The 104,344-nt window shown below is 41.1% G+C and overlaps 2 protein-coding genes across 3 annotated transcripts; one reads left to right on the top strand and one right to left on the bottom strand.

The window, feature by feature from the left end:
* The first annotated feature begins 33,349 nt into the window (after positions 1-33,349).
* On the top strand, positions 33,350-63,317 carry hsf2 (heat shock transcription factor 2). 2 transcript variants are annotated; one of them, XM_048530653.2, is made up of 12 exons: positions 33,350-33,496; positions 33,941-34,049; positions 39,407-39,534; positions 40,932-41,056; positions 42,137-42,212; positions 45,376-45,437; positions 46,296-46,377; positions 46,471-46,592; positions 53,016-53,264; positions 54,195-54,300; positions 59,683-59,752; positions 62,626-63,317. In XM_048530653.2, the coding sequence occupies exons 1-12, from the start codon at positions 33,404-33,406 to the stop codon at positions 62,922-62,924; spliced, it is 1,521 nt and encodes a 506-aa protein (XP_048386610.1). In that variant the 5' UTR covers positions 33,350-33,403; the 3' UTR covers positions 62,925-63,317. The 2 variants fall into 2 exon arrangements, with proteins under 2 accessions (XP_048386610.1, XP_048386611.1); XM_048530654.2 differs by lacking the exons at positions 53,016-53,264; positions 54,195-54,300; positions 59,683-59,752; positions 62,626-63,317 and adding an exon at positions 52,751-52,796 and having other exon boundaries at positions 46,471-46,616.
* On the bottom strand, positions 62,662-103,831 carry serinc1 (serine incorporator 1). The gene is made up of 10 exons (XM_048530655.2): positions 103,697-103,831; positions 92,127-92,288; positions 89,348-89,541; positions 87,411-87,490; positions 85,813-85,950; positions 85,179-85,348; positions 83,367-83,457; positions 81,883-82,024; positions 69,745-69,975; positions 62,662-64,810 (listed from the first exon to the last, which is right to left on the bottom strand). Exons 1-10 carry the CDS (start codon positions 103,733-103,735, stop codon positions 64,672-64,674), a joined length of 1,386 nt encoding a protein of 461 aa, XP_048386612.1. The 5' UTR covers positions 103,736-103,831; the 3' UTR covers positions 62,662-64,671.
* Positions 103,832-104,344: the final 513 nt, after the last annotated feature.

The following is a 104,344-nucleotide window of genomic DNA, read 5'->3' on the forward strand; positions in this document are numbered from 1 at the left end:
CAACAATCTCTATCAAATACAACAAAACAATCATGTTCACTTCCTAATCCTCATACACTTAGCACCATTGGAAGCCACACATGCACATCTCACAGATTGTATACATTGCCAGCTTATTGAACTGAATCAGGCACATTGCAGAAACACAATATTACACACTCATTGACATACTCCAGATGGACAAGTTAGAGAGCACCTAACTGGTGGGCACAGGCATGGCAGCATGTCCTTATCCATTTGGAGGAGACATTATTGGGAATGATTGGCGAGTCATCACTGAAGACATGATCAATAAACTCATTGAAGCCGTCAGGAATCAAAAGATATGTGGAGAAAGCCAGAAGAGGGTGCTGAGTTAGAAGGTCAGCCATGATCATATAGATTAGTGGAGCAGACTTAAAGGGCCAAATCTCCTCCTCTTGTTCCTATATTCTGTTTCTGTGTTTCTATGATCGTATGTTTCTGCCAAATCCAACTTCACATTATCCTGATGTACAGACTCCAGGTATATTCCAGCAACTCCTGTTGTTTGATTTCCTATGGTATTTTCTCACATGACAAGCTGGCACCTTATGGTACGTGCCACCTCTACCAGGATGTGGTGCTATGTTGAGGGTTGTTTGAGGTAGTTCTCTGCCACCAACCTTCCTTCGTCTTTCTCTGTCTTGAGCCTACCTGGTGAATATCTACAAGAGGTACACCTCTTCGATAATAAGAATGTCTTTCACTCAACGGCAATAATTACAACTACCTTTGTTCGAGCATAATTACTAGGACCTTGGAAATCTGGTACAGATTGAGCATTTCTCTCCATAAACTAAAGTCAAAATGTTTGTCTCCAACCACAGACTACATCTGACCTCAGTAGAATGGAAGCAGCCAATGTGATATGAACATTAGCTCCTTCAGAACTATTACCTTTTACAACATCTTCCCCAAGCCACTTTTCCCAGTCTTAATCTATTATGCAAGAATAAATAAATTCATATTACATTTACCACTGCTGCATTACATACTTACCTGTCTAATTTTACAAAAGTAGGCAGTCTGGCTGTTCCACAATTCTCTTAAAATGTACTTCTTCAGAAGGAGAAGAATGGTAGGATTTTCATTTGAGGACTGCTGGCCCTGGTTCTGAAATGTGAATAATTTCTCCACTGGAGGATCTTTTATCTCTCAGAAAACCCTCACAGTGAAACCATATTGTTATTGGTCCATTAACCTGACTGGAGGACCATTAAACTTTGAATTTCCTTACTGGGAGATAGCTGTTCTGTTGAAACAAATACTTTCTTCCTTGCCATACTCTGAATCCTGGACATGCAATATCTTTCTGATTGGTAAAGGAGATGGCAGATGGAGTTTAATCCGGAAAAATATGAGATAATGCATTTTGGAAGGTCTAATCCAGGTGGAAAATATTCAGTAAATGGCAGAACCCTTAACAGCACTGATAAGCAGAGGGATCTGGGTGTACAGGTACACAGGTCACTGAAAGTGGCAAATCAGGTAGTCAACAAGGCATATGGCATGCTTGCTTTCATTGGCCAAGGCACTGAGTTTAAGACTTGGCAGGTAATGTTGCAGCTTTAAAGAACCTAAGGTAGGCTGCATTTGGAATATTGTGTTTAAATCCCGTTGCCACACTACCAGAAGGTTGTGGTGGCTTTGGAGAGAGCACAGACAATATTTTCCAGGAAATTGCCTAGAATGGAAGAAATTAGCTATGACGAGAGATTGGAGAAATTTGTGTTGTTCTCACTGGAATGACGGAGGTTGGGGAAACCGATAGAGGTCTACAAGATTACGAAGGGCATGGACAGAGTGGACAGTCGGAAGTTCTTTCCCAGGGTGGAAGAGTCAGTTACTAAGGGCCATAGGTTTAAGGTGCGAAAGGCAAGATTTAAAGGTGATGGATGAGGCAAGTTTTTTTTACACAGAGTGTGGTGGGTGCTTGGAACTCGCTGCCGGGGGAGTTGGTGGAAGCAGATACTATAGCAACGTTTAAAGGGCATCTTGACAGATACGTGAATAGGATGGGAATAGAGAGATCCAGTCGCCAGAAGGGTAGGAAGTTTTAATTGTGATGGGCAGCATGTCAGTGCAGGCCTGGAGGGCCGAACAGCCTGTTCTTGTACAATAATTTTCTTTGTTCTTTGTACTCCCTTTTCCATGGTATCCGGGATGCTTAAAGCAGAAAATTACTTCTTTTTGATTTTGCCCTAAATTTTGGATGTTAGTCAGGTTCCTATGTAAATGCGTGTAGCCTGTCACCTGAGATTAGTTGACCAGACCAAATGTCTTTGGTTGTCTTCAGTGTTTGATTGACTGCTGAAGCAGGTTAACTCACAGGCATCTCCCCTTCACCTGATCCACACTGGCTTCAGTTGTGCGAGAGCTCCTTGATGACACACTCAATCAAATTTTGCCTTGGTGTTAAGGGAAGTCACTCTCACCTCACCTCTTGAGTTTAGCTCTTTTGTTCATGTGTGGGCCAGTACTAAACTGCGAGCAGGAGTAGAGTGGCCCGGGAAGAAGCAAAACCGAGCACCAGGGAGCAGGTTACTGAGTACTAAATGGTGCTAGATAGCACTGTGACACTCCCTTTGATCAGTTTGTTGGTAATTAAAAATAGACTGATGGGACAGTAACTGGCCTGATTGGACTTTTCCTGGCTTTACTTTGGACAGGACATACCTGCACAATTGCTCCACATAACAAGGTAGATGCCAGTAGGGTAACTGTTCTGGAATAGTTTGTTTGAATGCAAAGCTAAATCTGGAGATCAATTCCTTTGTGCAATTGCTGGAACACTGTCAAGAGCCTCAGCTTTTTAAGTATCCAGTGCCTTCGGCTAAACCTTGATGTTACATGGGGTGAACTGAAAGGGCTCAAAGTCAGCAGTTGTGATGCTGGGATCCTCGTGTATCATCCACCTGGCTCACCTGACTGGATATGGTTATAAATTCTTTAACCTTGAATTTTACATTCAATGTTCTGGGTTCCTCCCTTACTGAGGAGTGAATATTTGTGGAAACTTTGTCTCTAATGAGTTATTTAATCATCCACCACCACTCACTATTGGAGGTGGCAGGGTTGCAGATTTTGATCTTTTTATCACATGCTACTTCCACTGTTTATGTGCTAACAATACTTTTTTGGAGTTTCACTGGTTGGTGTCTTACTTTTTGGTCAGCATTTCTACTCACAGCATTACTTGCTGCATTCTTTAAATAATCAGAGCTGATCTCCAAGCACAATAATAATAGTGGGCTGGAGGATATACCAGGCTGTTAGGTTACAGATTGTGGTTGAAAACAGTTCTGCTGCTGTTCATAGCCCACAATACCAATGCATGCCCAGTTTTGAGTTGCTGGATCTTTTTGAAATCTATTCTATTTAGCACAGGAACAGTGCTACACAGCATGATAGATGATATTTTCAAAATGTAGTCAGGCCTTCATCTCCATTCTGAGTGTGTAATGATCATTTCTGTCAATGACATCATAGATAGATGCATCAACTACAGGTAGACTGTTGAGGTCAAGATCAAGAAGATTTGTCCCTCTTTTGTGTGACCTCAGCATTTTCCAAAGGGCCATTGCCTCAGGGATGGAGATAACAAAGTGTAGAGCTGGATAAACACAGCAGGCTAAGCAGCGTCAGAGGAGCAGGAAAGCTGACATTCCAGGCCTGGACACTTCTTCAGAAATGGGGGAGGGGAAAGGGATTCTGAAATAAATAGGGAGAGAGGGGGAGGCAGATAGAAGATGGATAAAGGAGAAGATAGGTGGAGAGGAGACAGGCAGGTCAAAGAGGCAGGGATGGAGCCAGTAAAGGTGAATGTAGGTGGTGAGTTAGAGAGGGGATAGGTCAGTCCAGGGAAGACACACAGGTCAAGGAGGCGGGCTGAGGCTGGTAGGTCGGAGTTGGGGTGGGGCTTGAGGTGGGAAGAGTGCATAGGTGGGAGGAAGGACAGGCAGGTTAGGGAGGTCGGGACGAGCTGGGCAGGTTTCGGGATGCAGTTGGGGAAGGGGAGATTTTGGAGCTTGTGAAGTCCACAAGCTAAATATGAGGTGCTGTTCCTGCAAACTTCGGGTGGCATCGTTGTGGCACTGCAGGAGGCCCAGGATGGACATGTCGTCTAAGGAGTTGGCGGGGGGAGTTGAAATGGTTCATGACTGGGAGGTGCAGTTGTTTGTTGTGAACCGAGCGGAGGTGTTCCACAAACCTTTCACCAAGATAACGAGGTGTAGAGCTGGATGAACACAGCAGGCCAAGCAGCATCATAGGAGCAGGAAGGCTGACGTTCCGGGCTGAGACCCTTCAGAAATGTCAGCCTTCCTGCTCCTCTAATGCTGCTTGGCCGGCTGTGTTCATCCAGCTCTACACCTTGTTATCTCGGATTCTCCAGCATCTGCAGTTCCTAATATCTCTGATACAATTTTAACCCCAAGTCTCCGCTTGGTTTCCCCAATGTAGAGAGGCCACAATGGGTACAGCGGATACAGTATACCACATTAGCAGATGTGTAGGTGAACATCTGCTTGATGTGGAAGGTTTTCTTGGGACCTGGGATGGGGATGAGAGGGGAGATGTAGGTGCAGGTGTAGCATTTCCTGAGGTTACAGGGAAAAGTGTCAGGGGTGGTGGGGCTGGAGGGGAGTATGGAGCGGACAAGAGAGTCACAGAGACCGCGGTCTCTCTGGAAGGCAGATAAGGGTGGGAAAAGAATATGTTCTTGATTGCGGAGTCAGATTGCAGATGGCAGAAGTGCCAAAGGATGATGTGTCGGATCCGGGCGTTGGTGGGGCGGTATGCAAGGATGAGGGGGATTCTGTTTTGGTTGTTGTTGCAGGGAGGAGGTGAGAGGGATGAGTTGTGAGAAATGCGAGAAACATGGTCAAGGGTGTTCTCGACCACAATGGAAGGGATGTTGTGGTCCTTGAAAAATGAGGACATCTGGGATGTCCAGGAGTGGAATGCCTCATCTCAGGAGCAGATGCGGCAGAGGCGAAGGAATTGGGAATAGGGGATGGCATTTTTGCAGCAAGGTGGGTAAGAAGAGGTGTATTCTAGGCAGCTGTGGGTGTCATTGGGCTTGAAATGGATATCGGTTTCCAGGAGATTGTCAGAGATGGAAACAGAGAGGTCCAGGAAGGAGAGAGAAGTATAAGAGATGGTCTACGTAAATTTAAGGTTGGGGTGGAAATTGTCAGTGAACTGGATAAACTGTTCGAGCTCCTAGTGGGAGCACGAGGCGGCGCCATACAGTCATCGATGTAACAGAGGAAGAGGTGGGGGATAGAGCCAGTGTAACTGTGGAAGAGGGATTGTTCCATGTATTCAACAAAGAGCTTGGGCCCATGCGGGTACACATGGCCACCCACTTTGTCTGTAGGAAGTGGAAGGAATTGAAGGAGAAGTTGTTAAGGGTGAGAATGAGTTCAGCTATGTGGATGAGGGTGTCAGTGGAGGGACACTGGTCGGGCCTCCGAGACAGGAAGAAGTGGAGGGCCTTTCGGCCATCTGCATGGGGAATGCAAGTGTATAGGGACTGGACGTCCATGGTAAAGATGAGGTGTTGGGGACCAGGGAATCGGAAGTTTTAGAGGAGATGGAGGGCATGAATGGTGTCACGGACGTAGGTAGGGAGTTCCTGGACCAAGGGAGAGAAAATGGAGTCGAGATAAGTGGAGAAGAGTTTGGTGGGGCAGGAGCAGGTGGAGACAATGGGTCGACCAGAGCAATCAGGTTTGTGGATTTTGGGAAGGAGATTGAAGCGGGCTGTGCAGAGTTGTGGAACGATGAGGTTGATGGCTGTGGGTGGGAGGCCACCTGAAGTGATGAGGTTGTGGATGGTTTGGGAGATGGTGTTTTGGTGGTTGGGGGGTAGGGTCAATATCAAAGGGAGGTAGGAGGAGGTGTCACATAGCTGGCGTCTGGTCTCGGCAATGCAGAAGTCACTGCAACTCTCATTCTCTCAACTATGTTCTTTAGGGCTCACTCAGCTCATTTAGTAGTGGTGCTACAGCCACTCTTGGTGATGAGTAGAAACATCTCCATGTTTTAATTGATGCCATACAACTGTGTGGCATCTGGAGTCAACGTTGGGGATCCTAGGGCAACTCTATCATGATCCCTCTGTCACTGCTGCAGCTGCTTTTCATATGCAGCAAGCACTGGCCAACATCCAGGCTTGGGTTGATGTGTGGCAAGTAACATTCACAGCAGAGAAGTGCCAAGCTGTAACTATCTCAAACCAGGGCACATCTCGCCGTTGTCCATTGACCTCCAATGGCATTAATGTCACTGAACATCACACTAGGTAAGCATAATAAAAGAAAAATTCTGTGGATGCTGGAAATCCAAAACAAGCACAAAAAATTCTGTGGTGGGTCACTCACCTCCTGATTCTGCAGTATCTGTTCACCATCTACAAGGTACAAACCAGAGGGATGATGGAAAACTAAACACTTGTCTGGCTGAGTGCAGCTCCAACAACATGCAAGAAGCTGGACACCATCCAGGTTTAACCAGCAGCTTGACTGGCACCTTTTGCAACACCTTCCATATTAGGTAGATGGGAATGCTACTGCTGGCAAATTAGCCTCCAAGCGACATACCATCATGACTCACATGTTTCTTCAATGTCACTGGGTCAAAATACTGAAACTCACTACATAACAGCTTTGCTGGCGACCCAACACCCCACAGACCGCAATACATAAAGAAAGAATAATCATGACCTAATCACAGGCAATTGGGAACAGGCAATGAATGTTGTTACAGCCAGCGATGCCCCCAGCGCATGAATCATCTAAAACAGTCATGCTGTTTAGACTTAATTCAATGTTTTAAGCACGTTGGAGAAAAAAAAACTGTTTTACAGCTAGACTCTTTTTTTATGTTTGACCAATATTACCTTAATCATTTGAAAGATTATGAAAAAAACTCTTCTCCATATCATTTGAAATTAAAGAAAGAATCACGGAGTCATAGCACTACACAGCATAGAAACAGCCCCTTTGGTCCAACTTGTCTATGCTGCCCAGATATCCTAAATTAATCTAGTCCCATTTGCCAGCATTTGGACCATATCCCTTTAAACTCTTCCTATTCATATAGCCATCCAGATGCTTTTTAAATGTTGTCATTGTACCAGATTCCACCACTTCCCCTGGCAGTTTATTTCATACATGCATCACCCTCTGCGTGAAAAAGATCCCCCTTAGGTCTCTTTTAAATCTTTTCTCTCTCACCTAAAAGCAATGCCTTCTAGTTTTGGACTCTGCTAGCCTGGGGAGAAGACATTGTCTATTCACCCTATCCACGCCCCTCATGATTTTACAAACTTCTATAAGGTTACCCCTCAGCCTCCGATGCTCCAGGGAAAATAGTCTCAGCCTATTCAGCCTCACTCTATAAGCTCAAATCCTCCAACCCTGGCAATATCCTTGTAAATCTTTTCAGAACACTTCCAAGTTTATCATCATTCCTTATAGCAGGGAGACCAGATTTGAATGCAGTATTCCAAAAGTGGCCTAACTGATGTTTCATACAGCCCCAACATGACCTCCCAACTCCTGCACTGAATGCACTGACCAAAAAGGCAAGCATACCAAATGCCTTCTTCACTATCCTGTCTACATGCAACTGTGTTTTCAGGTAATTATGAATCCACACTCAAAGCATCTTCATTCAGCAACACTTGCCAGCACCTTCCCATTAAGTTTATAAGTCCTGCCTTGCTTTGCCTTTCCAAAATGCAGTACTTCATATTTATCTAAATTAAACTCCATACGCCACTCCTTGGCCCATTGGCACATCTGATCAAGGTTCCATTGTATTCTGAGGTAACCTTCTTGGCTGGCAAAATAAAAACCGAAAGAACTGTGGATGCTGTCAATCAGGAACAAAACCAAAGTTGCTGAAAAGCTCAGCAGGTCTGGCAGCATTAGTGAAGGAAAAAAATGGAGTTAACACTTTGGGCCCAGTGACCCTTCCTCAGAACTCAGGGTCACAAAGCCCAAAACGTTAACTCTGTTTCTTCCTTCAGGCCTGCTGAGCTTTCCAACAACCTTGTTTTTGTTCTTGGCTGACAAGTTCTATGACATTTAGGATACATGTTCTATCTTGAAATAACTCCACAGAGGCTGGTATTCCATCACCAAATCACCCTGACCACACACAGACAGTCATTAACATTGATCCAGCTCCCTCAGAGCCAGCTCTCACAGTGAATAGGATGTCTGGCACTCCTGTTTATATCCGTCAGCCATGGCTCCCTGATTGGACCAAATTAAAAGCCCATATCAGGGTACGCATATTCTATGAGGTCCACCTCGCTGACCTTGTAAAAATTACTACACTTCAGATTATTTTGGTTTCTTACCGAATGGATTAGGTTAAAAGTATGAGTCATTTCTCTCTCCATAGAAGTTGCCTTATTAGCTGAATGTTTTCAATAGTTAGATTCATGTACAGCATTGAGGTAGGCCATTTTGCCCATCATTTTCATGCTGGCTGTCATCACAGCAATCCATCAGTCTCACTCTCCTGCTAAATTCCTGTAATCCTGTGAGTCTATTTCTATGAAGTGTTCATTTAATTTCCTCTTGTAAACATTGTCTGTTTCTGCTTCAATCACCCTCACGGCCAACACATTCCAGGTCACTTTCACCTTAAGCCTCCCTTGTCACGTATACAGGATAGTATTTGGTTAGAGACAAAAAATATTACACATGCTAGAGTCCAAGATAGACAAACAGGAGGCTGGAAGAATACAGAAAGCCGGGTAACATCTGAAGGAAAGGAGTAGTCAACATTTCAGAGTCCTGAAGAAGGGTAATGTCAAAGCATCGACTGCTCCTTTCCTCCAGATGCTGCCTGGCCTGCTGTGTCCTTCCAGCCTCCTGTTTGTCTATATAGAATAATATCTTGGCGTCTTGTTTGCAAGATTGGCATCTACTTCAGAGTTTCTGAAAGGACATGAAACTGTGGTGGTGACCACCAGCAACCCCTCACCCCACCCCAGCTGGTACAGCTATGTAGACATGCAGCCCCAAATCCTTCTATTCCAACATATTGTTTAGCACTATGCCATTAGATTTATATTTCCTCTCTTTATTCCTGCTGCCAAAAATAAATTAGCTTGTACTTCTCCATCTTAATTCACATCTGCCACTTGTCTTCCTGTTCTGTTAGCATATCAATATCATGTTGTAGGAGATTTGTTTCATCCTCACATTTTGCCGTTCTTTCAAGTTTGTATTAATGACATATTTTGAGTCTATTATAAGGTCCAAGTAATTCACATATAACAAAAAAAAGTGATCCCAGGTAGCACCATAGTCTTGTGTAAAATAACATTTACCGTGACATTTTTTAATCTAATTGGCACTGACCTTTCTACACCATAAGCTTCAATTTTGTTACCTGACCTATGATGTAGTATTTTTGTAGAGATAAGGTTTAAATGAATTTGTTAAATAAGACTCTCAGGTAATCTGTAGCAATGACATTAGGAGCAATGTGCCATAGATCTGCTTTTTTTAAATATTCATTCACAGAATGCAGGTGTTACTATCTAAGCTAGCAGTCATTACCCTAATTGGCCAGAGGGTAGTTGAAAGTCAACCACAATGCTATGTGGTTGAACTCACATGTGAGCCAGACCAGGTGAGGATGAGAGATTTTCTTCCCTGTAGGACATTAATGAGCCAGATGGGCTTTGCCAACTATCGACAATGTTTTCATGGTCAACAGTAGATTCTTAATTCCAAATATTTTTAATTGAATTCAAATTCCAATGTCTGCAATTGCAGGATTTGAAATGAGGTCCCCAGAGCATTAGCTGCTTGTAGGTTCATGGTCTAGCAATAATAACATTAGGCTAATATCTCCCCTGAAGTGATATGAAGTAATAGTGCTAAGTGATAGGAATCTGTAAAGCTCTCTCATCTTATTACTATGTACATTGTAATAATTCAAGTCTAATCTGAGCAATAAAGACCAAAAAATGCACATTATCCCATATTACAACAATTTTATAAACACTTTTTATAGACCACAAGCATTAGATATTTTCATCAACCTCCTGGCAATTCATTTAGAAAATCAATTAGCGTTATCAAGCATAATTCTTGCAATATTCCTCCCTGCTGGACTTGACACCCTTTTGCAAAATCCGACTGTCCCTACATGTTCACATTTTTCTGTTCATCTAAAAATATTGTGCTTGGTTCTGGACATATTTCTCTTTGCCCAGAAGTAGGCCAGAAGAGCTGTTAATCAAGTCTGGCTCTCCTAACTCCTAAAGACACTTATCATTACTGTATTATTCTGTATATATTTGTTAAGCATTCCTGTGAGGCGGTACAGAGTGTTCTGTGTAATGGCATCAAGGTCAAATAATTATCTGCAGTCTGTGGTCTCCTTTAATAAAGGTATGGGAATCTGCATTGATTTATAATCTTCATTTAAAAATTACTTCATATTTCTAAATCCCTTGTATGGAAAATTCTTCATTCATTTTCAAACAAAATATGGATAACCTTTCCATGAAATTATGCAGATTTCCATATGCTGCGCAAATTCATAAATTTGCTAAGTGAATCAGAAAAAAAAATATCAAGTTGTTATTTGCTACCAGATTCTGTATCATTTCCTTCTGATGTATGAATGTGCCATTGAGAGGATTTTGAATATTTTTACCATTGCTTCATTTTCAGTCACTACAAATTAGAAACATCTTCATCAATTGATTTACGTCTTTTACAGTAAAAAATTGGTTCAAAAGAGCACATACAGTGAATGACGGTAATGCCTGGTAGGTTTGCCAAGGCATAGAAACGTTTCAATGCCTTGCTAAGTATCAATCTCTCATGCCTTGCATTTTACTTCAATGGGTAACATAAATGCATTAATCAAAAACACTGAAACAAATCTGGTTTCAATTTCACAACGTGCACGCAAGTATATTTTAGTACAGGCAATATTGCAAACTCCCTGACAACAACTGGAGACACATCAGCCTTGATTTTCATTGAGGCTCTGACTGCTGCAGGAAATGTGGCAATAGGATGTTAAGCCACATGGCAAAACCTCTGCGAACTCTGTTGGGGGTCAGCTTGCATTGAATAACACCACGTATACTTGTGTAAAAGTCAAGTCCCTGAGATCAAATTTTAGCCAGGGGTTCACTTATACTTGAGTCATATTTCCTGGGGGTTTAAAATTCACCTTCACTCATTCCTGAACTGTTTATAGTGGTCGATCGGAAGACTAGCTGGGTAGAGTGCTGTACGCATCAACATTACCCCCAAATTTACTGCAGATGTCAAAATTATTTTTATCATTTAAGTTTTTTAGAAAATAATAACTTTCATACAATCAGAAACTCTCTTCGTAAACCTTGTATACCATCCATGATAGGTTATGAAATCTGCAATGTTTAATTTTCTTCTGAGCTTCAGAGCAGTGATTTGGATAAATCTTTGAGAAACTGAGAGCCCACTCTGGTGATTTTCATTGGCATATAATGCAGCTTCATTTTCCAACTGTGGTCTGGCAATTGCACGTACACATATATGGCCTTCTAGTATGAGGATTTAGTCACTTGGAGGACTGTTGTGCATGCTCAGGGTGAAGCTGAACATAATTGGCTGAGCAACATCCTTCACAATGCAAATGGAAAATGCACAGTGAAGATGAAATTGGTTGTGAATTCACTCAGAGTTGGCTGGATAAGTGACTCAGTCCATTTGGGAGAGGGCTGCAGTAACCACAGATTGTAGCACTTTTAAACAGAAAGAACAATGGTGCATGCAATGTACAACACAGAGACTACAGGCCCCTCCCTCACAGGTTGAGTCACTTACCCCATCCACCCCAAGTAAGGTCACAGCCAACTTCTTCCTCTTTGTACACTTTCCATTTTCATCATGATGGAACGTCAAAGTGAGCACTCCCTCTTTTTATTTATTCTTAGCCATTTATCTAATCTGCGTAGGGAACATCCTCCAATCACCCTAACATTCTTTTCTGATATTTTGAATTCCCTCGCTGCAGCACAATATATTTGCCTCTTTTGCAACCTCAAAGACTTTGGGCTGAATCTTATATTTTCAGCTAAGCCAGAATTGTATCAAATATTTTTAAGAATTTTTTTTTGCCATGAGCTCTATTGTGCTCATTTGCCTTATCTTGCCAAACTTGCTGCATTAGTTAGAAATAGGTTCAATGCTGTAGCAAGGCTCAGGGAATATGCAGCCTGTGTGCTGTGCATTGTGTTGGTCCATGACCAATGTTCTTTCTGTTTAAAAGCTCCCCTCATCAAGAGGGTCCTCAACCAGATTCTTATCTGATTGTGCTGTACATCTCACAATAGCCCATGTCACTCACAGCTTAAATGATTCTTCCCTCCAGATTTGAACTGGGATGTGTATCTGCTGTTCCTTCTTACTGTTATAAGGTCACATTAAAGACCATGATTGGCTGGAACACAGTGAGTTGGTAACCTTGACAGTATGTTGACAAGTGTAGACATAAGGAGCTGAACAGCTGCCTTAAAATCAGTAGGTTTGCAAGAGGGCATGTTGCATTTCAGTGGAAAGTAGACAATGTGTAGGAAGAGTTTCGATTTTTGGGCCAAGAATCAGTAGTCCACTTGTATGCAAGATAAGTATATTGTTATGGACCAGATCTGAACCCCACTGTTGCTCAGGAGCAGTAATGTGTACCATATAAAAGTCATAGAATCCCTACAGTTTGGAAACAGTCCCTTCAGCTCAACATGTCCACACCGACTCTCAGAGCATCCCACCCAGAATTATTCCCCTATAGCCCACCTAATCTACACATCCCTAAACACTATGGGCAATTTTCCGTGGCCAATCCACCTAGCCTGCACATCTTTGGATTGTGGGAGGAAACAAGAGCACCCAGAGGAAACCCACACAGACACAGGGAAAACGTGCAAACTCCACACAGTCCCACAAGGGTGGAATTGAATCCGGACCCTTGGTGCTGTGAAGCAGCAGTGCTAACCACTGAGCCACCGTGCCACACAAAAAGCTATCAGCTGTGCTCGATCCAGGGAGAATTTGAACCTCCAACCATCTGGTCTGAAGTCAAACATGTTATCCAATATGCCACTCGCCTCATGCCCTAATACCACTAGGCCAACATCTCCCCCCAATTGTGCTGCAGATATTCACTAAATCTCCTTAGAGAGGGCTTTCTAAATCCACAACCACAACCATCTCGAAAGACAAGGGCAGCAGGCACATGGGATATCACCACTTTCAAGTTCGTCTCCTAAACACTCACCATCCTGACTTGGAAATATATCACCATTCCACCAGTCCATCAGTTGTTGAATTAATATCCCAGAACTAAGAGTGATGTGGACCTAGCCACGGCAAATAGATTGCAATGATTTAAGAAGGCAGCTCACTACCACTTTATGAAGGGCGACTATGAATGTGGAACAATTCGTGTCCTAATCAGCGATTCCCATAAGTGGATAATAAACAAAAGACAGTTAGATGACTTCTGGTCTCATTATGAGGAGGTCGAGCAGAGTTGAAAAGGAATAGCCTTTAAAATATGATGCTGTTGTCTCTTGTTTTCAAGTGTGCTGCCTTCACGCTGTTGCTATTTCTTGCTGTGTTATGTGTAGATTGGTTTCTCCTTGTTTTGTGGTTTATTATCTGTAGTCAGTTTCCATCAGGTGGCCAGATGATCAATATTTCTATTGCCCAGATAGAATGATTTGAAGTTAGTAGTCATTTCTACATGTTGGGAAATGAATGCCACTTTAATTTGTTTCTCTGCAGCTCTCTTTGATGAACCTTAAATCTGAGGCATAGGGCTGAATCTTCTGCTCTCTTAAGTGACAAGCCTGGAGGTGGGAAGGACATTTATTGAGGTGGGACAGTGATGTACCTGACTCCATGGCCATCCTATCTTCGTAGACAACAAGGCATAGAACTGGATGTACACAGCAAGCCAAGCAGCATCAGAAGAACAGGAAGGCTGATGTTTCTGGCCTAGACACTTCTTAGACCAAAAAAGGGTCTAGGCCCAAAATGGCAATCTTCCTGCTCCTCTGATGCTACTTGGTCTGCTTTGTTCATCTAACTCTACACCTTGTTATCTCCGATTCTCCAGCACCTGCAATTCCTACTATCTTTGGTAGAATCAGGTTCTGTGTGGTAAGTCTCATGGATGACCTTTCTTCCATGTTACCACCATTAAATGTTCAATTAATATTCACCATTTGTATTAACCCATTTGTAATTGAGTTTGTTAGCATACGGTGAGCATAGCAGCTTATGAACTCCAGGGAGAATAGCGATCAGTGCCTGCTTGAAGGATTGGACTTTAGGAGTGGGGTTCTGCTGAAGAAAAAAATCATCCTTGACATTGCTGCTGACAAACTTCCACCCTTTTTACTGCACTGCACTGTGAAGTGAACCCCTCCCACATTACTGGTCTGTGAACTAGGTTACTCTGCGCCTGTCTTCTTGGTAGCAGCCCCAGTAGAACTGTTAAGCACAAGCACAGTCAGACTCTGCATCAGCCAGCAGCTCTCAGAAGATAAGCTTTCCACCTCCAAGGAACTGATTCATGGGGAAGGGCTACCATTGGCTTCACCTCAGCCTAACTGGGTTGTGGTTCAATGGACCTTCCTGAAAGAAGCTACATGGATCTCTCACTGGCTGTGCAACTGCAGTTGAGTCCGCCAATTGCTCAACAGGATCCTACATATGAAGTCAGGACTTTGCATTTTGGGTAAGTTATAGATAATGGGAGGTGTGAATTCCATGAATGGTTTTGATTTTTTTTCTTATTTCCATTCAAGAGATGCCCTCATATCTGGCCATTTAATTAGGAACTTTTGGGAGATTTGAGATCATTCTGGACCTGCGCAGAATTTGCAAAAGTCATCTGACTTTTAGCAATGTTTTACGGTCCATTTTTCAAAAGAAAAGGCAATTGCAGAAAATTTTATACTTAGTGCTGACAGCCTTTAAATTTATGAATGTGACTTACATCTCCTGGACATGAAAAACTAAAGTGGCTGAAAATTATTTGCTGTCTAAGGTGCTAACTGCAGGTACTCAAGAAATATTTCAGTCTGTCAACGGATGGGGACTCTTTATGCACAAAAATGCCTTTTATTTCTGTCACATACATACTCCAAAATTCTTCTTAGTGAATAAGTTTAACACATGGAATGTGCTGGTATCCACCACTGTAGCTAGCCCCCACCCCCACCCCACAGCCCCCACAATGATTTACTACATCCGCAGTTCTTTCAGTTGAATTTAAGATATAATTTGGTAAAGATGTTCAAAGATGTTCCCTTTTCTAAATTTCTTATGTTTAATCTTACATTTGTTTCCTCATCCCATATCTTCTAACGGACTAATTAGTCTAATTCCACTCTGCACCATCCTTTATAAATTCAAACATCTTTCCTGAATTTTTTTTAAGTAACATCAGAAGCCACCAGGGTCTTGCAGCTGACCCTATATTGAAGGAAACCAAATCTTCTATATTGTTGAGTAGTTGTCAGCCTACTTGTCCCCTGAGAAGCTTTGCTCCTTCCAGTTGTGTCTGAGTGATTCTGAATGAAAGAGGGGCAAGTGTCAGTGATTGCATAGTGACATTTGTGTGATATAGCAGCCAAAGATGAATAACTGGATGAACACGGGAGCAGTGAAGCGTAGGGATGAAGCTAGCAGCATTTGGTAGGTGCGTGAGGGCATCTCTAGATGTTAGCTGTGAATCTTGAGTACCAGGGAATTTGGTAGTGTGCACAACTAGATATGCAGGCAGGCTCACAAAAGAGGGCACAGTGAAATAAGTTGGATGTTGGATGGGCAGTATTTGCCCACAGTATGGTGACTTTTGAAGTATGTACAGGTAGGGGAGAAGTGGAATACTGTCAACTTAGGGCTTGCCCCTAATGGGCAAATAGCACCCTCCAAAGATAAAGACATCACCTTCCTTCCTAGCTTTTTTAAATTGTAAAGAGAATGGGCTGTCCACTCCCACTACTCGCTCACAGCACCAAATCATGCCACAGGCAGGAGAATGTTGAAGTAAACTCAACTTTTAACAAGCACAATCTATCATTATTCATTTATTTACATGTGGTGGGTATGCTGCTCATTTTGGTACCTGCCCATGCTCGCTACGATGGGGGTTAACTGTGGGGTGGATAGGAAACTGGTGAGCTAGTCACCCACCCTATTTTACACACGGAGAACATGCACTAAGTTGGGGGGGTGGAGGTGGGGGTTGTAGATAGTATCCATTCCATTGTTTCTGCCTCACATTTCATTGTGTAAGAATGTTACTTGTGTTCCCTTTTCTAAATTTCTTATGTTTAGTCTTACATTTTTTCTTCATCCCATATCTTCTAATGGACTAATTAGTCTAATCTGCACCGTCCTTTATAAATTCCAACACCTTTACCAAATTATCTCTTATATTCAACTGAAAGACTGCGTATGCAGTAAATCAGAAACGAAAACAAACATTGCTGGTAAAGCACAGCAGGGTCCTGCAGCTCTCTGGAGAGAATCAGAGTTAATGTTTCAGGTCGAGTGACCCTTCCTCAGAACTGTTCTAATGAAAACAGTCACCATTTTGTAAATCCTTATTTATTTTTGATTTCCTCATATCAGGCAGCATATTAAGAATTTTGCTTTATTGCTTCAATAATCCAACTGTTCTATTAAGATTTTATTTAGATTCACCATTATGTGTGATTTTTTAACATTTCATATTTTATACTGCTTTCCATAAACCTCAGTATTCCCTTGAGCTATTTCCTATCTGCTCTACCCACTGAGTTTTGGTTTTAATCTCTTGTAAATCATAACTCTTCAGTTCACATCATACAATTTATTTTTGTTCAAAATTACAATTCTGAGCTAAGCAGTACCACCTCATGGGTGGGGACAGGGGAGGGGGACATTTAACTTCTATTATCGGGCAAAAAATTGCAGTCAAGCACATATATTTAACAAAATAAATTCATTTTCTATCAAGTATTATTCTGCTTCTTCTTTCATTACATTTGAACATTAAATCAAATAATTTTCTATGGCTATGAATGAATAAATTTGACCAGCAAAGGAAATCACTATCATGATTTAATAAAACTGCAAAGACAGAAAAATTACCTTTGAATCCATGCTTGATTAATATGTCAATTTCAGTATGTTTGGAATTCTATGTATTTCTGCAAGCAGTGAATTGAAAATATTTCAAATTATCTTCAACTTCTGTTGAATAGAGGCCCATTGTTATGGGTGTGATCTTTCAGTGACCTGAACCATTTAAACTGTGACACTGTCCAAATGCTGTCAGACCTGCTCAGCGTTTTCACTGATTTCTGAATTCATTTCAGGTTTCCAGTAATGTACAGTACGTATAATATTTGTAGAGAAAGGGAATGGCTGGGAAAATGGATCCGTATCAGAAGCCAAAGACAAAATTGTTGGCCCAAACATTCATACCTGGGTCAAAATTCCTATTTCCAAACCAAATCAGACAAAAAGTTAACACAGTGTGAAGCTGGATGAACACACAGCAGGCCAAGCAGCAGAGGATCAGGAAAGTTTGATGTTTCGGGTCGAAACCCTTCTTCAGAAAAGCGGGAGGGGAAGGGGATTCTGAAATAAATAGGGGGACGGGAGAGGCGGGTAGAAGACGGAGGAAGGAGAAGATAGGGTGAGAGGAGACAGACTGGTCAAAGAGGTGGAGTTAGAGCCAGTGAAGGTGAATGTAGATGGGGAGTCAGGGAGGGGATAGGTCAGTCCAGGGAGGACAGACAGGTCCAGGGGGCGGGATGATTTTAGTGGGTAGGAGATGGCAGTGGGGCCTGAGGTGGGAGGAATGGTTAGGGATCCTCTATATCGGGGAAACCAAGCGGAGGCTTGGGGACCGCTTTGCGGAACACCTACGCTCAGTTTGCAACAAACAGCTACACCTCCCAGTCGTGAACCATTTCAACTCACCCCCCCCCCCCACCCCCACTCCTCAGACGACAAGTCCATCCTGGACCTCCTGCAGTGTCACAATGACGCCACCCAAAAGTTGCAGGAACAGCATCTCATATTTTGCTTGGGAATCCTGCAGCCCAAGGGTATCAATGTGGACTTCACGGGCTTCAAAATCTCCCCTCCCCCAACCACATCCCAAAACCAGACCAGCTAGTCCCCACCTCCCTAATCATTCCTCCCACCTCAAGCCCCAGACCCATCTCCTACCCACTAACCTCATCCTGCCTCCTTGACCTGTCCATCCTCTCTGGACCACCTATGCCCTCCCTAACTCCCCACCTACATGCACCTTCACTGGCTCTAACCCTCCTTTATCCTTTGTCTGCCTCCCCCATCTCCCTATTTATTTCAGAATCCCCTTCCCCACCCCCATTTCTGAAGAAGGGTCTTGACCCGAAACATCAAGCTTTCCTGATCCTCTGCTGCTTTGCCTGCTGTGTTCATCCAACTTCACACCGTGTTATCTCAGGTTCTCCAGCATCGGCAGTTCCTACTATCTCTCAGGCAAATGGCTACCTTTCTTACTTTGGCACAAATTTTCAGATCCAGCTTCCAAGGCAGGATCCATTCTGGCAGACACAGTCAGCAACTCACCGAGCTAATATCCAAGTAACTACCTTTTTACAGCAGATACTGCTGTATTCCAGTCGGTAAAATGTTTAAGGATCCCAAAACAATTTTTAAAAGTTATTGAGAGAAAGTATGTTTTTAAAGTAAGTTGGTAGGGAGGTTGAGTGGCAGGTGGATGAATTAAGGTCTAGGATAGATAAGGAATTAAAATTGCATGAGGGAGGGGATAGGTTGCTGGGGGGCATGGGTAAAAGACACAGGTAGCAGATAAGTGAGTGAGAGGATAGGGTAGATCATGTGATGGACAGTGGCGACGTGTGATCTTGTCAGGGAGGGTCTGGTTCAGGGTCCTGGTGTTGGGGGTATAGGATGGGGAGGGGCTAGGGAGTCAGATATCTAGGGAGTATATTGGTGGTCAGGTGCCCAGGGCTAGTAAGGGTCTCATGGGTTTGAGGTTTGGTGCGGTGCCAAGGTTTCAGATATCACAGAATTGAGGCTGGTGGATGGATTATTGGGAGAGTGTCAGCTTTTAGGGGTTATGATTTTTGGGTGCCGGGAGGAATAGGGTGCCGGGTGTGTGTGGTTTACAAATTGGGGATGGGCTTCAGCTGGTCAGGGGTGGTCAGGGGTCATGTGTTGGTAAGGAGTCAATTTGGCTTCCAGGTTCAGCAGGAAGTCAGTGTGTGTTTAGAGGGTTAGTTTCATAGGTAGCCAAGTATTACAACAGGTTTCAATTCAATAGACAATAGACAATAGGTGCTGGAGTAGGCCATTCGGCCCTTCGAGCCAGCACCACCATTCATTATGATCATGGCTGATCATCCACAATCAGTATCCTGTTCCTGCCTTGTCCCCATAACCCTTGATTTCACTATCTTTAAGATTGGTGAACAATTAAGTTTTGTAAATCAGAACCACGAAGTCCCTGACACTAGCTCAGGAGACTTTTTAAGAGGGTTCAATTAGAATTTTGAACTTATGGGCAGTTAGGAAGAAGTGACGCAGAGGGGCCTCCAGGACTAGGGGGTTGGGGGAGCGGGGGACGGGTATCAAAACACATCTTCCAGAATACTTCCAGTCTCCGAAGATCCAGAGACAGAATGATCTGAGCAATAATGATCTAACTAGTGCACAGAAACAATATGCTGTTCAAGGCACAATGCCACCCAGTGCCCAAAGTGTAACATTGCAAATTGGATCAGAGCATATTTTCATCATAGAATAGATTTAAAAATAAGTTCTGCACTTCAGTCATAAGTGTCCCTCTCTGAACTAGAAATTATGGCTTCAATCTCCACTCCAGGTCTTGATGGTCACAGAAGGACTGTCCATTGTATGGTTCAACAGGTTAATAGTTTAGTCTACTAAACCTTCCAATAGCTCCTCAAGGGAAGATATATATGAAGATGTAAAACAAACTAAATTTAAATGAATTAGGCTGTTATATAGCATTTTCCTTTGAAGGTGAACAAGTAATTGCATTGAAACTGCTGCAATGATCCCACCAAAAGGTATATCAGGCAACTTCACTTTTATCATGGATTTATCACAGGCAGATTGTTTTCTTTTTAATGGGATGGAAGTGTTTTTCCTGTTCCTTGTTGCCCCTGAAAAGGTAGTGGTGAGCTGCCTTCTGGAACTGCTGCAGTCACTAAATTCATAAGAATATTGAAAGAAGATGTGACGCTGTCAGAGGAGTAGTAAACCAGAAACAGTGATAATCCTCTGGAGATTGGAGTTCAAATCCTGCCACAGCAAATCTCACAATGATGATGAAGCAATTATTATAAAATATCATCTGGTTTACTAACGTCCAGTGTCTAGTCTGACTTACATGTGTCTCCAGACCCACCTGAATATTCTGGACTTTTAACTAACCTATGTAACTGATTTGAGGATGGGCTACTTTAGATATAATATTATGTAATTAAAAAAGACTAATTAATTATCATTTTGTAAAAGAACCTTCAGGGATTTATGACCACAACATGATAGATTGTCTGAAAATGAGGTAGTTCAGTCTGAAACATGGGTGTTAAATTTGAGTAGAGGACACTGGACTTGTTGGCTGAGGTGAATTGGAAAAATATTTTAGAAGGGCAAGATGTACGTAGACAATGTATATAACTACTGCATCACTTACAGCAACCGCACAGTCTTCCAAATTGCAAAATCTCACAAAAGGTCAGTTAACTTTGTTAGGAGCCAACAGCTCATTTTATGACTCTTTCTAACAGACCAAACAAGAAGCTTTGGGGTTACTGGACTGGCCTCATAGTCATGTTTACGAGGAACAATTGCCACAAATGATGCAACTATCACTGACATTTGATTTTTTTGAAACTAACTGATGACAATATATGGTTACCATTATTTTAGACTAGATATTCTATTTAAAGTTTTTGAGAAGATGTGTAGCTTGGATTGTGGGTGCGTTTGTAGACTGGCCAGTGGGTATGGTTGCAAACATTTTGTCACCTAGCTTGGTAACATTGTTAGTGTGCCTCCAGTGAAGCGTCAGTGTTCTGTCCTGCTTCTTATTTATATGCTTTATTTCGCTGGGGCAATTGGTATTACTTTCGGTTTTGTTTCTCAGTGGTTTGTACACTGCGGTCTTATTCAATGTGTTTGTTGTTGGAGTTCCAGTTGGAATACCAGGCCTCCAGGAATTCCCTGGCATTTCTGTTGGCTTGTGCAATTATTGATGTGTTGTCCCAATCAAACTCATGTCCCTTGTTGTCCGTATGTAGTGAGGTAAGTGTCTCTTGGTGGCTAGTTGGTGTTCATGTATCTGTAAAGTCAGTTTTCTTCCAGTTTGGCCTATTCAGTGTTTCTCACAGTCCTTGCATGATATTTCGTATATTACCCAGTTTTGCCGGTTTTGGGTATTGGACGCTTTATGTTCATCAGTAGTTGTTGTAGGGTGTTTGTCGGTTTGTGGGCTACTCTGATACCTAAGGGCCTGACTAGTCTTGTAGTCATCTCTGAAATGTCCTTCATGTTTGGTAGAGTGATAAGAGTTTCTAGTTGTGTTGTGTCGTCCTGTTGTGTTCTGTCTCGGAGGTAACGGCAGATTGTGCTTTTGTGTATCCATTTCTTTTGAAGATTCCATATAGGTGTTCCTGTTCTGCTTTGCACAGTTACAAGTTGCTGCAATGTGTTGTCATTTAAATAGTGTCCTGATGCAGCTCCATTTGTGGGCATTGGGGTGGCTGCTAGTGTAATTGTGCATTTGGATTGCATGTGTGCTGTTTCGATATACACTAGTCTGGAGTTCCCCGTTGTTTTTTGCATTCTACCATTATGTCCAGGTTGTTGTTCTATTCTTCTTTTGTGAATTTTATCCCAGTAAGGATGTTGTTTATGCATTGGTGGGTTTCCTCCAGTTTAATACATTTAATAATCACAAAGGTGTCATCTATGTATCGGGCCCAAAGTTTGGGTTTCACACTAGGAAGCGCTGTCTGTTCTAACCTCTGCATTACTGCTTTCGGAATCTGTCCTGATATTGGTGATCCCATTCGTGTTCCATTGATTTGTTTGTTTATGCTGTCATTAAGGGCGAAGTGGGTTGAGGCACAAATCTAGTAGTTTCACTGTGGTGTCTTTAATGATGTTGTTGGCGTCCTGGACTGTCTGCTTATTTGATTCATCTAGCAGTGTGGCAATTGTTTCTTTGGCTACGTTGATGTTTATGGATGTAAATAGCGTTGTTACGTTGAAGGATATCATCATCTCATCCTCTTCTATCCCGGTGTCCTTGATGATGTTGAGGCATTCTGGGGATGAGTGGATGGAGTGGACACTGTTGTCCACGAAGTATTTCAATTTCTGTTGTAGTTCTTCGACAAGTCTATGTACCCATCAGGGAGACAATGGGTCTGAGGAGGACCCCTTTTTGTGTACCTTGGGGAGTCCGTAGAATTAGGGTGTGTTGGATCTCTCTGGCTTTATTTTTTGGTCGTCGGTCTTGTTGACGTTTCCTGAATTGTGTAACATCTGCAGGGTCGTTGTAATCCAGTTTCCTAGCTTTGGTGTCGAGTCTGTCGCCATCTGTTGGTAGATGTCGGTATCTGCTAGTAGTATATATTCTATTGCTTGTACTTTAATTATGGGCATTTCAACAAATGTCTGTGTGCTCAATGGAGTATACAAAATGAAAACAATCAACAATACAACATATTATCACATATTACATGATACCTACTAATATATTCAGCCCCCATCTGTAAAACTACGTGGTCCACAACCATCTTGGATCTGCAATGTTAAAAACCTGCTATGTAGACAAAGTTTCCGTGGACCCAGAAGTGTCAACTTAAATGGGTAATACTGTGTCAATAATTTGAATATGCAGACTAAATATTTCCAAACTGTCACAAAATACAAAACTAAAGTAGTGATGTGTTGTGAAGAAGACATAAAGCAGTTTCAGAAAGGACTGGACAATCTTACTGAGTGGGCAAGAATATGGCAGAAAAAATATAATGTGGTCAAATGTGAGATTATGCACTTTGGTAGGAGAAATAAATGTGTGGACTATCTCATAAAAGATGAGAGGTTGTAAAGTGTAGATACGCCAAGGGACTAAGGTATCTTTGTCAGTAAAGCTAACATGTAGGTGGCTTTCATTCTTAAAGAGTTTTTGTGATTTTTAAAATTTGAAAATGATTTCATTATCCCAGATTTTTATGTTAACTCAAATTTCCATCTTCTATGCTGGAATCTCAACAGTCCTCAGAATTCTGATAATATGACCATAGCAATGCCTCCCAACATGGGTTTGCTTGTGGCTTGTGGCAAATGGTACAGGAAGTAAATGTGGCTTGAGGAATGTCAACACAGAGTCACTGAGTTTGAGTCTGAACTGTAGGACATTGACACACCTCAGGGATAGGAAAAAGATATGTGAACACGGTTCCGGGGCAGCCTTGGCCCTTTATGCTGGACAGAACTTTAGAATTGGCTAATGATCAGGTATTTTGACAACACAACAGTGAATCAAGCAGATAAGGAGATTCATCATCTGATGATGGATGACCTCCAACTTGACATGCCATTTCAGGTGCTTGCTATCTTTTTGATGAAGAGAAGGACAGTAAGGTCTGTGAGGGGACTGACCATGGCACCACAGGGAAGGTGCCTTTCTATTGACAGAGGTGAAGAGATATGTGTTAGTGATTAGTGTGAAACCGTAAACTTCAAAATGTAATAACTGTTTGGGGATTGAAAGAATGAGTAAGAACACTTTCTGGTATAAACTGTTTCCTGTGACAAAAGGACAAGGATAAACTATTTTAAATAGATTAAAAGCCAGTGCCAATTAACCATCTCTGGGAAGAAGGAGTCGAAGCAATATAAACTAGCTATTTCCTGGGACAGAAGAGGTAGGAAGTGCTTGATAACTTGTCACCTTGTGACAAATGGGCAACTAATATTGCCTGAATGAGGAATGTCCTAAGGTAAAGGAGTTAATGCCAGGATAAATTGTGTTTCAAACAGACAGCTAATACTGAATGAAACAAGGAACGTAGAAATTACCCCTCATAAGAAGGCAAGATACATACTTAATGACTCCTGAACTGTAATCAATGTTGTGGATGAACAGATCTAAAGGTTTATTAATTAGAAACTTCACAAGACAGAAAATCCTATAAGAACTGAATTTCAGGGTTCTTACGCAGCAGTCCTCGAGAGAACCTCACTACATAAGAATTAAGACATTCAGAGGCAGGTACTGAAGACAACAAATGTTGGAGATACAGCAGGTCAGGCAACATCCATGGAGAGACAGCAAGCTAATGTTTCGAGTCTAGTAAAGAATCAATTTGAGGCAGTGAACAGAAATGCTGAGATGGCACAGAGGCAGGGTCAGGACTCACATGTTAAGAGTCAGGAGCTTGAAAGCAAATGTGAAGATCTCCAGGCAGCACTTAAAGTACTGCATCAAGTGTAGCTTAAACAAGAAAGCTGGACATTCTAAATGCAAAATTGAAGTCGCAGCTTTTCAGCCATACTGGGTGTCCCTGTGCTTTAGGACCATTATTGAAATTAGGAGATGAGTGGACAATCCCGATCAGGGATTGGTTGAGGGTGAATCCTATTTCGATCATGTCAGGGAACATGATTATAATCCTGACCTTGGTACCCTTTCACAATACTCGGGTGAAGGTTCCCTGTATCAACCTACACCAGTCTGATACAGGTCCAAAGCAAAGATAAAGATTTAATAAAATCTTTACCAAAAATCCAGCAATACAAATGACGATAGAGGCAACTAAACAATATAAAGGGAGCAGACCAGGCATTTTGAAAAGCAAGATGAACAAACTGCAGAATTTGAAGCTGGGTTTGTTAAAGGCTTTGGAGTAGATTCATAGCTCGGGTTGTGGGTGTTGAGGCTGGTTGCATCGCTGAGCTGGTTTCCTGTATCGCAGATGTTTAGTTACCATGCTGGGTAACATCCTCTGATGAAGCTGTTTTCCTCCTCCCACCCACCCTCCTGCAAAAATTCCATCCCCTATTCCCAATTCCTCCGCCTCCGCCGCATCTGCTCCCACGATAAGACATTCCACTCCTGCACATCCCAGATGTCCAAGTTCTTTAAGGACCGCAACTTTCCCCCCACAGTGATCGAGAACGCCCTTGACCGCGTCTCCCGCATTTCCCGCGACACATCCCTCACACCCCGCCCCCGTCACAACCGCCCCAAGAGGATCCCCCTCGTTCTCACACACCACCCTACCAACCTCCGGATACAACGCATTATCCTCCGACACTTCCGCCATTTACAATCCGACCCCACCACCCAAGACATTTTTCCATCCCCTCCCCTGTCTGCTTTCCGGAGAGACCACTCTCTCCATGACTCCCTTGTTCGCTCCACACTGCCCTCCAACCCCACCACACCCGGCACCTTCCCCTGCAACCGCAGGAAATGCTACACTTGTCCCCACACCTCCTCCCTCACCCCCATCCCAGGCCCCAAGATGACATTCCACATTAAGCAGAGGTTCACCTGCACATCTGCCAATGTGGTATACTGCATCCACTGTACCCGGTGCGGCTTCCTCTACATTGGGGAAACCAAGCGGAGGCTTGGGGACCGCTTTGCAGAACACCTCCGCTCAGTTCGCAACAAACAACTGCGCCTCCCAGTCGCAAACCATTTCCACTCCCCCTCCCATTCTCTTGATGACATGTCCATCATGGGCCTCCGGCACTGCCACAATGATGCCACCCGAAGGTTGCAGGAACAGCAACTCATATTCCGCCTGGGAACCCTGCAGCCATATGGTATCAATGTGGACTTCACCAGTTTCAAAATCTCCCCTTCCCCTACTGCATCCCTAAACCAGCCTAGTTCGTCCCCTCCCCCCACTGCACCACACAACCAGCCCAGCTCTTCCCCCCCACCCACTGCATCCCAAAACCAGTCCAACCTGTCTCTGCCTCCCTAACCGGTTCTTCCTCTCACCCATCCCTTCCTCCCACCCCAAGCCGCACCCCCAGCTACCTACTAACCTCATCCCACCTCATTGACCTGTCCGTCTTCCCTGGACTGACCTATCCCCTCCCTACCTCCCCACCTACACTCTCTCCACCTATCTTCTTTACTCTCCATCTTCGGTCCGCCTCCACCTCTCTCCCTATTTATTCCAGTTCCCTCTCCCCATCCCCCTCTCTGATGAAGGGTCTAGGCCCGAAACGTCAGCTTTTGTGTTCCTGAGATGCTGCTTGGCCTGCTGTGTTCATCCAGCCTCACATTTTATTATCTTGGAATTCTCCAGCATCTGCAGTTCCCATTATCTCTGAAGCTGTTTTCCAGTCTGGTTTTTAAACCCTGGGGTCCGTTGAGACGGATTTTCTCGCTTTTGGTTTTCCTTCAGTGGAATGTTTATGGAGTCAAGTTCTACATGTTTACTAGTAGTATGCTTCGTAGAGTGCCAAGCTTCTCGGAATTCTCATGCCTGTCTGCCTAGCCTGTCCCGGGATTTTGGTGTTGTCCCAGTCGAAATGGTGGTCCTCCTTGTCCATGTGGACTGAGATGAGTGAGTACTGGTCATGTCCTCTTGTAGCCAGTTGATGTTCATGTTCTCTTGTTGTTAGTTTCCTTCCTGTTTGTCTGAAGTAGTGTTTCTCACAGTCACTGCAGGGAGCTCTTAAATGTGTAGGTAAACTCAAGAGCCAGCAATAAGCGGGCTAAGACCTATCTCCTGGAGTGTCAGAGGAGAGTGATGTTCTTTTCCGATACATCTTAGACTTAAAGAGACTGGAATGGGAATTTTGAAAAAGCTGGACACCAACCCCAATTAACTCCTACGTCCCTGTGATCAGCCCTAGAAACAGACAGATTAAAGTGGCTTAAATCTAAGTTTGAACCGCAGTCCTTTGTTTGGCTGAAGTAAGAGCACGCAGGTAAGTGTGTTTTTGGAGTAATAAATTGGTCTAAGTGTCTGTATAGAATATTTCACAGGCAACAAGCAAGAAGAGTACAAATTTTAGGAGAGCAAAATTCAGATTTAGGATCTATGTAAACTGATAAACAGTAAATAAGGGCAGAAATTACTTTGATCTTTTGTTTTTGAGCTTTAGATAGTCTATGAAGCTAATTATTGTAATTGTAATGCTGGCTTTCACAAGTGAAGTACAGAGATAGCAGCAATGATCCAGCACTCAATGGAAGTGGACGCGATGTGTGCAATGTAACCATAAGCATCTCCTTGGCTCTATGGGGATCGTAATACTAGTACGGACACCAGCCCCTTGGTCATAAAGACTGAAGCCAGTGCATTCAATTGGTTCATCAGCAGGGCCCATTATAAACAGTACATTGACATCACATTTGTCATTATTAAACATAATAAATTAGAAGAGACCCACCACTTCATCAACAGCATATTCACCAGGGATTAAATTCACAAGGGAAAAAGAAACCAACAATCAACTTCCGTTTCTGGATGTTAACGTAGAATGACTGGTAAATGGGGAGTTCCAAACCTCAGTATACAGAGAAGCAACCCATACTGATCAAATCCTCCACTTCCACAGCAACCACCCCAAAGCCCACAAACAAAGCTGCATTAGGACACACTGCAACACTCCAGAAGTAGGCCAGGAAGAAGAAGAACACGTACACAAAATCCTCGCCTTAAACGGATATCCCTGCAACTTCATCTACAGATGCCTACATATCAACAACAATAGTAGGACACAGTACGACCTGACACACATACCACACTGCCCTACATCAGGAACATATCAGAACTGACAGACTCCTAAGACCACGAGGTATCGCGTTGGCCCACAAGCCCACAGCCATTCCATGATAAACACTTACAAGGATTAAAGATCCCATTCCCACAACATGCAGAACGAATGTGGTCTACAAAATACCATGCAACAACTGTCACAAATATTACATTTGACAGGAAGAAAACTAGCCATCAGAATACACAAAAATCAGTTAGCAGCAAAACGGCATGATAAACTCTCCTTAATATCTGTACATTCAGACAATGAAAGCTATCAGTTTAAGTGGGGCAAAGTAACCTTGTTGCCCCAGCCAAACATAGGCACGCACGGGAATTCCTAGAGGCACTGTTCTCCTTCCATGCTTCAATCAACAAACATATAGAATTGGACCCCATATATAAACCCATATAGATCAAAACCAGAAACGAGACTACTCACCGGACCAGACGGTATAAGTTTCAAGTGGAGTCATATAACATTGTTTCATCGGAGGCTCCACTAATGATGTCACCTAGCATGGTGACGAAACATCTGAACAAAAACAACCCAGCTCAGCGAGCAAGTCAACAACCCCACGGCCCATTACAGTTTGTGTACTGATTAATATGTTGACTGCGTTATTCTACATAGAACTAAATTTTTATGTGTATGGACCCACAGCATTGGGAGATGCATCCACCCAAAACATCATGTGTTAATTTTACATGCAACACAGAAGAACATTTGGGCTGACAATTTGCATAGAACCATAGATCATATTTCCATCTACATTGGAAGTGACTGAAAACCCTATTGAGTGTTCTGTACAAAAAGAAGGACCCAGAGAAGGGATAGTTATGGCAAGCACTGTTAAGGTATTGTATGAAAATGTCCATCATGAATTGGTACTGGGAATTCTGAATCTCTCAGGCATTCAGTTACCATCATGGTGTCCAAAATCTTTACCCAACATTTATAAGGGATTGATCAAGGCTTTGTTTAATCAAGTGGGTTACAAAATCATAACGAAAAACAAGAAGCACAGACATTTGAGACGAAATGCTGCAGGCATTTATGGTGCCGGTTTTCTTTACAGTTACTGGTCTAAGCATTAGCACAATAAGTGATCGATTAAATCGATTAACACCTCAAGTTATATTAGGTGCAATGAATGATAACACTAAACTTAGTAGACCGGCAGGAACTTTGAGCAAAATCTTTGTGATTTAAGGCAATCAATAAAAGTGTGGATTAATGATTCATGTATTGGAGGGAGAGTAAAAATCAAAAAGAGAAATTCTGTGATTCTTAATGTGACAGACCCAGCTCGAGAAATAGATATGACTTACTGGCAAAATTATGAGGTCCATGTTGCTTTTCGGAAGGAACAAAAGGAAGTATTAAAAGGGATTTTGAGAAAGGCACAGAGTTCAAATACTAAAGTTCAGCAGAATAGTCACAAAATTGAGACACGTTAAAAACATTAAGGAACGGAACTGGTGGAGTGATATCTTGAATTGGAGGAGTAATATTCACATGGCCACTTAGCTTTATATTATTCCACTTTGTGCTGTTATTATTGTTGTGTCCTTGGATGTATCTTTCTTTTATTACTACTATTGTTTAGCTATTGGTGTCAGTTGTGGGTTAACTGAATGCCTGAGAGATTCAGAATTCTCAGTGCCAACTGATGATGGACATTTTCCTACAATATCAAATGCAGTAGTTGAAAGTGGAATTAGCTCAGTTAAGACACATTAAACTTAGAACTGCAACATTTATACCAGAGTGTAATTTCACAGTAATAGTCTTTATTGGCATGATTATTATCCTATTTTGTTTTATGATTTATTTACAAATCATTATTTTGTAATTCATTTGTTGATTATTGGTTTGCAAAGGTGTATACCACAAATAAAATGATGCAATTTATTTAAACTTTACCTGGTGCAGCAACTTCACTTGGAGATGAACCGATGTGGTAGAAAATGGCCAATTATACCAGCATTTGTTCATCATATTAAAAATAATGAACAAATAGGAGGAACTGTAATATTGTAAACTTCGAAATTTAATATATGTTCAGGGATTGAAAAAATTAGCAATAACTCTTCCTGAAATAAACTGCTTTGGAGATAAAAGTGACAAACAGAAACTGTTATAAAGGAATTAAAAGCAACATGTGAATTAACCAGAGATAATAGGAACTGCAGATGCTGGAGAATCCAGGATAACAAGGTGTAGAGCTCGATGAACACAGCAGGCCAGGCAGCATCTCAAGAGCACAAAAGCTGACGTTTCGGACTTAGGCCCTTCATCAGAAATGGGGGAGGGGAAGGGGGTTCTGAAATAAATAGGGAGACAAGGGGAAGTGGACTGAAGATAGATAGAGAAGAAGATAGGTGGAGAGGAGACAGCCAAATCAAAGAGGCAGGGATGGAGCCAGTAGAGATGAGTGTAGGTGGGGAGGTTGGAAGGAGATAGGTCAGTCCAGGGAGGACAGACAGGTCAAGGAGGCGGGATGAGGTTAGTAGGTAGGAGATGGGGGTGCGACTTGAGGTGGGAGGAGGGGATAGGTGACAGGAAGAACAGGTTAGGGAGGTGGGGACAAGCTGGCCTGGTTATGGAATGCAGTAGGGGGAGGGGAGATTTTGAAGCTTGTGAAATCCACATTGATACCATTGAGCTGCAGAGTTCCCAAGAGGAATATGAGTTGCTGTTCCTACAACCTTCGGGTGGCATCGTGGTGGCACTGCAGGAGGCCCAGGACGGACATGTCGCCTGAGGAACGGGAGGGCGAGATGAAATAGTTCGCGACTGGGAGGTGTAGTTGTTTATTGCAAACCGAGCAAAAGTGTTCTGCAAAACGATCCCAAAGCCTCCACTTGGTTTCCACGGTATAGAGGAGGCCACACCGGGTGCAGCGAGTGCAGTATACCACATTAGCAGATGTGCAGGTGAACATCTGCTTGATGTAGAAAGTCTTCCTGGGGCCTGGGATGTGGGTGAGGGGGGAGGTGTGGGGGCAGGTGTGGCACTTCCTGCGGTTGCAGGGAAAAGTGCAGGTGTGGTGAGGCTGGAGGGGAGTGTGGAGCGAACAAGGGAGTCACAGAGAGAGTGGTCCTTCTGGAAAGCAGACAAGGGTGGGGAGGGAAAAAATGTCTTTGGTGGTGGGTTCGGATTGCAGACGGCGGAACTGTCGGAGGATGATTTGAATAAGAAACGTTAAAATCAGGAGCAGTAATGACTGGGAGCTCCAAAGTTGTGTTGCCTGCCCAGTACCAGGGCTCAGGACCTCTCCTCACAGCTGGAGTTGAAGTTGAATAGTGGGGGAATGATCCCTTGAGGACTCATGATATTCTGCAAAGAAACTTTGATGAATTTGGGTCCAAATTAATACATAGAACAACAAAGATAATACATTTTAGATTGCTACCTAAGCCTTACATTGAATGGCTCAGAGGCAAGAAGTTTAGAGTTAAACTTGGACCTCAGAGAATTGTGCGAGAAGAATGGGTTACAATTTATGGGGTACCAACTTTAGTATTTAGCTTTCTTGTTGAAATGGGCTCCACTTGAATTGTATTGCAACCAGTATCCTGGTGAATCATATGGCTACAATTATAGACAAGGCTTTAATCGAACAGGGAGAGAAGTGGGTTTATGGAGGGAGGGGTTTAAGATTCAGGTGAAGGGAGATGTTGAAACCCAAATGTAAAGCAATAGAAGCAAAAAAAAAATAGAAATTAGAGGGGCTTTTGTTATCTGAAAGCCCACAGCTTCTACAATTAGAGAAATTGTGGAAATAGAGTCACATGATTTCGATCCAGAAACCACTGCAGAAATACGGTTATAAGGTTATCAAGGTTGGAACATAAATATTTCAAGGAACACAATATTTTGCAAAGACAAACAGAATGACAAAGGAGGGATAACCCCGGCAGTAAATGATGACATACGGGGAAAAAGAATCTGACCTCAGAAGATCATGAAGTAGAATCAATGTGAGTGGAAATTAGGAACAGGAGAGTCAGAAAACACTGGTAGTTTCCAAGCTCATTTCAGCAGGCAAACCGGTGGGCAGATAATTAAACACAGAATTATTGAAGCTTGCTACAAAGGCAATGAAATAAGTGTAAGGCAATGTCATTGAAATGTACAAGATTCTGAAAGGGCTTGACAGAGCAGATGTTAAGACATTGCTTTCAAAGGTCAGGGAATATAAAACATGAGTGCAGTCTCAAGATAAGAGACCTATCATTTAGAACCAAAATGAGAAATTACTTTACTCAAAAGTGAATCTTTGGACATTTCTACCCCAGAGGACTGTGGATTCTCCATCATTGAATATATTTAAGGCTGGCATGGACAAATTCTAAATCTTTCATAGAATTAAGGGATGTGGGGAGCAGGCAGGAAAGTGATGCTCAAGATCAACCACAATTGAACTGAATGGTACGGTAGGCTCAACAAGGCATATGGCCTACTCTTATTCCTCATTTTTGTGTTCATAATCTTTTGTACAATGCATTTCAGATCATAATTGTTGTAATGATTTATTTCATATCATCCATGGTTTATTTGCATACATCTGGATCATCTAGTAATTAATTCTTCTGCCACTAGAAACATTTATTCTCATTAATTCTAACAAACCCGTTGATAATTTTGAGAAACTGTACCAAATCTTCCCTGATCTAAGGAGGAAAACGACAGATTTACAAGTATCACAAGGTCCCACATCTCTGCATTCTCTCGAACACATCATTGTTCCCAAATTATAGTGACAAAAATTGGACATATTATGCACCTGAGACAAAACTATGTATTTAAAAGTTTGGCATAACTTTCATGATTGTCTCCACATCTTTTATCAAGTGAAAAGATTCCTATACATCTTTTTGAGAGTTTTTTTAAAAATTCATAGAATAAAGTTATCTTGTTACCTTCAAACGTGTATAAATATACACAAATCTGTTCCTTCACCCACTTTAAATCAGTCAACCATTCAGTTGAGTTGACTCTGCTCAGTCTTTTTCACCTTCCAGTTAAAAACAATCAATTCACACTTTTTGTAAAATTTCACCTGGGTAGATGTGGTCTGCCTAATTCATACATTTGGGTAAGTGCACTTATGGACTCCACTTAACAACTCTACAGCACCTTCACTTCCTCAACCCCTGCTTTAGCCCTCAAACCCTATTCATTAGCAACACTCTTCCCCCTCCAAGATAACAAATTGTGGAGCTGGATGAACGCAGCAGGCCAAGCAGCAACTTGGAGGCACAAAAACTTAGATGCTGCTTGGCCTCCGGCTTTCATCCAGCTCCATACTTTGTTCTATCGGATTCTGCTGCATCTGCAGTTCCCATTAACACTTGCCCGTCCCCCGGGTGGAAGGTGCGAATGACGTCAGCGCGCAGGTCCCGGCGGGTGGCGTCAGCGCGCGAGCGCCGGCCGTTTGTCTGTTGTTGTCCCCGCGGTCACGTGGGCAGCCCCGGGCCGCAGCGGGGATGAAGCAGTCGGTACCTGTCCCGGCTTTTCTCACCAAACTGTGGGCCCTGGTGGAGGACCCTGACACTAACGAGTTCATCTGCTGGAATCAGGTAACCGGACCAGGCAATCTTCCCCCATCCACTACCTCCCCATTCTCATCCCAATCCCAAATGGTAACGCAGGCTTTTCGGCCTAGTGCCAGCAGCTGGTCGAGGATCCGGAAGGAAAACAAAAGGCCAGGCCGGGTCGATGGGAGGGCTGGCTGGTGGTCAGAGATGTGTGCGGAGGGGAAAGGTGGTGAGCGATGTGAAGGCCTGGAGAAGGGAGGTGGGCCGGTCGGCGTTTGGAATAAGGATATGGAGGTGGGGGGGAGGGATGTGACAGCCGGAGAGTGGAGTTGGGGGACCTGGCTGAAAGGGGGTGCGTGCGGGGGGCGCAGGGGACGCGAGGTGAAGATATTGGGGGAGGGGAGAGTATTGCAGGTGATTTCAATGCGGACCGAGCACTGAGCTCTTGGTCATGATTCATTCCCTTGTCCCCTTTCTTCTGACTAGAATGGACACGGATTCCTGGTTCTGGATGAGCAGAGATTTGCCAAAGAGATCTTACCCAAGTATTTCAAACACAACAACATGGCTAGCTTTGTACGACAACTTAATATGTGTAAGTATAAACATACCTACGCAATTGGAGTAAAAGAGTAAACACGTTTTGTTATCGTTGTGCAGGACTTTGAGTCCAGACGCCAAATCACTGCGCAATTTTGGGGCTTCACTTGTAAAAAGGGATTTAAGTACAGGGCTGGCATAATAAAGCTTCACTAGGTACCAGAGATAACAAGGTGTAGAGCTGGGTGAATGCAGCAAGCCAAGCCTCAGGAGCAGGAAGGCTGACTTTTCGGGTCTAGACCCTTCTTCAGAAATGGGGAAAGGGAAGGGGCATCTGAAATTAGAGAGCGAGGGGGAAGCGGACAGAAGATGGATAAAGGCGAAGATAGGTGGAGAGGAGACAGACAAGTCAAAGAGGCGGGGAGGGAGCCAGTAAAGGTGGGTGTTGGTGGGAAGGTAGGGAGGACAGACAAGTTAAGGGGGTAGGTTGAGGTTGGTAGGTAGGAGATGGGGTTTGAGGTGGGAGGAGGGGATAGGTGGGAGGAAGAACAGGTTAGGGAGGTGGGGACGAACTGGCCAGGTTTTGGGATGCGGTAGGAGGGAGGGGAGATTTTGAAGCTTGTGAAGTCCACATTGGTACAATTGGGCTGCAGGGTTCCCAAGCGAAATATGAGTTGCTGTTCCTGCAACTTTCAGATAGCATCGTTATGGCACTGCAAGAGGCCAAGGATGGACATGTCGTCTGCGGAATGGGAGGGGGAGTTGAAATGGTTCGTGACTGGGAGGTGTAGTTGTTTAGTGCGAACCGAGCGTAAGTGTTCTGCAAAGTGGTCCCCAGGTCTCTGCTTAGTTTCCCCGATGTAGAGGAGGCCATAACGGGTACAACGGATGCAGTATACCACATTAGCAGATGTGCAGGTGAACATCTGCTTGATGTGGAAAGTCTTCTTGGGGCCTGGGATGGGGATCAGTGGGGAGGTGTAGGGGCAGGTGTAGCACTTCCTGTGGCTGCTGGGAAAAATGCCGGGTGAGGTGGGGCTGGAGGGGACTGTGCAGCGAACAAGGGAGTTACGGAGAGAGTGATCCCTCTGGAAAGCAGATAAGGTTCGGTGGGTAGGGGGGAATGTCTTTGGTGGGGTCGGATTGTAGGTGGTGGATGTGTTGCAGGATGATATGTTGGATCTGGAGGTTGTTGGGGTGGTCTTGAGGACGAGGGGGTTTCTGTCTTGGCTGTTATTGCGGGGAGGGAGTGTGAGGGATGTGTTGTGGGGAGGGGGTGTGAGGGATGTGTTGCGGGAAATGTGGGAGACCCAGTCAAGGGAGTTCTTAACCACTGAGAGCGGTAAGTTGCGGTCCTTGACCTCTGCATCGCTGTACGGCTATAAATGCTAAACAGAGCAGTCAACAGACCTGATCAAAACTCTGCAACCTTTTCAATGTTAGTGGACATTAAGAAACTGATGAGTGGAGAAAGATTTCTGATCCTCATTGTTAGCAAACTAAGCCATATTAAGCCAAAAGTGCCAAATGGATTACGCACTTCCGCCTTCTCCTGATCTGAGTATTTTCAGCAATATCAATTCACTCCATATAAGATCAAGAAACATCTGAATATACTGGACGTAGCAAAGGCTACAGAATCTGACAACATAAAATTTTAAATAATTTGGTGTAGAAGCAAATCGTGGAAAAGGTCTCACGTTTTTCAGTTTTCTCTTCACTAATCCTATTGAAGATGCTTGAACTGTCTATTCAGGACAGTTGCTTTTTCATAACAGAAAGAATGTTACCTCTCGTTCTTTTGCCAGTCACCATAAATCTCTTGTTACTCATTAATCCTTCTGCCCATTGGAAACAGATCTCTTTAATCTCTCAAAACATTTGTGACTTCGAACATCTCTTCTTACCTCCTCTTAACCTTTTCAGTTTCAGGGAGGACAATCCCTGTTTCTCTAGTTTCTCCACAAAGGTGAAGTCCCTCGACTCGCTTGGGAACCCTGCAGCCCAATGGTATCAATGTGAACTTCACCAGCTTCGAAATCTCCCCTTCCCCCACTGCATCCCAAAACCAGCCCAGTTCGTCTCGTCCCCTCCCCCCACTGCACCACACAACCAGCCTAGCTCTTCCCCTCCACCCACTGCATCCCAAAACCAGTCCAACCTGTCTCCGCCTCCCTAACCTGTTCTTCCTGTCACCCATCCCTTCCTCCCACCCCAGGCCGCACCTCCATCTCCTACCTACTAACCTCATCCTACCTCCTTGACCTGTCCGTCTTCCCTGGACTAACCTAACCCTCCCTACGTCCCCAACTATACTCTTCTCTCCACCTATCTTCTTTTCTCTCCATCTTCGGTCCGCCTCCCCCTCGCTCCCTATTTATTCCAGAACCCTCACCCCATCCACCTCTCTGATGAAGGGTCTAGGCCCGAAACGTCAGCTTTTGTGCTCCTGAGATGCTGCTGGGCCTGCTGTGTTCATCCAGCCTCACATTTTATTACCTTGGATTCTCCAGCATCTGCAGTTCCCATTATCACCTCCCTCAACTCTTGTACCACTCTGTTAGATCTGTTTTGTGCCCTCAGTAAGACCTTGACATCCTTTTGAAAGTTCAGCCAGTGCTACCTGGACCAAGTATGATACAAGTTGTATCACAGGTAAATTACCAATAAATACTTGACTGGAATCCGTACTTGCATTGCACAACATCTGGGTAACATCCACATTTGGGGTTACACGTGACATCTCATGTTTGTGCTGCACAAGATCCGAAGAATGACCTGCCAACAAAACCTAGCAACTTCCCTGAGGCATTTGGTGACATTACCATATCAACATCATTAATCCACAGCTCCACTGGGTCAGCCACCTAAGTGGTACAACTGCAAAAGATGATCAGAGACTGGGTATTATGCACCCAACGGCCCACTTACCTCTAAACTGTCCAACATGTACATCAGAATAGTGAAGATGATGCTATAATTCTCCCAGCTGCCTTTGTGTAGTTGGTTGCGGTGTGCTTCGTGGAATGGTAGTGTTAGGTTTGGTTAATCTATTTAACCTTATCACGATAGAGATAAGAAATTGCAGTTAGCTCAACACTAGGGCAAGAGTCTGGCTCATGTTTATCTATCAACCTATGTAACCACGGTGATGCTTCTTTTGATCAGTTGTGGCAGAGATTATGAAAATAGGGCGGTCGTGTTGGAGCTGTTTGTTGACTAGGCCACAGCTGGAGTACTGAGAAGTTCTGGTCACCAAACAATGGGAAGGATATGATTGCAGTCGAGGGATTGCAAAGGCAATTTACCAAAATGTTGCCTTGAATGGAGCATTTTAGTATTGAAAGCAGCTTGGGTTGTATTCTTTTGAGCCGAGAAGGTTGAGTATTGATATCAATATAAGATTGAGTGGTCTAAACAAGGTCAATAGAAAGCTCTTGTAAAAGAGTCAATAACAAGAGGACATAATTTTAAAGTGAAAGGCAAAATATTTAAAGAAGTTTTGAGGAATAAGTTTCATCTGGAGGACACAGACAAGTTGAGGCCTAGAATGCCTGGGAGAGTAGTTGAGGCAGGAAACCTTCATGTTAAAACTTATTTGGATGAGCATGTGAAGTGTCATAATATTACAAGCTATGGGCCTAGTGTGGAACAGTAGGATTGTTGTAGTTAATAGTATATTTTTGGCCACACAGACTCTGGGCTGAAAGGCCCCTTCTGTCCTGTGTGGCGCTGCATTTTGGAAAGGCAAATCAGGACAGGACTTGGACACTTAATGGTAAGGTCCTGGGGAGTGTTGCTGAACAAGGAGACCTTGGCATGCAGGTTCATAGTTCTTTTCCATTAGAGTCACAGGTAGACACGATGGTGGAGAAGGCTATGCACAAGGCACCGATCAATAACGGTATGTTTGCCGTTATTGATCGGTGCCTTGTACATAGGAGTTGGGGAGGTCATGTTGCAACTGTACAGAACATTGATTGGATCACTTTTGGAATACCACATTCAGTTCCGGTCTCCATTTTATACAAAGGATGTTATGAAATGTGAAAGAGTTCAAAAAAGGTTTACAAGTAAAAACTGAAAGAGCTGCAAATGCTGTAAATCAGGAACAAAAACAAAGTTGCTGGAAAAGCTCAGCAAGTCTAGCAGCATCTGTGAATGAAAAAGCAGAGCTAAGGTTTCTAGCCCAGTTACCCTTCCTCAGAGCTCAAGTATACGATTTACAAGTATGTTGCCAAGGCTGGAGGATTTGAGCTATAGGGCGAGGCTGAATAGGCTGGCGCATTGGCAACTGAGGTGTGATCTTAGAGGTTTATAAAATCATGAGGGGCATTGATAGGCTGAATAGCCGAGGTCTTTTCCTCAGGGTAGCAGAGTCCAAAACTAGAGGGCATAAGTTTAAGGTGCGAAGAGAAGGGATTTAAAAAGGCATAAGGGGTAACTTTTTCATGCAGAGCATAGTGCATATATTGAATGAACTGTTAGAGGAAGTGGTAGAGGCTGGTACAGTTACAGCATTTAAAAGGCATTTTGATATGTATATGAATAGGCAGGGATTAGAGGGATATAGGCCAAATGTTGGTACATGGGTCTGGATTAATTTAGGATATCTTGTCGACATGGACAAGTTGGTCTAAAGGATCCGTTTCCATGTTGTACAGCTCTATGCATATGACTCTATGATTCTATACTTGCAGCAATGTGTGCTGTTTTACTGGTATGCAGTAGTTTGCTAGGGAATCTTTGGCAGCGCCTTCCAAGTTATACCATTTAGATGGGTTAAGGCTACAAGTATGTGGGAAAACCACCAGTTCCAAGTTTCCCCCTCATTTGCACACGATTCCATGGTTGCTGTACCAGAATTCTGGAAATCAATACATAGAAGTTTTGTGGGAGTACCTTTAATATTGGTTCTGCAGCAGACTCACAAGTAAACTTGCCAAAAATTTTTAATAAGAACAGTAAATGCTGACCTGGTCAGCGGTGTTCAAGATTTAAAAATAGCTTAACCAATGAAGTAATATTTAATATTTGATTTTGTTAAAATCTGTAATTGATGCAGATTTTCAAAATAGATAATTACATTTGTTACAAGGCTGGCAAATGTTCCCAACACAATTTTCAGCCCATAGAGTCTGCACTTCATCCTAATTCAAGTAGCAAGTAAGTTTATTTGAATCAGATTCCACGCTGATTTTAATCCATCATTAAACCTGTTCCTGTTGTAGTAATGTTTCTGTAAAATGACACATGGTTTTAATTTGTTCTTGTGGTCTGAATGTGCATCTTTGAGTGCTCTTTTGGCCTGCCCCTTCTATTAATTTATAATTCTTGACTAAATTAACTTGTTTTGTTGCCTTTGCCATTCCACAGAACCTACAGTTGAAATAACCTGTATTTGCATTACAGATGGCTTTCGTAAAGTACTGAATGTTGATGCAGGTATAGTCAAACAGGAACGTGATGGTCCTGTGGAATTTCAACATCCTTACTTCAAGCAAGGCCAAGATGAATTATTAGAAAACATAAAAAGAAAGGTAAATTGAAGTGTACTTCAGAAAATATATTTTTAATTCTAGATTTCTTCCATGCCTGCTCTTGTTTTCCATTTTAGTTTGTTACATGCTTGACTCTGTTTTGCTGATTCTGTGTTGTTCTTTTTATGTTCCTTTCAAGAACTTGCACGATTGAACCGCTTAAGAAACAATTAGTTATTAACAGAAGGTTAGAGATGAAAATAGAAGGTAATGATATTTGAGGTTCAACGGATAAAGTATCTAATATAAACTCATGCTTGTAATAGCTAATCAGAAAAGATAGCCGTATCTCTTTTCCAGATATTATAAGCATGGGTTTACATTAGACCCTACCCATTGGCCAGCCCCCTTTGACCAAAAAATAATATTGTATTTTGCTGCTGAATACTGAAAGGGTCAATCTTCTAAGTAGATACCTGAAAATTTACAGACTTCCAAAGAGTTTTTTTTTAGAAAAACAAATAGAGTTCAGATTTATACCTGTGGCCTGTTGAAATCTGAATATGCATGTACTTTACCCACTTAAGCATTCCTTTAAAAAATCCATCTTTGGGACAAGTTATACAATGGTACTAATTTTCAGATTATCTTAATTCATTTTGCTCTTTAGGAGTTAGTACAGTTTGGTTATTAAACACCATTTCATCATCAAACTTCTTCCTGTTGTAGTAATGTTTCAATCACGTGAAAAATAGTTTTGACTTATTCTTTACAGTCTGAATGGAAACTTTTGAGTACCTCTTTGGTTTCTATCCCAAACCTCCCAACATACTGATTTGATGTACTGATCATACACAGCTAATGTGCCTTTGACATGGAAAACCAAGCATACTCCTCCCTAAGCCTCTGTTATTATTTAGTTGACTGGGAGTGCAGCTGCCTTGTTCTAATCCTATATATTTAGTTGTAACCAGAGAATCATCTGTAATAGCATCCCCTTCTCATCCTTCATTGTTGCCTCCATTGTCTCTATCCTTGACATCCATCCAATTTTTCACATTATATTACAGTCAGGGTGACCTTCTGTTTTCTGCACTCTCTACACTAGATCATTTGAAAATATGATGCTGTGTCCAGATTACACCAAGTCCTATTCACCAGGCGAACCAAAAGTTAAGAAATATCTCAATAGTTAAGAAATGTCTCAATAGTTAAGAAATGTCTCAATAGTTAAGAAATGTCTCAATAGTTAAGAAATGTCTCAATAGTTAAGAAATAGCTTGATATTTAAACTTTGATTCCCCCTCATTTTCAGTTCCGTCAGTGGTCCCATTGTACTCTATCTATAATGTAATCCAGCTTGACAACCTTCTGAGATATGTGCTTTTTAATTCTGATCTCCTTAATATCTGTAGTTATTTGTTAATTAGCTTATTTAACGACTTGCATTATCTTAGGTATCTTCGATTAAGCCAGAAGAAGCTAAAATCCAGCAAGAAGGTTTGAATGCAATTTTATCCAGTGTTCAGGAACTACAAGGAAAGCAAGAAAACCTTGATTCAAGATTGACTTCCTTGAAATGGTATTGCAACGATTTGTTCTTTTGTGACTGCATTCTTAACAAAAAGCAGTTCGTTTTATGCAGACAACCAAAATAAGGAGAGAACTTTTTGCTCCTAGAATTGCATTGTTTGGATCACTGGGGTATAATGAATACAAGAATTAAAAGCGAACAGGTGCTCCCTGCAAGTGTGAACATTTCACGAGGTGCCTTCTGTGACTTTTTCCATATTTGACTGAACTCTAAAATTTAAAAAATAACATTGCTGCAAAATATCCATTTCAGTAGTTGAGCTGTTTCTGGATTTGCAATGAGGAGATGCCCTGCAGGGTTTGCTTCATATTCTGGCAATCCCATCGCCATAATAGATTTGTTGTTATCAGTTTCCCAATCAGAAAGGTGCATTGCCTAGTGACTCCAAATGGCTTAGTGAATTAATTAAATTGTTAAGAGGTTTGTTGGTGTGAACCCCAGCCTTTGAGTTAGTCATTCTCAACTGGGCTGACAGCATACCATTTAAAACAATGTCTCTGGATTAAAATCTCCAGACTTTTAAGAGATTCTGATATAATTTATGCATCTGAGCAATGGTCAACAGGTTGACTATCAACTGTGATAAAACAAATTATCAACACACATTGTAAGTATTTGCAAAAGGTGGTTGTTTGCATGATGTACTGCAGGATGATCAGTCTTTACAGAGTATCATGCCTTTCAGAAGTAAAATAATGCTTTAATGTGAGGCTGGCTAGTGAAATCTGAGGTTATAAAATTGTGATGTGGACGTTTTAAACAGATAACAAAATAAGTAATGTAAAATATATTAAATGTCCAACAGCAGCTTGGAGCATTTGGCAGTGTTTTCAACATTTAAGTTGTGAAAATTCAAAGACTTATACAGAGAAGATTGGTATCCAAGAATATTACCTTCCTGACGTCTTCTATCTAGCTTTCTCATTGCCCCAACCCACCAACACGGATCAATGAGTTATAGCAAGTAGTATTATTTCATGGATATTTGATTTCCTCCATGTCAGTCTGCAACCATTAAAGTAACATCAGTAATACAGTAAAATTTTATTTTTATTTGTGTGCCAACAGGGAAAATGAAACACTTTGGAGAGAGATTGCAGACCTTAGACAAAAACATGCACAGCAACAACAAGTAATCCGACAGGTAAGGCTTTTCTTCATTTACTCAACTTTCACATGCAAATTGGACAGCTGGCTGCACAAAAGCATTCTTGGTAAGTATTCATTTTGTGCAGCCAGCTAAACACTCCTACTTTATCTATAATTACCTGTTAAACAAAACTTACTTGCATGGTGCCTTCAGTATGATTTAAAAAGTCAAAGATTCTGAAAGCAGATTGGTAATTGCTTGCTGGGACCCAGGTTCAAATCCTGTCATCGCAGATGGTGGAATTTGAATTCAGCAGAAGTCTGGAATTAAGAATCTAATGACGACCATGGATCCATTGTCAATTTTTGGCGAAAAATACAATTTGGCTCATTAATGTCCTTCAGGGAAGGAAATTGTCATCCTCACCATGCCTACATGTGACTTCAGACCCACAGGAAGTGGTTCACTCTTAACCGCCCTTTCGGCAATTAGGTATGGGCAATAAATACATGAAAATTGCTGTGGTATGGTGTGATCTTAAAGGCTTGTTGAAGGTTGAGCTCTTAACCAAAAAATAATCTTGCTATTGTGTTAGAAACTGAAATAGGGTTTACTCATAATATTATGTCACCATTTGTGTTTATTGCCTCTATTGAGGTCTATCTTACTACCACTCTTGTGATCTCTAATTCTGTTTTTCTGATATTATTTCCTGAATGGGCTGCAATAGCGTCTGTTTAAACTTTGGTTCCCTAAGCGCTGATTGCTGGATTGTTATCTCAGTATATACCTCAATGGGTTGAAACTCAGTGCCATTCTTGATCCTGAACTGAAAATTCAACTCTTAGTCTCCCATCGTAAGTTCCGCCTGGTCCTACACCTTACCACCACCAATTCCATATGACATAGGAGTGTAAGTAAGGCCATTCGGCCCATCAGGACCACTCTGCCATTTAAATCATGGCTGATGGGCATTTCAACTCCACTTCCCTGCACTCTCCCCATCGCCCTTGATTCCTTTTGAGATCAAGAATTTGTCGATCTCTGCCTTGAAGGCATCCAACATCCCAGCCTCCACTGCACTCCATGGCAATGAATTCCACAAGCCCACCACTCTCTGGCTGAAGAAATGTCGTCTCATTTCAGTTTTAAATTTACTCCCCCTAATTTTAAGGCTGTGCCCACGGGTCCTAGTCTCCCCGCCTAACGGAAACAACTTCCTAACATCCACCCCTTCTAAACCATACATTATCTTGTAAGTTTCTATTAGATCTCCCCTCAACCTTCTAAACTCTAATGAGTACAATCCCAGGATCCTTAGCCGTTCATCATATGTCAAACCTACCATTCCAAGGATCATCCGTGTGAATCTCTGCTGGACACGCTCCAGGGCTAGTATGTCCTTCCTGAGGTGTGGGGCCCAAAATTGGACACAGTATTCTAAATGGGGCCTAACTGGAGCTTTATAAAGCCTCGGAAGCACATCGCTGCTTTTATCTTTCAACCCTCTTGAGATAAACGACAACATTACATTCGCTTTCTTAATTATGGACTCTACCTGCAAGTTAACCTTTAGAGAGTCCTGGACCAACACTCCGTGATCCCTTTGTACTTCTGCTTTGCGAATTTTCTCACCACTTAGAAAATAGTCCATGCCTGTATTCTTTTTTCCAAAGTGCAAAACCTCACATTTACTCACATTGAATTTCATCAGCCATTTCCTGGACCACTCTCCTCAACTGTCTAAATCTTCCTGCAGCTTCCCCACCTCCTCAGTACTACCTGCCTGTCCACCTACCTTTGTATCATTGGCAAACTTTGCCAGAATGCCCCCAATCCCTTCATCCAGATTCCATCCCTGCTTCAGCTTTTACACTTCCTGAATCTTCTGTTCCAATGCTGTCTTGACTGACCTTTTAGCTTGCATAAATTCGAGCTGATCCAAAGCATTCCTGTCTACACCATGTGTTTGATTTACCATGTGTGTTGCGCAAACTTGACATAAATAATCTCCTCCAACTTTATAATCCTCCAAACTCCCCTCTGCAAATGCCCCACCTGCATGACCAGCCATTAATGATAATATTTTTTGCCTTTCTGACCCTCAGCAATGTGATTCTCTAAGACCCTCTGTTTTTAAAAAAAACTTGATTCAACTTTAGTCACATTTGCCTTTGATTTGGTGTCAGTTTTCATCTAGTTGTGCTGCTGTTAAACAACTTTGGGTGCTTTAAAAGAAGTATATAAAAATATGTGCACACGAACATACAAACATACAGAAAGAAAGAAGGAAAGAAAGAAATAGTTATTAAAACTTCAAAAGTAATGAACATTATAGATCATGTGATTTGACTGCATGCAGGTAGTCTTGTGACTGGGAAAAGTACCTTTACATGGACTGATCTTGCTGAATCCTTTCTTGTAGTGGCTGGAGGTGCAGCAGTGCAGTTGGCCAACATTTCAGGCAAATGTAGGTTTTAATCTGGAAACCAGGTTTCTGGGAATTTGAGACTAAATACAAGCTTAGATGAGTCTGCTGCTTTGTTGAGAGTCTTGCAAACAATAGTGTTAACAGTTGACAATAGCTTTTCCTAGCCTAAGCAAGGCAGGTCAGAACTTAAAATTAAAGTTCCAGAAACTTCAATCATTTAATATGTATCCTGGATCACTTTTGTTTATGGATAGTTGCTATGCTCCTGCTCTTGCCCATTGTTGACAAGCAAAATTGGTTTCTTTAACACCACTTCAGGCATAAAGATTTTAAATAAGCCCCTCCTCATTCACGCAGCACTAACTGGTGACTGGTATTGTCTGCTGGTCTCTTTCTGTTTGGACTATATGGTGTGTAATGATGTAACATTCCAGGAGAATATAAACCCAGTCCTGGTTACTACTGATCAGAACTTTATGGAAATTGTCAACTGACATAATTTGATTGACAGCAGCCACGTTTTAGTCCTGCCGAGTGATGTTAAAATATTAAAACAAGAAAGTATAGCTTTTAAAAACAAATTATAACCTCTCCATGCCTTTTGAATATGACAAGTACTGAGAATGCACAATTGATTTTGGTAATTAATTTGTATGTCTTGTTTTCAGTATTGCTCTTATTGCTTGATTGGATCTATTGTATGACTTTCTGTTGAGGCACATTAAATTAGTTTCATTCCTTATCTTGGATTTTTGGTTATAAATGGCTATGTTTCATATTTTTCAGATTATTAAATTTATTGTTAGCTTGGTCCAGAATAACCAAATTGTTACCTTGAAGCGGAAAAGGTATGCATTCTTTAAAAAGTTTAATATTGTTAGTCTCTTGACATTGCTCAATCTTTTACTCATTTCAAGTTTCTATATAAGTATTTATTCAACTGTAAGTATAATTTTAGCTGAAAGTGAAGCTGCTTAGATTGGAAACTATCCTTTTCTTGGAATAGGACCTTTTAATTCTTCTGGTGCATTAAGAATTTGCTTTATCAGTCAGATATCTGCGTTGGTGAATGTTGATGGATTTATTTTTGTTTCACATGTACCGAAGTGCTCGGTACATTATTTAGTACATTGTGACATTGTTCATGGTTTTTGAATTTTTGCATTGTTGATAGTCTGTCCTGTTGAACCCAAAACATTATGCTAAGAGCTTATATTTTTGAATGTTTGCGTGGATATTGTTACGTATTCCCCAATCTTTTTTGTACTATCCAATAATGAGGTTTGCAAGCAAACTCTGTAGCTTCTAATCAGTTATTTGAATACTGTTAAGCTGTTATGTACTAAGATGTTATTGTTATGTGAAATGTTAGATTTCTTATTAAATTAACTATTGATAACTCTGTTATGCAGTATCTAGGAGTAGGATAATTCCAAGTTACCACTTAGGTGCCTCAAATATATTTATGTTGACAAAATAGTTGAACAACATCATCCTCTGTTAATAGTCGATAAAATATTCACTGGGTAAATGTAGACCACCGCAACCTTTTTCTTTGCAGTTGGAGATATTAATAAACTAATCAGGACGCAAGGATCATTTAACCCAGTTAGCTCATTTTGACAGAGATTCAACTGTAGTTCAGTTGTATGTGCTGTCTTGATTCATTTTCAGTTGTATCAATGCTTATTTTTCTTTGTTCCTAGGCCAATAATGATTAATACTACTGGACCTTCTAAGCCAAAATATTTTCATCACCTAGTAAAAGAGCCAGACGATACAACTCATGTAATTAAAAACCTTTTCGTACTTTTGTGTTCTTTTATTTTAAAAATGAAGTGATCTTGAAAAAAATTTAATAAGTATCCATTTATCTGGTAGGTACCTGTACATGGCCCTAATGGTGTGAAGCAGTGCGTCAGAACGGTAGAAGATATTGTCATTTGTGACATCACTGACACACAAAAAGAAAAAAATGAAGAATCTACATTTGCTGTTGACGAGTATGCATTCAGTTCCTACTATTGGTCTGATCTTTTTTGTGTGCTTCATTTACTAAATTATAGCACTCAGTTACAAGTATATAAAAATGTAAATTGCAAGTGTCTTGGTACTGCAACCTTATTCATGAATATTGCCTTCAGAAAGGAAGTGTTGCTCATTTTTTTGGTGTACCATTTTTTAAAATAGTACGTTGAGGTGTTCTAATTTTTGACCAACTATCTTTATACTGTTTACTTCCTAGCTGTATTGAAGATAACTTTCATTTTGAGCTTCTATACAACAGACTTAATGAATTCAGAGCAAATCTTAAAAATAGAATGCAGCTTTGAGATAACAAAGTATGAAGCTCGATGAACATAGCAGGCCAAGCAGCATCTCTGGAGCACAAAAGCTGATGTTTCGGGCCTAGACCCTTCATCAGAGAGAGGGATCGGGAGAGAGTTCTGAAATGAATAGGGAGAGAGGGGGAGGCGCACCGAAGATGAATAGAGGAGAAGATAGGTGGGGAGGGGATAGGTCAAGAAGGTGGGATGAGGTTAATAGGTAGGAAATGGAGGTGCGGCTTGAGGTGGGAGGAGGGGATAAGTGAGAGGAAGAACAGGTTAAGGTGGCGGGGACGAGCTGGACTGGTTTTGGGATGAGGTAGGGGGAGGGGATGAGCTGGGCTGGTTTTGGGATGCAGTGGGGGAGGGGGAGATTTTGAATCTTGTGAAGTCCACATTGATACCATTGGGCTGCAGGGTTCCCAAGCGGAATATGAGTTGCTGTTCCTGCAACCTTCGGGTGGCATCATTATGGCACTGCAGGAGGCCCTGGATGGACATGTCGTCTAAGGAATGGGAGGGGGAGTTAAAATGGTTTGCAACTGGGAGGTGCAGTTGTTTATTGCGAACTGAGCGTAGGTGTTCTGCAAAGCGGCCCCTAAGCCTCCGCTTGGTTTCCCCAATGTAGAGGAAGCCATAACGGGTACAGTGAATGCAGTATACCACATTGGCAGATGTGCAGGTGAACATCTTTTTGATATGGAAAGTCATCTTGGGGCCTGGGATGGGGGTGAGGGAGGAGGTGTGGGGGCAAGTATAGCACTTCCTGTGATTGTAGGGGAAGGTGCTGGGTGTGGTGGGGTTGGAGGGGTGTGTGGAGCGGACAAGGGAGTCCCAGAGAGAGTGGTCTGTCTGGAAGGCAGACAAAGGTGGGGATGGAAAAATGTCTTGGGTGGTGCGGTCGGACTGTCGATGGCGGAAGTGTCGGACGATGATGCGTTGTATCTGGAGGTTGGTGGGGTGGTTTGTGAGGACTAGGGGGATTCTCTTTGGGCGGTTATTGATGCTGCCTGGCCTGCTGTGTTCATCCAGCTTCACGCTTTGTTATCTCGGATTCTCCAGCATCTGCAGTTCCCATTATCTCTGCGGCTTTATAATCTAGTTTTATTTTTAACAAGAATTTGCCTTTAAATTTACATGCTTACTGAAATAACCAAACTCTTGCTAGGTGGCACTTTATTGATATTAAAGCTGAGACTTCATGCCTTCAGACAGTCCCTTTTGAAGATCATGGATTCTGTATCCACTCCAAGATCGCCTGTAGGCTGATAATTCTGTGATACTGCAGGAATACTGGATTGAAAGTGTCCTTCTCCAGATGTGTTATTTATCTGAGGCTACATCTGTCTGCTGAGGTGGACATAAAGGAATCAAAGTTGCTGAAGAGATTGTGTAGCTCTAGATGCGAAGTCTGGTGAAAACTAATCAAAATTAAGCAAGAACATGGTGGGGTGGCTCAGTGGTTAGCACTGCTGCCTCAGCACCAGTGACTGGGGTCAGTTCTATGCTTAGAGGACTGTGTGGAGTTGGCACATCTGTGTGCATTTATTCCAAGTGCTCTGGTTTCCTTGCAGTCTATAGATGTACAGGTTAGGTGGATCGGCCATGCTAAATTGCCCATAGTGTCCAGGGACATGCAGGCTAGGTGGAATTAGCCATGGAAAATGCAGGACTGCAGGCATAGGGTGGGGAAGTGGGCCTGGTGAGATTTTTTTTTGAAAGGGTAATAGACTTGTTGGACTGAATGGTCTGCTATATTGTAGGGTTTCTGATTCCATGAACTATTTGTGATTCTAGCAGAGCAGTTAAAATTTTAATCACTTCAAGCTCCACAGAGTATTTAAGAAATTTGAACGTGTGCGTCCTTGGAAATGAACTAGACCAGGCTTGCTAGAGGTACTTGTTCTTAGAATTGTAGTAAAGTTCAGAAGCTGTACCAGCATTTACTGATTCTGATACAAAGCTGCTGTTTCTTTTCAATATACAAGTGCTTGTGTTATTTCTGGTATGTGTTTAAAAGTCTTTGGCTCTTTATTATAAGGTGTGTTTTTTTTAACAGAAGTTTCTGGAAAAGTTCAGAAAGTCTGGCAGTATCTGTGAAGAGAAATAAGAGTTAATATTTTGGGTCCAGTGACCCTACTTCAGAACTGATAGTAGATAGGAAAAATGATAATGGGAACTGCAGATGCTGGAGAATCCAAGATAATGAAATTTGAGGCTGGATGAACACAGCAGGCCCAGCAGCATCTCAGGAGCACAAAAGCTGACGTTTCGGGCCTAGACCCTTCATCAGAGAGGGGGATGGGGTGAGGGTTCTGGAATAAATAGGGAGAGAGGGGGAGGCAGACCGAAGATGGAGAGAAAAGAAAATAGGTGGGGAGGTAGGGAGGGGATAGGTCAGTCCAGGGAAGACGGACAGGTCAAGGAGGTGGGATGAGGTTAGTAGGTAGGAGATGGAGGTGCGGCTTGGGGTGGGAGGAAGGGATGGGTGACAGGAAGAACAGGTTAGGGAGGCGGAGACAGGTTGGACTGGTTTTGGGATGCAGTGGGTGGAGGGGAAGAGCTGGGCTGGTTGTGTGGTGCATTGGGGGGAGGGGACGAACTGGGCTGGTTTTGGGATGCGGTGGGGGAAGGGGAGATTTTGAAGCTGGTGAAGTCCACATTGATACCATTGGGCTGCAGGTTTCCCAAGCGGAATATGAGTTGCTGTTCCTGCAACCTTCGGGTGGCATCATTGTGGCACTGCAGGAGGCCCATGATGGACATGTCATCTAAAGAATGGGAGGAGGAGTGGAAATGGTTTGTGACTGGGAAGTGCAGTTGTTTGTTGCGAACCGAGCGGAGGTGTTCTGCAAAGCGGCCCCCGAGCCTCCGCTTGGTTTCCCCAATGGAGAGGAAGCCAGACCGTGTACAGTGGATGCAGTATACCACGTTGGCAGATGTGCAGGTGGACCTCTGCTTAATGTGGAATGTCATCTTTGGGCCTGGGATAGGGGTGAGGGAGGAGGCGTGGGGGCAAGTGTAGCATTTCCTGCGGTTGCAGGGGAAGGTGCTGGGTGTGGTGGGGTTGGAGGGCAGTGTGGAGCGAACAAGGGAGTCACGGAGAGAGTGGTCTCTCCGGAAAGCAGACAGGGGTGGGGATGGAGAAATGTCTTGGTTGGTGATGTCGGATTGTAGATGGCGGAAGTGTCGTAGGATGATGCGTTGTATCCGGAGGTTGGTGGGGTGGTGTGAGAGAACAAGGGGGATCCTCTTTGGGCAGTTGTGGCGAGGGTGGGGTGTGAGGGATGTGTTGCGGGAAATGTGGGACACGCGGTCAAGGGCGCTCTCGACCACTGTGGGGGGGAAAGTTGCGGTCATTGAAGAACTCGGACATCTGGGATGACCTCTCAGTCTCCATCTCAGGCAACCAGCTTGTAACTGATGTCCATTTCAAGCCCACCGACTCCCACAGCTACCTAGAATACACCTCCTCCCACCCACCCTCCTGCAAAAATTCCATCCCCTATTCCCAATTTCTCCGCCTCCGCCGCATCTGCTCCCACGATGAGGCATTCCACTCCTGCACATCCCAGATGTCCAAGTTCTTCAAGGACTGCAACTTTCCCCCCACAGTGGTCGAGAACACCTTTGACCGCGTCTCCCGCATTTCCCGCAACACATCCCTCACACCCCGCCCCCGCCACAACCGCCCAAAGAGGATTCCCCCTCGTTCTCACACACCACCCGACCAACCTCCGGATACAACGCATCATCCTCCGACACTTCTGCCATCTACAATCCGACCCCACCACCCAAGACATTTTTCCATCCCCACCCCAGTCTGCTTTCCGGAGAGACCACTCTCTCCGTGACTCCCTTGTTCGCTCCACACTGCCCTCCAACCCCACACACCCGGCACCTTCCCCTGCAACCACAGGAAATGCTACACTTGCCCCCACACCTCCTCCCTCACCCCTATCCCAGGCCCCAAGATGACTTTCCACATTAAGCAGAGGTTCACCTGCACATCTGCCAATGTAGTATACTGCATCCACTGTACCCGGTGTGGCTGCCTCTACATTGGGGTAACCAAGCGGAGGCTTGGGGACCGCTTTGCAGAACACCTACGCTCGGTTCGCAATAAACAACTGCACCTCCCAGTCACAAACCATTTCCACTCCCCCTCCCATTCTTTAGTTGACATGTCCATCATGGGCCTCCTGCAGTGCCACAATGATGCCACCCAAAGGTTGCAGGAACAGCAACTCATATTCCGCTTGGGAACCCTGCAGCCCAATGGTATCAATGTGGACTTCACCAGCTTCAAAATCTCCCCTTCCCCCACCGCATCCCAAAACCAGCCCAGCTCTTCCCCTCCACCCACTGCATCCCAAAACCAGTCCAACCTGTCTCCGCCTCCCTAACCTGTTCTTCCTCTCACCCATCCCTTCCTCCCACCCCAAGCTGCACCTCCATTTCCTACCTACTAACCTCATCCTACCTCCTTGACCTATCCGTCTTCCCTGGACTAACCTAACCCTCCCTACCTCCCCATCTATACTCTTCTCTCCACCTATCTTCTTTTCTCTTCATCTTCGGTCCTCCTCCCCCTCGCTCCCTATTTATTCCAGAACCCTCACCCCATCCACCTCTCTGATGAAGGGTCTAGGCCCGAAACGTCAGCTTTTGTGCTCCTGAGATGCTGCTGGGCCTGCTGTGTTCATCCAGCCTCGCATTTTATTATTGTAGATAGGAAAATGTTGATTTGTATGCAAAAGATAGAGAGGTGAATGGGGTAAGGAGTAAACAATAGGTGGGGATAGAGTCCAAAGGAGAGAAGAGCAGTTGGGTTGACAAAGGAGTTATAACAATCTGGCTAGGACGGTGAATAGTCATTAAAGGCAACAGTTAGTGACGAACAATAGGTAGTGCATAATGGCAGACTGTGATAACAAGGCCTGGTGTGTGAGGTAGGGGCTTGGACATAGGAGTTCAATAATTTTTGGGCCTAACCCCTCTATCCTAACCCCCTACCCTACCACCAGGCCTTTTTATCACAGTGACTAACAGGTAGTGTGTAATAAAAACAGAAATAGCTGGAAAAGCTCACCAGGTCTGGCAAACATCTGTGAAGAAAAAAAAATGAGTTAAAGTTCCGGGTTGGTGACCCTTCCTCAGAACTGAGTTCCTGATTTACAACATCCACAGTTATTTCGGTTTTTATTTAGGTAGTGTGTATGGCAGATTAACAGTCCCTCACAAGGAATCAAGGGCTACGGGGAGAGTACAGGGAAGTGGAGTTGAAATGCCCATCAGCCATGATTTAAATGCCGGAGTGGACTTGATGGGCCGAATGGCCTTACTTCCACTCCTATGTCTTATGGTCTTATTAACAGCTATTCACCCTCCCAGGCAGATTATCATCAACTCCTTTGTCTATCCGACTGCTCTTCTCTCTTTGGGTTCCATCCCACCTATCGCTTACTCCTTACCCACTCCCTAACTTCTGCATATAACCCAATGTTTTCCTAGCTACCATCAGTTCTGAGGAAGGGTGACCGAACCTGTAACGTTAACTGTGATTCTTCACAAATGTTGCCAGACCTGCTGAGCTTTTCCAGCAACTTCTGTTTTTGTTCATGATTTACAGCATCCACAGTTCTTTCAGATTTTTTCCTTGTTTATCTACATTTCTGTACATTAAAACTTGATTTATTACTAAAATAAAGTCTGAACTATTGCATGCTTTTGTTTTAGTAAAAGATCACCAGTTTTTAAAAACAAAACTCTCATTTATGAATTGAGCCAAGTTCCTGCTGAGGATCTAAGTTGTCTGGTTCTAACATCAACAGGGCATTACCAAATAACAATTGGAGGCACTAGATCATAATACTTGCAGAAAGTGTGAACAACAAAAACTTCATGGGAGACCCACAGAATCACTTCTAAGTTGAGTGATGTGTTATTCAGATTAGCTAATGTTTGAAGTTTGAGTTTGATATGTTGTGGTCATTGTTCTAATTTCAGTGTGTAGCTTCTCACAGTCTGTGAAAAATAACAAAATTAAGAAGTCTTTCCTATTTCATTTGTAAAGTCATTTTTTTTTTGTCCTTTTAGTGAACTGCCCAAAGTCGTACAACAGGACAATTCTTTGTGCGAAGAGACTACTAAAAGTCAGGAACAACTTCCCACATCAGAGATAATGGATGTGTGCAGTACTGATAATGTTATGAACACTATGATGAATGACAATGTTGAAACAACAAACGCTGAATCATCAATCAGTTCTGAAGATCCTATTTCTATGATGGACTCCATTTTGAATGAGAATGCAGTTATTTCACAGAACATAAACCTTCTTGGCAAGTGAGTAAATGTGAGGAATGTTGTGATGGTATATTTTGATATATTATGAGCTCCCCACTATCTTGCCTTTTTTCCTTTTAGCCAGTATAATTGAAATTAAATTGTGTAGTCATGTAGATGTAGATCTTGCTTCGTGCAAAGTGTATTTTCCTGTTCATCTACACACATTTATTCATTGTACAGTGTTTTGAAGTGACCTATATTGGTATGTAAATTCATGTTTGTACTTTCTGGGCAGCATCCTACCAGTGTGAGCCACTATCTAAGACTCTGGATGTGCAGCAATAGTTTTATTAACTGGCAGTTATGGCACCAGGAGTGTGCCAGTTGATCACATATTTCGGTTGATTAAGAGGCTTACATAATCAACATAAAAACACACACTTAGTAACAGAAATGTAATGCAAGAGGTATACACATCACTGTTATAATTTACAGCATAAATCACTGAAAATAATATTGCAATTTTGCCTTCAGTAAAACTTACCAGCAGAGAGCCTTCTCACTGGCACCCTTAACTGACCACTCTAACATCACAAGTGGTCATGAAAATACAGTAAACTTAAGGTATTTGAGATATATACTTCTGCTGGTTTAGCGAGAATGCTGGTTTATACGGTACCATTTAAAACAAAGTTTGCTGGGGTTTGCTGTGGTTTAAAAGTATGTTATTTTTAAGATTGATATCAATTTTTTTAAAACCTGCAGATTAAATTTTATGTATTTTACTTGATGTAAAATGCTGAAGTTTGTGAATTTGAGCTTATTGATGGATCAGCATGCTAATGATTACATACATGTATGCATTATCCAAATGATTTACTGTTGAGTCATTTTAGTCACAGTTCACATCAAATCATTGAATTCTTGCTTGAAAGCTTGATGTTCAGTCAATAGAAGATTTATGCTTGTTAAACTTTGATCTTGCAGGATAGAACTTATGGATTATTTGGACAGTATTGACTGTAGTTTAGAAGATTTTCAGGCAACGTTATCGGGAAAGCAGTTCAATGTCGATGCAGAGGTTCTGTCAGATGTAAGTACATGTCATATAGTTACGTCCTCCTTCAATCTTTGATTTTATCTCAAAGTTGAATTCTAAACTGTTCTTTCATCTTCCATACTAAAGGTTGTTCTATAAGCTAAAACTATGCAATCTTCGATTTGTTACAGATCTGAAGGGGGCTATTCGGCCCAACATAGCCATGATGGCTGTCCAAATGAACAATTCACTTAATACCATTCTCCAGCCTTCTCCTTGTAACCCTGCAGATTCTTCCTTTTCAGATAACATTTTATTTTCCTTTTGAATCAAGGTCAAGGCACTTTTGCCCGTTGTTCAGGAACACTCACGTAGCTTCTATACACATATTCAGCAAAGGTGCTTCACATAGAAACACTCCATGAGGAAGAATGGTATTTTGCCATATCTTAGGCAGATATGGAAAAGCAATCTTGTCGTTAAGTCTTTGCTTTGCAGAAAACCAGTTTATAGCCAGTTAATTTGCCAACTTCATACATCATGATGCTTTCAGGTTGTTTATTGGGTCTCACCCAAATCAATAGGTAAGTTTTCAATCTGTTCTTGGTCTAACATTCTTCACTATTAGATGGACAGGGACTCATTGTGCTTATTATTTTATGATCCTAACTGATATTATCACTGGGCAAGTCAGATTCCACAGTGAAATGTAGCCTGATAGAATTTTTAAAATGAGATAGTATCACAGTGAAATGCAAGCAGACAGTGCTGTGGATCGGTTTTAACAATAAAACAGAAGCTTATTAGACAAAAATAAAGATAAAATAGGAAAAAAGTAAACTCTTTGCAAGTTTAAAAAAAACTCACATGAAGAATGAACTGAGAGTAGACCATTCGGCCCTTCAGGACTGCTCCTCATTTTAATACAATCCTGCCTGATCTGATTGTAATCATATAATTTGGTACATTGTGACATTGGTTTGATTCCTGTATACTCCTGATATTATTTCATCACCATAATAATCAAATTTATCTATCTCTGCCCTAAAAATATTTAAAGAATCTTCATCCAATACCTTTTTTGAGGAAGGGTATTCCAAAAGCTCGACCCGCTTGGAGAAAATTGTTTTACTCATCTCTGTCTCAAATGCTTGACCCCTTATTTCTTAAATTGGCTCCTAGTTCTGGATTCTGTCACAAGAGGAAACATCCTTTCCATGTCCATCTAGTCAAGCCCCCTCGGGACTTTATATTTCAGTTAAGTCCCCTCTCTGATTCTTTTAAACTCTAGAGAATGCAGGCCCCGTCTGTTTAACCTTTCCTGATGAGGCAATCTCTTTATTCCATGTACTACTGTAATAAACCTCTGAATTGTTTCCAAAGCGTTGACAGTACTCCATATGTTGTGTCATCAATGGCCTGTAAAAGTGAAACAATACTTCCCTCACAGTAAAAAACATTACATTCTATTAGCTTTCTTGATTACTTGCAGTACATGCACTCCATTGTTCTAGAACATGCGAATCTTTGCGTCTCAGAACTCCAGCATATGACCATTAAATATGATGTTTTTTTAATTCTGTCAAAATGGAAAGAAAGCCATGGAAAGTTTTATACTTTCCTACCTTATACTCCATTTGCCAGATCTTTGCCCAATCTCTTAACATATCAGTATACTCTGACAACCCATTCTCTTATGTATCTTTGTAGTGTCATGAAACTTAGCAACAATGCCTTTGGTTCCTCCACCATTCGGAGACATTGTAAAGAGTTGTGTCCCTAGCACTGACACTTGTGGCCACTCGTAACGTTCTACCAACTTAAAAAAGACCTATTTGTTCCCACTTTTTGCTTTTGCCAGTGACCTAATCTTCTTACCCACAACATTGAGCTTTTATTTCCCCCACAATAACTTTTTTGATGTGGCATCTTATCAAATGTCTTCTGAAAATCTAAGTACAATGCATCCACTTGTTCCCCTTTATCCACAGCCCAAGCTACTAGTAAGATTAGTTCAACATGATCTTTCTTTGAAAAAGCGACGTTGGATCTACTTGATTAGCTTGAACTTATCCAAGTGTCCTGTTATAGTGATTCTAATAATACATCCTAGTCATAGAATCCCCACAGTGGAGAAACAGGCCAACCGGCTCAACAAGTTCATGCCATCCCTCTGAAGAGTATCCACCCAGACCCATTCCCCCCAACTCAGTGTTTCACATGGCCAATCCGTCTAACTTGCACACCCCTGGACACCATGGGCAATTTAGCATGGCCAAACCACTTAACCTGCGTGTCTTTGGACTTTGGGAGGAAATTGGTGCACCCAGCAGAAACCCACACAAACGTGGGCAGAGTGTGCAAACTCCACACAGACAGTTGCCCAAGGTAGAATTGAACCCGAGACCCTAGCACTGTGAGGCAGCAGTGCTAACCACAGAGCCATCGTCCCAACCTCGTATTTTCCCTATGACAGATAAACCTTGATAGATTTTTCAAACACATTGTATCTTGCCATATTCCAGCACGGTCACTTTACAGTATTCAAAGACCAGTCACATCTACAGGTTTGATTTGACTGTTTCTTTCAACTCCTGATCTTGAAAGTTTGATAGCCTCTTTGAGGATTCGCAGAACTGAACTTGAGACTTTCTCAGCTTTAATAATCCCTTCTCTGTTCTGACCAAACACTTCTAGTGTCAAATATTCAAACTGAAATTCTTGACATAGAGGTAACCTGTTTCTTAACAGTTCTAAACTGTCTCCTTTCTTCAGGAAAAACTCCATGCATCTAACTTCCATCAGGTCCTCTGCAAACTGGAAAGAAAAGCTCTCCAAGCAATGGATTTTACCCTGAGCAAGACAAATTTCCAGATTCTTCTAGTTGAATACAATTCAATGCTGTTAATATTTATCTCCACTCACAAAACTCTTCATTTTGCAAACAAATTATCATTACCATTCTAGGAACACACACTCGCATGCAGATTGTCAAAAAAAAATCGCTCCAGAAATGCTGGCATTATTCATTAAATTTCCCCCATTCACACAGACCAAACCCCCTTCATGCCTTGTGTGGCAGTGGCTTATGGAGCCAGAAATCAGTGCTGAGCACAGGACATTAGAGTGCAGCGTGCATCTTGGAGGAAATATTTTATGCCACTAGATCAAAGTCGAACCTCTTAAAATAAATCCTTTTACACCTTCTATCACAATTTCATGTAAAAGTTAATGTTTGTTGGTAGTACATTAAAATACCCCAGACACTGCTTCACCATAAGGGCTAATGATTGAATATGTTAGGGAGAACATCCTAGAATCACCTTCCTTCTAAATGAAGGATGATTGATTTACTAAGCTATGTGAGATTGGCCCTTTTTTCTGAACCTCATGAGACAACATATTAGGGAAGAGGTTCGGTTCATGGGAGTGAATGATGTCTTATCCAGCAGAACTATTCATGGACCTGACTAGTTCTGATGAGTGCACAATTTAAAAAAAAAAGTTCAACTTGTCTCCATTTTAGCAATGTTCAAAATGGTTAACTTGTTAAGTTACTGAGAAAGGGAATGGAACCAGTTATATTTAAGTTTTGCCCTTGTTGAAAACTTAGTTTTATAAAAGATAAAATCCAGGCGACTGCATTCTCCATGACAGATTGTATTTTTATGTATAGAGATAGCTTGGATTCCTCTCTCTATGTAAAATACTTGTCCATTGTGTGGTGAAAATGTAATTTGCTAAAATACAGCAGTGTTCGTCAAAAACAAACCATTCAGGTGGTAATTCAAATGCATTGAACCAGCAAAGCGTCTCAACTGCTACAAAAATATCATAAAGCCTCTGGTGTTTTATTAACATTTATAAAGCTGGTTGTAACTTTGTACATGACAACTGAATTCTAGAAACAGAGTTGCAAAGGAAATATCCTGGAATGTGATGTTTATTCCTGAATTGCCCTTCCAGTTAATGCATCAGATATCTGTTTATAGAATAATTTCTTGATTTCTCTTACCTTGCAAGAAAACATCTGTAAACATTATTTATTTTTGTCTCTGTGATCATATGATGGTGTTATGCTGAGCACTGAATATCATCTGCAAGTCCTGAGTATTATAGAGCATTGGTGAGACCACATCTCACCCTATGTGTGGTTTTAGTTTCCATATTTAAGGAGGAATCTAAGTGCGTTGAAAGCAGTTCAGAGAAAGTTTACTAAACTGATACCTGGAATGAAAGGGTTGTCTGATATGGACAGGTTGGATAGTCTGAGTATTTCCACTGGAGTTTAGAAAATTCTCCCCATGTTTCTGTGGGTTTTCCTCCTAGTGCTCCAGTTTCTTCCCACAGCCCAGAGATGTGCAGGTTAGGTGGATTGGCCATGGTAGTTGGCTCATAGTGTCCATGGATGTGCAGACTAGGTAGACTGGTCATGAGAAACACAGGGTTACACAGAGTAGGGGTGAGGATCTCCCTGCTCCACCTAACAGCTTTGCATGTTACTGGGCCGGCACGGTGGCTCATTGCTTAGTCCTGCTGCCTCACAGTGCCAGAGACTCTGGGTTGATTCTAACCTCAGCTGACTGTCTGTGTGGAGTTTACACATTCTCCCCGTGTCTGTGTGGGTTTCCTCAGCATGCTCCGGTTACCCCTCTCAGTCAAAGGATGTGCAGGTTAGCTGGATTGGCCATGGTAAATTTCTGTGTCCATGGATGTGCAGGCTAGGTGTATTAGTCAGGGAATAAGAGGGTTACTCAGAGTAAGGGGGTGGGTCTAGGTCATTTGGTCATTGGAGGGTCCGTGTGGACACAATGGGCCGAATCGCCTGCTTCCACACTGTAAAAGGACAAAGTTGAGAGGTGACTCAATTGAAGTGTAAAAAGATCCTGAATGGTCTTGACAAGATGTATGTGGAAAGAATGATTCCACTTGAGAATAAGTCTGGAATGTGGAGTCTTCCTTTAAAAGTAGGGATAGCCCTTTCAGGACAGGAAGGAGGCAGTGTGTTTTTCGGGTTGTATGACTTTGGAATTCTCTCTACCTTGAATCAGTGGACAAGAATCATTGAATATTTTGAACTCACAGGGCTGCAGTCTCGTTACACTAGATAATCAACTGGGATATGAGTATGTGGAATTCAAAACACAAACAGATCTGTCTTGATCTTATTGAATGATGGGACAGACTGGAAGGACCATTGGTTTACTACTTTGAATTTGCGTGTTTCTATGAGGTCCAGGGGAACATTGTTTCTAATTATGTAAGGATCACATTAAGAATTTTAAGTGAATTTCCTCTCCACTGAATGTCAGAGAATCGGAAGGATGTCGAACATAAATGAACTGAGATTCTAAACCATGTCAGATATATACAGTTCACTAATTCACATTAGTTTGATATGATGTTCATGCACAAATTCCTTTTCCTCATGCCTAGGTGTCAAGTGTGAAAGAAAATCGAAATGGAGCTGAATCCAAAGTGGATGAAAACAAATCTTCTGATACTGGTTAGTGCTTAGGATTTGTTTTTTTTTCCTGTTCATTTGGAAATTGGCAAACTAGGATCCACAGTTGGTGGAGTTGCAGGAGGCAGAGGCCAGTGCTTGAAGTAGAGGTGGTACAGTAGTTCAGTGGTTAGCACTTCTGCCTCACAGCGCCAGGAACCCAGGTTCAATTCCACTCTCTGACAACTGTCAGTGTGGAGTTTGCACATTCCCCTCGTGCCTGCGTGGATTTCCTCTCGGTGCTCCGGTTTCCCTCCACAGTCCAAAGATGTGCAGACGAAGTGGATTGGCCGTGCTAAATTGCCCGTAAAATGTGTGGAAATAGTGGGTTATAGAGAGATGCTTATGGGTGGGATGTCTGAGGGTTGGTGTGGACTTGTTGGGCAGAGTGGGCATGTTTCCACACTAGGGATTCTATGATCTGTTTTTCCAACTGGAGGTCTGTGCCCAGTGGAATCCCACATGGTCAGTGGTGGGGCCCCTTGCTGTTTTTGGTTTATATAAATGAGTTTTACATAAATTACATAAAGTTTATATATGAACTTGTAGTTGCAACTTGTCATGGTAACAGTGTACTGTGGTGTCTCCCTGTTGGCCCTGATAACTGAATTCTGGAGGGACTTTTAAGAGCTCTGTACAATGATCAAATATTTTGAATAGATGTACATTCTGTCTGTGCAAATGTATTTTGAGCTAGCCTTGAGACAAATTGGCATCCTTAAAACATGATTAGGGATGTAAATTTGTGGCTGAAAGATTAGTATGGGAGAAGTGGGTTTCAGTTCATGGGGCACTGTCACCACTGTTGGGTAAGAAAGTCCTGTTCTCTTATGGAGAACATTTGAGCCATGCTGGGACGAGTGTCGTAGTGAATTGTACTATTAGCATTGTAGATAGAGCTTTAAATTAATAAATGATGGTGTTCGTGAAGTGGTGAGTTGTGATATAGTGAGAGAGACCCTATGTGGAATCATGTTGGATGAAAGGCATGGGTGGGAGTCATCTATAGGTCCCTGAAGAGTTGTCTCATACTGAGACATGTAGAAAAGTTACAGCCCGTGCACTTCAGAAGGAAAGATCAAAAGGATATTATTTAAATGGAGCAAGACACCTTTCAAAAAAAAAAGCATCCATATCCCTCAGTGATGCAGTGTATAAAGCAGAAAGCTAGCATGCAGATACTTTGTGATTAAGATAACAAATGATATTTTGGCCTTTCGTGCTAGGGGTTGGACTTTAAAAAGGGGGAAATCTAACAACTGTACAGGGTGTTGGTGAGGCCACACACACACAACACTGTACGGTTTTGTCCTTGTCTTGAACAAAGGATATACTGGGATTGGAGGCAGTTCAAATGCAACTCACTACACTACTCCCTGTGTTGGAGTTGACGAGCAGGGATAGCTGAACAATTTAGGCCTTTTGATTAGAGTTTAGAAGAATGAGGAGCGATATTATTGAAACATAGAAGATTGAGGAAATTTGACAGGGTAAATGTTGAAAAAACATTTACCCTAGTGGAGGAATCTCAAACTAGGTGACATAATTGTAGAACAAAAGGGACATTAATTTAAAACTGATATGAAGGAATTTCTTCTGAGGGTAGTGAATGGCTGGGATTCTCTACCCTGGAGAGTTGTGAAATCAATGGAAGTATTGAAGTAGATAGTGGCTTTTTTTGAAATCTTGAGGAGTTAAGGATGGAGACAGATTGGCTGTATCTTATGAAATACCAAGGTGGCTTCACAAGACTGCCAGAGTCACTTCCTCTTGATTGTGTACCACATGCTAACACCTCTGTGGAATAGTACATAGCTAGAAATAGTCTTGAAGTAATCTGTGACGTTGACCAAAAAGGTATGTATTTGATTGCTGTGCTGTTGCTTAGCTAGGCTGTAGGTTTACTCTTGTGATTGTGGTGCAAGTTCCCAGACATTAGTGGAGTGATTGACTGAATAGATTTGCCTTTGTTGTGTCTGATGTCTAGAGTTGCCTGCTGATCTATCGTGCTTAAGATTTTCTAATCAACCAGTTCAGAGATGTTACTATATACCTCGAGTGTGGGGCTTGAACTTTGACACCCTGAGCAAGAGGTCCAGACACTACCACTGCACCACAAGAGTCCCTAAAGGTTAACGTTCTGGTACATATTTTCTAATCAGCCAGCTCAGATGTTATTGTGCACCTCTGGAGCAGATGGGACTTGAACCATGACTTCCTTGCTTAGATGTAGGGACACTAGCAATGCACCCGAGAGTCCTCATCTAGTTTAAGATATTTTTAATCAGGGTGTCCAGATGTGTTATTGCACACCTCTAGGAGCAGGTGAAACTTGAACTCAGGTCTTTGGACTCTCACTACTTCTGCACTGAGAGAAATCACTAATCTTTTTTTAATTATCCTATTAACATCTTTCAACAGGTTGATTAGTAATTACATGCCTCAGGAACAACTGGGCCTTATAATCTAGGGGTAGAGACACTAACATTGTGCTTCAAGAGGGCCTTTTCATCTGGTTTTAAAGTATCTTTAATCAACTTGTTCAGACCATCTATCACCAACCTCTGGAGCAGGTGGGACTTCAACTTGAGCCTCTGCGTCCAGGATAGGGACACTGTCACTGAAGTACAAGAGTGTTCTCCTCTGGTTTAAATCAGTTATGTTGTGATTAGGTACAACTTTGTTGCTTGATATTGTTGTCTAGAATTAGATGCCAGACTGGTTTATTTTGCTAGCTTGTTGTTTTGCTTTATTTTTCCTAAAGCATTTTTCCCAATACAGCATGTGATACTTTTATACGAAAGTTAAAGTTACTGCCTGCTTGGATTTCTGTCCTCTGTCTTGCATTAAAAAGCTCATTAGTGGTTTACTTGCAGGAAAGCAACTGATGCAATACAATATGTACCCTGTGCTAACTTTCTTGGATGGAAATGCATCCTCTTTATTGGAAAAGGAAAACACTACTTCAGGCCTTAAGTGTACATGTGAAGACAATCACCTACAGAAAAATGAAAACACAGAAAAAGTAGAACAGGAAAATAAGAAGAAAACCAGTCAACTTTTTAAATTAGAACCTTTAACAGAAGAAGAAGCAAGAGAAGAAACACTGTTTTACCTTTGTGAATTGACTCCCTCTAATAGTCTAGATGGTGAAAATTCTTTACTGGACAGTTAGCCAATAAGTTTAACTATTGTTATTCAACATTCAGCTAAAGACTAACTTAACTTGAAACATTTAATTTATACTGTAAGATTGGTTTGTGTAGTTAGTGTCCTGTATTGTTTCATGTAAATATGTTGTAATCAATTTTTGCTAATATATATAAAGATCTTGTTCCCTGTACTCTTAAATTCCATCAGAAATGCAGCTTTATGTAAGTTTAATTTTTTTGTACTATTGCTGTGCCATTACATGGCATTGTTTTATGTTGTTGCTTAAAGCAACGATGTGTGAAATACCTTGCAATTTTGTATTGTGCAAATATCATTTGCCCCAAACCTAGCTTGGGACAACTGAATGCACCATTCTACATTCCATGACCATTAAAAAAAAACTACTATGATCCGATTTTTGGATTAAGCTTCTGTGTTGTTGGTGTTATAACCAGATCTATTTGCATTTTTCAGGAGTATATATTACATCTCACCAACAAAATATACCTTGTAATTCTTTGAGTTTGGTCATCTGTGATGCAAACAGCTTAAAGTTTAGTGCCTTAATTTAGTCCTCCAGTAATGAAATGAAGACTTATGCTTCACTATGCAAATATACTTGGATTTGCATGGTAGAAGAATTAATTTGGTCCTACCATGGCTTACTCTTGATAGGTGTGAGTGTTGATATAGTGCTATCAATAAGAAATATACATTTGCTTTGTCTGAAGAAAATTTAATCATGTAAATAAGTGGAAAACATCTCTTAAAAGGAAAATGATTAAGCAGAAAATAGACTAATAAATGTATGTGGCATATTTTTTTCAGAATTAGGCATATGATACCTTCCATCATTAATACTGAATTTTTAACGTCATGGCAGTAGGAAGGAATGTTTCCAAGCAATCATTTTACTAAGGCCACAAAAGGTCAATAACTCAGGCCTTTAAAATATGAGCAGTAACTATACATCTGTTATTACTAACAGCAAGAATAGCTCAGTTACCATTATGCATGCAAAAATAACAGTACTTTAAAAGACAAAGACAATTGGGCAATAAACTACATTCAGTTCCTGTACTTGAAGATACCATTATCCTATATCAATCAGTATCAATTGTAAATTTATACTTAAGTTAATCAGCCTAGGTCAAATGATCAGTGCAGACATTAGATATTCATTCAATACCATTTATAACTATGAATCAGCAAGATAATTTATGCTGTTTACAATAACATCCACAACAGAATTCACGCCCTGTCAACTTCAAAGTTGGGTCAAAGCAAGGTTAGTCAAATATCAGCAGTATTAACTGACTTAACTCATTTACATTTTGTGCACACTAAAAGCAATTCCTACACAACCATTTTACACAATGTAATCTATACAAATGCTGACAAAGCCTTAGCCTAGACAAACAAGCAAAGCTAAAAACAAAAGACCAATCAATCAGACATTTCAAGACATTGTTTTTCTTAAATAAGTTGCTTTTTCCACTTCTTTAGAAGTGTGGGCACATTTAATTTTTGAGATTGTCACACATTCAACAATCTACAAATCAAATATTTTACTTCAGTAATTAGCATTTAATGTGCAATTCAGCAAAAATAACTCCATGTTTAGTCCAATTATGCAATAAAATGGAGAGGAAATAAATATCACATGGCAGAACACACAATTAGTTATTTAACACTGCATTTAGATTTCAGTTGCATAAACCCAGGCATGTCAACAGAAAACATTAACTGTTCATGCTTCAGTTTATGCTTCAATCAAAATCACGAGTTGTCAGCACAAGTGGAGCAACCAGGGTCCACCCATATAGCATGATGCAGATCCAACTAGAAGAAATCTTCACCCAAACTGACGGCCATTTACTCGTCATTATTTCGTACGAGGAATCAGGGCTGCAAATGGAAAGAAAACCATATTTGTTGCTTAGATATTAGTTTTCTAAATAATGCCATACTTTAAAATTAAGTATCCTTCACAATATCACTCCAGTTACTTACCCTATTTGCATCCTTAATGGGTTTGGCAACAGTTGCAAATGCTCCACTACTTTGGCAAGATTGCTTTCATAGGATCAATTTTCCAACTTGTTCTCCCCAGGACTCCTTGGTCCTCACTTCAGAAGGGCATGTATTAAAAATTCTAAGCTTTCCAATTATCAATCTTTAGAATACTTTAACAGGATATGCTAGATTTTCTGACTTGAGCACTCAGTGGCTAAGGTTTTCCACCATGAATACAAAAGCAGTGAATTTCAAGTAAACTCAAATGGTGGGAATTCTCACCCAGTTTCCACACATGCACACTTTTTGAGGGAATGCTAGACAAGACGAGTCCATGGCACAAGCAGCTGTTCATCTCCACAGTCCGGGTGGACTGAGAGAAAAAAAGGAGAGCAACAGCAATTTGGTATTCTATCGTAAAGGTAACACATTAATGCTTCTACGGCCACAAACATGACACCAGGATAGCACATCGCTTCCCTGACACCAGGGCCAAGGATGTAACTGAGTGGCCACAGAACATACAGAAGGGCAAGGGAGAAGAGCCAGAGGTGGTCAAGGCTGGGAGTAGAACAACCAAGGGTGTTCAATCTTTGAGACAGGGAAGAAGAATAAGGAAGTAGGGTGGTGTTGCTAGTGAAATATGAATTTGGTCAAATAGTGAGAAAGGGCAGCGTACTTCAAGATTTTCTCACTCAATCAGACAAGATGGAGCAAAGAGGCAACAAAGGGCAGAAAACAATCGGAATTATTTATAAACTTCCAAATCAGTAGTGATCAGATTGGTGTTGGTATTAAACAGGAAATCAGAGATACATGCAAAAACACTGAACAAGTCAGATTTATTCATCTTCCAAATTGTATTAGTTGAGATTGGTTGGCTCGCTGAGCTGGTTTCTTGTTTCGCGGATGTTTCGTTACCATGCTGGGTAACACCCTCAGTGCCGCCTCCGATGAAGCATCGGTGTGTTTTGCCACCTGGTTTTTAAACTCTTTTAAACTTATAAACAACACACTCACTGGAATAAAATTCACCTGAGAGGAGGAGAAGAACAAACAGCTCCCATTCCTGGGTGTCACGGTAGAGTGCAAGACAAATGGGGAACTGCAAATGAAAGTACCCTGAAAAGCCACACACACAGACCAGGTACTGAACTTAAACAGTAACCATCCCAGCACACACAAAGTTGCGTGCGAACACTATTTGAAAGGGCAACAACACAGAACTATGCCAAGAGGAAGAATAATACCTCTTCGAGGTTTTCAAGGATAATGGAAATCCAAAGAACTGGGTCAGAAGATGCCTACATGATCAGCATCAGAAAGATACTACACGCCCCAACACACTCATCACACTACCCTATATCAGAAACATGTCGGAACTCAACGCAAGACTCCTACGACTACTGGGCATCAGTGTGACACACAAACTCATATCAACCCAACGACAACTGCTCACCCAAACTAAACTCCCACTCCCCGCCATGGACAGGCCCAATGTCATCTACAAGATCCCCTGCAGAGACTGCGAGAAACACTACATCGGACAAACAGGAAGGAAACTAACAACAAGAGTACATGAACACCAACTGGCTACAAAAAGACACGGCTAATACTCACGCATCTCAATCCACATGGACAAGGAGAACCAATACTTCGACTGGGACAGCACCAAGGTCCCAGGACAGGCTAGGCAGAGACAGGGTCAAGAATTCCTCGAAGCATGGCACTCCACGAACCATGCTATTAATAAACATATTGAACTTGACCCCATATACATCCCACTACGAAGGAAAACCGGAAGCAAGGCAATTCATCTCAACAGACCCCAGAGTTTAAAAACCAGGCAGGAAAACACACCAACACTTCATCGGAGGCTGCATTGAGGATATTACCCAGCATGGTAACAAAACGTCTCCAATACAAGAAACCAGCTTGGTGAGGCAACCAACCTCAACACCCATAACCCGAGCTACAAATCTACTCCAAAACCTTAGAAATAGAAATAGAAATATTATTAGCAATAATACTGCGGCAGAAAATAAGTCCTAACTTGCGTTCAATTTTTTTTAAAAATAGTATGCTGAGGAATCAAGTAGGGTACTGGCTATCCTAGGTTTTGTTTTGTACAATGAAATGGGGTTATAAATAATCTTGTGAGAAGTCCTTTTAACAAAAAAGACAAAGATGTGAGCATTTTTCATTGGGTTAGAATTATGGAGTTAATCTAACACAGAACACAGAACAGGACAGCACAGGATCGGATCCTTTGACCCATCATTTCTGTGGTGACCACAATTCCATTCTGAACTAATCCCATCTGCCTGCGCATGGTCAATATCGTCCTATTCCCTGACTGTTCATATGGGGTCTGTCTAAATGCCTCTCAAATGTTGTATTCATATCTACTTCTACCACCTTCCCTGGGAGTAGGTTCGAGGTACTTACCACCCTCTGTGTAAAAAAACTTTCCTCACACATCTGTCTTGAACTTTTCCCCTCTCACCTTAAATCTATGTCTCCTTATGTTTCTTACATTATTCCTCTAAACTCACCTCATTAACTAGATATCATGCCCCAACGTACCCCTCTCATCTGTTGTGAGCCCAAATCTCTGTCCCATCATATGTGGAAGAACTTAACAATTGTGGGATATCCTGGCATGCCTAGTCTTGGCACCATATTTAAACGACCATTGTGCACCCAGTAAAATGATGGCAATTTCCTGGTGCCCTGTACGTCGAGTCACTTGGCCCAGACATGACAGATTAAGGGTAAATTAGTGCCTGCTTCATGAACTTTACCCTAGAGCTCCTGATGGATGAAATCGTGCGGGGAGGGGGGGGGTGGGTGCGCGGGATACTGTCTTCCCACCACAGGTCTGGCAGAGACAGCCATGACACCAGATCCTGCCAGTCTGATCTGAGGTTGCCACCCAGGTCAGTGCAGACTCAACCATACGGAGAAAACCAGCAGTGTTGGAAGGATATGTTCGCCAATGATTGTATAATGTTCAGCACCATTTGCAACTGCTCAGGTACCGAGGCAACAGCTGGACAATATCCAGGTTCAGACTAACTGGTGGCAAGTAACATTCACGCCACACAAATGCCATGTAATAACCTTCACCAAAAGACTTATCTAACCACCACTCTGACACTCAACTGCAGTGAATCCATCACCACTGGGGCCACTAAAACCAGAAACTCAACTGGACTCTCCACACAAACACAGTAACTACAAGAGCAGGTCAGAGACCAGGAATACTTTGGCAAGCAACCTACTTTGCAACTCCCCAAAGCTCGCTCAAAAGGCACAAGTCAGGAATTTGGCGGAATGTTCCCCATTTGCCCAAATGAGTAGAGCATCAACAACACTCAAGACGACTGACACCATCCAAGATAAAGCAACCGGTTTGGTTGGCACCACATCCACAAGCTTCCACTCCCTCCACCTCCACCACCAATGCTCAGTAGCAGCAGCATATTCCATCCACAAAATACACTCCAGAAACCCACCAAAAGATCCCCAGACAGCATCGTCCAAACCCATGACCACTCCCATCCGAAAGGACAAGGGCAGCAGAAATGTGGGAATTGGCGATAATATAATACCATGGAAAGTGAATTGTTTAGCAAAGAGGATCCTGTTTTCAGTGTGGAAGATGATAATTTGTGGGGTCCCACTAGGATCAGTGTTTCTATCTATGTATGTATATAAATATCAATAATTTGAATGAGAGAAGCAAACATAATACTTTCAAATATAGGCACAAAATTAGGTTAAATTGGGAGTGGTGAGGAGGAATTAAAGAGGTGTCAAGGGCAATTTTGATAAGTTGAGCAAGTTGGCAAATGCATGATAGATGCAGTGTAATGTGAATCATAGGTTTCCCACCAGAGACAGGAGCAATGAAATGCTATTGCAGCTGCACAGTAGATTAGTGAGACCATATTGGATATACTGTGTGCAGTTTTGCTCTTCTCACTAAAGAAAAGACATATTTTCACAGCGTGCATAAAAGTTCACCCAGATAGATTCCTGGATGACAGGTTTATCATGTAAGGAAGCAGTGGATCAAGTAGGCTGAGAGGGGATCACATTAACATGTACAATTCTGACATGGCTGTCGATGGCTGGACAGAGTGGATGTAGGATTATCTTACATCTGGCCAGGTGAATTTGGAACAAGGAGTAAGTGTCTCCGGCTATTGGATTGGTTATTTTGGACTGAAATGAAAATAAATTTCTTCACTCTGAGGGTGGTGAACCTGTGGAATTCACTCTACTCATAAGGCTGTGGAGACCAAATTACTGAATACGTTTAAGAAAGAAATAGATTTTGAGAGACTAAAGGTATTAAGCCATATTGGGAGAGAGCACAGGTTGAGATATACGATCCACCATGGTCATGTTGAATGACGGAAAGGGCCTTGATACATAAACTAGGATTAAACCTGAGAATTCCTTCATTGATATTGCGTAGTTCCACAATGGACAGCAAATTCAATGTGAGCGGAATGACACATTCTTCCCACAACAAAACATGCAAATGCAAAAATTATATTTAAGTGAAGATACAATGCATGCAAGTTCTAATTTTTTGGTGTCAAAAGAGTTATGTCTCTATTCCTTTTTAATATTATACCATTCGCTATAACATTGCTGTTTAGTGATAACATGCATCTAAAACTATGATTCAAATACGTACATGGCTCATGTTTTGATAGAAAACAAGCAACATACAGAGTACTGAACAAGTAACTACCATTTTACAGTACTGCTCTGTCAGCAGCAAAGATGTTTGATTTTAACAGCTTACATACCTATACCAGTTGGTCAGAGTCATCATGATATAGAGGGAAGCCAAAAACAACATGAAGTGAAAGAAGGAATAACTGTAGGTGACACCGTCTTTCTCATTGTCTTCTGCACGATGTGCACTGTTACCATCTTCCAAGGAACCATCACTTCGACCAACTCCTTCATCTATCAGTGTAGATTCATCACTGGTTAAGGTCAGTTTGTTGACCTGGCTATTGTTTGAGGTCCGGATGCTGTAGGGGAAAGAAATTAAATCACGTTACGGGATCATAAAAAACAAACATACAAGACCACTTAGTATTATCCAGAAGTTACTGAATAGTAAGCTGATCTGTTCGGGTACATTACCCTTAATTTCTCCTTGTTTGTGATTAGCTAGAATCATAGAATCATACAGTACATAAGAGGCCCTTCAGCCTATCATATTTGTACTGACAAAACTATACTATTCCTATATTAGTCTGACTTTCCCACACCAGGCCCAGAGCCTTGGGTATTACGATACTTCAAGTACCCACCCGTGTACTTTTTAAAAGGCTGCGAGGTTGCACAACTCAATTAGCCTGCCGTGCAGTACATTCGAGACACTACAACTCTCCGGTGGAAGTTATTCTTCAAAACCTCTCCAAATCTCCAGCCCTTCACTTTAGAAGTATGCCCCACCTTGTCACTGACCCCTCTCATAAAGGAAATAACTGATTTCTGTTTACCTTATCCATGCCCCTATAATCTTATGCTATGCTATCAGGTCCCCCCTCAACCTTCTCTGCTCCAAAAGAAAACAACTCAAGCTAGTCCAGCTTCTCTCCACAGCTGAAATGCTCCATCCAGGCAACATGCTGATGAATCTCCTCTGTATCCATTCCAGCGCAATCACATCCTTCCTGTAGAGGCCAGAACCCTCTCAGTTATCCAACTCTGCCTATCCAAAGTTCTGTACATCTCCAATGTGGCCCCGATGTTCTCATCAATGACATGACCGAAAAAGGCTGGCATCCCATAGGCATTCTTAACTACTCCAATAACCCATCTTGCCAGCTTCTATGAACAAGTGCCACAAGATCTCTGTTTCTCTAAGCTTCCCAGTGCCTTGTCATTGATTAAATATTCCCTTGTCTTGATATTTATTCCAAAGTGCACCTCCCCAGATTTGTCAAGTTTAAATTCCATCTGCCTCTGACCTGCCCATTTGATTAGTCCATTTAGATCTTCCAGTAACCTAACACCTTCTTCCTCACTGTTAAGCACCCAAAAATATATCATTATTTATCACTGTCAAGAGACTCATGGCAGCAGTTGGTATGAATGTGAAAATCTCCTGCTGATTACCATCTCCTCCATACTCCCGCTTTAGTTGAGGAGACTTCTCCATGTTGAACACCATGTGGAAGAGACACAGATGGTGTCGAGAGTGCAGGATGTAGTCTGAAATCAACCATTCATCACTATTTTCAGCTTCCTATCATGGGCACGCCAGCCTGTTTTTTTGTCCTTATTTTAATTGTGGTTTAATTACACTAAGCCAGTGTGGATGTGTTGAAGGCAAATTATAGTTAATTATCTTAAGGTTCTTGACAAAGTTAGAGGGACCAAATTTGCATTCATGCAATCACTTTTAAAAAAAAAACAAATGGTGGCAAGCCCATTACATGGCACCTTATTAAATATCTTTTGCAAGTTCATATAAATCACACAAACCCACTAACCCATCAATCTTTCTTGTATTTGTTCAACTCCTCTTGTCATTTCTTAAACCCCACTATTCTTCCCCCCAAAATTCATTCTCTAAGGGCCTATCTTCACTGTTACCTGTCTCTTCCTTTTTATATATTTAAACACACTTTTACTGTCTGTTTTTGTCACTCACCAGCTTGCCCTCAGATTATTATGTCCTTATTACTTTTTGATCATCCTCTGTTGACTTTTAAACATTCCCAATTCTCTAGCTTACCACAAATCTCTGTCACATTTTATGCTTTTTTTTTCCAATTTGCTACTGACCTTAACTTAAATGGTCACTTTATCCCTTTCCGAGAGTCCTTCTTCCTCACAGGGATATGCCTTTGCTGTCAATCATGAGCTATTAAACATCAGTCATTGTTCATCAATTGCTTTTTCTGTTAAACTCCTTTCCCCTGTCCACTACAGTCAACTCTGCCCTCATTTCTTTGTAATTATTTTAGTTGTTTAAGTTTAGCACAGTTGCTTCTCATACTCAAACTAAATGTTAAATTCCACATTGTTACGGTCACAATCTACCACGCTTATATCCCTTATAATAACATGTTAACTAGAGATATACATAGTATCCAAATGTGTTTTATTCAAGATTGGACACAGCTTAACTTCCCTATTTTTGATCCTCTATAAATAAACCTTAATGCTTGGCTTGCACTTTTTTTTTGCAAACCTGCATTTTTAGTTTGCGTGATAACAAAGTGTGAAGCTGGATGAACACAGCAGGCCAAGCAGCATCTCGGGAGCACAAAAGCTGACGTTTCAGGCCTAGACCCGGGCTCTCTGATGAAGGGTCTAGGCCCGAAACGTCAGCTTTTGTGCTCCTGAGATGCTGCTTGGCCTGCTGTGTTCATCCAGCTTCACACTTTGTTATCTTGGATTCTCCAGCATCTGCAGTTCCCATTATCTCTGATGCAATTTTTAGTTTGCGTCACTGTTTTTAATGATTGGTACATCTGTACTTCCTTATCTCTTCAACCCCACTTAAATTCTTATTTTCCCAATAATAAATGTCACCATTAGGTTTCTTGCCAAAATGTAACATCTAATGAAATTCATTTCCCAGTGATATTCTTATTCCGCAAATAATTAACATCTTCTTTACAAACTCTTAAGGCTGTCCTCTTCAATACTGGCCATTCCATACTCACCCCTCCCATTTTGGCTTGCCGTCAACTACAAATTTACAAAATTTATTGAGAATGTCAAAATAAAATTACGGACAACTCTGGTCCTAACACTGATCCTCAGCTCAAATTGGTGCCATTTGCTAATCATTAGGGCAGCGTGGTGGTTCAGTAGTGGCCTCACAGCACCAGGAACCCAGGTTCGATTCCACCCTCGGGCAACTGTCTGAGTGGAGTTTGCACATTCTCTCTGTGTCTGCATAGGTTTCCTCCCACAGTCCAAAGATGAGCAAGCTAGGTGGATTGGCCATGCTAAATTGCCCAGAGTGTTCAGAGATGTGTACATTAAGTGTGTTACAGGGGGTGGGTCTGGGTGAGATGTTCCGAGGGTTGGTGTGGATTTGTTGGGCCAAATGGCCTGTTTTCCACACTTGGGGATTCCACGATTCTATAATCTGATTTCTGGCTTGCAACCAGCTCACCATCCACTCTGATCCTTATTCCTAAGGTATGTTTTCACGACTATTCAATTATGTGGTAACTGATCATAGAAATTTTGGGATTATAGACAAGTTATCTCAACTACAATACCCTGGATTCTTCTCTGGTAATCTCTTCCATGAGATTGATAAAACATGGTTTCTGGCTTTTTAAAGAGAATGTTCTTCCCCATTAGGAATTCTATGTTAACCTTACTTGTGCTCTGTCCCTGGGTATGTACAAGCCCCCTTTTTAAACATAGGTGTGACATCAGATAGTCACCAGTTTGATGATACAATGTTTTCTTTTGAACAAACTATTAAACCAATGTAAAATACTGCCTCTGCTTTCTCTTCTCTAGATTATTTTTAGATGCATTGATGAAATATATTCAGATCTGGGATGAATCCACTGAATTTGATTAGTTTATTTAATATTCCTTCTGCTCTTATTCTAAATACAGTTATACCATTTCTAATTTCATCTTCCAATATGATAGCTGAGTGATCTGCCTCCTTAGAAAATACAGAAGCAAAGTTTTTTTTAAAAAAATGTGCCATTATGCTATCACTGCCTATGATGTTATGGCGTCCATCTTCTGGCAACAACTTCAGTTCACGTACCTGCTGAATGTGAACATTTTCTATTTCTTGATAACGTAATTTCATATTTCCTCTCTGCCTTCCAATTTTCCTTTAGCCTTACCTTCTGGTGTTGTGTATTGATCATTCTCTCCTTAGCAGTCCACATAATGGTTATATCTAACTTTCCTTGTCAAGGCTCCTTTGGATATCCATATCTAATTATGTTTTTTTTAAAAGCAGGGTGCTTTTGATCATAGTTTTAAATTTTTTTCATTGCTGTTCAATAATATTAGTTGGCTTTCACTTGTCATTCACTTATTTTTCCTAGTTGTAGTCTCAGCTCCTCAATATCAGTTATTTTTTCCCCCCAAAATATTATCTTAGTCCTAGTCATGTTAATGTTTTCTTTTAAAATTACTACTTCAACGCTTATGTTATAGTGGCTGTTGCTTGGATGTTCCCCTACATCACTTCTGTAATCTGCAATCTTTACAAGGTCCAGTAGTAAATCCTCTATGGTTGCTGTTCTTATATATTTGGTTTAAAGGCTGCCCCGTACACGTTGTAGGAGCTCTTTCCCTTTATCTGTATGCTTTGGACAATCAATTTTACTGTAACAAATTGCTTCCCTTGTTTCCCTAATTTGGTTGGACATTTCTTTTCCACCTCTCTTCCACTGTTAAAGGAGATGTAGATATTAGTGTGTTTGATCATTTACCTTCTTTCATTTTTGCCCACATCAAATCCATTTCTGTTCTATATGGCATTGTCACTTTTCTCCACTGCCACGCTATGTCTAACAATAACTGCCTTTCGAGATATACTCTGCCATCTTCAATTCCCACTCCTGATGTTCTGCAGCCATATTTTGGGGAATTAACTCCAATGTTTAAGGTGGGCAGAGATAAACTTGTTGTCTCTTTTTTTTGAAAGTTAGTCTGTCATGTAAACAATGTATCTCAACAAATATTGGTTCACAGCTAAGGAAATGACCCAGGAAGAACTGACTAACTTATCAGACTATTTGGCCCATCAAGTTTGCTCCTCCATCTAATAGGATCATAGCTGCTCCGTTTGTTTTGAATTCCCCGTTCCGAACTACGTGAACACCCCTCAAAACCCCACCTAACAAAAATCTGTCCACCGCTGTTCTAAAAAGTATTCAATGACCCAACCTCTGCTGCCTACTGAGGTACAGAGTTCCACAGTTGCACAACGCTTTGAGAAAAAAAACCCTCCACGTCTTTGACCTGAAAGAGTGACTCCTAATTTTAAAATAGTGGCCCCATTAACCCTTGACTGACCCACAAGACAAATATCTTTCCCATATCCATCTTGTCAGGACCATTCAGGATCTTACACACCCTCACTTTTCTAAACTCCAGTGAAACAAGACCCCTCCTGTCCATAATATCCTCACAAGATAATCCAATCATGCCAGTTACCAATCCAATAAACCTCCTGTATACCACCTCCAATTCATATATATCTTCATTAAATAAGAAATCCAAAACTGCATAATACATGGATATGAAATTTATTTTAAAGGTTTTTCTTATATTCCGGAGATGAAGTAAATTAGCATTTTTAAACATGTTATGGATGTTTTAGGAAGTTATAAATTATCTCAGCGGCTGTAGTGAAATTTTTACACCTAGGAAAACTACAAGCAGAGTTTTTGGAGCTGGTTGGTGTGGATTGAAATCTCATCACTGAAATGTAAACTCTTACTAAAGAAATATAGTTTCTCAATTTTGCAGTCACAGACTATCAGCCAAGCAGGGGAAGCCTCAAGGAAGGGCTGTATTATTCAAAAATATTAGTGTGTTTACTCAGCAGACAGAGGTATATACTCTCATTTGTACCCTCTTCACTTATGTATGATATATCTGGTTCCTGGCAAACTATTACTGTTTCATTATGGACATTATGTGTAATATTGTAAAAGGTAATCTAATTTTTTTTCAAATTTGTTCACCAGCTTTGAGCATCATTGGCTTAGCAAGCATTGATTGTCCCTGTTCACTCGAGAAGGTCATGATGAGCGGCAAGTGAACATCTACAATCTGTGCTGTAATTAACACCAAGTGTGCTGATAGGGAGCGATTTCCAAGATTTTATCCAAGGAGGTCTTCTCATTGTCTAACCATCTTATCACCCGCTGTCCCTCTCTCCCTATTCTATGACTGTCATTTTCTGGCCCTGTTTTCTCTCCTTTCCTAGTTCATTCATATTGAGCTCATTTCATTTCATTTCTCGGATTTCTCTCCTCTCTTGCCCACCCAATTTTACTCATTTAAAGCCCCTGCCATCTCCTTACTTGTGCTTTTCACTAGGTCCCATTCCAGTTCAGGTGGATTCCAGCCCAACTCTTCAGCTCCTTCTTGCACCAGCACTGCAAGGAATGTCACTGGAAAAGATACTCGCCTATTCACACCAATGTTGGCCTATCTTTGTGTCAATTTGCATGTAGTTCAGGTAATAATCCAGCAATAATTAGTTTTAGAGGCCTGCTTTTTAATCTTATTCCACACCTTTTATTTATTAGGACTGCCTCCCTATTCTCACCTAAGAGGGTCCTCCTGGTCCAGGAGGCCCAGATTCAAGTCCCATCTGCTCTAGGTGTATGTAATAACATCTCTGAACAGGTTCACTAGAAAGTATCTCTTCTCACCCTAGGTTTTTTGTGTCAATATAGTCCAGGAAAAGTGGATTTTCCTGTGCCTTTCTAACTGCCTTTCAACTCTGGCATTAAGGCAACTCAAATTTTCTTAATGTCTCCATAAATACAGAATCCTTTATCATTGCCGCATCAGTTCTTCCCTACACTCCAACTCTGGACAGCCTTCTAAGTCACAATTTCTGCTCTGCACAGTGGCTGACCTCCCATAGTCTCTATTTTTGCCTTCATAGTTAGTGAATTTAGCTCAAGTTGAATAACACTTGTTTCCCTAGATTCTGTACCACACTCACTAGAAATTCAATCTGATTTTGGAACTTCCATGTAACACGTACTTATAAATTTAATCTGTGTGATCCTCTGAAGAATGACTTGGTGAATGTTAAAGTTCAGTTTAATGATTGAAATTCAAAAAAAAAATGTACTGGATGAATAGAAAGAGAAAAACACAGAAGCCAGGCATTAAAAGGTCTTGGTAATCACTACTGAACTACATAGCATATTACCATTTATTTCGAAAACACTAATTTTACTAGGAATTAAACTTTTAAAAAAAGGCAGATATGTCTGAAATTAGTCAAATTCAGTCTAAACAATGATGTACTTAGATGCTTTGTAGACAAATTAAGAAGTGAAATAAAGAGAATGTTTTTAGAAATATTGTAAGGAGAAAGGAAGAGGAATTATCAGATGAATATAGGATCATATAATAAAGAGTAAAAATGTTGAGAAGAACAACTTGGGTATAAAGAGCAAACAAACAGAAGCAAAGTATAAATGATAAGACACGGCTCCAGGATGACAAAGCACAGGATCCATCAGCAAAGAGGTGAGAATGTTACATAACCTAACTGAAGCATTAAGTTATTGATGATCTCTGAAACTACATCAGAAGACAATTCAGGTTTTGAACAATTGCTGCATCCAATTGTTTAACGGGAAACACATACAACTGGGTATCCTCTTAGAGAAGTTATGGCAACACGCAGAGCTTTAATATCAATAAGGAGAAAGCACTATGCAAGCTGAAATGGTTTTAAATGCATTCAAATTCAGACTGCATTGTTCAAGACAGTTAGTATGTTGATTTGTGGTACTAACAATGATTGGAGATGGAGAGATGGATACTGAAGAGGCATCTCGGAAACAAGTCAGTTTGAAGTCCATGTTCAAAAAAGCTGACAAAGCAGACACAGGCAACTGCAATCTGATTCTCCCAATGGGGAGTTCTAAGGTCAGCAGTAAACTGCAGGATTATCTACACAGCAGCATTCAGTTCCGAACACGGGTCACTGGAGTCAAAACATTCACTTTGCTTCCTCTCTAAAGGTGCTGCCAGACCTGCTGAGTTTCTCCAGTAATTTCTGTTCTCATTTCAGTTTTATATAACTGACTGGCTTGCTGGCACATTTCAGAGGCAGCTAAGAATCAATCTCCTACTTAGTAAGTATGTCAAATTTTCCTCCCGGAAAGGGTATCAGTAAACCAGACTGGTTTTTATGAAATCCGGTAGTTTCAGAATTATTGTTAATAAATGCAGGTTTTTGTTCTTGATTTAGCAACTAACTGAATTTGCATTAGTTTGTTACCTTGCTACCATGGTGGGAATGAAACTTGTGTTTCCAGGCATCAGCATTCCACATGTTACCATCCCTTAGCACCGCATAAAAAGGCTGGTTAACAAACTGGCAATTCATCTAGGTGTCAAAGAGGTCTATAGCACAGAAAAAGGCCCTTCGGCCCACCGAGTCTGCCCCAGTGAAAAACAACCACCCAACTATTATAACCAAAACTTCCCACAGATTTTTATGCCTTGGCATCACAAGTGTGCTTCTAAATGGCTCATCAGCGTCAACTTGGATACAAAACTGTCTGAATGATAGGAAAGACAGGTATGGTTGGAATGAGGTTTGTACTGAAGTGGCCCAGGGGTTGGTATTGAGAACTTTGCATTTCCTAATATTTCTGAATATTTACTAATCATCTAGATCTTGGTGTGCAGGGAATAATTTTATAGTTGGAACAAGGTAAACTGAAAACTTCGAAAGGACACAGATAAGTTGGTGAAACTGGACAGGTACCTGGCAGATATAGTTCAATACAGACAAAGGTGACTCATATTCGTAATAACAGCATTGACAGTCAATATAACCATAAGGGGTTTAGTAGTAAAGGGAATGCAGAGGGACCTGGATAGACATGTGCACTGATCTTTGGAGGTGGCAGGACAAGTGAAGGGAGCAGTTAATAAAGCATTCAAAATCCTAGGTTTTATTAATAGGTAGAATATAAGAGCAAGTAGGCAATGCCGACACTTGTTAGACCCAAGATGCTTTCAAATCAAGGTGCCACACTATAGGAAGGTTGGGAGAGAATGCAGAAGAAACTTACAAGAATAGTTTCAGGAATAAGAAACTTCAGTCATGAGAGACTAGAGAGACTGGGACTGTTCTCCTTGAAAAGGTGATCTGATAGAGATTTTCAAAATCATGATGGGACTGGATAGCTCAACAAGGAGAAGCTGTTCCTGCTTGTATTTGCAAAAGCAAAGGTGATTCAAGAAAACTCTTTTCCTAGCAAAAATGATTCAGGTCTGGAATGCACTGTGTGGAAGTATGATGAATCAAGGGTCAAGGGTATTTTGTGATTGTTAACTGTGGATAAAATTGCGTATAAACCCTCGGAACTGTCCAAATTGTCTACAAGTCTCAACCTGTCAGAAACTGTCAGAATGTGTTGTTTATGAAGGGAAGTGCTTTTCTCAATAAGGATGTAGTTGGCATTAAAGAACTAAGTGTAATGGAACTATATATTTACACTTTGTGCATGAATGTTTGTAGATACTCTTGAGTTGATACGGGAGGTGAAGGGGGAAAATGTGGTAAGTGGACGTTAGCTCTAAGTTGGCACAGATGAAGGCAGGATCGTGGAATGGGCAGATAGGAAAATAGTGGCACATGAAGGAAGGGCAATAAGAATGGGTACAGGGTATTAGGTTGCATGGTTTGGCTGATGAATGGCACAGAGGCTGTGTTGGGTGAGGGCAAACAAAGTGGGTATGAGGGTCGGAGGAATGCTTTGTGTTTCACCCCTTCTGAGACCTAAGGTACCCCTTTGATCTGGGATTTATTCTGCCTTTGTGCAGATGACACAGGAACAAAAACCAGGACCTAGCTTGTAAAGCCTAAGGGATGGCAGGCTTCAAGAATACAGTGATTAAGTAGAAACGCAAGAAAGTGATGCTGAATCTTTATTTGCTTAGAGCACAAGATTATCTAGTCGAGTTCTGGCCACCACACATTAGGAACAATGTGATGATCCTTTAGAGGATGTGGAGGAGATTTACCAGATTTCTTCCCGGGATGAGGGAATTTAGCTATGAAATTAAGTTGGAGAAGCTGAAGTTGTTCTTCTGAGGGAGATTTACTAGGATGTTGCCTGGTATGGAGGGAAGGTCTTACGAGGAAAGGCTGAGGGACTTGAGGCTGTTTTCATTAGAGAGAAGAAGGTTGAGAGGTGACTTAATTGAAACATATAAAATAATCAGAGGGTTAGATAGGGTGGATAGGGAGAGCCTTTTTCCTAGGATGGTGACGGCGAGCACGAGGGGGCATAGCTTTAAATTGAGGGGTGAAAGATATAGGACAGATGTCAGAGGTAGTTTCTTTCTACTACTCAGAGTAGTAAGGGAATGGAACGCTTTGCCTGCAATGGTAGTAGATTCGCCAACTTTAGGTACATTTAAGTCAACATTGGATAAGCATATGAACGTACATGGAATAGTGTAGGTTAGATGGGCTTGAGATCGGTATGACAGGTCGGCACAACATCAAGGGCCGAAAGGCCTGTACTGTGCTGTAATGTTCTATGTTCTATGTTCTATAACTGTTCCAAGATTATGAAATGTGTTGTGAAGTTGGATAGAGTACTTAGTTAAGTACTGTAGAAGTTACAGGTTAAAATTTGGCTATTGTAAAATGTTGGAGGCCGGTGGCGGGGGCAAGCATTGCATGGTCCCTTCAGAAGATGACGTGCTTTCTATACGCTTGGAGATTTTAAAAAAAGGTCTGCAAGCAGCTTGAAAGTTTGCAAGTACATAAAGAGAACCAAAATTGAAACATTTTTATCAAAAGGCCGTGGAGTTAGCAGGCCAAGCAGCAGCTCTTACCAAGACAACAAATTTTGAATTTAGCCAATCAATCAGAACCAAGCACTTAGATACCAAAGCACCAATTAAATTTAAACCTGATAGTTTTGACATCATAGGACCAATCCCTATTGTAAAAAACTGATATGTGGTAAAGGGTATACAAAAACAAGGGGCAGTTGGGCAAAGACAAGGGAGCTAACTGTCACCTGCCAGAGTTAACAGCCCTCAGCTCCCAGGAGAGATTCACTGGCTCTCACAGATTTCTCTAAGACATAGAGAAAGCACCACCTAAAGAGCAAACGTACCCATGGCACAACTATTTAACATTCCTGACAGAAGAGTCGACAAAGAAGGTATAGAGCATTCCAGAAGTCAAATAACCTGGCAGTAATTTCGACAGAATAAATTCTAATTATTTTTTATAAGTGGGACTTGTATTTATAGGAACGCCATACTATTAGAATCCTGCTTTATTCAGGAATAGTTAATAGAAGAGCTTTATTTGGTTTGTTAATAGTTTAGTTAATTTGTTTACTTCGAGTTAGATAAATGAATTTTATTTATTGATTGTAAAGTGAGATCAGGGAGTTATTTTATTTAGCCATTAGAAGTTTCTGAAAGGCAGGTAACACTACTTTTCACACTCCTTTCCGCAGATGTTAGGTCGAGGTGTTCCTCTTTGGGCATTTCAGCTTTGGTTCTTAGGGGTGGTAGAGGGGGAGTTGGGGGTGTCAACGTCTGTTTTATAATACCTGTTTAGATAGGTTAGACTAAGAAAAGTCTATTCGTGTAAGATTAGGGGACACAGCTTAATAGTTCTGGGAAAGTACAAGGGGATGTGAGGAAACCATTTTTATACACTGAATGCTAATAAACTGGAACTTCTTTGTCTACAAGGATTACGAGACCATTGACATTGAATGATTTCAAAAGGAATTTGGAGGGGAGCTCAAGAGAAATAAACTTATACGGCCAAAACAACTGACTGGAGAAATGGAACTAACAAGACTGCCGTAATGTGTACTGACAGTGAGTTCATCAGACAAATGGTCTCCTACTGTGCTGGAATAATTTCATGACACATATAACAAGGCCTCAAGAGAGAAAGGCTCCTGTCAGATATCCTCCTCGAGGAAGTGACAACCCAAATTAACTATGGTGTCATTGCAGCATCTAAATTACAAGTAAACTAAGACTCCTCCTCCATTATTCATAACATACAAGTACAATTCATATGCAGTATGACTTTCATTAACGCATACATTGTCTTTTTAAAAAAAACTTGGTGGACAGTTAATATAAAGTGTTTCCGATTCAAAGTGACATCTTTGGGAGAAAAGAAGACAGCTAATAATAAAAGTGTGGGTCTGATGATTACTAACCTTGAATACAGAACACAGAGTAAAAACAGAACCAGTCCTACAATTCCTTGCGCATCCCACCACTGGATAACCTGACCAGGGACATGAGTCCCTGTGCTGTTATAGCCAATCATGCTTAGCAAACTGGGATTGCATTTTCGGTCTGCAAGAAATTAAACATGCATAAGTAAATTGCCCTTCATATGACTAATTCTCAAATTACTGTCTATATTTTAAAAGCTTATGGAATCTGGATCACCAGCTAGATAACGTTTTCTTTCAGGAAATAAACACCTTTCTTGAAAACAATGTGATTTAAAGGTTAACTTAACTAATTTATGTACAAGGCAAAGCATTCTCTTTACACCAATGTTTCCAATCTGACCATGAAGAATAAACTGTTCAAAGTTTGTTAGTTTAACTGAAGGTAGAACACAGAAGGCTTTGAACACATGCTGATCCAAACAGCCCAAGGCACATCTGTTCTTTACTCATTCAGTGCAGGCAAAATAGCTATAATATAATTTCGAAAAGTTATTCTATCCAACTTCTGGTGGTTTCAGTATCACTTTCTATCCAGTTACGTCCACGAAACATGTTCAACTCCACACCACAGTAAATCATAGCCATCAGCCTGTTAAATTTAATAATTTATTTCAGAATTTTCACTCTATTGAAATAAATTAAAATTGCCATGAAGTTTCTAATCAAATTAATATGCAGAATTAAATCAGCATTAAATTTAGAGAACTAAACCACTCTAATCAGCCAAATAATTAGATCTAGGTACCAGGACACAAGCATTAATTTGCAATTGCTAGGCGTCTTCAGCAATTGCCAAAAGAAAATAATATTTCAAATTTAATACAGTTGTGATAATGCCACTTCAAATACAATCATTTTCAGTGTAGTTAGGCTGAGGTAGAACTAGCTGCAATTTCCTATTCATTTTCAGCCTTGGCACAAGTTCTTTCAGCAATGTGTGAACCGTGAGAAGCATGGCTACAGTTTGCCTAGAAACGTCGAGGCACAACTATTCAAAAAAAGCACCAGCTGGAGATATGAATAAATTTGCATTTTAAAAGACAAGTAAATTAGAACCACTCTCATTGACATGCCAATTCGGTAAGCAACTGGCTTCAGCATTTTCCAATGCTATTAAGTCTGTGTGAATGGACAGAGTTTTCTCACCAAGATATCAACCAATATATATTAAGGCAATGCATTAATGCAATTTTTACTGCCTTCATTCCAATTCCATAACAACACCTAAAACATATTTTTAAAAAAACAGTATTATAGCAGCATCCTGGAATACATGTCTCATATACACTATAAAATCTTTGTCCTTTGCTGCTGCAATGCTATTGGGCTTCAAAGGTCATTTTTCTCCCCCATCCAAATTGGTTGAGAATTTATTATGGAGTATTATTCATGTTCTATGATTTATTTATGAGGGTACACTGTATGGACTAAAATACAATAAAAAGAAATGAATAAAATACCTGGTTCATTAGTCATAGCAGACCATGTTAGATACATGGTATACAAGGTGATGATGGAAGATTGTAGCAAACCAGATCGAGGTTGAGATTCCTAAAAATATATTAACAATATCTTCAATTTAGTTTTACACATGCATACATATAGACAAAAGTGTATACTTTAATTACTTTCAATATTCCTTTTATAAGCACACTCCATTCAGACAGACCATATACACTGATTTTGTAAGAGACAGTAGAAACTGCAAATGCTGGAGAATCTGAGATAACAATGTGAAGAGTTAGATGAACACAGCAGGCCCAGCAGCAGAGGAGCAGGAAGGCTGATGTTTCAGGCCTAGATTCTCCTTCGGAGATCAAAAGCATGACACCAGATATAAATATTTCTGAAGGAGGGTCTAGGCCCAAAACATCAGCCTTCCTGCTCCTCTGATGCTGCTTGGCCTGCTGAGTTTATCCAGCTCTACACCTTGTTATCACTGATTTTATAAGTTAACCTAATTTGTTACTTGTCGCTGCTTTGTCTCCCTCAGGAATTTTGTATGTTTTTCATACACAAATCATCTGCACTTGTCACAACTAGACCAGGTCTGACTAATCCAGTTATTTTTTTTGGGAAGTCACTGATGGAGTCTATAAGCAAGTGTGTGCAGCCATTTTCTACTTCCATGGACAGATCATATTTGATAGGGATTTGGATAAGATGTTATCAAAAATGACAATGTGATCACTGAATTAGTTTGGAGGTCAGAGACAGTGTGGAGACAAAGGTAACATGCATTGATTGGCATTGACTGAACAGGAAAGGTGGGGCTTCGCCCAGAATCTTTATTAAAGCCTCAGCTACTCAGCATATAAATAACTTGAGATAATAGGAACTGCAGATGTTGGAGAATCCAAGATAATAAAATGTGAGGCTGGATGAACACAGCAGGCCAAGCAGCATCTCAGGAGCACAAAAGCTGACGTTTCAGGCCTAGACACTTCATCAGAGAGGGGGATGGGGTGAGGGTTCTGGAATAAATAGGGAGAGAGGGGGAGGCAGACCGAAGATGGAGAGAAAAGAAGACAGGCGGAGAGGAGAGTATAGGTGGGGAGGTAGGGAGGGGATAGGTCAGTCCGGGAAGACGGACAGGTCAAGGAGGTGGGATGAGGTTAGTAGGTAGGAGATGGAGGTGTGGCTTGGGGTGGCAGGAAGGGATGGGTGAGAGGAAGAACAGGTTAGGGAGGCAGAGACAGGCTGGACTGGTTTTGAGATGCAGTGGGTGGAGGGGAAGAGCTGGGCTAGTTGTGTGGTGCAGTCGGGGGAGGGGACGAACTGGGCTGGTTTTGGGATGCGGTGGGGGAAGGGGAGATTTTGAAGCTGGTGAAGTCGGCATTGATACCATTGGGCTGCAGGGTTCCCAAGCAGAATATAAGTTGCTGTTCCTGCAACCTTCGGGTGGCATCATTGTGGCAGTGCAGGAGGCCCATGATGGACATGTCATCTAAAGAATGGGAGGGGGAGTGGAAATGGTTTGCGACTGGGAGGTGCAGTTGTTTATTGCGAACCAAGCCTCCGCTTGGTTTCCCCAATGTAGAGGAAGCCACACCGGGTACAATGGATACATCTAGGTATTTTTTGACCTGACTTCAATTTCTTTTGACTATGAAAAGATTTCTGTTATGTGTTAAAACAGTGAATATATTTACAATCCAACCCTATGGGACAGCATCTACTTTGACAAAAACAAAGCAAAATTAAGGAGGTGGAGTTTTTTTAATCCGACCTCTAAAATCCAGGCTCATATTTCAAAATTTTCAGGGTCATACCTGTATCTTTGGGAGGATGGACATGATAGACGAAGCTACGCACAGCAGCATATTTAAGCTGATGAAGACTTTATTTTCAGTGCACCCTTCAGGATGCGTGTAGTAACAATAGAATAGGACTACAGCAACCAGGGATAGCAGGTAATTCATGCCTGTTGCAGACAACAATGCTGTACGGAAGATAATGGCAGCTAATTAGTCATTTGGATTCTGTAACAGTAATTTCAGCAAACTTTTCTTTTTAAAGAAAGCAAAAATGACCATTTACAACAATTCTGTTTGAGCATGCACATACTCTAAATCATAAAGCAAAGGATAGAGCATAGAGCCTCGGTGGTAAGGGTGTACAACGTAGATGAAGTTCAGCAGGACCCAAATGGAAAACAATGTTTTACCCCAACAAGTGAACAAATGCAGGAATTTTAATATTCAACAATAACAATTAACATGGAATAGTGTAGGTTAGATGGGCTTCAGATAGGTACGGTAGGTCAGCACAACATCGAGGGCCGAAGGGCCTGTACTGTGCTGTAATGTTCTCTGTTCTTAACATTTAACTGTTTATCGCACTAGCATCAACTATATAAAATCACCACTCTCAGAAGTTTTTGTTCTTCAGTCTCTTTCTCCATACCTGCATACCAGCATCTCGAATTGCCTTCTTCCATTTTTTCAACCCATGATTCATTCCAGGAGTGGGCAAAGTCAATGAGTAGGACCAGCTGGATTAAGATGAAACAAAATGCACCAGCCATTCCAACATAGAACCAGACTGTAAATAAACAAATAAAACAAAGCTCAACAATTCATTAAACTTACATTACATTTAAAGTATTTTAACAAAAGATTTTTCAGCACATATCTATAGTATGAATATCAAAAATGCTTTTTAATAATAATGGTAAAACCATGGCTCATTAAACATTAATTTTAAATTAAAAAGTAAAAGCCTTCAAACAGGGCGTACTTTAAAATGTCCAGTTTTACTGAGTACATCTTTCCACAATGTCTGAGATACAAGATGTGGAGCTTTTAGCAAATCATCTCTGCACTGTCTTCACATTCCGACTAAAATGTGCAAGCCCCATAATAGAGCCAGAACAGTCCAGTTGAGGGTAAATCTTTTTTCTTTAAATAAAGGTTCAATATGTCTTTCTTGCAGAAAGCCCTGAATCTTAATTCCTTTTTAATGACTTTCTCAACCTACCCAGCCACTTTCAACAATTGTGCACATGTACTCTGTCTGCTCACTCTGGTCCTGCAGCTTTATCAGAATTGTTGCTTTTCAATTAAAATGTCTTTCCTCATTTTTTTTCCAATTATATGTACCAGATCACACATCTCTGCATTAAATGTCATCAAACATTTGTGCACCCATTCTGCTAGCCTATCTATAGCCAATGAAATCCATCAGCGTGCTCTTCACGGTGGACATCACTTCAAAATTTAGTGCCATCTGCAAATTTCGAAAATGTGTCCTATGCAGACAAATCTATAATACTGACTAAGAACAATAGTTGTCCTGGTACCAACCCCTCGGGATCCCAATTATTTTTCACAGAGGAGGAAAAGATACAATTGTTCACCATTACCCTTATTTCTGTCACTCAGATTACTTCACAGCCATGTTGTTGCTGTCCCCTTTATTCAAATTTGCTAGCAAGCCTATTATGTGGCACATTGCCCAATACTATTTGGTAATCCAGGTTGGCCATATCAACCTCACTACCCTCATCAATTCTAACTGTTACTTTAACAAAGAACTCAAACATATTGTTTAAGCAAGATTTAACAAATTGTGCTGACTTTCCGGATATAGTTAATTAAAAGGAAAGCTTTTCATCAATGCCTTTATGTTCAGTGTCAACATCAAGGTATTCCAGGTCAGGTACAGCAAATCTGATCCTACTTTTAGTTAAAGTCAGTTCAATAAATTAATAAAAAAGTGAAAAATCACATTCACTGCCTTTACTGACCTTACATTCTTTTCTATGATTCTTTGCAATTTGTGAAATTGCATGCACATTCAATAATAGTTCATGTGAAACTTAGTAGACCCAAAGATATTTATTATGATAGTGCTGCATTTGTGTAATATTGTTATGCTATTGAGATTTATTTCATATGGATAACAAAGTAAAAAAACAAAAATCAAAATTCTCAGTCTAAGCATGCTTTTAAAAATCTCAAGTCATGAACTAGTCACGTTTTTGTTGCCTGTCTTATACAAACCTGTTGTAAAGGGTCCTTCTGGAATGAAGAAAGCACCCACTGTGATAGCAACCACTATGGCAAATTTAAAAAACCAAAACCTAAAAGAAAACAAAAAGCTGGTTATGTCACCATCCAAAACAGTTGATGCCACAAGCATAGGCAATCATTTATCCTGTCATTACCGCAGCAGAAACTTGAACAGTAGTGAGGAGAAATGTATCTTAACATGTTCATTTAACACAGTGTGCTCCGATCAACATGCTCATTGCATTCAATTGCAGGGGGTCACTGAACATCCGGCTTACTAATGTTATAGTTACAAACACGATCCCATACACGGATGTAATTTTAAAGTTCTGATAATCAAACACTTCCTGAACTTATGAACAGCTACTTTACATTTTCCTGCATGGCATTCCAACTTACGTACAAAGTGAATGGAGTCCATGTTTCCGGTCAGGACCCTTCGTCAGCCCTGTTGAAGGGTCCCGACCCGAAACGTGGACTCTCCTGCTTCTCTGATGCTGCCTAGCCTGCTGTGTTCCTCCAGCTCCACACTGTGTTGACTCTGACTCTGACTCTAGCATCCGCAGTTCTTGTTATCTCCTATATACAAATCAATTCATTCACAACACAGGGTCTGCCTGAATGCCTATTTTGTTAAAATATTAAAATACATTTTGTAACAAAAGCATGACAATAATAATTGCAACTTAGGACAGGAAGACATATGATTCAGGAGATAACAGTGCATCCTGATCTTTAATTATTGCTTCTATTTTTAATGATTAATTCTGCTATTTACCCAGTTTGAAAATGGTCAAGACTTGCTATTCTATAAATTTTAGATGACATAGCCAATTACTGGAGAGATTATAGTTCTGTACCTCTACCCAATGCACCCTCTGTAAACCAGGTAAGTCTTTGGTGGACTTTCATTCTAGGGTAGTTGGATTAATCCTAAGGGCTTCTACAATATCAAAAGTAAAGCTACGAATGCATTTAGACCTCCTTTAACCAATATCAAAGGCAAATTGTCAAAAGAAAAAAGTGCCTCAGATGAAGCAGTAGCTTGTCGAGTCTTGCATCAACTTCTCTGGTCAGATTACCCCTTGACTTCTGGTTTCCAAGCAACAAAGGGAGATATTAAAACAATGAGACGAAACCCAGAGAAGAGCCAAAAGACTGATCAGTACTGTCAGTGGTTTCAGTTATAATAAAAAAAAAACAAAGAATCTTAGGTATTTCAAAATGTAAAAGGAGGCATTCAAAAGGTAATGTTATATTGCCACGTGAGATGTTTATACATTGCCTTTAATGTGGAATATGTTGTGGAAACTTTTATTTAGGTGCAAATGAAAAATGGCCACCAAATCTAATAAAATTGAGTGGGATGACCAAAAACAGTCAAACATCAGGGTTTTAAAGTAAGAAAGATGGAGAGTTGGGGAGTATAAAGAAAAAGACGGGGACCAAGGCATACACTGTAGGTCAGGAAGCTTGCACATTGACAGATTAACACAATAAGTCACAATAACACAATAAGTCTCCATTATTCAATCTAACTTCATTATAAATTAAGCTTCCACCAGATTTCCAATGCTAATGATGTTTGGAGTTACCATTTACTAAACTGCTTGCAGCTGAAGCACAGTGGCATTGGGCACAGCTTGGAAGCAGATCATTACTTTTCTTTTCTGCTGTCATAATGTAGGAGGGCAACTCAGGTAGTTCATACCAAACTTAAAAAATTACAATAGTACTTTGGCTTAAGAGAAAATATACAGATAGAACCGAAATAACATTTTCTCCCCACACACGACTAATGAGCCAACTAAACAATTTATGGCTAATTACCCAATTGTTGCATGAAATTAAATTGCTAGTGACCAGGTCACTGAAGTAGGTTTAGAGTCTGCAAAGACCCTTTCTAAAATAGGAATTTTACAAATTACCCATTGTGGACTGCAGCCCTCGGGTCCTGGCTGCTTTTCACTTTAATCATCAACAGGGAAAAGAGAAGGAAGAACATTGCCATGCCGAAGCAAACCCGGTAAACAGCCTTGTATCCAACCAGCACGTCACAGTTCACTTGTCCATGGGCTCCGGGAATGGATGTACCTATTCCACCGTCGCAAAATCCTGGTATCTACGTAGGGAAGAGGAAGCAAAAATTAAAGGTGCTTGAGCTTACTTTATTCACACGGACATAGGTGACTTTTTTGTAAAAAGTACATTTTAGTACAAAGCATAACTGAAATCAAATTTTTTATGTGGAAATAGTTCTGCAGATCTGTCTTGGCTACTCTAAAAAGTGATCTAGGAGATCGTGCAAGGGATTTGAATAAAATGGAATTGTTTTAAGACAAATGACACTTAATTACTGGGGACAGTAGCGCAGTAGTTACATCACTGGACTCATAATCCCAGCTAATGTTCTGGTGACAAGGATTCAAAGTCTATCACAGCAGGTGGTGAAATTTGAATTCAATGAAAATCTCAAATACAAAGCAAGTTAATTAGCAAAAATCAATCTGCTTCGATAACATCCTGTAAGGAAGGAAAACTGCCATTCTTACCTGATCTGATCAGGTAAGTGATGTGATTGACCCTGAACTTCCATCTGTGCAATCAGGAATTGGCAATAAATGCTGACTTAGCCAGCAATGCCAATAGCCCTTGGACAATTATTTTAAACAAAATTCTCGAGGCAAACCCTCTCTCCAATCGAGTGTAAAATTGCACAAGATGCTGAACTAGAACAAAACAAACAAAAATAGTCGCTTTGGTTTTCCAAGAATGAGCAAGCAATCCCATATCATTCACAGAATCCCTACAATGTGGAAGCAGATTATTTGGCCTAACGAGTACACACTGGCCCTCCAAAGAGCACCACACCAAGATTCACTCCCCACCCCATTGCTGTAACCCTAATACATTTAAACTACATCTTTCGACTGTAGGAAGAAACTGGAGTACCCGGAGGAAAACCACACAGACGCGGGGAGAATTTGCAAATTCCACACAGACAGTTGCCTGAGAGTGGAATCAAAGCCAGATCCCTGGTGCTGTGAGGCAGCTGTGCTAACCACTGTGCCGCTCAATGCGCTTCCATTATAACTCCTCACTCAAGTCTCAATTCTGTTTCGAGAGTATTGGTCATTGTTAGCACAACACCCAATCGACGGGAATCATCCATTTCACTGCTACAGCTGAATCTGAAGTGGAAATCATGAATTCATGCATGTCTTATGTCCCACTTAGTAAATGCATGGTCGAACAACTGAAATTTGTACTTTTACAGCATCTGTGACATAATGACTGTGCCAAGGTACTTCTCCAAAGTATTATAAAACAATATGACACTAAGTTATATCAGGAAATTTTAGACAGAGTCAAAAGCTTGGCTGAAGACACGCATTATAAGGAGTGGGTTAAAGCTTGTGGGTGAGTAAAGAGGTTAATGGTGGGAATTTTACAGCATCCAGTTTAGGTAACTGAATACCTAGTCAATGGTACACTCATTAAAGATGAGAATATCTCACAGACTGGCATTACAGTGAAAATATCTTGGAGGTTTGTGGGATTACTTAACTGTCAGCACAAGGCTTATAGCCAACAGAACCTGATGTGACTTAGGACGTAGGCAGACTGATTTGGATGACCTTAAAAGTTTACATAGAGGCCAAACAGGTCAGGATGGCAGATTTCCTTCCCTCAAGGACACATTGTCAATTGTCATAAAAATCTGTCAGAATTACAATGGTTACATTGTCGCCATTTGGCTAGCTTTTTAGTGAACTCAAATTTCACTATGTGCCACGGTGGGATTTGATCTGTTCTCCTCAAAATACTAGCCTTGGGTTCTGAATTACTAATCAAGTGACATTAGTGCTACTTCACCACATCCCCTAATTTGAATGTGAAGATTTGAAGGAGGGACAAGCCTGTGGACAGAGAATCAGTAACCACGTTAGCTAGCATGGGAGGAGATAAGAAGGGAATTTGGTTGACCAGTAGTTTTGTGGGTATTGGGCCACGGACAAAATGAACAGAGGAGACATGAGGGGAGGAGATAGGAGAGAAACTCAGCACAGGAACTAATGTAGGAAGTGACTGTAAAACCTCCTCAGACTTGTTGTTAGAGAAAACAGGACACAGAGATCTAAGAAGACAATTTATAGGCCTGAAACTTGAAGACCTTACCCATTCAGGACAGAGATGGCATTCCCAGATCAACACAAAGTTATCTTTAACCACTCTCAAAAGCATGCAAAACTACAGAGAGAGGAGAATGCTGAAATGCACTCTCAGAGAATCCATGCTGATTAAGTTGTAGACTTGTTGGGATCACTTCCTACCTAAGAACAACATGCAACAAGAACACTAACAATGCACGTAGGCCCATTCACTATTATTAGAAATATAAGAAGGTCTAATGGAGATAACCAGACCAGGGATTAGGATGGCATCTTGTGCTTATATCCACTCAAATATCCTGCCATCCTATCAGTATAAGCCCCTATTTTCTTCTTCCTCAATGTATACCTTAAATGCACTGATACAATTTATCTCAACTACTCTTTGCAGCAAGTTCCACATTCTCACCCATCTCTGCGTAAAGAAATTTCTTCTAAATTCCCTACATCTAATATATAAAAGTGCACGTTATGCCTTGCACTTGTAGGTCAGGTTACACAAACAAGTGGAGCATACTGCTAACAGATACTCAACCTTCTTAAGCTGCTCTTCCATTCCTGGCATTAACATAATACAAGCCACTCCAACTCCAAGCAGCAGAAAGAATGCGAAGATCAAACGAGTCACTGTTGAATTCTTCCCACTTGGGCAGCATGCACAGAGAAGGCATGGTGCACTGCCACATAAACAAGGGATCTGTGAAGATTGAGGAAAGAACCAGTTAATGCTTACCTCTACATAGTCAGACCAAGAAAACATGCATTTGGTGTTGAATGATGCTTTCTAATTGCTTGTAATATTCATTTTTGTAATAAATAAGCTTTAACGCTCACCAAAGGGAATAATTGTAACTGAAATGTATAATCCTGTGTTGTAATTACATGTAAGAACTTTAATTTATATAGTAATTATTCTTTCTTTCTTTAAGGAAGCATATATACACCTGATCATTCTCAAACATCGCTGAATTGATGGTGGATAATCATCTGCCATGACATTGTTTTTAAACTTCAGACAGTTCAACAGAGAGACAAAAATACAAGCAAACAGGGGGGAATAATACCAATATCAAGTTATACCCCACATGCCATGAACTCAGCTCGTACATCCACAATTGTTTGAGTTGCTGAAGGAAATCAAAGACACAGAACAGAAAGATGAAAGAAACCTGACCAGAACAAAGTGGAGCAAGTAGAATCTGAATAGATTCTTTTAAAAATTGATTTATTTTATTTTACAAATATTAATAATTTGGAAACATGAAAGGAGCATGGGACAAAGTGAATAGCACATTCAGAAAGTTGGAACAAATGAACTAGATCAAAACAGTCTAATCAATGACATGGGAAAGAAAAGCCTGCTTTAAAATTATTTTAAAAGCCACTACGAAATGTCCAATTTAAAAGATCCTGCAGGCACAAAAATCAGACACTGATTTTACATTGGCATAATGCTACAACTTTTCTACACTAACATTTTGAGCACACTAATGCCAAAATTGTGGAATAACTGTCAGTGCACACTGGCATAAATTCAAGCAAGACCATCTCCAATATATTATAATTACCATCCAACTTTCACCATATCTATTACAGCAACATTGCTAGAAGTCATCAGAAATCTTGCTCCAGCACCTAGCGGTTCTTATTTTCTCAAGGGGACGTTTGGGAGTGGTCTTTCATTCACAAATGCATGGTTCCCATCGGCAGCCAGACTCCCAAATTAGCGACTGTCTCCACTGTGATCAGATTTTGCAGATCCTGTCTAGTCCACAAGCTGGAGTGTGCAAAGCAGACCAGGCAAAAACAGATCTGTTTTTTGTACATTTCTTCTGGATAGTTGGGGACTCCCTCTGGTGAGCTGAGGTACCCCTGAAGGCAAGGTCCCAGGTCCTGGGTGCAAGCATTAGTGATCCTTTTTGGTGTGTGTGTGTGTTGTCTGTGTGTTTGTGAGCGCGTGTGCGAAGGTGGGGGAGGCACAAATCAGATATCCTTTTGGTTGCGTACTCTTTGGGACTGTTAATTGTGCATGGGCTTGTATCCAACAGTTGCACTAAAACTGTCCACTTTGTCAAGACTGATCTTGAATTATTAACAAGTGTTGAGGCATGTCAACACATGTCAAGAAACATTTACTGAGAAAAGCACTATCACTCATAACGACTGCAGCATGCTACATATAACTTGTGAAAAAACAGAACTACATTTTTCTGTGCATATTTGTGGATACCCAATGAGTTAGCATGTAAGTGAAATGGGAAATGGTGATGTGTGAGCAAAGGCACTAACTTGTTATAGGGGTATAACAGAGCATAAGGTCAGGTTGGCACTGAGGGGAACGGAGAATGTGTGGGATGCTGACATTGATTGTATCAGGTATGATGGCTGAGGAAGGGAGGAATGCTTTATAGTTCTCTCTTTTAGTGAGATAAAGTGCTTCTTATCCTCAGATTATGTCCCCTGGTTTTAGATTCACCAGTCAGGGCAAACATCTTATCTAAAACTAAGCCATTGTTCCCTTTAAGAAGTTTGTAAGCTTCAATGAAGGCATCTCCCATTCCTCAAAACTTGAGAGAATCCAGACCCAGTCTCCTCATAAGACAGTCCCACCATTCCAAGAATTAATCGAGTACATCTCCTTTGCACTCCCTAAACTGACATTGAGGCCCTGTGATGATTGCAGGCACGTAGAGTGTGAGGAGCCATGGTAGAGTAGGTATAGGGAGCTAGGTAGGCATGGGTTGGTATGAATGAGCTACGGAGAGTGAGGAGAGCTGGGTGGTGACAGCAGAAGGAAATGTTTCATGTTTTAATCATTATTTTTAACCTTTGGACATGATTCTGGGATTTACAACCCAGTCTGTCTCAGGAACTGGAGCATCCTCTGCTCTTTCAGAGCTGTTAGTCAGACTCCCATTCCCATCATTCGTCATCCATGACCAAAAATGGGACGTGTGAGTAGCCATTTTAAAAGAAAATTTCTTCTTCCTCTGTGAATCCAGCCCAGAAATGAAAATCGGAGCTTTAAGTGTATACTACAGTTTTCCTTCATTTGTTTTCTATCGAAATCTTCAAATAATTCTAGTTGATGTTTTTATGCCCAAACAAAATAAAGTAAATAGAATAATCAACTGCATTTAGAAACAGTAAGTTATGCCATAATATTCCGATGTGATTTTCTCTCCCAACTTGTATTTTACCGGATGCAGCAATACTTGTGTTATCTCCCAAAATGGGTGCAGATATTGCCAAATTGAAAAATCCAACAGCCATTTGTAATAACTAATACGCACAAGTGTTACATTTACACGTGCACCACTGTCTGCGATAACATTAAGAGATTACAACTGAAGAGCATGCTTCTAGTAGCGCATCATGCTTTAAGTGATCCTAGTTAAAGTGCCAGAGTGTAAGGTTTTTATATCTCCAAGTCACATTCCCTTACAAGTAATGATATCTTGAGCCATTCTGTTAAAGGAATACTGTTTTACCAACTGTGAGGCATAACCTAACATAATCTACTGGGGTTGTTTAAAGGACTATTTGGAAACATACTCTTAGGTCTGGGAGGTGGCACTGCAGTCACTATGACTGGGGAGCAGATTGTGACAGGATAACCTCAGCAATCGACACGAGGTTGACATTTGATTAAAAGGACTTAATGCAAAATAATTAATTTTTAAAAAATTCAGTTAAATTAATTAAATTTGTTGGGTGGATTGAAAACTGTCCTAATAACGGAAAGCAGATGTGAAATGATATGAGCTCTCTGGCTGTAGGAAGATATTAGCAAAGATTTATTTGGAGTTTACTGGTGATCACATTAATTCCAAATTATACTGGGGTAGGAAGGCATTTCTTGTAGCATTGTTCTGGAACATGAGAATTTTAATTAATCAGCACTGATTACATTTTGAAAGGCTGGGCAAGTTATACAGCTAAGAGAGGCAGAACGTAACGTGGATCATGTTGCAATAATGAACTATAGAATACAGCATCCACCATATCAAAACAAAGAATAGGCATTACTTTTTAAAGTGAATCAACAGGTAATGGGCACAGAAACTATGTAGAAAATAAACGTGTTAGCCAATATCTGTGGAGAAAAATGAGTAGGTTTCCTTGAACACAATAAGTATTACTTTATATGAGGAAAAAGGAAAGCATACTGCAATTTCAAATAAGTTTAATTTACTAAATACAATAAGCCAATATTCACAAAGCAGAAATTAAGCATATTTCTTCTTTAAGTTTAGTGAATGCACAAAAATTAGTCAGTCCGAGGAATTGCCATAGAATGGAAGAATGTGGTCACTCAAGAATGTATTACATCATTGATTATTTCATGGTTGGTAAGAGGGAAAATGGAGAATGTGAAGTCAGCAAGTTCCCCAGAGGGAAGGAAATTACTTCAAAGAAAATAAAAGAGCCACTCCGCTGCCACCTTTCAGCCAGCTAAAGAACTCAAGGTGTACCACAGGGATATCCCTTGGCCAGTCAGACAATGTATTAGTGTACACAGAGAGATGAAAAACAAACCAATACGGTGCAAGTAAAGTAGTGTTCTAATGGTTTTATCACAGCAAGCATCATGCAAGGCTGAGTAAATGAGCTTCTAATGGATATACTTACTGCACTATCATCCATACCGTATGATATATCGCTACCCATTGAATAACAAGACATGATTCTCTGAACGAAAGTTGATTTGATGTTGTGGAAGAGTAGAGGCATTGGGGATATATGATCATAAGACATTCAAGTCAGGGTTAGAAAATGACTTCAAAACATTCTTGCAATTCTACCTTTTATTACTAAAAGAGATTCCTAAAGTAGTAATGCTGGACATTTGTAAAACACATAAAAAATACAAATAAGGAGCAGAATTTCCAATTCCATATTCTCATCCACCTTGATTGCCCTGGCTAACAAAAAATTTATCCATCTGTCTTTAAAAAACAAATTCAATGAGACATTCTGCAGAGACAGAGTTCCAAAGTCACACAACCTTCTCAGAGGAAAAAAAAATCTCATCTCTGAGCTAGTCCTGGATTGACCAATAACAGTAAATATCCTTTCCACCACCCATCTTAGCAGAACCATTCAAGATCTCATAACTTTAACTGAGTTATCCCTCACCCTTCTAAATCTCCAGTAGAAACACCACTCACCTCTCCAACCTGATTTTATAGTGCAAACTACTCATGTAGCAAAACTCCTCTGAACTACCTCCAAAGCATACTGCATTTCTTCAAAAATGGACACAGTAATTGCATTGTTCAGCTACCGTTATTTAGTTTGAATGGACGAGTCAGTCATAGTGGTCTACAGCACAGAAAAAGACCCGGCAGTTCACTGTGTCGGTGCCAGGCAAAAAACAAGCACCTAACTATTCCAATCCGATTTTCCAGCTCATGGCCCATAACCTTGTATGCCTTGGCATCACAACTGCACATCTAAATACTACTGAAAGGTTTTAAGGGTTTCTGTCTCTACCCCACCCTTATATGCAGTGAGTTCCAGACTTGCACTATTTTCTGCGTGAAAAACATTTTCCTCATATTCTCTCTAAACTTCCTGCCCCTCACCTTAAGTCCATGCCGCCCAGGGAATCATCTCTCCAAAGGGAAAGGTTCCTTTCTTATTTATGTCTCCCATAATTTGACACATCTCGATCATGATGCCCACCCCCCCACTTCAGTACCCTCTGCTCCATGGGAAAATAACCCCTTTCTATTCCCTCATCATTACTAAAACTCTCCAGCTCAAGCAATATTCTACTTAATCTCCTTGAACCCTCTTCAGTGCAGTCACAGCCCTCTTAGAACATGGATTCCAGGGCTACACAGTTCTCTCGTTGTGGCAGAACCAATGTTTTAATCATTCCTCTAAGCCCAATCATCTCTTTTTCAAACTAAGTGCAAAATTGCTACTGAGGTAACAGCTGGTGTTGTCACTACTGCCTAGGGTTGTCTTACATTTGATATTATTATTTAATCCAATCGCATTACACATTGCCAAATTGAGTGTAATCTGCTCTCTGGTTGGTTCAAGAACATACTGCTCCATAAAACTAACTCAAAAGCATTCTACGTACTCCTCGTCCAGGCCATTATGGCCAATCTGATTTTGCCAATTTATATGCATAAGAAAATCACACGGGATTATTGCTGCCTCATCATCCCAAGCTCCCAATACTAGTTCTTGTATATTCTGTCCCATATTATGGTTATCTTTCAAGGCTCTGTAGATCACTCACATCCGTTACTTTTCCCCCCTATAATTCTTCATCTCCACTCAAACCAATTCTACATTTGATCTCCTGAACCAAGGAGCTCTGTAAATATTGCTTAAATGTCATCCATAATTAACAGTGCTATCCTTCATCTTTACCCAACTTCTTATTTTTGAATGTCACATACCCCTCCACATTCAGGATCATCCCTGCTAGCCTTCTTTTTACACATTCGTTTGTGGGATGTCAGGTCACTGACTAAGCCAGCATTACAGATATGTTTAAATGTCCAGAGGGAAGTGTCAACCACATTGCTGAGTGTCTGGAGTCATCTGTGGGCCAGACCAGATAAAGAAAGCAGACGTCCTTCCCTGAAGGCCAACAGTAAACCAAATGAGTTTTTAGTGTCAATTAATGCTTCTTCCTGTCCTGCAGGCCCAACCAATCCCCCTCCACCGACACCCTCATCTGCCTAGCCGAACTCGTCCTCACCCTCAACAACTTCTCTTTCGATTCCTCCCACTTCCTACAGACAAAGGGGGTGACCATGGGAACCCACATGGGCCCAAGCTTTGCCTGCTTCTTTGTAGGTTACCTGGAACAGTCCCTCTTCCGCACCTACACCGGCCCCAAACCCCACCTCTTCCTCTGTTACATTGATGACTATATCGGCGCCGCCTCTTGCTCCCAAGAGGAGCTCGAACAGTTCATTCACTTCACCAACATCTTCCACCACAACCTCAAGTTCACCTGGGCCATCTCAACACATCCCTCAGCTTCCTGGACCTTTCTGTCTCCATCTCAGGTAACCAGCTACAAACTGATGTCCATTTCAAGCCCACCGACTCCCACAGCTACCTAGAATACACCTCCTCCCACCCACCCTCCTGCAAAAATTCCATCCCCGATTCCCAATTCCTTTGCCTCCGTGTTTGAGCTGTGGGTTCATCTAATTTTATGTGCTCTACACCAATTTACATGCAGCTCAGGTAATAAACCAGAGTCTCTCACTTGAGGTCTGTTTTTCAATTTAGTTTGTAGTTTCTCCTATTCTCTCTGCAGAACCTCATTCCCAGTTCCACCTGTGTCATTGGTACCTACATAAACCATAATCATTACATCCACCTCCTCCTCCCATTGCAAGCATTTTTTTCCTGCACTGAGCAGGTGTCTTGAAATCTGGCACAAGGCAGGCAACATATTTGGGCTCTCATGTTTGCTGCAGAGAACAGTGTTGATCCCCCTCAATATTATTACTTAGTCCAACATTCCTTGTTACTCCCCTCACTTGAATAGCTTCCAGCACCATGATGCCATTGTCAATTTGTTCTCCACCTCATAGCCCTCAATCTCATCCAAACAGGCTACAGAATCTCAAACATGGTAGATATTTGCACTTCTACCTTCTGGTCCCCTTACCTGCCTCATTCACAGTCACACCCTCCTGTCTGTGACCAGTGAGCAAATAAGAAGAAATTATCCCAAGCAGAGTGACTGCCTCCGAGTACAACAAATCCCTGACATGTTGCAATGTCTGCATTTCAGCCTTCATCTCAAATATCAAGCCAACATTGTTCAAACGTCATACACTTACTGTAGACATGATCAGAGATATTCAAGAGCTCCCCCATGCTGCAGCCTTGACACATCAGCTGAATTGCCATCCTTAATGAGCTTGAATTAGATTATTCACTTATGTTGACCTTTAAATATGTTATTACCTTTATCATCACTTTGTTGGCAATGTTAGAATCGAAAAAGACTTTAACCACTTAGCAAAGATTCCCCAAATAGAAGGGTCCGTTCTGTGTAATAGCAGAAGAACTAATTCCAATCAACACCAACTATCTATCTCAACCTGCTTGCTCTGTGGTGCTCACCTGAACTCATGTCAGTGACAGTGACTGCCTGCCCAAAAGACCTCACTTGCCTCTGCTCCATAAAAACATTTGTGGAATTTCCTAAACTATCAAATTGAAAGAAGGCTACAAATGTTTTTAAAGAGCATACAATGCAAGTTCATTCCTATGTTTCTTGATACAAACACACTACAGCACATTTATATTTTTCTATGTAGTTTCTGTGGTGATGTATCAAGCATATTTAAAAATGTGAAAGAATCGGATAAGCTAAATAAACCTTTTTTTTAAAAAACATCATACAAATTAGCACATAAATCAACTTCTAAAGCCTCAGAAAATCCATCGGAAAACAGAGGTCAAATCAAAAACCAAGAACAAAAGTGAAACACGGTGTGGGTGATCACCATTTTGATATGTCAACTGCTTCTGGTGCAAAGACTGGAAATGTTTTAAATTCCCAAGCACCTTCACAACAGCCTACATTTTTGTAAGTACTGCTAAATAAAACATGCATTTGTGGCATGACAAATTAAGGCAAGTATAACATGTCATTGGTTCAAATGTAGTTCAATTATACACAGAATATATGTAAAAACATGTTGTTTTGGAGCCAGAAGAATTAGGTTGTTTTGTATACTCGGTAGTTTATACGCTGCGATTTCCAATAGTTCTGCAGTCTATCACAAAAGGTCACAGACTGAATAAAAGACCTTAAAAATAAGAAAGTAACACGGAAACATCTTCACACCAAAAGCTGCAAGACTACGAAAGTTGATTCTAGCATTTGTAGTTGTGGCAGAAAGTATGTCGAAATTCAAGATTCAATTGAATTGGTGATTGAAGGTAGACAATAGAACAATCAGGGGATTTCTCTTTGGTGAAGTGTAAACACACTGAAGCAACACTTTGAAGAACAATAATGATTGGGCCAAGTAACTTTTTCTGTATTGTAATGTCAATGCATTTCTATTGTTCCCAATTATTTATAGAATAATCTCACTCATTAAACACTCGTGTTGTTCACTCTCATATAGACCAAGGGCCATACCAAAGAAAAATGGTTTCCCTAGCAACCAGAATGCCAAAGACGAAAAAAAATACAGATTGCCTAAATCCAACAGAACCCCTCACGGTCTCGGCAGTCACAAATCAATGATATTCATTTCTCCCTCAAAACAGGGAGACACAACATGGCTCCTGATGTGCTTATTGTTGCATTAGACTAAATCAAAGTCTTTCTTTCAAAGACTAAATCATTACATATATCGAAGTAATGACCAGAAATGGGCGGGACATTTATGTAATGGTCATAGGTAGTTACAAATAAGAAAAGCCACTAATCTCCTTAAATTCACCCCCAACTAGAAAACCATCAATTACTTAAATTATTCTATGCTTTTGTTTTCTTTGCTTGCTACAGGTCTATTTCATGATTTAATCTATGTTTAAAGAAAAATTTCCTTCTTTTAGTCTCAAATTGGCTTCGTCCTAGTCTCTTATTGCACTGTAATTTGAATTACTCTCTCAGGTGTACATTCTTTTAGAAATATCCATGCATATTTCTAAAAGAAAGTCACAGAAGTTTGTTGAATCATGTTCATCTTTCATCTTGAGCAGATTCTCAATTTGAACACTACATTCAATGGAATAATTCATATTTGGCTAATCTTAGAGTCATAGAAATATTACATCATAAAAAGATATTTTGGCCCATTGTATCCAAGCTGGTCATTAAACATCTATTTTAATCCCATTTTCTAGGGTTTGGCCCCTAGCCTTGTACATTCTGGTACTTAAAGTGTTCGTCTAAAGATTTAAATATCTTAAGGGTTCCTGCACCTACCATCCATTAGGCAGTGAATTTGATGGCCACCAACCTCTGGATGAAAACAAAATTTCCTTAAATCTCCTGCTCCTTACCTTAAAACTCTGCCTTGGTTATTGATCCCTATCGGCCAATCTCCCTCATAACTTCGTACACCTCTAAAAAGTCTCTCAGTATTCTCTGCTCGAAGGAAAACCACCCCATCCTATTTAGTCTCTTAAAGAGTTTGAGATAATCTCCCTTGGCTATTTTACATCACATGGTCATCAACATTTATTTTTTCTACGCATATGTTGTGTGACTCACAAATAATTTCACAACTCCCCAACACCTTTTAATTATTTTTTCTGTATAAATCACTACATTTATTTAGTGTACTGAGTCTAATATGGGGTTAGTTTTTTTCCCCCTCTTCTCAATTAATTCATAACCAAACACCCCTATACAAAAGGTGGACTAGTCTCCCTAGGGCAGAGACATACTGTGCCTTGGGTAGCAACTTTATCACTCCTTTATGTTACTTCAACCCAAATGTCTCTTTTTGTCATAGGTAAGATGATGTATTTCAATTCACAAGTTATTGTTAACCTTTATGTCATAACAAGATGATTATTAGAAATCATGAAATCAGAGTGGATGATGTTTGGAAGCTTCATATAAGAAAAGCATGGAAAGGATCATCTTCTTGGAAATTAGTATTTGAGCAGAATAGAAGTTCTTATTTCTCAAAATGTCTATTGTATAATAAAACATACTCACTTGATTTACAAGTTTAATGATGTTGAAGATGTTCTGTACAGTTGTTAGCTTACACGACATTAACCTTACTTAAAAAAGCTGGTAATAGACCACGCATTGGTCCAAGTCGTGATTTTATTATTTCCAATAATTAGGTCAACTGTTAAGGCATTTACAATCCTGAAATACTGTATTTTGCACAGCATCTATTATAGATTAACCCTATATGAAATAGTCAAACTTGAATAAGCTATGAATATTTTGTTATTAACAGAAGTACATTGCCATTAGTATGAAGCTAGGCTTATCACTGGAGCATTGAGGGATGTGTAAAATCACAACACCAAATGTTATTGCATCTGATAAATTGTTCTGTGCTTTATTAACATGAAAAAGTGCTCTGCCTGTACAAAATTATGGATCGCTCCCTTCTGTCATTGTAACCAAAATAGTATTTTTCTGCCCGAGACCAAAATGATACATCTCTAACACCCCCAGATAGCTCCCATCAATAGGGCCCAACCATATTGCAAGTGATTCACAGATGTAGTTAAAAGCAAATCAAATGGTAGTTTTGAATGTAGGCTCTATCTCTGCAGCAGCGCTCTTCAAAAGCCCAGAACAATCTCTACCCAACAAACTGACATCTAGAGATCTGTTGCTGTAAACATTGCGGTGGCTGCAGTGACTCGGTTTTAGAATAACTCAAATTATAGCATTTTAAAAAAAATAAAATATCATTCCTTATCCCTAATAATGGAGTCTCGCAGCAACTCACTGTCCAGGCTTCACTGCGTTCACTTACTTATTGCAGTTAGGTATGTGTTTACAGCTGTTAAAGACTGTGTGTATTCAACATTGCACCCTTCGTCCCTATTGAGAAAGCGACTTTTCAATCCGGCTTTCCCTACAATTTGTCTGCAGACAGGTATGTGAGTGTGTCAGAGGTGAGGGTTAATTTAGAGATTGGTCCGATACGTGGGGTAATCACGCACTTCCCCTAACCAACTTGCAGCATTAAAAAAAACTGAAAGGATTTAGACGGCTCTCTGGACTTTTGCATAATCGGGTGAAAGGCTGACAGCTATTTAAAGGCCCTGAGATCCAGCATGACTCAAATCTTCAGTATCAAGGCAGTGACATCATCAGCTCAGCATAAGCAATACATCTAATACAACATTGACTGGGGTTCAAAACAACAGGACTTAATTTTTTTAAACAATCCTGCAACCACTACAAAGTACCCACACCCAAAAGCTGCCTGCACAAATGCAGACAGAAAGGCAGCTCCAGCAGCGAGTACTTTCATCCTCCTCTTTGTTATCTACTGTGTCTTGGTGCAAACATAGAGGTAAGGTGGCACACTCTCTCACAGCAATCCATACGAACAGGTTTGGATACAACACTGTTATCTACGCACCGCTGCACTGAAGCTATGCACCTACCCAACTGGCTAAAGACAAAGCTCCAAGCACAGCTCCCATTGCTTCTGCTCCGGCTCCTGGCGCTAGCAAGGACTGTCTGGAAACCCACTGCAGAGTGACTGACAACTTGTTTACACCCGCACAGCTTCCGCTCTCAGTCTCATCCCCACCAACCCTGAAGCAAAGCCCAACCCCTTCCGGAGCCAGCCTCACAATCGGTAGTACTGTGGCATTTCACATTTTTAATCTCAAAATGTATTTCCCTTCTTAATGCAAGTACCCGTAGCTGAATACATGTTTCTAAAATTATTTCACTGTTATTTGTGGATTGAATTTCTATAAAACTGCTTTATAAATCATTTCAATGTCTCCAAAGCCCTCATCATGTGCATCGTCTTCAATGATAAATCCTCATTCCATAGTAAATCCATCTATGGCTCTTCCACGATTTCATTAAGCCATATATTTAGATGAAGATGAATCATTATATTCTCATTATTAATGACCCCTTTCCAGTCTCATTACAGTGCATTTATCCATTTATTAGAATCAATTCCTCAGTTTGTCTTTCCCACCAATCTATTGATTGTGTACTTTCTTATCATGCATCTGGTTTGGTTTCATTGATTAAATTTATTTACATTTCCTCAAATACTTAATTCCCTAATG

This window comes from Stegostoma tigrinum, chromosome 4 (genome assembly GCF_030684315.1).
Source record: "Stegostoma tigrinum isolate sSteTig4 chromosome 4, sSteTig4.hap1, whole genome shotgun sequence".
Lineage (NCBI taxonomy): Eukaryota > Metazoa > Chordata > Chondrichthyes > Orectolobiformes > Stegostomatidae > Stegostoma > Stegostoma tigrinum.

Coding starts and splice junctions, on each gene's coding strand:
- serinc1 (XM_048530655.2), bottom strand. CDS start 103,735: ATGGGAGCTGTGCTTGGAGCTTTGTCTTTAGCCAGTTGG. Junction 85,349..85,812: donor TTCGAGATGCTGGTATGCAG/GTATGGAGAAAG, acceptor TCTTCCGTACAG/CATTGTTGTCTGCAACAGGC. Junction 64,811..69,744: donor ACTCTGACCAACTGGTATAG/GTATGTAAGCTG, acceptor TTCCATTTGCAG/CCCTGATTCCTCGTACGAAA.
- hsf2 (XM_048530653.2), top strand. CDS start 33,404: ATGAAGCAGTCGGTACCTGTCCCGGCTTTTCTCACCAAACTGTGGGCC. Junction 46,593..53,015: donor TCTACATTTGCTGTTGACGA/GTATGCATTCAG, acceptor TTGTCCTTTTAG/TGAACTGCCCAAAGTCGTAC. Junction 59,753..62,625: donor AAACAAATCTTCTGATACTG/GTTAGTGCTTAG, acceptor GTTTACTTGCAG/GAAAGCAACTGATGCAATAC.